Here is a 110,616-nt window from a genome sequence, read left to right as displayed (position 1 = left end):
CGTGACGAACTTCTGCCAGCGCAGCTCTGTCACCAGCCTGAGCATGACATTGTTGAGGCGCACGGGCGGTCTGGAGGCCAGTGTGTAGGCCTCGCCATCTGGGCTGGGGTTCAGGTGGCAGGCGGTACACGGAGACCCCCCTGGGTTGTGCTGGACGAAGAGGTGTGGGATGTGTATTGCATCTGTGAGGGACTGCAGGGCGTTGGTGGACACACAGCCAGTGGATGTGACCAAGGCCAAAATCCCCTGGGTCATGAGGTCACAGGCTGGAAAGAGAGGGGAGAGAGTGGGAGGGGGTCAGCATGGGGACGATGCTGCCCTGGCTTCAATTTATGCAGCTCATGCCAAGCAGCTCATGTCCAGGGTCCCAGGAAACGCTGCCTCCCTCCGGGGCCCAAGAACCCATGGGGGGCCAGGCCAGAGGCTCTCACAGGCACAGTCTCACTGATGCCCTTCGTGATCCTGCCAGCTAGATGTCCTTGTGTCCATTCAACAAATGGGAAAACAGAAGTCAAGAGAGGTAGAAATCACCTGTCCTAGGCTACTCAAGCAGGAAGAGTAGAACAGAGATCCAAGCCATGTTTGCTTGAGACACCCATCAGGGCTACTGAATTAGCATCCTGTTTCCCACCTGGGCTGTGAGCCCCTTAAGAGGTGTGAACTCATTTTGTTGATCCATGTATCCCCCAAGGCCAAGCCACAGGCCAAGAATGTTCTGTGTGCTCTACAGCTGTAGGTTGAACTAAACTGATTGGGGCTGAAGGGAATGAATTACTGTGGAAAGTCAGGGAGACACCCCTGAGGACCCAAAGTGTAGGCAAAAATAAAACAGAAACCCTAGGTTTCCTGGCCAAGTCCACTTGATTCACATGATAAAAATACTGGGTCAAACCCTTGATGAAGCGTTTGGTTGCAGAAGCCTAGGATTATTCAAAAGCCACTTGACAATAACAAAGGAAGATGCTCCCACAGCTGGGGCGGTAACCGCAGGTGGAGAGAAGGAACACGACCAGGAGCCAGCCGGTTTCCAGGGTGGCTGCACTCAGGGCTCGCCTTTTGAAGTCATCCAGTAACTGTGAGTTCCAGTAACCCCTTTTTAGCCACACACTTCATGCCTTTTTTGAGACATCAGACCAATTAATAGAAAGATATACCTCCCAACACTGCAACCCACTGCACCAGTTTTGAAGCAAACATTTATTAATGATGCTTTATGTGATGGCAGGAATGTGGGAAAGCAGATGCAGTTTCAAAACTCAGCCTGTGAATGTCCGCAGGCCATCTGCTGCCAACGGCAGGCTTCTGAACAACTTTGACAATGCGGTTCTTTCGGCTGAGAGCGCTTGGGTTTATGTAATGCCTCAGACAAGGCTGGGAGAAGGAGCCGAAGAGCAGGGGCAGCAACCCGAAGGAGCAAGGTGGTGTGAGGCTGGGCAGATGTGGGCAGAGGCAGACACCTCCAGCTCACAAACCCCGAAGGCCAGCTGCCCCCCACGCAAGGACCTTCACCTTGAACACTCTTGAGCTTCAGCAGGAAGATAAGTCAAATGCCCAAAATTCTCCCTGCTGAATCCTCAGCCTCCAAACACAAGGCAGGGGAAGGGGGCGGTTAAACAACAGGTTTTCTGAAGTCTCTCTCTCTTCTAAATTTTTTATTTTATTTTATTTTATTTTATTTTATTTTATTACTGAAGTATACTATTTACAATGTTGGGTAGTTTCAGGTGTACAGCAAAGTGATTCAGTTATATATAAAATATAATTATATATGTATTCTTTTATATATATAATATAATTATATATGTTTTCTTTTATATATATTCTTTTTCAGATTCTTTTCCAGTCTAGGTTATTATAAGATACTGAATATAGTCCCCTGTGGTATACAGTAGGCCTTTTGCTGTTTACTTATTTTATATAAAGTAATGTGTATATGTTAATCCCAAACTCCTAATTTATCCCTTCCCATCTTTTCCCCTTTGGTAGCCATAGTTTGTTTTCTACATCTATGAGTCTGTTTCTGGCCTGTCTTGAAAATCACGCAGCCACCCAAAATGCTCTGGCCCCTCCTATTCAGGCTCCACATGGCCAAGTTCACTCCTGAACTGAAATCCAGTCGTGTCATGCTCCTGTTTAAAGCCCTCTGGTGGCTTCCAAGGGCCTTGGGCATAGAGTCAAACTCCTTAGGGCAGTCTTGCAGGCCCCCTGATGCCTGCAGCCCTCACACAGCCCTGCCCTCTTCGTTCCAGCCAACTGCCCACCTTTCGGCCCCTCGAACCCGTCACGTTTCCCATGGCCTCCTGTAGCTTCATATCCACTCTTGCTTGAAGACTCAGACTCTGCACCCCCAGGCTGGCTTAGGACCCTTTGTCACATGCTTCAGTTGCATCCCATAGTTCCCCCATCACCACACTGTGCACTGTCTGTGTAACTGTCTCTCCCACTGGACCTCAGGCTCCAGGGGGACAAGGGGACACGCCCATTCTGCTCCCCATCCTTTTCCAGACACACCATATGCCTGGCACACAGCAGTCCAGCAAGACGGGAAAATCACTTTGGACATCTATGCAAACTGAATATGGCTTGAGATCCAAAAACATTCAGAGGATACTTACTCAGAGTCTTGATATATTGCTAACGATCTAAAAGATGCAGAGAGGTGAGAAATATAAAAGGGTTCCATTTGCTTTAAAGCACATGCAGCCTCTAGAACTATGTCTGAAGATACTACAGTAACATGGGAAAGTACTTGTCATAAAAGTTATGTGCAAGTCATACAAAACTGTGCGTATTTTACGATATCAATGAAATCAAACTTAACATGCATGAAAGACCAGGAAGAAATACTGCAAAATGTTAAAGGTAGCTGCATTTTTCCTTCTTTTCTACATTTTGCTAAAAATTTCATGTTGTAAACAGGTCATTCTTTTTTACAAAAGGAAAATAGTCTTCTGGGCAAGTATGAAGCTATGTAGGAGGACAGACTATTTTGTGAGACTTTTCTCTGTGCCAAACACTCTGGCAGGTACTCTATATATGAATTCCCATTACTTGCATGACATCCCTGTACAGCAGGCATCGCTGTGTCTATTTCCCAGATAACACGATGTGAGGCTGCACAACAGATAAGGGCTGGACTGAGACGCCTTCCAGTCTAAAAATGCTTCCGAGAGTTGACGAAGGGCAAAACCAGGACATGACATGTTACGCTCACCAGGATTACAACTAGGTAGAAAGCATGCTTTTGAAAAAGGCAAGAGAAAACACTAAAGGCCAAGGTCTGGGATAGCGAATGGATTTTTCTATCTTCTCTTGTGCCTGTTCTCTTTAATGTTAATACATTGCGTTCACGCCTTTAAAAAGTCATCTGATGAAATACAGTGTATAGCACTGGAGTTTAAGGTTGTCCAGGAACTCCAGACCTCAGTCACAGCCCAGGATGCCCGCGAGAGCTCTCATCACACCAACATTGGGTCCCGGCTCCCTGTGGTCCACCCCACCTGGCTCCCTCCCACCTGACTTCTAAAGGCAAGCTCCATCCCCACTTCATATATGCTGGGTTCTGACATTGCTGAACCTCTCTGGGCCTCAGTTTCCCCATCTGGGCACACATCCCACTGCTGACTATGGATGGACTGGTTTCCTCCCTCTGGGGTATTTCATACATACACTCAGCATCCCGCCAAGCGCAAATCCCTGCACTGAGCACTGGAGAGGCAAAGGGCAGGATGAACACACACCCCAACTGAGGAGCTTAGGATCCACCTAACAGACAGACCCCCACAACTCAGCCTGGGAGGAAGGTAAGAGGAAGCTCTCTGGGACCCAGAAGGGGGTGAACTCATGTAGGGTGAGCATCAGGGGCTCAAAGCAAGAGAAGGATTTAGATCAAGAGAGATGGGGGGGCGGTGCATGTGAGGGGTGCTGTGTGACAAAGACACAGGGGCCGGGCAGCGGGAACACGCTCAGGGAACAGGTGGTTGCCTAACTGGTCTTCCTGCTCCAGCCCCACTGGCACTCAGAGGACCAGCTTCACTGCCTCACCAGGGGCAGCAGAAGGAGCACTAGAACCTCACAGACTGAAGTTCCGACAGCTCCTCTGGCCAGCAGCCGTGTCTCCTTCCCAAGCCCCTATTTTCTGTTCATTGAGGATACAAATCTCTACCCAGCAGAGCTATGGGAGCACTGACTTAGAACATGGACCACAAGGGCAAACCTCATGCTGTGCGCAAGAAAGATGCCAAATACATATCAGTCCCCAACCCCTCTCCTTGGGCATCCCTGGCCCCCCATCAAAGTCCCCACCCAAATCATGCCCAGGATCCCAAGAAACATCAGTCACAACAGAGAGCGGCCTCATTCCTGTTGCTGACCAGCCCTCCCCATGGAGGTGGGCACCCTGCCCCGCCCCTGGTATGGCCACCTGAGGCACCACGGAAGCTCCTCAAGGCTCCAACCTCCTCCGTGAACAGGGTGGGTTATTAAGGCTGGAAGCCTCTCCCAGGCCCTGATGGAGAGGCCTGATGCAAATCAATTTCTAATCCACCGTGAATGACCTGCTAATTGGGGCACTGTTGAAATGATGGTTATTTAGAGGCTCCTAACATAAAAATAAAGATCAAAATACATCAGATCAAAGCCACATCAGCTATTAGCTTAAACAAGGTTTTGTGTGCTCACTTCCAGGACAGGACATCACACAACTCACACCCTAGTTCTGGAGAGAGACGCAGAACCCCATTGCCGGGGTCCAATGGCCTGGGTCTGTATCAGGGCCCAGCCACGTACGTGCTGTGGACCTTGGGCGAGGGACTGCCCCTCTCTGGGCTTTTGTGTTTTTTCTATCAGATAAAGATGACGGCACCCACTTCACAGAGCTGTTGTGCACATTCTGTGAAAGGTCTTTGTGTGTGAAGAACCACTCGGCGCCGCCGGGTGCATAGTAGGAATGTAGAAGTCAACCCTGTTGCTCGCCTCTCCAGCTTGGAGGTGTTTTTGCAGCTCACTGGAAGATAGCAGCCTTTGTTATAATTCTTTGCCTACATTGTCATACAGTCATAAAGCTGATCTCTCTCTCTTGACGGTAACAATGCAGGCTTGATGGACTGATAAGAGCTCACCAAGAATGGCTCATCAGCTGGGAAAGTAAGAAGCAGAGATGAAAGCAACAAGCAGCTTCGAGCCCCTTGACCCGAGCCTGGCGGTCGAGAAAAATAATGGCTCCCCAGGAATCAAGAACAGGCCGCCCAGACTCAGGGTTGAGCCCAGACAAGAGGATCCAGGGGGCTCGGCCAGCTTTCTCAGACAGCCCCACAATCACCTCCCTGCCAGCTTCTCCTGAGATGTCAGTGTCCTGCTGGTCGAGGATGCTCCAGACACACGACTCTCAGGGGTGGACGTGCCAGGCCTAGCACTGGCGCCATCACAGGACAAACGAGGTCTCCCTAATTCTCACCCAGGTGAGCTTTCTGATCCCCTGGTAAGAAAACTGAAGCACAGAGAGGGCTGACCGTCTGGCTAGGGCCACACAACCAGAGAATGAATAGCAATGAGAGCATCAGAACCAGACACCAGGTACCTCTATAGCCAGTCCCAGAAAGTGATGGTGGCCAGCAGAGGACAGAGCCTGGAATTCCATGGCTGACTCTACCCAGCCCTTCCCTGGTAGAAACTCCTGGGGCAGATCCACCGCCTAATGCCAGCCCCACAGAAGGAACCAGAGGGCACGAACAAGGCCTCCCTCTGCTAAAGGCAAATCCTTGGCTTGTCAAGTCATTCAGTGCCCACAGGTGGGCTCTGGAGATAACAGAGGCGCTCCCAGACATTGAGGTCACCCGGGGACCACTACTGATCCATCTTCTCCATGTCCATGGGCATTCCTGGAAAATCTTCAGGCCAAGACTGGGGGAAGCCACACCCCCAGAAGGCTTGTGCTGGAAGAGACGCACAATTCCTGGTGCCACCACCTGCTGATGATGCTGGCCGCGGCCACCCCAGCCCTGCCCTCCACCGCGTGCCCTGAATGCATCGTGCCCCGAGCACATCCACATCTGCCCCTCCTGAAAGAGCCGACAGGGCCCCGGATTACCCCCGCGGCCCCTGCTCCGCCGAGGCCACAAACCCTCTCAGCCTCATGTGCTGACTGGCCTCCGGGGAACCCCTTAAAGAGTGACAGGACTTTTCGAGATGGACAAGGCAAGAAAGGGCCCTCAGCCTGGGGAAAAGCAGCCTGGTAGAGGTGCCCGCACGTCAGAGAAGCACACTGGCAAGGCCCTGCTGATTTCAGCAGGTGGCAAGCAGAAGAGAGAGCCAGGCTCTGGGCAGCCCCGGGCTCAGCTCTGTCCTTCCAGAAAGAATCATCTCTCTCTGCGGGGGCCCAGCAGGCCAGCCCCAGGCCTTCCAGCACCTCTGCCTGCCCTACAACTCAGGCTCCGGGTACCACCACCTCACTAGCTACTCCAATAATCTTAACACCCAGGAGCGCTCACCCTCTCCTGATCCACCCTCATTATCTGGGCCCTTCCTTTCCTCCTTTAAGCTGGCACTGGCTTTATTAATATTTGAATTCTAATGGTGAATCCTTTAAATTAAGGTAGCATTTATAAATACTTTATAGTCAATGAATAATTGACTAAATTTAGTATTGCCATAACTCATAGTAAATTATTGATCTATGGAGAATAAATATTTTTCATGTTTTATTAAGACATTTAAGAGGTAAACAAAATCAGGAAGTGGGGGGAGACGGGTGGCAGTGCCACACAAAGGCACGTGCGAGTGCTCGGGCCCTGCAGGCCGTTGAGCCCCACGCCCCTCACCATCAAAAGGCCCCCAGTGGGGAGGGTCACCAAGACTCTGCCTCCCTAATGAGCACAGGACAGACTTGACAAGCGTCCTGTCCTGCAGACCTTTTGCTTAAATGGCTCTCCCGCCAGCACCCTCCTGCCTTCACTCCCGACTCCCTGCTCAGTTTGGTTTCTGTCCATCCGTCATTACAGTCACTGTGTTGCAAATTCCCTTGCTCCTCTCTCTCCTTAAGCAGCACGCCTGGTGAGCTCCAAACCCGAGGTCAACTTACCCACCTACTCTTCCATGTCTGTGAGCAAACAGCAGAGAGTCAGAGAGACCCACGCACCCAGCAACGAGGGGACCCTTGAGAGCTGTGTCAGCTACTTCGGCAGGGCTCGCCGCCCCACCACCTCCACTTGCGCCCTCTCCGTCGCCCCCCATGCCCATTCTCCTCCAACCTTCCAGGCTTCTCCCCCAAGTCCAACTCATGACCTTGCTCATGCTTCATGGATAAAAACAGAAGCCACCGTCACAGAGAACTCACTCCACTTCTTCCCACCAGATCTACACGACTGCCTGCTTTTGTCCTGAAAGTTGAGGTAGAAAGCTTCTCCCATCTTAGGTTGGTCCCTGCTTATCAGCTTTGGTTGCTCCCACCTCCTGCCTTCCCTGAGACCCAGATCCAGACCCAGGCCCATCACGATGTCCTCTCTCTATGGCATCATCAACCTTCCTTGTATATTTAACTCATCTCTTCAAAATTACGCCCCAGTCCTGTTGATGGTTCCTGCTATTGGTCCAGCCCGCCGCCTGCCCTGGGCTCCTGACCCCCAGCCAGGGGGTCTCCCATGGTGAGTACATTGGCAGCTCAAACTTGGTGTGTCAACACCGAGCTCCCTGAGGTGTGATCCTGTCCCTTCTGGTCTGCCAGTCCAATAAAGGGGCACCCCCACCTACCCCCTTATTCTTGACTCTTCTCTCTTCCTGACCCGCTCTCTGCACCCAAGCCATCATCAAGTCCTGGGTGTTTTAGCTCCAAGACATATCTTGGATCTGTCAACTTGCCTCCATCTCCACTGCCATTACCTTGGTCTGAACCAACATCACCTCCCTGCTGAGCCCCCACAAACCCAACCTCCCCTGGATCCACGTGCCACCCATTCTGCACACTGTGGTGGAAGTGCCTTCAAGAAACACCAGATGTGCTGTCCCTGATTAAAACTGCATTAGCTTCCCATTGTCCTTAAAATAAAGCCCACAGCCCCATCAGGTCCCCACATAATCCACACCCATGCTCTGAGTTCCCAGTCACCATCCTCTGTGCAGCAACTCAGATACCCAAGCTCCTGCCCACTTGTGGGTCTCCTCACACACTCTCCCTCTGCCTGCAGCACTCCTCCCACTTCCCACTGCTGTCTGGCTATCTCTCCTCATTCTGTATTTCTTGTGGGTAACTGTGACTTCCTCAAAAGAACTTCCCCAGTCTTCCCTCACGGTACTTGGCCTGCAGACCACCCACTGATGTTTGCAATTGTGGGCTGTTCTGTGTGGCCGCTGCCAGTTGGCTCATTCTCTGAACCATGAGCCCATAAGCAGAAGCACCTGTGTACTGCTCACCCTCCCAGCTGCTGGCCCAGCACCCGGCACAGCCTAGCAGAGCAACAAACTAATACTCGTAATGACTCCACAAGACAAGCACTGTTGGTGTCCATAGTTCATTGGTGAACAGAGTTTTCAAATTTGCTAAGGTTTCCAGATGCTCACATCTTCCACACAGTGAAGCCATATCCCACAATTTGGAGAAGGGGAGTTTCTTAAAGCCAACCCTCCACTCTAAGGTGGCTTTCACCAAGAGCTTAGAGGGTGCCAAGAGGACAGTGGAGGGGAAAGTTGGCTGGACCAGAGGCCTGGCCTTGGCAGCACTGCCTGGGTGGGAATCTCTTCTGGAGCACTTCCAGGCTCACCCCTCTGGCCTCAGGGTCAGCCCTGCCCCAGGAGAGTGGATGGAAGCGAGGCCAAAGGGTCACATTGGAGTTTGGACTGTAGCCCGGGGCAGATGGACAGCTAGTGCGGGTAGGATGCATGGTGCCAATCAGGAGGGTGGGGAAGGGCTGGCAGCACCATGCCAATCTCTGGGGCCTCATCCTTATGCCAATTAATGAATCAAAACTGATTCCCTGCTTCCAAAGACTGGAAACACAGGGAACACTGGGTGGGATCATGCTGGCTTATTTATAGCTCTCTGGCTCCTCGTTAATGACTTTTACTGCTCCGCCAATGGAACGCAGTCTCCCTGGCCGGGTTTCACCGGAAGCCTACACTATGGAAGTTAAATCAGGACAGGACGAATCCTGGGAGATGTGGAGAACCTCGAAAGCAGCCAAGCACCAGGGGCCTCCTGCAGCATCTCTGCCCGGAGCCCAGGCGTCTCTTCCTGGGCTCCCCTGACCCTGCACCTGTGTTTCACTTACTCATTCCTTCACCCCAAAATCCCCTCATCATCGCTGTATCAGGTCCTGTGCCTGGAGATACAGAAAGCCATGAAACTCAGCCCCTTTCTTGGGATCTTTGGAATTCAGTATGAAGTCAAATCATACACACTCAACACAAGTGTGCCAGGATCCTGCAGGAAAAAGAATGATGATTTTTGCCTACCAAAGGGATGTCAAGGAAAGTTCCATCAAGAAAGAGTCATTTGGGATGGGTCTTGGGGGATGAGTAGGAGTTTGAAAGGCATAGTAGGGACCAGGTGCTATGTGGAGCCCAAATGACTGTTCCTGAACCCCACGGCCTCTCTGAGAAGTGGGTTCTGCTACCCCATCCTAGTCAGGAGGCACAGAAGCAGAGAGATGAGATTAAGATGTTGCCTGAAGTCACTGAGGCACCTGGGTTGAAACCCTGAGCTGCCCTGAATTTGAAGTTAAGCACATGAGCCCAGGAGGCAGGCAACCCACTGCTATAGCTGTGTGCCCTCAGGCAAGTCACTCCACCTTGCCGAGCCTCAATCACTCACCTGTAAATGGGCTAATAACAGTCCCTACCTCTCGGGCTCTCACAAACCAGGGGCCACACTTGGATGTACTTAGATGTGCCAGACCACGGAGCCTGACCGCAGCCTTCCCAACATCCCTGGGCTGCTCAAAGCCAACTCCACGTCTGCCTCTCCCCTCCCTCCACCTGCACTGGCCTCCTGAAAGCCAAGGCCATCCAGACAGCAGGCCCAGGCTGGCCTGGGTGCTCCTTCCAGGGCCCAGGGCCCTCTCAGATGGGGAACTGAGGCTCGGTGAAGCTTCTAGTTCTTCCTTCCCATCCCAACTTCTGTCTGACTTTGTCTGGCTCTCTCTGGCTCTCTCTCTCTCTCTTATTCTTCCTGCTATTGCCTCCTAATCTCTAAGTCTCAGCTCTTCCAGAGTGTGTGCGTGTGTGTGTGTGTATATATGTGTGTGTATCTCACTCACTCCCCCACCAGCCTATGCCCTCTCTCCCTGGTAGGACTGACTGCCACAAAGGAACAGAGCCCCATGTCTCAGCCTTGGCACCCAGTCTCCGTCCTGGGTTTGGAAGCTGACCCATGGATGCCCACCTGCCAGGCCTTCAGCTCTCCGGGCCTTCCCACCCCAGGGGTTAGTGTAGCAGAAGCAAGCATCACCTCTCAGCCAGTGTCCCTTCTTGGAAATCTGGAAGCCACAGAAGCTTCCCCACCCTACAAAGCTCCAGCTCGAAGACCTAGAACTAATCTGGCAGCTTGGCCTGCCAGCAGGCATCTAAAAGGCAACCTCTGGGCTCCAAGATGCAAAGCAGGGGGCCTGGGGGCCAGGCTGTGTCAGGCGCAAATCTCTGCACCTGCGTTCCGCCAGAAATTCACATCTCTATCCCCTCCTCATGATTCCAGACCCAGATCAAGCACCTCCTCGTCCCCGGAGGCCTTCTTCACCCAGTCAAAACAACAAAGGCCTTCCCCCTGCTGTCTGCCCATTTTGTACATGATTACAGCTCAAATAGTCTCACTGTTCTTTTGTGGGTCTCTGTCACCCTCTGGGAACTGAGCCCTCTAAAGACCTCTCTGTCCCTAGCACTCAGCCTGGGACTGGACACCCAGATCCCTCAGGGGAGGAGGCAACAATAGGACAGTGCTGGATGAGCATGATGCTGGCCCTGGTCCCCCACCATCACTGGGACAGGCCAAGACAGCTGCTCTTATCAGGCAAGCCTGAGGGCAACAGGCTGTCACCACCCTGTGGGGCTGTCCCTAGGGTGAGCATCTGTAGGGATGCCCACACACATCTCAGCCCCCCTCCAGCAGCCTCAGGCATGAGTGGATCCAGCTCTCTGTGCCACTCCTGGGCCAGTCACCTGGTTGGGGCCAGGCCTGAAGCCCTCCCAAAGGGCAGGGTCAGCCCATTCTCCAGGAAGGATATTACTGCTGAACCCCAAGCTTCTGGGCTCTACTGGTACAGAAAATCCCCCTGAGTCCATCTTATCACCCTACCTGATTCCATGACAAGGAGAGCCACGCCCAGCCTCCAGAAGTGAGCCTTGAGCTCTACCTGCCAAATGCAAGATGTCCCTCAAATGTGATGCTTGGGCTGCCGAGCCCTCTTCAGGGGCCACTCCTTCACAGCTCAGTCCCTTCTTTCACTCTGCCCCTCCTAACTGACCGACCCCTTGGCTGCCACCCAGCCCCCAAGTCTTACAGCCAAGCCCAGGATGATCACCAGCAAGGGGCAAGTCCTTCCCGTCTCTGTACACTGCTCCCCCAGCCCTCATCACACGGCCCCTAGGATGACAGCAGGAGGTGGGAAGCTGAGGCAAAGCGGGGGAGAGGCGGTGGCAGATGGAGATGTTACACAACCTGGGTCCTGCTGTGTTCATCACATCCTCATCCTGGTCTGGCGTGGGGAAGTCTGCTGTCCACACTTACTGGTCCAAACCCACAGCTGACTGTGAACAGAGCAGTACGGGGAAAGTGGTCCTGCAAATTCCTGATGTGTCTCTTACAAATGAACTTCTGTCCGTCCACCCCACTGATACTCCTCTGGGAGACAGCAGTCTAGAAACCCAAGCCACATCCTGTCCCTTAGCGTCCAGAAAGCTGAGCTGGACACTTGTCAGATGTCAGTGTCTAATTTTTTTTAAGGGGAGGAGGGCAGGGAGGGATGGGTCACAGCACTGGCATTACGCAGAAGACATGAAAAGAAGCCTCTGGCACAAACTACATCCTGAATCCATTCTAAGATGCTCACTTCTTCCCTTTGGGAAGCATCCTTTCATTTACTGACTTATCAGGCACTTAGCACCCTCCTTCACAGCCTCTTTTAAATTGAAACCTACAAGAGTGCAGAGGACATCCAATGACACACAAAGGAAGGTGGCAAGCCACCATCCAGTCCTCTAGGGGCTAAAACAGAATGAAATGAAGCACTCTTTCCCTTGTGAAGAGACGGGACAGCCCGGGGGTGAGAGGAAAGGTTCTGGCGCTGAAGTGCCTGGACTCGAACCCCTGTTCTGTGTCTCACAGCTACATGGGACTTTGGGCCACCTTAAAAAAGGGACTACGACAGCGATTTCAAATATAATAAATGCATTTAACCAAGCATACAAAACAAAAGGACAACAACAAAACATAGTCCCTCCCTCACAGGACACTAATGAGAATCAGATGGGTTTGAACTTGGGAAGCACTTCCGCCAGCACCAGTAAGTGCAGCTAACTGGTCCTCTAGTGTGTGAGGAGTGAGCTAAGGACAGAGAAGAAAGCCACCCAGCCAGATTCAAACACAGGGAAACCTGGAACCAGGCCAGGGGAGCTGGGCCTGGGCTGAGGGTTAGTGCGGGACATGCCCAAAGCCATCTGCTGCCCACGTGTGCATGTGCCCAGCCGGGTGCCGGGTGCAGCCCTGCAGGTGAGGGGCGAGACGGGCCGACGCCCAGCCTGGGTGCCTGCCAATGCCTGAGGCTGCTTGGCTCACTCACCCCAAGGCCCTGCTTGCCCCTGAGCTCTAACATCTCATCATCATCCTAACAACCATCGTGACAACATTCAGCCTTGAAAATTGTAGAGACGGTGCCACTTTTAGAGAATGAGTCTAGAAAAGGCAGCTGCCCCTGCTCCCTGTGGCCACCACCTGAGGGTCCCTCAAGAACAGAAAAGGAGATGGTAAGAGTGCTGGCCTGGCCCCCAAAGGCAGCCTTCCTGGCCAGACCAGCCTGCATCCCAAGGAAATACTGGCAAAACCCTCAGGCTATGAGCTGAGGCTTGCGCCGTCCTCGCCATTCAGGCCAGCCTTGCTGATCCCAGCTCAGAGGCCAGCTCACTCCCGAGATCTGCACGGAAGAGCCTGGCTGGCCCAGGGACACTACCCAGCTCAGCTCCCAGGTGCTCTGGCGCAGACGCAGAGAGAAATCAGAAATCTCCTGTAGCCAGCAGGGATGAGAAGGGATCTTTGCCAGTGATGATGAAAATTTTCACAGTAGCAGATGCTAGGAGAAAATTAAAAAACAATGCAACAAAATTCACAAACCAGAAAGGAACTTAAGACAGATGTGATCAGTGGGGCTCAGTTTTCCCACTGGCATATTTCCAGCCACAAGAAGACCCATTGGGAGCCCTACCGAGTAATGAAATTGCTCCCCGGAGTTCATCCCACATCTGAGCACCTACTATGTGGCCAGCTGGGGCCCACCCTGGGATCACAGAGATGATGCAAATGTCATCTAGAAGGGGACCTGGGCCATGGGCCGGGACAGAGTTCAGGGTCCACAGAGGGACGTCAGGCAGGAGGAGTGTGGGTATGTGGTCATGTGGCCCAGGATGGCGAGGCGCTTCATGAAAGACAGAGCCACTGATGCCAGGGCAAAACACAGATTAAAAGGGGGACCAAGAAAAAGAAGCAACCAGCCTAGTGGCAGGTGAGAACCGAGGCACACACATGAGTTTTGTGGACCTTCCAGGAATGGGTCACTCATGCTCAAGGGGGAGGGGGACACAAGGCACTGGGTTCACTGTGGAGGTCTTGCCTTCTCCACTGAGGGATCTGCTTTGCTTGGATGCTTTGCTTTGCCCCAGGGAGCCTGGGAGGGTCCTGAGTACCGGCGAGACCTGTTCAGAGCCTGACTTTGGAAGAGCAGCCCCAGTGAGGACACAGCAAGAGGACAGGAGGCTCAGTGGCCTCCTTCGGCTCCTCATCCCGGCAGGACCTAGGTCAGAGCCATTGGAGTTCAGGGGACAGATTCGGCTGGAAGCACAGAGTGGGAGGCAAACAGGTGGGCAGACCTAGGAGCCGAGACAGAGCTTTATCAGAGAGGAGCACCCCTCTCCCACACTAGCCCACCCCTCCTCCTTCTCAGGGAGCCGTGCACACTTCCACGCAGTGTATGGGAAGATAATCCCTAAGTCTCAGAGCCTAGGAATGGACGGAGGGAGATGTGAGGAGGTATGGGCACTGGGATGCTGCAGCCCACCCGGTTACGGTCAGATCCATGGTCATCCTGCCCCACCAGCCCTGCCCTGGTCCTCCCAGCACGGCTGCCTCTGCTCTGACAGGGCCACATGGAGACTGGGTATGATGGGACATAAGGAACACACAAATAGGACAGACACAGCCCATTTCCAAAGACGCCACCTCCAGGTGGCACCCCAACCCCTGCACCTCCATCGTGCTCCAGGGGACCCGACACCCACCAAGGAGGCAGCCAGCTGACTTCTTAAGGGCACACAGCCATCCAGAGCACTGGCCACTGTCACACCAACACCCAAGCTCCGTGTCCCCCTCTACCTCCCGTTTCAAAGCTCAGCTCGAGTGCCCACCTCCAGGAAGTCTCCTGGGAACTTCTCACCCTCCCCCACACCCCCAACTCAGCTCAGCCTGGAATTTGTCACTCTGAACGATCATCTTCTGTCTCTGCCACCAAACAGTGAACTGTTGGAGGTCAGAAACCATGTCGAGGCCACTCCAGCATCCCCAAGGCACAGCTGCCCCGGGGAATGTTTATTGAAGGAGGGAGTGAAACTGTTGAATTAGATCAAGCTGAGGTGCTGAGGACTGGTTTCTCATAAAAGGAGTGCCTTTGCCCTACAGAACTGTGGCTCAAGTTTTCCAGCTGATCCAGGGGTGAAGATGGAACAAGGGGTAGTGGGGAAGGAGGGGGTGCCATCTCCAGTCCCTCCCATAGGCCATGGGGCCAGCTGAACCACCCAGTGACTTGGCCAGGGCCCTGGCACATCACAGAACTGAGATGCAAGCACCGCCCACCGTCCCCCTCTGTCCCCTGCCCTCTGCAGCCCTGGCCCCAGTGAAGGCGGCTGCCTAGAGCCAGCACAGCGCTTTTACCTTAAATGGTTGCCTTCTCAAGAGGTTTGTAAAAGGCTGTAACACCAAGGGAAGCACTACTCCAGGCGGAGAATTAGGAATATTTATAGTGTTTAAGCATAATCATATTCAGATGAGGACTGTACATTGCTCAGTGCAATTCACACTCTGCTCAAAGCATGTTATTTTGTAGGGAAGGACTGATGCCTGGAAGTCAGCCTGAAGACAGTGGGGTCTGGAAGGTGCCTTAACTAGTGTCCCAGCGTAGAGGTCCCCATATCTCTTTGAGGATGGGACCCTTTTTTTTTAATTCAAAACTGGCCCCTCCCTGAGGTTGTTGTTCAGTTAGTACCCACTGACTCAGAGCCCGCACTATGAGCATATGAGCCCGCAGTAAAGGAATCTGCATGTTGTTGTATTGACTGCGGACATCATGGTTATGTGTGTGCCAGGGTCAGGCTCGGGGCACTCATGGAATCATGTCCCTTTTCTATAGAGCTGGGGCCCCCAGGGGACCCACTCAATGGGGCTTAGGAATTCCACAGACCTGGTTCAGTTAACAGTTGCCTGATGAAGGGGTCAGACCTGAGGATGGGTAGGTGGGCTGATGGGGCACAGGGCAGAGACATGAGGCATGAGAAGATTGTAAGGAGGAAGGAGAAGAATCCATCCCAGAGCATCCCAGGAGAGTCACAGAGCCACACACTGGGAAAGGGGACCAGGCTGGACCCGCCCATCCTTGGCCACCAGACAGAAAACACACACACATACTTCACATTAAATACACACCACACACACATACCACGTACACACAAACACACAAGACATAGCACTCATCGCACACACGCATCTGTACATACCCACACCACACACACACACCATGTGCCACACACACGGCACAGACAACACATATCACAAACACACCACATCCCATATACACAACACACAGGCCACACATGCAAACACACACACACACTTCACTCATATGTAAAGCTACTGGAAGAGCCTCCTTTCCAAGCTGACACCTCCTGGAGCCGTGGACGGAGCCCACCCAGCACAGCCTCCCACCCGCTGCGCTCCCAGAAGAGAAGGGATGTTTGCAACAGCAGGAGCCACCCCAGAAAGCGCCTTGAGTCCTGGCCCAGGCTCCTCTCTGCAGCCCTCCACGAGCAGCTCAGGGAGAAGTCCCAGCAGAGGAGTGGCTGGACCTCACCTCTCCCGCAGCCCCCTTAGCCAGACACAGTCCCTCCCCGAGCTCGGCAGCACTAATTAGGAAACTGAGAAGCCAAAGGTCACCTGGAGACAAGCGGGAGAATTAGCAAGCCCTGGCCTTGCCATTTTCTCGGATATGGTGCTGTGTACCCCCTACCCAGTTCCTCTTTCTCTGCAGTATCACACACCTGGAGTGGGAGCCACTAAGCTGTTTGTGCAGCTCAGGGGAACAGCCCCCGATGCACAGGGAACTGCCGGGAGAATGAGGGCATCTCCAGGATATGCCTCCCCTGGCTGCCCCTGGGCCTGTGTGCAGCCACACCAGGTCCCTCTCCCAGCTGGGGTGAGACTCGGGACAGATCCCAGGGAGAGAAGTTGGGGAAAGGTGCGGCCAGGAAAAAGAGGTCATAGGACAGTGGCAGCTGAAGCCTCTCCATCCCCTCCATGAGGCCCTTTTTCTGGGGTGAAGGGTGGGTCCTGGCACCCTGGGGAGTCCATAAGCCCGGCACTAAGGCCCCAGGGCCCTCCCTAAATACTCCTGCAGAGCTGGATCGATGGGAGCAGAGCCCGTGGACTTCAAGGAAAGCAGAAAGGAGGCCCCAGCAAGAGGCAGGGAGCAGGGCTCTGAAGTCAAGCCCATGGTCCTTTCATCTTTCTGCCTCCAGCCTTGCCTCTTTGGCATGTTCCTCACCCAGGCCATCTTCCTAAAACCCTCCTCTGCTTAGGACCCTCAGGAGTTCCCATCCCTCTGGGACCAGCCGCTCCCAGGCCTGAACCAACACCCTCATGAGCTGAGCCTCACCCAGCTCCCCATTCCACTCCCCAGTGCCCACCCCACCCCTCACGCTGCATCACGCAGATGACTTCCTGCCCGCTGCTGCCCTTCTCCCTGTCGCTGAGCCCTCGCCCACACCAGCTCGCTGCCTAGAAGACTGTCAGCCCAAGTCCCACCCATGAATTCCCTGCCTGGTCCCCAAAACACAGCTCAAGTCAAGGTCATCTCCCAAGGCGAGCCAGTGTTCCTATGGTAGCCATGCTCCCCTCCATCACGGGTCCTTGGTGCCCTGCCCCCACCACTAGACTGTGAGCCACTGGAGGACCTAGGACCCTGGGACCAAGCTATGTGCCTGGCACATGGTAGACCTACATTAAATACAGAGGGAGGGAGTGACCGAGGGATGGATGGATGGGATGGATGGACGGTGGATGGATGGGTAGGTGAATGGATGAATGAGTAGGTGGATGGGTAGGTGGATGGGTGAGTAGAAGGGAGAGAAAATGCAGACAACCAGGGGAGGGGAAGGCTGACCTTGCTCCGGCCTTGGCCCCCGCCCTCACTGCACACCACCAGAGCACAAAGGCACTTAGAAGGATTAAGCCTCCTTGACACAATCGGAGTGGCTGGAAATAGCTCTGTGCAGTCTGCAGCCGCTGCCTCCCAGCAATCAGCCTCAATCAGCACCCACCTGTCCCTGCTGCCAGTTAATTCCACATGACACCCTGGCCAGGAAACTCGGAGCCGCCAGGTGTCAGCCCCAAATGAGGGATCAGCGGGGGCTGGGCCTGCTCAGCCAAGGCCAGAGCAAAGTCACCCTCCTGGGTCCCCAAAGCCCAGTGGGGACAACCATGCCCATGAGCTGCTGCGAGAGCACAACCTGGAGATCCCAGGAGACCATACTCCCCCAAGGGAGCTGGTCAACCTCAGGAAACAGACATGTGGGTCCCCTTTGGCCCTGGTCGCTCTCCTCACACATGCACCCTGCAGTTCGTGACTCTAGAGAGCTGGTACCTTTAAGGGCTTTGCACATTGGAATAAGGAGACTCTTCAACACCACAAAATGACAGTGGCACCCCAATCACTATCCAAGGGCATGAGGGAGAGGGGCACATCCCCTCCAGATGCCCTACCTGCCTGGGGTACCCCAAACAAGGGTGGGCCATATGGAGGCAACTAGCACACCCAGTGGGGAGGGGCTCCTCTGGGGAAGGGGGCCCAGTATCCTCAAAATAAGGACCATTTGAAGCTCAGAAAGGGTTTCTTTGTGCTCCCTTCTGGGCCTTCGACTTTCTGATCCCCCTTCCCAGGCCCCTGGCCCCTCAATCTCTCCAGCCATACACCTTCTGTGCCTCCCACGGTCACCCCAGTCTCCCAGCCCCAGCAGGTGCATGGGGCCAACAGGGCCAGTGCCCCTCCTCCCAGGCCACAGGGGAGGGCCCCCCAAAACATCAGGCACCACATAAGGAGATTGTAGGGTTCAGCATAAATACATGGGAGCCAGGCTGCCAAGCTCAAAGCCAAGCTCTGCCACTGAATGTGTGTGACCTTGGGCAAGACACATAACTTCTCTGGGCCTAATTTCCACAGCAGCAAAATGGGCTAATGACAGGCCCCCCTCACAGGGCTGAGTGAGTGAACAGTGTGAAGTGCTTAGAGCTGGACCCCCAGGGCAGCCTCCAGCTATGACGGCGGGGGCACTTCTGGGAAAGAGTGGACTCCTGTCATTCGAGAGTTTGAATTCCCAAGCTGGTTTTTGAGTGCCCAGTGCTGCCTGGAGCACAGGATTATCCAGAGCGTCTCCTCAGCACCTGGCCTGTCACTGCTTGGGGACACAGAATTTTCCTGGGTTCTGCTTTACTGTGTGGGCTTCAGGGAGACTCCGAGTCATGCTCTACTGAGTGAACAAGTTCTCAGGCACCCCCACTCTGCCCCCAATCTCTGCATCCCCCAGGAGTGCTGCTGGGGCAGGACAGTCCACGGGCACTATGTTCTCAATGCCTCCCTTCCCTGGACACCATTCTCCAGGGACCTTCCCTGACCTGCTCCAGCCACCAGTCTGGGCTGCAACTTCTATAGGATGCCGTCAGCTCACACTGTCCCATTCCACTGTCCCTCTCTCAGCATCTAGCCACACCTGTCTGGCTCATCTCAGAATCCCCAGAGCCCGGCACAGAGCAGGCCTCATGGGGTGTTTGTTGACTGAAAACATAACCACCGGTAAGTGATAGGGCAACACTCTCCAGGTATTCTGAGCTCCTGGGGCCCACTTCAACGATGCTCCTCTTCCCTGCCTGTGGCACTTCTGCCCACCCACCCCTTCACACAGCTCATCCTGTCCCTCCTTCCTAAACCCAGCTCCATACCTCCCTGGCCTTTCCCTACAGTTCCTGCCCCAACCCCGAGCCTCTGTTCACCTCACCAGCCCCCAGGGTTGGGAGATACTAACTTGAATGATGGAGGAGAGAGGCCACCACCGGTCTCCACTTGTCTCTGGTCACACTCATGGCCCTCTGTGGGAGTTAGTATCACGACCTCCATTCCACAGATGAGGAAATGAACGTCCAAGTGGGGATATGAACCCCAGGAATTCCTGTGCCACCTCTCCCAGCAGCCTCACCTGTCCCAGAAGCCCCTCGGTCACGTGATGCACAATGAAAGGGCAGCAGACAGAGCTCATACAACTTCACCTGATCACCTCTGGGTAAACCACCGTCAGCACCAAGCCCAGAGCAAGGAAATTTGCATTACCTTCTATCTCTACACTTGAAATACTCACTGTTCCCTGAACAACCTCACCCTCCAAGATTTTGTAGTTTTGCACACCCTGTTTCCTCCGTCTGCAGAACTCTCCTCTCTGGCCACTATAAACTGCTAGTCATACTTTAAGAATTTGCTCAACTTTCACCTCCTCCAGGAAGTCTTCTTTGGTTTCTCACAGATCTCTCCTCTGTGTTACCCGAGCTGCCTCCCTCTCTGATCTGTGAGCTCCTCCAGGCAGGGTCATGTCTAAGGCATCTGTTCACCCTCTGCCCAGGGCTGGCAGGAAGAAACCCTGACAGATGGGCTCCTTCCACAGATGATACATGAATGATGCACAGTCACCTCTGGCCTGCGGTGTGGACAGTGACAGGCACCGAGTGGCCTTGCATCTGTCCAAGCTCCCATCCCAAGTTCCCTGAGACTTCCCTGAGGACTCTCCCTCTCTAACCACAACCCTGGCTCCGACAAAACGGGAAACCTGCAGTGATGGCTGGGGACAGAGGAAACACTGCCTGCCTAGCCCAGCTTCCAGAAGGGGCCTATGATGCACATTTTGCAAATGGCAGGAGACATGCATGTCAGAAAATTGTCCATGATCAATTTCAAATTCCAAATGGAAATGGTTGGTTTGCTGAAGTCCCTGATAATTTGCCTGAAAATCTGAAGAGAATATCTTCTGGGAGGGCGGGAAAAGGTTCCGGGTTCCTGGGAGGTCAGAGACACACTCTTGACTTCCCCTCCACCTCCTTCAAGTACTCAGGACACAGCCTTCTGCCTGGGAATCAGGGACCAGTCATTCTGCACTAGGACAGAAGCTCCAGCTCTGACAGCTTCTGAACCAGCAGGCGACCTGTAACCCTGTTCCAGCCCCACTCTGCAAAGCCCCGTGCCCTCAACCAGGAGCCAGGAGAGCCTCAGTGGGCACAGGCGTCCTATTGCTCAACCATTGTCTCACAACACAAGTGCCCACCAACGGACCATCTTCCAGGTAGGTGTCCAAGAAATGCCACACCTGAAGCTTTGTACAAACATAATATCTTGACAAAGAATGTTCCAATTCAATGCAAATAGACTTTCTCTACAAGCCACAGGATGCAATGAAATTATTTAATCTAGAAAGAAATCAGTGACCTGGAAAAAAATTGGTGTGCATTAGTGACCATCTCCTTCCCCGACACCTCAGTAAGCTCCTACTTAATGTGCAGGCAGCACTGTCCACCTGGGCTGCTGGCTGTGAAGCTGTTTGTTATTTCAGGAGCACCTGTCCTGTCCCCCTGCCCTGCACTTACCCAGTGAGCATTGGGCTCGGTGATAAAGATGGCGACCCCAACAGCAACTGGGCATTGGTATTCCTTGAGAGGCACTTTACAAAGACAGATTTCCAGGCTCTGGCTCCTCAGTAGATCTGAGGATTAGCCCAGGAATCTGCATTTTCCTGTGCAGGCAGGCCTGTGGAACAGTGTTTGGGCACAATCAAGTAGTGGTGTGGACACTGTTGTCCTGCAGTGTCTTGCAGGGATCCAGGCTTGGCCTCGTTCCTGTGGGCTCCCTGGCCATGAAACTTGCAGCCTCAGTTTACTTTTCTAGAAAAGGAATACATCATATATGGCCTGCTTAAGCCCTGGGCAGCTTTTGGGGATCAAGGATGATGATATGAGTAACATAAGAAAACAGCTAACATTTATTAACTATTGACCATGTTCCAGGCACCAGATGAAGCACTTTGCCTGCATAACTCAGTCTTTAAACAAAAAAAAAATTGAGTGAGGGAGTTACTTGCATCTCTGTGACTTCTGTTTTAAAGATGAGTGAACTGAGACACAGGGAGGTTAGGCAATTTGTCTAAAGTCACTGAGCTTGGGACATGAGCTCAGGCATGAGAGCAGGGCCCAGGCTCCTCTCCAGTTTCACCCGTGAAACCTGGTAAGTGCTGGGCTCAAGTGACAGTGGTGCGGGATCCAGCTTTCCTGCCCTGTCTGCCTCTGAAAGCATCAGGATGTGAGACCTAAGCCCGAGGGACCTGACGAGGGGAGGCTTGAACATGGCTGGCCAGTGCCGTTCTGCAGGAGAATAAGGAGCAGATGGTCCTCATCCAACCCTCCCCTCCCTGCCTGCTGTCAGGGGTGTGGAAGTTTGCACTAGTTTCTTCTGACGGGCAGGAAGGAAAACTTCATGACAGTAGCAAGTCCAGCTGGGGCACAGGCTGCCATCTTGAACTGCCAAGGCCAGAAGCCAAAATATGGAGAATTCTTAAAACATCTCTTTACACTTCTATATTTGACAAGGAGAAGAGGATGCTACCATTTATTGAGCACCAACGCTATGCAAAACCCTTTTGAACTGTCATTTCTTTTAAGCCTCACAGAGCTCTTGTGAAGCAGGGTTTATTTCTGAGCCCATTCTACAAGTGAGAATCCTGGGTCTCAGAAGTGCTAATTAAGGTCTTCAGGGGCCAGCAAGCAATGCACAGTGGATCTTATTCAGAGGGGCTTAGCTCCAAAGTGTTGCCCTTCCTGTGCCACAGCATCCCACACAGGGCACTTCCCCTCCATCATGGTGGCCAGCTTTGACAAGGCTCTTTCCTCACAACCAACACCTGGATACTCTTTCTATACAACTTTAGATGTTGAAGATGAAGCTCTCTGTCTCATGACAGGACCAGGATACCCTAGAGCATGTGGGAAGGCTAAGAAGACTGAGTTAAAAGGAGTTTGAATCTCATGCTAAGGGTGTGCCCATTTCACTTATCAGCCAGGCCAAGATGAAAAGTCACAATTAACCGACCACTACTTAGTACCAAGAACTTGCTCATAAATGACATGAGTAAAGTGTCATCACCACCTTGCCAGATTGGGTTGTATTATCCCATTACGGATGCAGAACCTCAAGGTCAATGAAGGGGAATGAAAGAGGGAGGTGGGAGTGCTATTCCCCCCTGTCCTCCCCCCGCAGCCTGGGCCTGCCCCTTCCTTGCCCAAATCCTCTCCCACCTGCTGACTGAAAGGCTAGTTCCACCTGCTCACTGAAAGGCTAGTTCCACCTGCTCAGGTTTATCCTTTCAGCATTAGGCCAGTAATTGCCATTAACACACAAATTCTGTAGGAAAGGCTGATGCTTAAACCCTTATCACATGTTTCCACTTTGGAGCTAGGATGGTCAATCAAAGTAAAGTATGGTTAGTTTTGATTCAAGAAGACAAGGGGGTTGGAGAAGGGAAGAGGAAGTGCCAGGCTAGAAGGTAAAAAGACCCAAAATGGGACCTTGGGAGTCAACATAGCTTTAGATATGACACGAAAACACAAGCAAGAACAGAAAAAAGAAATAAACTTTACCTAAATTAAATGATTTTTCTGCTTCAAAGGACATTCTCAAGAAAGTAATGGACATCCCACAGAGTGAGAGATATTTTTTAGAAATCATATTTCTGAAGAGTCTTTCACCTAGACTACATAATTGCTAATACATGTTGCTCCAAAGAAGACAATACAAATGGCTAAAAAGCATATGAAAGAATCTCAGTATCAGGGAAGCAGAATCCAAAACCACAAGGAGATGCCACTTCAGAACTATGAGGATGACTGTCATCAAAAAGACAGCTGATACAGGTGTAGGGTATAATTTAGAGATAAATTGGAACCCTCATAGTCTACTAGTGGAAATATGTAAATAGTGCAGGCACTTTGGAAAAAGGCAGTTTCCAAAAAGGCTAACCATAGAGTTTCCTTATAACGCAGCCATGACAATCTCAGGCAGATAGCTGTGAGAAATGAAAATATAGATCTCCCCAAAACTGGTATACAAATGTTCACAGCAAAATTATTCCTAATTGAAAAAAATGAATACAAATTATGAGGACACCGGTTCACACACATGTCTATACTAAGTGCGCAGCCCCGCCCCTAGACCACAGGAGCCAATCGGTGCGCTCGCTGCCCGGCCCCGCCCCGGAGCCCTCCTAGGCCGGGCCCCTCCCTCCGCCACACGTCAGTCAGTTCGTCAGGCAGGCAAGGGGCAGCTGGCAGTCGGTCCGAGCGGCGGGCGGTTCCGCCGCTCAGCAGCTCTTCTGAGGCGGCGGCTGCAGCGGCTGCGGACACGCGGTCCCTCCGGGAGGCGCAGCGTGGGCCGAGCGGCGGCCGCGAAGTATTGGGCGGCGGCGGCGGGCGCGGCCCCGAGCTGGTCGCCGTGGGGCCGCGCTCCAGCAACCTCATGGGCGAGGGCTCCTCCGGCGTGATGTGGTGAGTGTCCGCGCCCCGCGTGCCCCCCGCGCCCGCCCGGCTTCCCCCCGGCCTAGGCCGCTTCAGATGCAACGTCGGCCCCGACCCGCGACCCCGACCCCGAGCCAGGCCGGACCGCAGCCGGGCTGCCCCGCCTTCCGCGCGCCGAGGGTCTCGTGCGGGGCCTGGCCGCTCGGGCTGGGGCGTTACTCGCGGCGCTTGCCGGGCGGCCCTCGCTGGGCGCGCGGAGTTGGGGAGGGGCGCAGGGGGCGGCGGCCGGGAACTGGGGACCCCGGGACGTCGGGACGGGAACGGCCCCCAGCCCCAGGGTGCTCGCCTCGCGGCCTTCCCTTGCCGTCCCCATAGTGAAGCCGCGAATTACTTCAAATGCTTGAGGAGGCGGCCGTGGTCCGGAAAGCGGTTCGCAGGTGCGGGTGTGCATAACCCAGAAATCATCGTCCTGTTTCTGCCCCCTCGCCTGCGTTTTCCGCGAATTGCATTGGTTCAGCACCTTCCGTGGTGCCCTTGGTGGTCCCCTGCGCAGGCTTTCTGAGTCATGTAGTGGCACCAGTGCCGGTGTGGAATGTTTCAATCTTGAAGTGTTTAAATGGTTTAGGCATGGTACTGTTCGCCTTTCAGGAAGGGTAAGTCAGCATCGCTGTCTTGATTTATTTAAGGAGTCTATTGGAGTTGGGCCTAATTTGACTTTTTTCCCCCCTTTAACCTGCATGAGCTCTAGCATGAAGGTATCCTGAGGTTTTAGCACAATGACTGTGTACTTTTCCTGTTAATGCTCGAGTGGTCAGTGTGTATGCGGCCCTGATGGAGTTCTTGCACAACCACATGCAGGCTCCCTTGTCTGGCTCCAGATCCCTCAGAAATGTTCGTGGGTTGGGGGTGACGGTATTGTGTTTTTTTTTTTTTATTAGAACTAACTGCTGTGATATTTTGTGCTGATGGAGACTTGTGGAGGTGTGGACTCCCTCACACCTAAATCTTCATGTGAGCGTGTCTTTTGTGTTGAAGGAAGGCAGCAGACTGTTTATGAACACAGCCTGTCAGGTACTGTGCTAGGTACCTTGTCTCCTGTTACCTGAACAGACCCCTGCAGAGAGGGAAGGGCAGTGCTCTCTCTCTCAGATGAGAAAGTATTTTGAGGTGAAGCCAGGTTCTAAGGTCACACAACTAAAGAGTCAGACTTGAGGTTGTAGACTGAGATCGTCTTTCAGTTGCCAGAGCTCTTTTCATTACGCCCTGTTTTCCTTAATTAGTGTTATTAATAACTTTGGAACTTTAGCATATTTTACTCTTACAAGCAAATTTGTTTCAGAAACATATTTAAATTTGGTCGTAATTTTAGAAATATAGGGAATGTTTTACTACATATGCTAGCTAGGTACAAAGACTAGTGAAAATTCTTTTTAAAAAATACTTGAATATTTTCATTCTCTTCAGGAACAGTGTGCTTCACAGTACACAGTTGGGAAGATTCACGTGAACTCAGCAGGCTAAGAGCCACAAGAGGAATTAAATTAGGTCAGTCCTAAAAGAAACAAGGTCCTAGAAGGTAATGGAAAGACAGTACTGCCCACAGCATTGCTTATGTGGTGTAGGTCTGATTGCTGTGCACCTGCGTGGGGTTGTCTGTGTCTGGCTTCACAAACCTTCATGCCGGGTGTTGATGTATGACTGGGAGTTTGCCTTGAGAAGTGCACTCCGGGTAGAGGAGAATGCACACGCCGAGACACAGAAGTCTGAACATGGCACCTCCGGTCAGGAAAACCAGGAGTTGTCTGGGAAGGGAGGGTGGGGGTGAGTGTCCTTGGGGAGAAAGCTGGAGTGGAGGCAGCTGGGATAGGTGGGGTCGAGTTCTGGAGGGCTTTGTTTTCTAAGGAGTTGGGACTTGATTTGGCAGGGAAAGTCACTGAAGGATGTCCTTTTTCTGCTGGGTCCTCATCAAATTTTTTGTTTCCCTCTTTGTCTCTCTTTGACTTTCTACCTGCTGTTCTTGTCTCTTCTTTCTACTTATTTAGGGGTACTCGGTGGGTGTGATTTTCATCCAGGCTCCAGGGGCATTTTGAAATGTATGTGGGTTTTGTTTTGCTTGTTGTTGTTACATTGACTGGAGATGGTATTGTCCTTCAGTGTGTATGTGGTGGAGGTGGACGTGCCAAATGACCTGCCTACAATGTGTGCTCAGCACATTCAGTCCCTGCACCGGAGGAGCATCCTGTTAAGATGCCAGTGGTGTCTCCCTCCAGCCCATCCCCAAGAAAGGCTGGGCCCTAGTCAGGTCCTGCCTTCCTCTGAGATACATCTCCTCCATGAACTTGTCCTTATTACTCTCAGCTCTGCCACTCCCCCATCCCTCCCTGGGACTTTGCTGGGTGTTGGTACCACCTGTTTGAAAGGCAGGACCAACAGTGCTATAAGTCATCTACAGAGGCTCCAGAACAGATTCCTAGTTGTTCTGGTTTAACTATTAATTTGATTTTTTATAAAGAATTCTTTTGTTTGGTTTTTGGAGCTCAAAGATGTGAGACCATCTTACTTGAGCAACAGAAAATCTAGAGTTTCTGAACAGTTTTGAGGGCAAGTAAAATGCAAACAAAATTCATTTTGATATTAGTAACATCTCTAATAATGTGCTCCTGGTGGCTAGCTATAATTTATATGCCTTTCTGGTGAATTTAATTTGTATGTTCTCAATTCTCAAGTATTAATAAAATATTCTTATGAAAAGCATCCCAGTTGAGTTCTCCAGGAACTATGTATAGTTTATTCCTCACCTTGCTCACAGTAATGCACCTACTAAGTAAAAAACAAGTGATTCCCCAAAAAACATCTTGAGCTACTCCACCACGCATCCAGCCTGCTCTGCCCGCCCACCTGCCTGGCCCTGAGATGCTCTTTCTTTCTTTTTGCTTCTTTTTTCTCTTTCACTTCTTGGGGCTCTCATACACTGGAAAGCCAACAGGATAGATGTTCTCCAACGCCTCTCTCAGATGCGCAGTCTTAGGGCAGGCTCTGGGCTCTGAACTCGTCTGTGGCTGGTAGGAGCTGGGGGTAGGGGTGTAGGGGTGAGGTCTGCGTGGACTTCACCACGACCAGCTGACTAACATTAGTTGCAAGCTTGTCTTAGGTGCTGTGGTTTCAAAGACATTTTCATCCTCACCTTTGAGGTATTATTTTTTTTCACTTTACAGATAAGGAAACCAGGTCTCCGGTAACTTATCCAGGGTTCATAGCCAGTAAATGTAGAGCAGAACTGAGATTTGTCTAGACCTCAAAACCTGTCATTATTCTTTCTTCCTAAACTCCTATAGACTTTCCTCTGTTACAGTGAATTATCTGGAAAACGTGCTTCCTCCAGCCTGGGTTCCTGAATGTGTTGGCCCCAAAGTATAATATGATGATTTTCATGGCCAACTTGGGCCTGTTGTGGAGATGGAAGAGGGAGGAACCAGAAACTTGGAAAGGGTCAGTAAGGTAGGGTCAAAGCAGCTTCATTTTTATCAGAGGGGTGTTTATCAGTGTTGATCCTTCTCAGTCCTCCTACGTACCTCCACCAGTTTCTTGATTTTCATTCACTTAGTAATGTTACTGAGCATGTACCTGCCCTGTGTGCTAAGCAGTAGGATCGAAGTGGTTTTTATGCTTTGGTATTTACAGTCTAACAGGAAAGTAATCACATTTCCTAACTATGGTGAGGTGCAGAGTGCTACCTTTTATACCCATAAAAAGTGGAGCCAAGGTTTGAGGAGTAGTCCGGGAGGGTTTCCTGCAGGAAGTGCTGTTAAGCTGGGACCTGGAGAATGGCTTGGAGCTAGCTGAGTGAAAGATAGGGAAGGGTGCTAAAGCATTTCAGGCACTACTTGTAGCAAATGGGCTGTAGACATTGGGGAGTTCGTGATTAAGATCCAGGGATATTTCTCATGGTGTTGCACAGACAGGAAGAGCAGTTAAAGCTTCAGATATGGATGTAATCAGGAACTAAAACTAGACCAAGGTAGCTTCTCCCCTCCCTTTTTACATTAACAAAATCTTCTTGCACCCTGCATCTCTGCACAGCTGGTTTTTTGATTCTTCTCTTTTCACTTTTACCACATCCCCATGCACTTGGCAGACCCTAGCTTCCCAGAGGTATGTGCCTTCAGAGCACTCTGACTCCTGGGGAAGATAATCTGCTCCAGCTTGGGCTAGTGTCCACCACTGGTCTGGGCACCTGAGGCCCAGGTGGAGTCATTTGATGAGGCTGAACCTCTCTAAGGTGTTACAGTGAGGTGAGGGTGTGCCTCTCAATAAGTCTGACACAGGCTCCCCCACTATGCCTGCACTGGCCCTTTCCATCCCTGCCTTGTGGTTAGCCTGACCTCCCAAGTAAGGGAGATGCAGATAGCTACTTCCACCCAAAGTTGATCAGTCCAGTCATATTAGGAGGTTGGAAAAAATCCAGTGTATCTCCTCTGGTTCCTGATAATTCTTTGCAAGTATTTGCTTCTAAGCAGTGACAAGTGCTGAATAAGAGGACAGTTATGGGTAGCATCACCCCCACAACTGTACAAACAGCTCTGATCTCTCTGAGATCCCTGGAGTTACATGTGTGGAAAGAAGATGAATGTGGTTTCTTGAATCTTAGGAATCTTACAAACTGACTTCATGATATTGATCAGTATGGTGCTAATGGGTGAGGTGATGTCTCAAGTCCAGACAAAAGGATCGTGTTTCCTAAAAGGGGATTATATAAATTACTTTTCTCCCTCCATTGCACATCTTTCATCTTCTCTTAGTAGATTCCCCTCCCACAACTGTAAAATTGTATGTCATGTAGTAAGCTGTGAGGGTGTTATCAGGAGATATGTGAATTTGTAAATGTGATCTTTGCCCCCATTTCAAAGGAATTTGATTTGAGGTGTTCTTCTATACTATATGTAAAATCTTTACCTTGCAAAGCAACATTTACCATTCCATGCTGGGAAGGTCCTGAGATAAAGATGCTTTGGAATCTTGGTGTTAGAGACACCACTTAGAACCACTGATACTCTCTCTAACAGCTGGAATATTCACACATCAGAGATAAGCATGAGAACCCTACCAAGAAATTAATAGAAACTGAAGGATCCAGAACCTTACAAAATTGCTTTATCTCTGAGATTTACAGATAGCTTTTTCCACTTCTTCTTGTCTCACCCACATTATTCAGCTTTACTTATCATTCTAAAGTGGAAATTTGTTTAAAAAGATTTTTTTCCATGCATGAATGAAAAAGAAAATAAATCTAGATATGATAATTGCCCTATACTGTCAGCTTCCCCGCCTGGTCCCAAGTTGGAAAATACCTACATTAATATGGTTATTCTTATATGGATGGATGTTATTAGTTTTGATATTAATGAGCCCTCTGGATCAGAACTGATGTGTTTTTGGTCCCCATTGGGATTGTTGGTTTATTTTAATGGATATTCTGTGAAGAGACAGTTTGGTGTTACAACAAGGTCACACTCAGACTGGAGTTCAGTCTGTTGACAGTGCTTTTGCCCACCCCAACCCCCATTTCCTGTTCAACACATCATCCCCTAGTTCCTCTCTGACAATATCATAGACAGTAGGATTTATCTGTCCTTAGTCCTTACATAGCCTTCTTACTCAGGGATATAATGCTAGAAATTAAAACTGTTCTATGAACAGATCATATTAACCAGGTACATTTTAAACAACAAAAAAAAATTCTTACCTAGATTCTGAATATTAGTGTAGTCTATTTTTTTTGAAAACTGGCTCAGACAGAATGGTAAATATAATATTCTGCAGAGAATAAATCCACACAATGATGTTTGATTTATTCTTCCATGTTTCGATAATCACAAATACAGTTTTACAAACTATCCCTTTATTTGCTCTAATTGTCAATTAAATCCTCAAACCACAAGGAATACTGAAAAACTTAAAGATAAGTTGAAACTCAAAGTATCATTAAAAGTGTAAAAATAGTGATTGTTGGAGGACTGTGAAGACACTATCCAGAAAAGAAAAACATAGACCAAGGAAAATTTAAAACATTTCTTTACTTTGTAGAGTCTCAAGTTGTTCCAGCTTCTATAATTCATCTCCTATTATTATTTATATCCCCCACCTTCTAACTGAAAATATGACAATGAGGACCAGGTTTGATTTGATTTGGATTGAAAACAATGTTTAGATAGACAAATGTTACAAAAATAATTTTGTTCAATTCTGGGAAGATGGGATTCAGTGAACACGCATGAAAATTTCTATGACATTTACTTTGACTTGATATGATCAAGATAGGTAAGGGACGATTTAGGCAAAACAGATTTCCAGATAGCTACCATATACCCCAGTGTTTCCTGCAAATACACTTTGGGAGTTTAGTCTTTCTTGGCTTTTGATGGGAAGCCAGAGGCCACAAAAAATAAGTCAGTCCTGCTGCAGCAGCCCAGCTGGGGTACCCAGGAAGAGAAGCAGCCTTCCAAGCCAGTGGTTGTCATGGCAACAGCTTTTCCACCATGGAGCTTTTATATCTCCCTTCTTGTTCTGCTCTAGAAGTAATCAGGGGATCCACTTTACAGATTCTTTTATAGAGAGGCAGGCCAGGTTAGAGATATCACACAAACTACCTAGTGTTCCTTTTTTCCCCTGAAGAGGAAGAAGCATATGCTTCCCTTTTCCAAAGAGCTTGGAGGCAGGAAAACCAAAATACTCTTCAGACAAATATATCCTATGAAAAAAAATTAAAATGTTGGTAGAGGCTTGAAGAATAGTTAAGAGAGGAAGGTGGCTTTCCCCCTCCCCCATTTCCTTCCTTGGGAACCATCATTTCCAAAAGCCTGATGAAAGTCTAAATATAATCCAGCTTTTTTTCTTGACAGAAATGTTCTCTTACCCTCTATGCTCTGGCTTCAATGTACACGTCACATATAGAAAGTTGTAGTCTGGACTTCTACTCGGAATCATTAGCAACGTGCAAATTGGGATTTTAGGAACCCATGGGAAATTGTCATATAATTTCTTTAAAAAACCCTGGCTGACTTTCAAATCTTGAAATTTTTTTCTATCCTGGAAACACTGTGGAAATCTGGGCCCGTATTACCAGAAACAATGGAAATATAAACATAAAGATTGTGCCAATAACCCTTATTCTCAACAGTGACCAATAGCTGTCCTTTGAGCACCAGTCCTGCCTTTGCTTTCTACCTCTGGTCCCTTCAGCTCCTAATGAGGTTTGAAAGCCTGTGCTCTCTGCTCACTGGGTACATCCTGCACAGTGACAACAGTCTTGTAGGAAAACTATCACAGGGGCCTCAGGACTATATGTTTGGAGTTTTTCATCATTGATTCAGTGAAACAAGGATACTTAGAAACAGAAAGGTGAGGATATAATGGCAGATGGAGTGCAATTGAAGGTGTCTTGGAGCAGATGTGACCAAGAAAATGATGTACCTCTGCAGAAGGAGACTTGTCTCAGCATCTCCCAGGGCTGGACTCAGAAGAAGCTGCCTGCTCCCATTAGCTGGTGTAGTTGGAGGACAACACTGTTGTATATTAGATGAGCTGTTACTGAGGGAGGCACAGGCAGAACTTCCATCAGAATCTTAATTAGTCCTAGAACCTTGATTAGTCCCAGAATCAAGCTTTCACCCAGAATTTGGGTCAGTGAAGTGTGGCTGTTATAACCCATTTGCTCCTTTTCTAGGTTTCAGGGGTCAAAGCTGCCATGTGACCTTTGCCTATGAAAAATTCTGGGTTATTAAAACAGGGCTTTGCCAGCCAGGAACACTGAGAACATAGGAGGCATCTTCACCCCACTCTGGAACAACAGGCTGTAACAAATACGTTTCCTTTTCCTCTCCTTCCCCTCAGTGCAGAGAAAGCTGTTGATTTCTTGGAAGAGAATGACTGCAAGAGGAGGAAGCCCTGTTCCCCCCTGAGGTGACTCTGGTGTGCCTGGGCCAGGACAGTGGTAACTTGGAGGATCTCCTGCTGTCACTGAAACATTAGCAGCAGCTCCTCCAGGCTACCATGGGGACAGTGCCACTCTAGGGGGAGCAGCTTGGTTGCATGAGCATCACTTCTGAGAACTTAGTCCATGGCAGGTTAGAAAGGAAGACACTCCACACTGTAGATTTTCACCTTAGTATCGAGATGCTACAGCCAAACAGCATCATAAGAGAAGTAATTTACTGAGGGGACTGAGGAGAGAAAGAGAATGTTCACTGAGCATTGATGTAAAAGTAAATGCATGAATGCTATGTCCCGAGGTTACTTTCTTAAGTAACCTCTTAAGTGCCGAGGTTACTTTCTAATCCTGTGAACTACTGTCACTCCCCATCTCTCTTTCCTACCAGCATGGGGCCTCAGAAGACTGGAGTAAATCCTAGGCTTACAACTTATATTGTATCATGGAGAAACTCCCAACATCCCTGGTCTCCAGACTCTTCTCTAGACTGATTATAGTAAACTAGAACAACTCTAAGGCCTATGTCATTCTGTGGGTCAGTAATTCATCAATTAGGTTAACTGAATAATAGAAAAATAAAGATAAATAAAGCTAAACTTTCACTTAAGGGTAAGAGATCATCACCAAGAGATTTGTTACTATTTTAAATATTGTGTTGCAGCATTTGGAAACAGCACGGGCTTTGGATTCGGAAGTAATTAGTTAAAGTCCCAGCTGTGTGACATAACCTCTCTGGAACTCCTCTAAGCCTCTAATTGTCCTTAAGCAGAAGGGGTAGGGGCAAACTAACACTCATGATTATTGTAAAGAGTAATAGAAACACTGAATTTCAGTGACCATTATAATCCCAAGCACTAGTAGAGTCCTCAGCAAATGGTGAGGATGAGGAAGAAGATGATGATAATTTGAACCTAGGATTTTTGCATTTTGTACAAGGGATTTTCAAAGTGAATATTGGTATATTATATTGTCTTTATTTATAAATTGGTAGTATTGTAAAACACAGTTAAGTGTTTGGTAAGGATACAAATGTGAACAACCCTGCCTACTCATTATGCTATTTTAAAGAATAGACTATGATTTAAATATTAAAATTATACTTTGAAGAGCACATAGAAATCATTGATATCATATGACAAGTGAATTACGTGCTTTATTTTACCTAATTTTCACAAGTACATGAACAGGTAGATCCTGTCATCTTCATTTTACATGGGGTGAAAATGAAGTTCACAAAGGTTAAATAATTTTCCAAAGATACCCTCTCTCTCAGGGATTAGAACTCAGTGTTGAACTAGTATTGAAAGCAGGTCCGTCTGATTCAATAACCAACTGACTGGACTACTTTACAATCCATGAAGCCACCTTCTCAGGTAGTCAGATAGCTTGGTCTTATGCTCAAATCCTTTGTGCTCACTGTGATGTCTTTATTGTAGCTTAAGATCCACAGGTGTTGCTGCTGTGGAAAGAGATGTCCATGGAAATGGGGAATGGGACAGCTGTCCAAGCATTCACTTTGGAGGGGTTTCCTGCTGTCCAGCATCTGGGAAAAGTCCTCTTCCTGGTGCACCTGCCGGCATACCTGGCGTCCATTGCAGGCAGTACACTCATAGGCACCGTCACCTGTGCTGACTCCAGACTCCGGACACCCATGTACTTTTTCCTCAGCACTTTCTCTTTCATTGAGTGTTGTTTCACAAGTACTGTTATTCCTAAATTGTTGATCATCTTTCTTTTAGGCAAACAATTTCCTTTGATGCTTGTTTCATACGAGACTTTGTCTTTTTATTTCTGGGAGTAGCAGGTTTCCTCCTCATAGTTGTGATGTCTCTGGATCAGTACTTGGCCATTTGCAAGCCTCTGCATTACCCAACCATCATGAACCTGAGGACTTGCTTCCTCTGGTCACCACCTGCTTTGCTTTGGGCTTCAGTCTCATCACTGGTCCAGTGGTGAAGCTTTCCCGGTTATCCTTCTGTGGCCTCCATGTGATCCCTCACTTCTTCTGTGACCTTAGCCTCATGGTCCATCTCTCCTGTCCTGACACCAAATCTATTGAAATGTTGCACTTTGTCCTTGATTTGTGTGTCCTTTTGACATCCCTCCTCATAACCATCATTTCATATAGCAACATAGTAATCACAGTCATGCAACTCCCATCAGCCAACGAGCGACAGAAGGCTTTCTCCACCTGCTCCTCTCACCTCATTGTCCTCTCTCTGATGTACAGCAGCTGTGTTTTTATATACATGAAACCAAAGGAAACAAACAGGCTGGGCTCCAACAGGGAGGCTGCCCTTGTGAACATGGTGGTGACCCCGCTGCTGAACCCTGTCACCTATACTCTATGAAACAAGCAGGTCCATCAGGCTCTAGAGGAGATGATATTCAGGATGCAGATATCAAGATAAATCACATGACCTTGGAGTGTAAAGCTTTAGAAAACCATTTGTCTTCATTCCAGGCAATGTAGCAGTCCACAGGGTCCTAGTGGAAAGTCTGTGGCAGGCCTCACTTGGTCTCTATTTGCACCTCCCCAGCAAAGGAAGATCTGTTTCCTTAAGGCCATTTTTCACCTTGTTATGCTTGAGTATCTTCTTAAATATTCCACATACTGATGACAATTGATTTTAATAGCAAAATCTTTTTCTACATTTTTATTCTTCCCTGTGACATATACCATGTGCTTGAAGTTTCTGATATTTTATAATTTATACTCTCTATTTCACTACACACTGGTCATAAACATGATTCAACAGAATTAGCAACTATTTACCAAAAGACATTTATATAATTAAATGGTGGAAAATTGTATATTGGGTTGTGATTATGAAGGAAATGATGGACATAGTAACCAATGCTCAGGGTTACATTCCCTCCATATCTACTCCAAGGAAATAATGGTTATACTACCTTTCATATTGGGACATATATGGTTTATATCAGATGTGCTCTTAGTTGCTATTTTTGAATAGCTCAGCTACACATGTGTAAATCATTTCCACACTGAAAGAAATCAAACTGTATTAGCTCTCATACCATCCTCCAAGGAGCGGAAATATCCATAGCATCCCAGAGCAGATCAGTGCTTCTGATTTCTAAATAATTTATTCTAGCTCTGGCCCCCTCAGTTGCATAATGCATCCTTAATTTGATTCTTATCCTAAAGCTGTTACTATAAAACATATATGTATATCAGTGGAAACGACCTCAGAGTCTCCCATGGTGCTTTCCCCAGGTTGTCTCTCACTGAACTGGTTAGAGTGAACAAATGTGAAAGGACTCTATAAACTGTATGTGAACAAAATGACAGCTTCTAATTACAGAATGGATAGAGAGCAGTTTCCTCGGATTGTGTGATGTTGAATCTAAAAGAGTATGAATGACAAATATGCTACCTGGGTCGCCATGCCCCCACCAATGTCCTGGGCATCATGAGGAGTCAGATATGTTGGACCACTACTGTATGGTTTCTCAGCTGGAGTGGAGCAGAAGTGAAGGCAGAAACCTCCTTCTTTCCTCTCCTCCCCTACCTCCATCCCCATCCAAACCACACATGGAACACATAAAGTTCAATGTGGTTTTGAGTGTAACATAATTCTTACTCTCCTTCGCATTCCCAGCCCCTTCCTTTATCTTTGATTTCAGTCCTGAGAATAAATCTGTTGGTCAAGCTATTCAATCAGGTTCTCCCAGAGAACGGATCTGGCTACAGGGATGACAGGAATGAGATGTCAGATAGTTTTCCAGGAGCTGAGGGAAAGAAAGGCTTTTCCTGCACATTCTTCAGCCAAGGAATTAAGGAAAGGATATGGGTCATAGAGCTACAGCAATGCAAGGAGGAATTCCAAGACTTTCTCCAGGACTGGAGGAAAGGCCTGATTTCCTTCAGTAGAAGCTGCCCTTTGCTTTCCACGGGGTGCCTGGATCACCTCATCAGAGGTTCTGTCCTGGGAAACCAATGCCAGTGACTGGCTTGGTTATTCTAAGATATACAGGGAAAAAAACCCTAATTGTTTCTTTATTTCTACTATTTTTATTTTTTACTTATTCCTATTTTATTTTTATTTTATTATAAAATAATAATATAATTATAATAAAGTATTATATATAAATACATTATATAATATAAATTATAACAATATAAACAAATAATTTTATGTATTACTATTAATAACATTATTATCTTTATTTATATTTTCATTTCTTTATTCCTTTGCTTCTATTATTCCTCCTTGGGCAATGGCAAGAAATTTTGCCCTTAGAGCCTTTATTTCATCCACAAGAATCACCTTTTCCCTTTGGGAGAGATTCCCACCTCTCCCAGCAACTCTTGCTCTAAGTAACCATTTAGTTCCCAGTGACCTCAGCCTGAAGGTGTCCTGTGGCATCAGCATCCTGTTTGCCTGGTCATCATCAATGCAGCAATGAAGAGCTGGAACTTAGGAACACACTGCCAGCTCACACAGTCTGCTTCTGTGTTAGGAAGTTTGAGCACAGCCTCCTGCTGCCCACTGGGGACAGTAGCATCATTCTCCAGAATGAGGTACAGCATGGATTGTACCCTGGGTCCGCTCCATAAAGTTTGAAAAAGAAATCCTGTGTCCTGCAACAGTGCAAATTTGTATTCAAGATAAAAACTGAAGACAGAGGCAAACCACCAAAGATCTACCACTCTGCGGGCAGATGGTACCCTCCCCACAAACTTCAGCCTCTGCCAGATGCTTCCCAGAGACTTGCTTCCGCAGAGCATCTCTGTGTCCAGACCACGGTGAACTTGGAGAAAGCTGGAGGAGACACAGCTTTTCTCAGGCTTTCTCTCCAAGTGACATTACCAGTCAGGAGCTGAGGGCAGCCCTCCCTCCCATTTCCCCAGTTTCTGCCAGTGTCCCCATCTTACCACATCATATTCTCTTCTCTGTGTTCTACTACTTTAAGTAGATTCCATTTTTGTTTGTTTTTTAGTTCTTTTACCTACTAGAAACTTAAATGTATATTATTAAGATCCTTCCTGAGATTTTTATATATATATATCTTGACTATGTTTAGACAAAGCTTAGCTCATGGGAGACACAAATACAGATACATAAATAAATGGGAGGCTTCATACACCAGAATTCCTTGTCCAACTCCATTTCTGACTATTCCAGGCCACCAAAGAGATCACCTAGATGCCTTTTTGTGAGGAGAAATGACACCTATGTATGTATATATTCAGGCTCTTCTGGGGGTCCTCATTGGATAGAGCAAAGCCAGAGTCTTGGTTTAAAAAATCAAAACTTTAAAGATTCCCAAAGGAAGTGGACTATAAAGCAATTCAGTTTTCTACAAAATTACTCTATTGAGTTTATACTGATCAGCTGAGTACAAATTCAGGAGAAAGAAACTAAGATTCACTCTAAAGTTAAACAAACTTTTGTTCAGTTGGCTTATTTTGCACTACTATTAACCAATCTAATAGGTACATTTATTTAAATTTAAAATGCCTTTATTCATATGTGGTAAGTCATACTGAGTAACAAAGATATTTGACTCTCAGGCTCTCGGGCTTAGGTAAGAAATTCTCATCTCTTTTTTTATAACATGTATTGAGAGACAGGAAAAGCCAATTTAGTGGACAATATTAACTAATTTCAGATATATGCTGAAGCTTGGATAAATTGTTGAGTTATAGATAAGCAGTAAGTGTGGGTATGTGGTGGCCAGGTGACACTTGGGGCTCCCTAGGGTTTTTCACATAGGATGTGTTTCCACTGACTTACGCTAACAACTTGCCTTCTGTGAATCTTCAATGTAACCAATTTCAAATCTTCCAGCTCCTGCAGAAGGGGTGATTTTTTTTTTTAAGTTTTCTCCAAGTCATTGTTTTTCTAGCCTTGTTTCAGTGGCCGCTTGTTCTTTCAAGGTTCAGTTGCTTTCCACTCTTTAGGACCTTGAATATTTCATCGGTCTCACGGTCTCCAGATGTTGACTGAGACACAGTGTTCTGTCCGTGGTGTGCTCTGTGGGGCAGGGGTGGATGCCAGATCTTGGTTCTTGTCACTTCCTGCTTCCTGCTCTGCAGTTTTCTTACCCTCATATTTCTTTTGATTTTTTAAGGGCCATTCTTGATAATGGCTTATCATTTCCTGATTGTGATTTTCTTATTCTGGCATGGTTTGTTCTCAGGCCACTTGGAACTGGTGATTACTTTATTTCTTAAAGCTGGGAATCTATCAACCACTGCAAATATATGTTCCTAATTGGGTACTTTGCTTGAAACTGTTTTTATTGGAAATAGTCCATCCAAAAGTGGTTGCCAGGATAGGGCTAGCATAATACCAAAATTTGTACCAATTATAAACATGCAACTGGGGAGTATGTGTGGCTGTTAAAATGCACTTTCCATCTGGGCACCAAGCAAAAGATGTAGGATCAGAGGCTTAGAAAGATGGTTGCATTTTTTAACATCCCATGATTGTCTTTGTCCCTCAAATTTTAAAATCTAGCTAGCATTTATATATGGCCATGAAGACTAATGCACCAGGTCCAGAACACAAGATCCCATTTCACGTTGAAAAGTGTCTCTTTGGCAGGCACACATCCATACATAACATAAGGCTCAGTGGATCCAGAATTCCAAATTGCATCACAAGTGAGACTGTGCTTTGTGTTTGAGCAGATTATAGCACTTTCTCCATTTGTTGCAAGGTAACAAACACAACATTTGCTCCCTGTAGTGGGAAGTTCCTCTCTCATCAAATTTGTTCAAGCTATTACAACACAGCAGTGGCTTTTTAATTCCATAGCATCATAACTTTATCATGAAGGAATGACTGTTGGCTAAATCTGCATGAGGTCCCCCAAAGTTGGGGGTCCAGATATAACCTCACAAATGCATGTGCACCTTTACTACCTGGAGCATTAGAGAGTCCCCGGGTGTGACTGTAGTCCAAATGAAGACACATAATAATAATTAATTTTTTTGGAAATGCAAATTACTTGTAATTTTAATAAAATTAGTTCTAAGGAAGTGAACTTCATGGTTAACATTTCATGCACAGAGTCTCATCATCTGACCAGGATGGATACCAACTTTGCATTTTTTCTGAATGAAAGACTCCAAACATGTCCCAATTTTCACATGATAGAGTTGCAGGTTGGGTCTCCTGGGGGCACAAATATGGGAGATGGGGGAGTGTAAGTCTTTTATGTTGCCAGAACATTTTTTTGTGATAACTCAAAATTGCTTTTGGAGGTCAAAGAGGTGTAGTAATCCTGTGTTAGTGACATTGGTAATATTTATTGTTTTTTCCCCTTGTCTAAGCAAACAAGATCCTACCCATATTAAAAGTGTATGCTTTATAATTTTCTCTGAGATTCCCTTGTAAACATTGTGCTTTGTGTAAAATATGGTGGTCTATTCACCACAGAGAGACCTTCAGAACCTTGGATGGGTTCATATACTAACTGCAGGGCTCTGGAGACATCACCACCTCTGAAGCCATACCTTATTCTGTGGGGTGAGGCATGGGCAGCCACATCTCCTGGAAAACAGCTACATTCATTTTCAATGCCCCTTAATGTCATAAATCATCCTATTGCTGCTAGGTCTGTGATCTAACTTGGAAGAAGTCAGTGTGTGGGTCCTTTTCTTACCGTGGAGAACTAAGGGAAAATATATGGGAAAATACAGAGTCTGTACAAGGAGTACAGACTTTGCTCCTCCAGTTTCCCTTTGGCTGTACTCATAAGTCCAGGGTGAATCTCTGAAAAGCAGAATCTTAGAGCCCCATTCCATATTCTCTGTCACTGCTTTTTGACAGATGGCTACGGAAAGTACCACTAGTCTTTAGTGGGAGTCTGAATGAACCAGACTGGGAGTAAGGAAGTAAGCTGTGTGGACTGATGAACAACAGCTCCTCCAATATGTACTCACATCACATTCACACCCACCCACAGAGGATGTCTGGCACCACAACTTAACATTTCAGCTCCTTCAAGGCAGGGACTGACAACCCTCCTTCCCCACCTTCCAGCCTGAGCCTTCCCCTGGCATCCTTATCTCAGGAAGTGTCACTGCTATCGATTATTTGATCAATAAAAGCATCTAAGAGTTTGGCTCTGTAGTCTTCTTTCACCTCTCTTTCCACAAAGAATCCAAGGTCAGATCCAAATACACCCCACGCTCCTCCATGTCTCTGCTTTCATCACTAGCCTCCATGGAAAAGCACCACCTTGTCTCCCCTTCTCCCTTGAGTTGCCTGTCTCTGTTTTCCTCCTCCAACCACTTACCGTACAACAGCAGAGCAACCTTGCCAACGTGCCTCCAGGCCCATTTCTCCACTGTTTAAAGCTCAGTCACACTGCCCATCGCCCCTACAGTAGACCCACACACCTGCCACTCCCTTGCTTTCCAGCCTCATGCAAGCATCATTCTTCCTTGCTTGGTACCCAGCCAGCTCCCTTCATTACTGTGAACACACTGTGACCTTTCCCACGTCTGTTTATACTGTTCCCTAGGCTTGAAATGCTCATCTTGGCTCTTTATGTGACTACTTCCCTCTCAGCCATCAGATTTTAGAGGCAATGCCATCCTTTCCTAAGTAGCCTCTCCCAGTTACTATCCTCTCACTGCCCTGTTACTTCCCCGTTGGTCATTATCTTGCTTAGTTGTGTGTTCACTTCTCCTTTGCCTGTCTTCCCCAACAGAATGCAGGCTGCGTGAAGGAAGGACGCTTGTTAGTCTTACTCACCTCTGATCCCCAGCCCGTAACACAGAGCCTGGCACATAGTAAGTGCTCAGTGTGTATTTGTCAAATGAATTAATTGTCTGTTCCCTTGCCCTCGGTGTCCAACATGCTTGGAAAATAGCTATTGATTGAACAATAAATATATAAGTGAATTGATAAATATGTATGTATTTTGATTGTTCATCCTACTGCAAATGCCCTCCAAGCATGGTGAAGCAGCACCTGGCCACAAGAACACCTGTTCCCACACTTCCTCCTGGTTCTGCTCCTGTGGCAGCACTGTTTATAAGTGGGTTACCTTTGATTATCTCCAGGACAAGAATGAATCATGTGTAAGTAGAAGACATCATGACTGTGGAATCCTGAACTCTCTCCTAGCTTGACGTTTTATTTTTTTCTGGAAACAGGAGCCTATGGATGGGGACCCTGAATGAGAGTAAGTTCTGATTTTCTTTGTATATGGTGTAGATGAAAATGAAAATGAATCCCTGACCTGGTCATACCTCTGACTAGGTTTTCTACTCCTGTGCATTTTCTCCAGTTGGGGAATTCTGTGAATTAGTGGGTCTCAGGGAGAGGCAGAGCATGGGGCCAGAGCTGCCTGGAAGCTTGTCAAGTGATCCACTAGGGGAGGTAAGTGGCGATGGGAATGGTCCCCAGATGAAGTAAGGGGACGTGCCACTTAGCCACCAAGATCTGCCTCCAGATTTGCCTCTTGTCTTCCCTTCCAGGGACTTGGTCTCTAGCCCTGACCATCCTCACATTCCTTTGGAGAAGGCTCCTCCTAAGACTCATGGTAAAGTAAGACATGTCCCTCCAGATCTGACTCCCACCCCACAGGTCCCAGAGACCAGCCTGGATGAGAAACGAGAATGCCCTCCTGACTTTCCAGAGCTCCCCCTCCTCACAGCTGGGCACTGGGGCCTGTCCATGGAAGGAGCCATCTGGGCACACCAGGAAGGGTGGCTGTTCATAATCCTGCATCTGAGTATTCTGTCCAGTTAGTGAAGCTGGGCTCCTCCATGGGAACCCTCACATGTCTGTCCTCCCAGGCGCCTGACTCTGAGGGAGACCTGCTCTCTCCACCAAGGATCAGACTCCTGGTTTGTGTCCTGAAGCTGCTTCACATGTTCATACTTCTGGCTCCTTTGGTGTAACTCATTGCTGGTGAAAACTTGGCACATTCCACGTCTCTATCCAAGTAACTGCTTTGTTTTAAATTTTGGGACATCTTAAAAATCAAGTGTTAAAATGAGTGTGTGTGTGTGTGTGTGTGTGTGTGTGCGTGTGTGTTTGAAAGAGCATATGGGAAAATCCCTTTCCCTTGGCTATTGATAATTCTTCCGAGGCACCAAAAACACAATGGCCATAACTCTCATCCGTACAAAAAAGTGCCCAGTGCGGCATTTTCTTATTTCATACTTTCTTGCTCTTAAGTGCTCGCTGTTTGGATCTGATCTGATAATTTTATTTAAAAATTGAGTTTTACTGATGAGTCACAGGGATGAAATATATGGTGTGGGAATATAGGCAATAATAATGTAATATCTTTGTATGATGATGAAGGTGGTCAAAAGGTACAAAGTTGCAGTTACAAGGTAAATGTAGGAATGTGATGTACAACTGATTAATGTAATTAACACTGCTATATGTTATATATGAAGGTTGTTAGGAGAGCAAATCCTGAGTTTTCATTACAAGGAAAATTTTTTTTCTTTTTCCTTTATTTTGTATCTACATGAGACGATAGATGTTCACTAAATGTATTGTGGTAATCATTTCATGATGTATGTAAGTCAAATCATTATGCTGTACACCTTAAATCTATAAATCTATATGGTGCTATATGTCAATTATATCAGTAAAACTGAAAAAGTTTTTTAAATTAAAAAAATTTAATAGTTGAGTTTTACTCAGATTTCACACTTATTTGAGCTCTTTCTTTGGCCGAGGACTGTGACCTCTGTGGTTGCTTTTCCCACTTCGTAAAGCTGGACCAGAATAGCGCCTGGTCCCCATGGTGCTGCAGGGTCTTGTCAGAGACATCTATCATCGTGTCACAAGGGCCACTCCAGAAGACCCTAACACCACAGAAGATATGTCACGTGGTTCGTGCAAAGTCCTACACCGTCTGACACCTGGCTGTCCTTTGCACTTCATCCTCTGCCACTCAGCAGAAGCCTGGTACTCACAAGGTGCTCTGTAAATGCTTATTGAGTGAACATTCCCAGTCTCCTCTGCTCTTTCTGCCACCCACATTTTTTTTTAATTGAAGTGTATTCAGTTTACAATGTTATGCCAATTTATGGTGTATAGGATAATGTTTAAGTCATACATATGTATATATATTTGTTTTCACATTTTCATTATATGTTACTACAAGATATTGACTGTGGTTCCCTGTGCTATACAGTATAAACTTGTTGATTATCTATTTTATAGATAGTAGTTAGTATCTGCAAATCCCACATTCTTAAGATTCTCTGGCTACATCATGTTCTTTCATGAGTTTGAATCTTTGAACTAGCTCTTCTGTCTTCCCATGTTGCTTTAAGAATCCACATTTTCCAGTTTCACAATCGTAATGTAACAGGGAAAAACAAGTCTGACTCCATATTGGACGTTTCTTTTACTTTCACCTTTGTATTCTATTACTTTTTCTGCAAGTTAATCACTAAAGGGATGTTGCCTGTACACTTAAGTTATACATAATGGCCCATCCCTGGGAACCCTACCTCCCAGGTAATGGATGTTAAGCTAAAATATCTTTGTTTAGCTCACAGGAAACATCCTGACCAGGCCCACCTGTGAATGCCTGCAGGAAGGAAGAAATGAACACATCCCCTCTGGAGGCTGCCTGGAAACAAGAAATGTTTGACTTTACTCCCTCCTCTTTTAGTATTGAAGAATCCTGAATTCTAACTCAGGCAAGATGGTTCTTTGGGACACTAGTCCACCATCTTCTTGGACTGCTGACTTTCTGAATAAAGTCGCTATTCCTTGTCCTAACATCTTGTCTCTCAGCTTATCAGCCTGACATGCAGCAAGCAGTAGGAGCTTGGATTCGGTAACAGTAAATTAGGTCCATGTGTTTATCTTTGAGATGAAGAAATTGGAAAAATTCTGCAAAGCAGTTGGAAGACTGAAAATGATGCCATAGATAGTCCCAAGACATCAAGGAAATTTTGGATGATAGGAGACTGATGGCATTGGAGCCAGTGATTTCCAGATTTTCAGGATTAAGCACTGAGAGGGAAGGGATGGGTTTCCCCAGAGAGCCCATAAACCACCCAGCTTAGAGCAGCAAGGCTGGGAGCGCCAGGGACCATGCAGAAAGCATGGTCAGAGGGAAGGACTTTGGGGACTCTGCTAATGGCTTGCTGAGCTTCCCTTTTGTTCAGCCTGTGTGTGGAAGAGGAGGAGGATGTGCCTGCAGGCTTTGAGCCCTAGTGAACAGGGACACAGGGAATCTTGGCTGACTGTGGTTTGCACCATATACCAGGAAGCACCAACCCGATGACTCGGCCCTGCAGGGAACCCCTAATTCTCCCAGGAGCTGAGGAAGATTGGGTTAATCTATACCTATGCAGAAGGGAAGATATTTAAAATCTACTAAGTGAAAAAAATGAGTCACAAAAATTATTCACATATAGTGCACATGCACACATAATCATGCACACCCCTTGAAGAATAGTCACCTCCACACAAACACAGGAGTCAGTAAGTGGACATTCTCTTACAGGTGCTTTCTTATTTCTTGTCCTGTGTGATGGTCCTCTGATTACTGAGGAGCTGGCTGATTGTGACTCACCTGGTGGGTTTATGCTCCAGGAAACTAATCCCCAGTCCTCTGCCAGCACATTCCACATCTCTGTTCCCCATCCAGGGTGGTTCCATTCCTGCCCTGCAACCTATCTGCTTCCTAGGATGTCTGTGGTTTCTCAAAAGAGTCAATAGATTGTTTGTAGGATATTTCCATTTCATTGAACTTGGTTTGTTGGAAAAATATTTGACTGACAATTGAATTTTAACTGAAGTATTACTTGTGTCAGTGAAGGCTTCTTAGGGTTTTTTTCTACTTCTTTAAGGGCCTGCAGAAAGACACTTGGATTTTCTTTTAAGGCTAAAAAGGACCCAATCTCAGCCATCACATCCTGGCCTCTTCCAGCCTCTGCATGACCTCTGGCCTGTACTGGTACCGGGGTTCAGACGACAGTCTTTCCTGCCTGGTTCTGGGTCACAGGGGATACCAGGTTCTGAGGACTCAGCCAGAGTTTCCAAGAATACCCCTAGGGAGACTGGCACCCAAACAACCATTTGCCTGACTTGACTGCAGGCCCAGGCTGCCTTCGAGGTATTTAGAGTACAGCATGGGTGCCTCTGATATGACCCCAGATGTGGGGAAAAAATATGCCATTTCTCAGGGACAATTCTCGGGGGCAAGTTCAGTGATGCTCGAGTGGTGCCAACAGGAAAAGTGTGCTTGCCTCTCCCTAGAGCATCCTCCACTCACAAGAGCCCATAGGACAACTGCAGGCATCACTTCCCGGGAACTACTTCTCAGAGGACACAGGGACAACCAGAACGTTATCCTGCTCCTGTTTTCTATAAACGGGTAGGCAACACCTGAATTCACACCATCCCAGGATGATCACCACTAATAGTCTCAACCCAACCCTTCCTGTATATCTTAAAGCATTTATATATATACACACATGTACACACACATTTGTGTGTGTACATGTGAATATATGTGTGTGTAAATATATACCTTATGGTTTCATATAAGTGGTCAAAATTCATCCTCAAAGCCATTCTGTGAAGTATTCTTATTTTTATCTTAATTTAAAAAAAAAAAACAAATTGAAATGAAGAGTGTTTAATGACTTGTCCAGGCCACAAAACTGCTAAGTGTTGGAGCTGGGATTTAAACCTAGGTAGAGTTATCCCATTTTTTTAAATCAAAGTATAGTCAGTTACAATGTGTCACTTTCTGATGTATGGTATAATGTTTTAGTCATACATATCCACATATATATTTGTTTTCATATTCCTTTTCATTATAGTTTATTATAAGATATTGAATATAGTTACCTGTGCTATATAGAAGAAATTTCCTTTTTAATCTATTTTATGTATAGTAGTTAGTATTTGCACATCTTAAACTCCAAATTTATCCCTTCCCACCCCCTTCCCCTGGTAACCGTAAGTTTATTTACTATGTGAGTCTGTTCTGTTTTGTAGATAAGTTCATTAGTCTCTTCTTTTTTCTTTTTTTTTTTAGATTCCACATATGAGTGATATCATATGGTATTTTTCTTTCTCTTTCTAGCTTGCTTCACTTAAAATGATGATCTCTGGGTTAATCCATGTTGCTTGGAAATGATATTTTATTCCTTTTTATGGCTGAGTACTCTCCCATTATATAAATATATCACGTCTTTATCCATTCTTTTGTCGATGGACACTTAGTTTGTTTCCATGTCTTGGCTATTATATATAGTGCTGCCATGAACTGGGGTGCATGTACCTTTCCAAATTTGAGTTCCCTCCAGATATATGCCCAGGAGTTATCCAAATTTATCTGTCTTTCCTATGGCACTGCAGCTCCTTTGTTTGACTACACGGGTCCTCAGGTTACTGGAATTAAGAAAAACCTTGGCAAACATGGACAAAGGACTAGGGAGACACACCAGGCTCTACTGCCACCACACTCTACTTGACTATTATTGATTTTACCTGTATTTTATATTCTTTTATATTATTTTAATATCACCTATGACTTTATGTATTCCTTCTAATTTTTTTAATCTTTTATTTTCCATTTCCCTTAAGTGTGCAATGTATTAATCAACTTTTATCTTATTTAAAAAATCTGTGGATTGGTTGAATAAATCATGGGTGTACACAGGGTTGAACTTCAAACATTGTAGATTATCTAAAGTCTTCTTCAACTATCAATTTCAATCCCAACTTCCTCCAGGGAGGTAACTGTTAGAGTTTTGTGTATTCCCTTCTAGACCTTTTCATATAGATACAGAATGATATTTTGTGGTTGAATTGTTTTTAGTCAGCCTTTTAAAACTATAAAAATATTTAAAGCCAAGCATTGTCCTTGAATATGGTGTTAGTTGTGAGACATAGACATTGGTATGAAACAGTCTCCTTTTCACTGAATTATAGGTAATCATCTATATGTAATTTCCCTCTTTGATTCAGGGGATAGCTTAAGGACCTCTTTTTGAATTTTCAGATGGTATTTTAGTCATCTTTTGGTTGTATTTGATTTTGTTGAATAATGACTATGAACACTACTGTGCAACCCCTACTTCTGGAAATTCATTGAGACTTTCTTTGTGATAATGCCTGGTTTGCTTTTGTAAATATTTCATGAAAATAGATAAGAAAACATTCTCTGTAGGACTCTAACAGACACCATTCTATATATTCATAATCAAATTCCCTTGATTATTATTAAAATCTTCTTTACCTGAACAGAAAGAAATATGTCAAAATCTCCTATGATTGAACTACTTTTAAATGTTTTAAAATTGTTTACATAAAGTGTTATTTAATTTATTTATTTAACTCCTGGGTTGTTTGGTATAAAAAAGTTAATGACCAGTATACATTTTTATGGGTTATATATTTTATGATTGGTGCTATTATTAATTTTATCAATTTAAAGGTTTTTGCCTTTAACTTCTACTTTATCTGATTTTACCCTGTTTCTTTTGTGTTGTCATCTACTTGTTATGGTTTTGCTTATCCCCTCATTTTCAATACACCATTGTTTTTTGGGTTTTTTTTTTTTTTTTGCCATTTTTAACATTTTGTTTTGGGATAATTATAAATTCATTGGAATTTGCAGATAATGCAGTGAGGTTCTTTGTACCCTTCATCCAGTTTCCCACAATGGTTACATCAGGAAATTGACATTGATACAATGTGTGTGTATGGTTATATGTCACTTTATGGCAGGTACAGTTCATCACCATAAACATCACCCCTATGTTGAACCTCTGTACTCATCGCTGCTGCCCTCTGCCCCACCAGCCCTAACCCCTGGCAGCCACTAGTGTGTTTTCCATTTCTGTAATTTTGTTATTTCAAGGTTGTTATGTAAATGGAATCTTACAGTATATGACCTTTTCAGATCGACTTTTTTTTTCCAGAATTCCCTTGAGATGCAAGTTATGCATGTATAAATAGTTTTTTTTTTCCTGCATAGAATTCCATGGTATGGGTGTTCCACAATTTGTTTAATCATTCACTGACTGCAGGACATTTGGGCTATTACAAATAAAGCCACTATAAACAATCATGTATAAATACTTGTGTGAACATAAGTATTTATTTCATTGAGATAAGCGCTCGGGAGTGCAATTGCTAGATTATGTGAAATGGGTATGTTTAGTTTTTTCTTTAAACTGCTGAACAGTTTTCCAGAGTGGCTGCACATTCCTACATTTCCATTAGCAATGTGTGAGAGAGTTTCTCTACATCCTTGCCACCATTTGGTGTTTCTATTATTTTTTGTTTTAACTGTTCTCAGAGGTGTGCTGTATATTTTGAAATGGTGTTAATTTGCATTCTGCTAGTGGCTAGAGATGTTGAATATCTTATCATGTGCTTGTTTGCTCTCCATGTATCTTTGATAAATGTCCTTTCTTTTCCCTGTGTTTGAATTGTAAAAAAATTTTTTTAATTACTGTTGAGTTTTGAGAGTTCTTTATAAATTCCAGATATGATACCTTTGTCAGATATGCAGTTTGAAAATATTTTCTCCAAGTCTGTATCTTGTCCTTTCATTCTTTTACAGAGCTAAAGTGTTTAATTCTGGTAATGAGACCTAATGGAACTTAAAAGCTTCTGCACAGCAAAGGAAATCGTAAGTAAAACAAAAAGACAACCTATGGAATGGGAGAAAATTTTTGCAAATGAAACCGTCAAAGGCTTGATCTCCAGAATATATGAGCAGCTCATATGACTTAATAAGAAAAAAACAATTTATTGATTCTTTTCTTCTATAGATTATGCTTTTGTTGTCATTACTAAGAACTCTTCACGATGATCAGGAACCAATTTTTTTTTTCTATTCCACCTTCTTTAAGTTTTATATTTCACATTTAAATCTATGATGAATTTTGACTTAATTTTTTATAAGGTGTGAGATTTAAGTTGAAGTTAACTTTATGCCTAGGATGCCTAATTGTTCCAGCAGCGTTTATTTCAAAGATGATTTTTCCTCCATTGAATTCCTTTTTAGTTTTGTCAAAAATGCACTGTTAGCCTATTTTTGGTCTTCTTATCTTGTTCCATTGACTGATGTGTCAGTCCTTCTGAAAATACAACATATTCTTGAATAATAAAGCTATATCATATGTAGAGAAATTTCTCCCATTGATTCTCCTTTTTCAAATTTGTTTTAGTTATTCTGGTTCCTTTGCGTTTCATATAAACTTTTGAATATGGTTGTCTCTATCTACAAAAACTCTTGTTGGAATTTGGTAGGGATTCTATTAACCTTTTTTATCAGTTTGGGGAGAATTGATATCTTTACTATGTAGTCATTCAATCCATGACAGATTGTGTTTCTCTATATATTTAGCTCATTTTAAAAACTATGTTAATTAGTGTTTTGTAGTTTTCAGCATGCAAGTCCTGTGCATGATTTGTTAGATTTACATCTAAGTATTTCATTTTGGGGGAAGCCATTGTAAATTGTATTGTATTTGTAACTTTTGCTTCCATGTGTTCATTGCTGGTCTATAGAAATATGACTAATTTTTTTGTGTTAATCTTTTATCCTCATGACCTTGTTGAGCTCACTTATTCCAAAATTTTGTGTTTCTTTTTTCTCACGGATTAATTAGAAGTATGCTGTTTAGTTTGCAAGTGTTTGGAGATTTTCTTGTTATCTTCTTTTAAATTGAATTCTACTTTGATTCCATTGACATCAGACAATAATCTCTGCATAATTTAAATTCTTTTACATTTGTTTGCTATGTTTGATGGATCAGGCTATGGTCTATCTTGGTATAAGTTCTTTAGATTCTTGAAAAGAATGTATATTTTTTTGCCCTACACTGGAATTTGACACAACATTTAACTCAATTAAAAAAAAAAGTTTAAGAAAGTATATTCTGCTATTTTGGGGTGAAGTGTTCTATACATATGTCAGTTAGATTGTGTTGATTGATCATGCTGTTGAGTTCTTCTATATTCTTGCTGATTTTCTGTCTAATTTTTCTATCAATTGTTGAGACCGGTGGGGGTCTGTTGAAGCCTGCAACTATAACTGTAGACTTGTCAATTTCCCCTTTTAGTTACATCAGCCTTTGCTTCATATGTTTTGCAACTCTGTGATTTGGTATGTACACTTTAGGATTGCTAGATATTCTTGGTGGGTTGACTCTTTTATTATTATGTAATGTGTCTTTCTGTCCCTTGCATTTTCATTCTCTAAAGTCTGCTTTGTCTGGTATTAATGTAATCATTCCTGATTTCTTTGGATTGATATATGCATGATACATTTTTTTCCCATCCTTTTCTTTCTTTCTTTCCTTTCTTTCTTTCTTTCTTTCTTTCTTTCTTTCTTTCTTTCTTTCTTTTCTTTCTTTTCTTTCTTTTCTTTCTTTTCTTTCTTTTCTTTCTTTTTTTCTTTCTTTTTCTTTCTTTCTTTCTTTTTCTCTTTCTTTCTTTCTTTCTTTTTCTTTTTCTTTCTTTCTTTCTTTTTCTTTCTTTCATTCGTTCATTCATTCATTCAAGAAGAGACTTTATTTGAGAGGATTGTTTCAAGGGGAAGGGGATTATTGCCATAGGAAGCATGCAAGTGTGTAGAGTTAGGCAAAAAGTGCTTGTTTTATAGAGGAGTAACAAGGCTAGAGAAATTTTTACCCTGAGCCCAGGCAGTTTTCAGGAGAGGCTGTATGCTGGCCCAGGCTGAGAGGGGGCCAATGTTCAGAGGCCTAGAGGAACGAGAGAAGCTTAACTACAGTTTGGCTAGCAAGCATTTTGTCTAACTGATCAACAGGGCTGAAACAGTTCAGCTAATCATTTGAGGCAAAGAATGAGACTTTGTAGGATCAATGTCTAGCGTTGTCTTTGGTCAACAATGGGGCATCCTTGAGTGTTACCTTAGTCATTTGGGGAAGGGTGTTTTGTTGTTATAAGCTGTTTTCCAGGTCATGAAAGGAGATTTCTCTACCCTCATTCTTTTCAGGTAGTATTCAGCACTGTCAATGGTAAAACCTCCAGGATCCAAAGTCACTCAGTTGGTGACATCCTTGAAGGATGTTGATAAGTGTGTCAGATCTTTCCATATCCCCACAACTGACAGTCTGCTAAGCACCCACTTTTGGAAGTCTGGCCAGAGTGCTCATTCCCTTGATAGATGAGGTCAGAGGCATTTTGCTGATTTATGAGAGACTTTTTTAGATTCCAGTGCCTCCTGCTTGGTCATGGTGTGTTTGCTTCAGAGCCTGCCACCAGCGCTGTCACAGCCATCCTGTCATTTCACCTTGTAAACCACAAGGATGTGCTCATATTCACTGTGCTTTAACTTGTACTTACTTCTGGTGGGCCAGACAATAAGCTTGGGAGGGACAGAGCTCTCACCTGGCGTCCTGATTATTCTCCCACCATTGTGATAAAACCTCCCTTTCAAAGATGTCAGAGGGACCTGTGGACTCACTTCAAGTGGTCATTCTACCTCCTTCATTTCATCTTCCATTTCCTCTTCCAACTCAGAATCTTCTGAATCCTCAGGAAGCACAGTGTTCAAGGCAGCACTTTTCTTCAACAAATAGACTGTCAACATTTGAGAACCTGCTCAGGTCACCCTTTACTTTCAAACTACCTATGTCGTATCTGAAGTGAGTTATTTTGTAGATGGTGTATAAATCATATTTTTTGTTTAATCCACCCTGCAAATCTATTTTTAATTGTTGTATTTAGACTGCTTATATTTATGATAATTATTGATATCTTAGGACTTAAGTTTGTCACTTTATTTTTTTTATTTTATGATTGTTCTCCTTTTTTTTTTTTTTTTGTATTTACTTCCTGTGGGAGAGTTGACATTTTTTATAATTCCATTTGACTTTTCTAAAGTGGGTTTCAGTGTATCTTATATGCAGATTGTTTTAGTGATTGCTTAGGTATTACATTATATTATATGCTACTTCCTTCTGGCCTCAGTGGTTTCTGATGAGTAATTTACTGCCATTTGAATTGTTTTTCCCCTCCAGCTCACTCATTCTTCCCCTCTGGTTGCTTTTAAGACTTTTTCTTTTAAGTTTCAGAAATTTGGCCATGGCGTATCTTGCTATGAATTTCTTTGGTTTTATTCTGTTTGTGTTTGCTCAGCTTCTTATATATGTAAGTTTATATATTTTTCCATATTTAGGAAATGTTCTGCCATTATTCCTTGAATATTTTTTCAGTCCCAGCCCTTTTCTCCTCTCCTTCTGGGACTCTATTGACATAAATATTAACTCTTCAGTTACAGTCCCACCTGTCCCAGGGTCTCTTTTCTTATTTTTTTCAATGTATTTTCTTTCTGTTGTTCAGATTTGATAGTTTTTATTTACCTTCAAATTCACTGATTCTTTCCTATGTCTTGTCTACTCTGCTGTTGAGCTCATCTGTTGTATTTTTGTTTCTGTTTATGTATTTTTCAGTTCTAAAATTTCCATTTTTTCCTATTTACATCTTTCAGTTTTCACTGAGACTTCATGTATGCATTTTCATTTGTTTCAAGCATCTTTGTAATTGCTCCTTGAAGCATTTTAATGAGGGATGCTATGAAATCCTCATCAGAATATTCCAACATTTGTGTCATCTTAAAGATGGTGTTTGTTGATTGTCTTTTCTCATTTAAGTTGAGGTCTTCCTGAATCTTGGTGTACTTGATCAAATCCTGGACATTTTAGCTATTGTGTTATGCAACTCTGGATATGTTCTAAATCTTGTGTTTTTGTAGGCATCCTCTGACACCATCCCAGTCATGACTGGACGGGTGCCTCTATTGCTGGGTGGGCATTAAAGTTCAGGCTCTGATGTAGGGTCCACAGACTCTAGGGAGTGGAAAGGAGCTCATTATTGCTCAGCAAAGATGAAATCCCATGCTCCATACTTAGTTTACTTTGCCATCATCTTGGGGGTTTGGGAAGGAGCCTTATTACACTCGAGTGAGAGTGGGTGTGTTGGCTGTCCACTTAGCCTGTGCTGGCGGGGATTAGGGCTGCAGTCTTTTCTATGGTGTTTGCCTGGAGTAAAACAGTTATTGTCAAAAACTTTTCTTTCTTGAGATGCTACCCCAGTTCTGGTCCTTTGGCTATAAAAAGGCTTTCCTTGGGGTTCCCTTGTTTTCTGCACCTATTGGCATTTCCAGATTGCTGCCTTCTCTAGAACTTAGTCTGGGATATGTGAAACCAAAAGAAGACCCAAGAAACTCACCACCAAATCATATTTTGGGTTCTGAGGTTTCTAGGTAATTTGCCTTTTTCTCTCTACTTCTTATGCTTGTTTTTATAATGACCAGATTTTTTAGCTGTACTCAGCAGGAGGAATAGGAATAAATATATTTATCGTTGTGGAAATGGAAGTCCTCTGTTATTTTGTTTTTAATGTTTTTTTTTCCTAAATAGCTACTGCTCAATTTTAATTTTATATTATCCTAATGTCTTTATGCTTCGTTAAGGAGATGCAGCTCATTAACATTGATTTCAAAGACAGATACTGATCAATCAATTTCTTCAATTTTGCTTACTACCTTTGTACTTAGTCATGATTTTTTGTCTTTCCTTAGTTTGTTGATTTAGTCAGGTAAAGTTTTATTCTTCTGCCCTGTGCCTGAGTCTCTCTAACTTGGATATTCCCTTATGCATCTCCATTGCACTCGAAGTGGCTTCTCATCTGAAGGATTCCACAGCTAATGTGTGCAGAGTTCTACTGATCTGTGAGATTTTGAGATCCTGGGGCAGCTTTCATCTAGGAGCACAGGGGCTGTGGCTTCTCCATCAGTTCTCTGGAGCAGGTCCGCATTCTTCAGTCTCTCAGAGAGAACATCAGAAAGCTAAGTTGTGGAGGCAGGATGCAGAGGAGCTGGCCCACACTGACTCTAGGGGTCTTCAGATGTAGCTGTCTTCTCTGGGTGGGATAACAGGTCCCACCTCTTAAGGCAATGGCAGCACTAAAACCTCACACCATCATCATCTGATTCTGTTCTGTATTCAATGAACCTGCTGATCACAGCCCCCACCAGAAGCCTGGAGAGTCCACTTTGGACAGGAAACATAATTTCAGAAAAGGCCCTCTGGTCTCAAGTTGGTTCTTTTTAAAAGGTGACATGAAGGCATGACCTAGAATCTCAAAGAATCTCAAAGGTCCATCTTTTGGGGACTGGCCTTCTTTATCCATCATAATGGTTTGGTGGATGGAGATGGAGTGTCTGTGCCTGGAGCCACCCAGGCTGATAGGATATTGGGTTAATTGTTTCCACCTGGTTCTTGTCTGTCATTCCTGTTGCCTTCTAAAGACCCCTTGTATTTAGGCCATAGTTGGTGAAGGAAAGCAAAGACTTGTGGCACTTTTTTATTTTGTTTTTTTCTGAAGGAGCATGACCTCCCAAAAGGTCATGCCTCACAAGTCTGATATTCACTCAAGTTAGATCAGAATGCAAGGAATTGAATATTAGCTAGGTGTGTACCCCATCTAACTCCAAAAACTTACTTAGCCTTTCTGTCCCCCAATGTCCTTCTCAAGAATTTGTTGTCAACAATTCAAGATTAACTAAGAAATCATATTGAAAAGTATCCAAGCATCAGCAAAGGTTTGTGATATCCATCTTGCTCATCTGATGTAATTTTTCTGTTGAATGCAGTATACAAGAGACTGCTCCCAAAATGTGCTTTAGTGCAATGCATCTGCTTCATCTCCATGGAGTCCATTTTCCAAATATAGATATCTCACTTATACATATAAAATCTAGTTCCTGAAGAATTTTAAAATCTTCATATTTTATGATATCCACCCTCTAATTTCACAGTAGGAGAATCTCAGTTGATTGCAGAGCTGTGAGGGGGACACCCAGATGGAGGGTTGTGAACAAGACAGTTTCACATCAGGAAAAATGCCACTTTCCCTCTGCCTGATTCCTCCCCTCTGAGCTGTCTCACTGTGATTTGTCTGTGACTAGAACTTTATCCTTTGGACCATTTTATGTGTTCTCATTCGGTGATTAAGCACACTGTTGAAAATCTGCTTATTTATTCCCCTCCACTCCTTCCACAGATCTCTTTCTCTCTCTCTCTCTCTCTCTCTCTCTCTCCCCTTTGGTTTGGAAATACCTCAGTGAACAACTCAGAAACTATAATGACTTTGACATTTATTCTGCATCTAATGAGGAGCCACTGAAGACTTTTGAATGAGGAGTGACATGGCTGGGTTCTTGTTTTAACAAGTTCACTCTGGCTGCTGTGTGGGATTAGAGCATAGGGGGCAAAGGGCAGGGATACCAGTTAGGAGGCTACTGCAGAAATCCAGAAAGTGGTGGCAGTATCTGGACCAGAGTAGAGGTGATGACAAAGGGTGAGATGCAGGAGGTATTTTGGAAATAAACGTGAGAGGCTATGCCAGTGGACTATGTGGAATGTGAAATAGAGAAATAAAAAATGACTATGAGGGTTTGATGAGCAAGAGGAAACTCATTTTAAAATCATGAAATTCAGGGTGCAATGGGACAGACAGATCATCCTGTAGTGCTGTCCCAGGGACAAAGCAGCATCCTCATTTCTGCCCACATCCCATTGTCTGAGATTCGACCTGCTTGTCTAAAATCAAACTGCAGAGGAGTTCTGGAAACACATCTCCCAAATGCTCAGGGAGAAGAAATGTTGTGGAGAACCCATGACTTGGCCTTGCCAAAAATGGCTTAGTGAAACATCACATGTTTAGATGAGGGAACATCATGCAGCCATGAAATGTGCTCCCCAGGCTGATCTGTCCCCTCATCAGTGACGGTGGATGGCAGATGGCAGATGGAAGCAGCCTGGGTCTGAGAGTTGTTGCTTGGGGGACAAACTGCTTTGAGAGGCTCAACAAATATCAGACTCTGAGTAAGAAATAAACATTTGTTGCATTGAGCCACTAAAAAGTCAGCATGTACTTGTTACTTCTGCAGAGCTTAGCATATACTAATAAACCACCACATTTATTGCATAGCTGAGTATGTTTTCAATGTCTTATTTTGCAGTAGAGCTCCCGTGAACATATTAAAGCAAATATTTTTATTTATATCTCTGACCAAAATCATTGAATATATGTTCTGATTTTTGGAAAATGTGGACCAGTACACCTCCTCCCTGCCCCTTCCCCCCCACATAAAGTAGTATAAGAGTATCCATTAGAACTTGGCTATATGAAAGTTGTTATTTTTAAAAATTATGTTAATTTTATAGATTGAAAATAGCATCTCGTTGTTTTAATTTGCATGTCTTTGATTTCTAATCTGGCTGAGAAGATCCTTTCCTAAAGCCTCTTTGGGGAAGGTTGGTGCTACTGGATGACTGAAGGTCCTGGGCAAGAGCATCTTCTCACCCCACTGGTGTTTGTGTATCTTCCATATCCATGAGCTTAGATTCCATTAGTTGAACTCTGCCCATAAAGAGAAATGTCTTTGGATGTGTCTTATAATTACAGGTGTTCCTCATTTAATTGGGATTTGCTTTATTGTGCTTCACAGATATACTTAAAAAAAATAGATTAAAGGTTTGTAGCAACCTTACATTGAGCAAGTCTTTTGGCACCATTTTTCCAGTAATATTTGCTCACTTTGTGTCTCTGTGTCACATTTTGGTAATTTTCACAATATTTCAAAATTATTATTATTATTATTATTATTATTAATTTGTTATGGTGATCTGTGATTGATGATCTTTGATGTTACTGTTGCAAAAAAGTTACAATTTGCCAAGGGCTCAAATGATTGTGAGCATTTTTTAACCATAAAGTATTTTTCAACTGAGTTTTTCTTACAGCTAATGCTATTGCACACTTAATAAACTTCAGTATAATATAAACATACATAAACATATGTTACTCAGGGACCTAAAATTTGTGTGACTTGTTGTGTTGTGATACTTATTGCCATTTTCTGGAACTGAACCTGCAACATCTTTAAGGCATGCCTATTACTGTCTTGTCAGTGGCTGGGATAGGCAGTGCTGTGTCTAGATGGAAATGAAGATACCCATTCTTCCCATTGTATGTCTCTTTAAAAGAAAGAGAAGCTCTCTTGGTTTTCCAGGGAGAAGCCCATTAGTGATTCAGGAAAGGCTTAATGGGACTCCCACTGAAATACAAAGAACTCATGAAGTATTGGATGAGGTGAACAGATGCACACATCACAGCACACCCCGCGATGTGCTGTGAAAGAGTCCACCATGGAGTTGCAAGAACACAGAGGACAGGGGCCCTTTCTGCCTGAGGGGCTGGGATGTTCCAACCAAATCTTGTAGGTGATGTTCCCGATGACACCCCAGCTTGATCTCTGGTCCAGGTCCCAAGCTGGGTCTTGTCTCCCATGAAAATTCCCACAGCAGCCCCTCTAATGGAGTATACAAGCCAGGTTTCCTGTGCTGAAAGGTGATCAAATCAGACAAATTGTAAATCTACAAGTGTTGTTCTGTCAGCATGTATATTTTTATACAAAGGAGCAAGTGTCCACTGAGCTGGCCAGATAATCATCTCTGCTTTCCCTTACTTGTTCAGAACTATGAAAGAACGCCCTTGGCAAGGACCTGGTTTTAATCACCTTTGGTTAACACAGAAGCTTTTGAAGGCAAAGGTGCTTTTTGTAAACTGTGGCAGGGTCCCAAGGCATTAACATTTCAGACCTTTCCCCAGCATGTGAAATGTCTAGCGCAGGGCCAAGGTATCAAGCCTGTGGAGACAATCCACTCACTGCATAGGGAGTTACTTTAATGCCTCTGGCTCATTCCTCAAAGACATGTGGTTTTTTTTTTAATTTTAATTTTTTTCATTTTTGAAAAATTGCAGGCCATGCAAAGCTAGAGACTTCTGGGTCCAAGGAATGTTTCAGCTTGCTTTCATTTAGGTCAAAAGGAAGGCTTTTAGGAGAGATTTAGAGAAGCCAGAGATCTTCTTGGGAATGGTCCCAGAGATGATTAAGAGCCCGGAAAGATGGAGCTTAGAAAAAAAGCAAGAGGGTTTCAGTAGTTTCACTAGGGACAATGGAGAAAATCACTTTCCCTCAAGAAAACTCAGAGTTAAAATGCAATCAGTGTTCCCCTGTCCAGAGAGTTCATTGGTTGCTGCATAGTTTGGTTGAGGATATAGGGACCTTGGAGCATGCAGGCAGGAAGTAAGGCTGAATCCTACAGGTGTTGAATACCAGGAATAATACCCATCCTTTGTTCTGGTTTAAGTATTAACTGCTTTACAGGCAATGTGGGTTGCTGATACCTGACTTCTGGAGATGGGGCTCTGAGGATCAGAGGAAGGATGAGAATGAGATGGTGGATGCTTGATATTTTGCTTTCAAATTTCTTAACTTGGAACATAAACCTCTGGTTGCAAAGGACCTGAGTAAACACTGAATGAAATAGGCTCATGGAGCCCGGACTTGGCTCAGAAAGTCGTAGTGAAAATATTCTCTCCATTCTGTCCCAAGGTCAGGCAGTACCAGCCCCATGTTGACTGACTGAGCCTCCAAGTCTTTTCTCATTTCAGGAGAAGGGGTTCCCCTTGGAAAACACATCCCTTGCTAGGACTTTATCTTTGACTTGATCTTCCTAGAGCTCCCAAGCTGAGGATGCTCATCAAAAGTGAGGTCTTGATGAGGAATCTTGGCTCTCTGATTTGCCTTACATGGATGGACGTTGCTGGACCTAGTGGATTCTGCAGATTCCAGCCCACTCAGGACTGTCCAGGAGAGCCAGTTCACAACTTTGAGTTTTCCACAGAGCAGAAAGCTTCCCTTTAAAACAAAATATAACAGAGGCTACACTACAGGTGAGAAGTAGGAGAAAATATTCAAAGAGAGGTGTCCATGAACATCATTGGGAACCTAAAGACATCTGTGTTCCATGTAGTGTGTGGTCTTCCCAGGATCACTTGGCCTCAAAATGTCACTTTCAGAAGGACACCTAAGGGGGAGAAGGAGGCCCCAGCCCACCACCCATCTCCCTGGATATGGTTCTGAAGGCTGGGATGGCTCTCCAAGATCTTGCTGTGACCATCACACAGACAATGCTTCTTAGTCAGTCATACTTTTCTTCCCAGAATTCTGAAAATCAAAGCCACCCAGGATGAGATAAATTCTGCTCCATGTTCAAATATGTGATTTGACTGCCACTGGAGGCTGGTTTCTGTGTTAGATGGAGAAGTCCAGCCAGTAAATGTCTATAGAACACAGCCTGGAGGGCAGGGCCGAGTGTTCTACGAGGTTATGGACTGTGATGACAGCTGCTATGTGAGATGTGACCCATAAACACTTGGAGATTCTGGCACACTGGGCAATCATTTCCTCTGACCCTCCTGTGGGCCTGGTGGCAGCTGCCCACAGGAGCCACAGTTTATACTTTTGTTTACATCTGTCTGCCTCTGACATCCCTACATGTGCCCCGAGTCCAGGCCTGTGGTTGCCTGTTTATGCTCTAAAACAACTTGAGTTTCTGCTCTCAAGGTAACATTTAAAACTTTATTTAATGTACTTGTCTACAGTGAATGAATCTAACCCCATACCATAATGTTTTGGAAAAGATAGGGAAGATGAAATTATCACTCTAAATCTCATCACAATAAACACCATCATCATTTCTCCCAGGAATTTGTCTTATCATAGTGGTTCTCATATCCAACAATTAGTTTTATGTCTTTCATTTTACTTAATATTAAATTATATTTTCATGTGGCTCTATAGTTTGTTGACCAATACTTTTGATTACTTCCTAATATTCCATGTAAGTATGTGTCATTATTTATTCTGCTTTTCATCATATTGTGAGAAATATGGCTATGATAAACAGCATACAATTATTTCTTTTCTTTTTCATATTTACATTAGATACTAAGGCCAGTACAAACCTTTGTATTTGCTATAATATATTTTGGCAGATTTCTTTAGGAAAAGATTGGACCAATTACAAAGTTACCAGAAAATATTAGAACACAAAGCTCAGAGCCAGTTTTAGGTTTATTTATGAATTAACCAACTTATTAAGCTGTTTTAGCTAGAAAAAAATGCATATCCGGTGTCTGTAACATTTGAAAGCCCCTTCCAACATAACATCTTTTTGTAAAATTTTAAAGTCTGTTTTACGTATTTTTGTGGGGGGTAACTCATTTTTTTTAATTTAAATTTTTTAATGATGGTACTGGGGATTGAACCCAGGATTTTGTGCATGTTAAGCACACACTCTACCACTGAGCTATACCCTCCCTGCAACATGACATCTTGAAGATCTGAAACCAAATCAGACAGTGGATCATTTATCTTCTTCTTTTCTGTGTGAGCTGCCTCCTGCATCGTGGGGAGAGTGTGTGCCATTGACCAGCAGTGAGCCTTCTATGCACTCATCTCTCTGCCTGTCTGGCTATCTGTGCACATTTCCACCTACCTTCCTTTATCTGCCAAGCCTCAGGAAGGGTCAAATGTTGTCCTATAGCATAGCAAAACACCACCCATCCCAAGTAAGTGTGATAATGAAACATGGGAGAAATTAAGATGTTTAAGTCAGGAAACTCTGTGGTCCGTAGACCTCCAGGGAGGGTCACAGAGCTGGTGTGAAGTCCCCTAGTGGCCAAAAAGGAGACTCAGTCACAACTAGTTACAAGAACTGCAGTGCCCCTGAGGCAAAGCCAAGCCTTCTGCTCAGAAAAAGCACTACAATGCTGGGTACAAACAGGAGACTTTCCTCATGGTACCAGTGATAAGGCTGCAGTGTATTATTATGGGCTGTATCCATCAGCACATGTAGCACACCTCTCAGAGGCAGTTTCCTGTAGGGCCCCAGGTGTGCATCATGGCCCAGCCCAGTGCTCAAGTCACTAAACCAGTATTTCTTAGGGCCTTGTGCAGAGGAGGACATACCAATGAGGGCAGATGGGGCCAGGCTGATGGTGGCAGAGGGGAGTGTCAGCTGATTTGGCTCAATCCAGGAATGAATCTTTGAGTATCTGGAAAAATAGAGCAAGAGTCTCTAAATTCTCCATAAACTGCTTTTCTCAGCCATGTTTTGAACGACTCTGACCGGTAGTGAGGTTATAACCATGGGGTTTGACAGGCACCTAGGTGGTCAAATGGAGGCATGGAGAACCAAGCACCTTGCATGTGGGCACAATTTCATATCTTCTTGTCAACATCAGGGATGCAAAAGATGGTCCTTGTACAGAAGAAATGTGCTCCTTTCTGTTCAAAAGTGAGTCAAGGGAGAAAAACATAGTTAGGGTCAAATTTCTCCTCAAAGGAAGTGAAAAGAAACAGTAAAGAGCACAGGCGAAAGAGTTAGCTAGCCCACATTGCTACCGAGTCCAGGCTTGTGCTGCTCGCCCGCATGACAGGCCAATAAATTGAGACAAGTTGTTGGGCCAAGGAACTTTATTCAGAAAGCCAGCATACTGAGAAGATGGTGGACTAGTGTCCCAAAGAATGATCTTGCCCAAGGCAGAATTCAGGCTTCTTTTATACTAAAAGAGGGAGGGAGTAAAGTCAAATATTTCCTGGTTCCGTTCAGCCTTCGAAGGGGTTGTGTTCATTGCTTCCTTCCCGCAGGCATTCACAGGTGGGCCTGGTCAGGATGTTTCCTGTGAGCTAAACAAAGGCATTTTAGCTTAACACTCATACCTGGGAGCTGAGGGGCCATTATGTATAATTTAACCTCACTGAACATCCCTTCAGTGATTAACTTGTAGCAAAAGCAATAGGATACAGAGATTAAAGTAAGAGAAATAGATCCAACATGGAGTCAGATTTGTTCTTCCCTGTTACAACATCAATGGTTTTCAGGGTGTAGTCCCCAGATCAGCATCATCAGGATCACTGGGAACTTGTTAGAAATGCAGATTCTCAGGCTCACTCCAGGCAAGCCCAACACTCGGCACCTTGACTAGACTCCTGTGACTCTGATATCTGCTAAATTTGAGAACCACTGGCCAAGATTCTGAGGGAGGATCCATTAACTTGGCCCCTGGTGAGTTGGAGGAAGGAGCAGGGTAGAGTTGAAAGTACAGTCGAGCGCTGCGTTGCCATCTGGGTTCCATCCTACACATGATGGGAATTTGTGGTATAACCCTGAGTAGGCTAGATTCAGCTGCCTCATATGAAAAATGAGTCTATTGGTCTCTAGAATTTCCTTACTCCATTGTGTTGTTATGAGAAATGAAAAAACCTTTGGAGACTATAAAATGCCATCCAAATGTAATTTATGTTTCAATTAAGTGTTAAAGACTACTGAGTATCAAAGTGACAAAATATAGCTTCACTTATTTTAAAAGAACAGTGTACTAGTAGACACTCAATAAATATTTATCCAAAGAATCAGTGGATGAAGTGAGTCAATAAATCAACCAAACTGTGGGGAGCTGGATGCCATTTACAGCCTGAGGTTCTCCTTTGCTATCACAGTAGGTGACAGTTGATGGTGGTAGTTGTGTCTGTAGAAGCAGTGAGCAACACAGGTGAAGAGATGTGGGTTGTACCTTGCAGAAGTGGGTGGGGGGGTGCTGCCATTCATGGAGAGAGAGAGAGACTGCTGACTGGCAGGAGTGGGGGATGTTGCCTTCAATGTTGGAAATGTTGATTTGGCAGCTCTTGGGCGATCTGGGAGGAGGCATCAAGGTGGTGGTACCATGTCCACATCCAGAACTCAGAGAAGGGGACAAAATTAATAAGGCAATGGAAGCACTAAATGACACCATAGAACAGTTAGCCTTAGTTGATATTTTCAGGAAATTACATTCCCCCAAAAGAGAATATACATTCTCTCCAAGGGTGCATGGAACATTCTCTAGGATAGACCACATCTCCAGACAGAAAACAAGCCTCAACAAATTTAAGAGGATAGAAATTTTATCAAGCATTTTTTCTGACCGCAATGGCATGAAACTCAAAATCAACCACAGAAATAAAAATGAGAAAAAAAAGTGACTGCATGGAGACTGAATAACATGCTACTAAAAATCCAGTGGGTCAAAAAGGAAATCAAAGAGGAAATTAAACAATGCCTCGAGACAGAGCTTAGAGAAGGGGCATGGCTGGAGGTTCACATCCATGAATCAACTGATTGTGGGTTGTATGTTGACGCTGTGGGGCTGGATGGCATCACTCAGGACAAGACCACAGGGTGAGAAGAGAAAGCACAAAAGATTGCCCCTGAGCAGTGCCACACTGTGGGCACAGGAGGCTGAGACTGCACAGAAGGAAATGGAGGACAACCATGTTAGGTCCTGGCATGGATAATTTCACTTAATCCTTGTTAACAACACTTTGTATAAGTAAGTTGTCTTTGTGTTAAACAAAAATGGGGCCAGGGGACCGAGAAATCATTTGAAGTCTCATGGATCCAGTGCAGTGCTCCCATGATCAGAACACAAGCTTCTCTGGCTTCTAAACCTGTGCTCATCAGTAACATGCAATGCTTGTGATGTTTGGGGCCCAGTCTTCAGTACAGGGAACTGTGTATGGGAGCGCCACATGAGAAGAAGATGCCTTGGCCAAGATTTGCATCTGATGCCTGGATAAACCAGTGACAGCTTTTCCTGAGCAACAGGCATCACCATAAGAATGCATTCTGGATATTTATGGACATTCACAAATGGTGGGTTCAGAGAGGACTCTGTGTGTGTGTGTGTGTGTGTGTGTGTGTGTGTGTGTGTGTGTGTGTGTGTGAGAGAGAGAGAGAGTGCATGTGCACGTGCACGCATGTGTCTTGGGAGGGTGTTAGGTAGGAAGGTAGAACTAAGTCTTACACAAGAAAAGTGAGAGAAGACTAGAAGGTATGAGAAATAAGAGAACTGGATGAGAGGATGGTGCCAGATGAAGGAGGCTGGGAACTCAAGGCTGAGGCTGTGGACAGAAAAGATCTTCTGTGAGATTCCCTTCCATGAGACACCAACCGTGAGGTGGGTGACCCACCAGAATGGCATGGGCCATATTGAACTTTTGATAATTTGAGGCAGTGACCACTACATTGAATATCTCAATAAGTCCTTTCCATGTTTTTTTTAAAGGGATATTCTGCATCCCAATTTCAAGGAAAGTATGAGCCTGTTGTTAGAAGTAAAGGCAATTTTGACGGATGACAGACAGAAAGCAGAAGCCCTCAATTGTAATGCTTCTCCTTCTTTGTCAAGAGATGTTAGACTGGATGGATGAATATTAAGCTAAAGCTGAAGGTGGTGGAACTTTTGTAAAAGGGCTCAGTGCTGTTCTGTGTGGATGCTCGTCACTGGGCTCAGAAGGACACATTCTTGGATCTTCAAGGACCCGGGACTTACCAGTTCACTAGGTCACCCTCTTCCTTTGCTCTGGACTTGGATGAGGGCAGGAGTGTTGCTGGAGCCTGAAAGAGCACCTGTGTTTTTTTGTCATCTGTACCAAAGCATGAGCGAAGCTGTATTCCATATTGAATGACCCTGGCACTGAAAACAGCAAGGCCTTTTGCAAAGTATTGGATAACCAGTAATTATGGCAAAGCACTGACTTTTCCCTAACAGCTCCACCCCCTGTGAAAAGAACCAGGTGCCCAAGGCTATTTTTTGCTTTACATAATTAAGCAGTTCTTGAAGTCTCTTAACTAGTTTGGTTTTATCCTAAAGGATAACAAACCTGTTCAGCCTTACTTGTATTCTTCCTTCAGACTTAGATGTTCTCATCAACTCACCTGAAAGGATAGTTCTCCCACCTGGCTGGTTGGATGCCCAACTCTAAGGTAGCCCTCACCTCACCCCAGCTTCCTTAAGGCTAGAGAGTCATTCATGCCTTTATGGACTCAATCACAGATATTCATACAATAGATTCACTGTGATGTGGAGCTCCATTAAGTGTTTTGTGCTTGAAAACCCCAACGTAGAAGGTGCAGTCATTTTTTAATCAAGGAACTAAGCTTCAGCTGTGTCCTTTCTTTCCACTAGAACATTGCTTATTTTCTCTGGATGATGAGAGGCTGAGAAGGTTGTCCCAGGGCTATTGTAATAGTAATATGTAAGACTTAAGAGAATTCACAGTTTCCACTTAAAAAATAAAAAAGTCATGGGAATGTCATGTACAGCATGGTGATTACAGTTAATAATACTGTGGGTGTATCTGAAAGTTGCTAAGAGAGAATTTCTTATGATGAGAAAACAATTTTGTGACTGTGTGTGGTGACATGTTAACTAGATTTACTGTGGTAATCATTTCACAATATATACAAATAAATCTTTATGTGGGTGTACCTGAAACTAATATGCTTTATGTAAATTTTATCTCAGTAAAATATTTTTTAAAAAGGGAATTCATGGGGAATTTATGAAGACTAAACCTCTGAACAAAGTGAGATGTTTAAAATCTATTGTATTTTTTTTTTCAGAATGAAAAATAAAACCTGAAGAGGAAACCATGCCTGTTAGGAGCCCAGAAAGTGGAGATGGAACAATCATAAGGTCCTTGGCTCGAGCCAAGTTGAAGTCATGCATTGAGGCTCAATGAGATAGGACAGGCTGATGAAGCTGGAATGGGTCTGTGCTTTCTGCTGGACTCAAACCCACTGCATGAGATGAGATGATTATTATCTGCTGATAAGAACAAAAAGAAATGTCACTTGTTTGGAAAAACAAACCTGTAAAAGAAAATATGAAGGGGGGGATTCTTGGGATGAACAGGTTAGGAAAATTGGCTTTCAGTTGTTTTCTGTCTGCTCCATAGCAACGTCCAGCATCAGAAAAAGCCACATTTACAAACTTCACAATTTTCCAAAGATCTTGGCTCCCTCCATGCACATTCCTTCTCATGCTCCCAGAAACTAAATCAGAGGGGTTTCACAAGAACAGTTACAAATTTCATCCATAATGGAGTGTTAGAGGCTTGCAATTTATCGCATCTAATGCAAAGATTGTGAAAGAATTTTTCAGATTTCCACATCTTTTATGTAAGTTGAATATATCCTTTGGTTCTAAGGAAAACAGCTTGTAAAATGTTTGGGAGCTCTTGGGACATCAAACAGCTCTTAGAGGAGTGCATTTTAATGGTTTACTTGTAAAAGAATCAGTAAAAGAAGCAGAAACATGGTTTGAATTCCTCTGAATAATACAAGGTATTTTTGTAGGCATCTTTTTTTTCCCCTGAGGGTCTCACATCTTTGAGTGCTTATGCTAAAAATACTCAAAATAACCCTTAGATATACTGACATGAGAAGACAACAATACTGTAACACTGTCTTCTTGTTAGACCTGGGGCCAGGGTTCTAGCAGATGCTGGGTTCATCAAGAAATGTGGGGGTGGGGGGAGGGACAGAAACATCAGTGGAGTCATGTGTAATTAAGATACAGAAGCAGCTGGTCCAGGAGTTTAAGGTTTAAAAGCTTACAAACTCCAAGCAGGTGACATGAAGACTTGAACTGGGTCCTGGCAATTAAAAATGGAGGCTTGAGTTGGGGTGAGCAGCTTGAAAATAGTAGAGCTCTTCAACTTTATGCTGATGAAACAAAAGAGTCTGTGGGAAGCCTAACTTCCTTGGCCATGGATTAGAACATGAGAGTGAGAGTAACTTCTCCTAAAGTCAAATCGGTAGAAAGTGGGTGGTATCTAATTCAAGTCCTGGGCCCCTTTCATTGTGTTACATTTGTGTTCAGGGGCTGGCAGGAGACAGTAGAACAGGAGTGAGGATAGACCGGTCAAGTTTGCGTGACCTTGGGCCAATGGCATCACCTTACCTGTGTGAGATATCTCAGCTGTGAGACAGTGCAGTAATGACCACTGACTTGTAGGATGGACTATTAAGGCTACATTAGTTATCATCATAGTGATGCATTTTCCTCTCTTAGATAATAACTTAACCAATGATTATTGAGTGTCTACTGTTGGCTTCCCCTGGGGATATGGCGGTGAGTCAGTGCAGACATGGGTTCTTCCCTCTTGCAACTTGGAGTCCAGTGGGAGAGACTGACATTCCTGAAATGACCACATCAGGAGGAAAGGGATAACAGAGCATCAAGTCCAGGAATGACTGAGTCTGTGTGTGGATGATTCAGAGGCTGGAGACTTATGGGGAACTAAGGATAAAGGAGGGTGAATCTAGACATGGAGGAACCAAAGGAAGTCAAAGGGAGCTAAGGATGTGATGGGGGCCCCACGAGTTTCTGATCCCATGACTTTGACCCAGGAGCATCTACAGGATGATTTAGGCTGCCCTGCCTTTGTTCTCAGCCTCTCGGGCCAGTGCTTCTGCCCACTGACTTGCTGCTCTGGATATTCACGTCTCACCCCAGTTTCACAGGACTCTTGGGGACTCAGCTCAGCTCCAATCCCTCCTCTGTAGCTCGACTGTGAGCATTTGTCTAGATTCAACATTTTCCTGTCAGAATCCACCTGCTGCTGCATAGTCCCAGCCTGTGCCTTTTTTGTCTCAGTCTTTATCACTAAGACCACATCTCAGGCATCACCTGTGGTTCTGTCTCCTCCCTTCTCTTTACCAGGAAATGATACCCAGAACCCTGAAATACTTGTTTGAGCAAAATCCTTGTCTGCATGCAACAGTAACTGACCCTGGCTGATTATATCAAGAAAAGGAATTTGTTCAAAGGCTGCTAAGTGATTCAGAGAACCCCTAGGAGGACCATGGAACAGTGTTTAGACAATGATCAGGCACTAGGGAAGCTAAACCACAGGCAAAAGAAGTGCCAGAATCAGACCCAGGGCTGGTTTGATGTGACCCCTGTGGCCACAGCTGTCCCACCTGGAGGCCCTGCCTGCCCTGCAGCCTCAGCAATGCTGGCCACAGTCACAGGGGCCGACCCACTGCTGCTGTCCCCAGGAATGCAGCCTTGTTGGCACCAGAGCAAATAGTGAAAAGGATGGTCGCTTTCCAAGCCCATCAAAAGTGAGTATTATTTATCATTTATATGCTGGAGAGGATGTGGAGGAAAGGGAGCCCTCCTACATTGTTGGTAATGCAGTTTGGTGCAGCCACTATGAAAAACAGTATGGAGATTCCTAAGACTAAAAATAGACTTACTATATGACCTCACAATCCCACTCCTGGGCATATATCCAGAGGGAACCCAACTTCAAAAAGACACCTGCACCCCAATGTTCATAGCAGCACTATTTACAATAGCCAAGACATGGAAACAGCCTAAATGTCCATCGACAGATGATTGGATAAAGAAGAAGTGGTATATTTATACAATGGAATACTATTCAGCCATAAAAAGGATAACATAATGCCATTTGCAGCAACATGGAAGGCCCTGGAGAATGTCATTGTAAGTGAAGTAAGCCAGATGGAGAAAGAAAATTACCATATGACATCACTCATATGTGGAATCTTAAAAAAAAAAAAACAAAAAGAACAACAACAACAAAAAAAAACAGAAGACATATGAAATTATATATAAAAAAGAAACAGACTCACAGATACAGAATACAGTTTTGCGGTTGCCAGTGGGGAGGGAGGTGGGAAGGGATAAACTGGGAGTTGGAGATTTGCAGATACTGACTGGTATGTGTAAAATAGATAAACAAGTTTATACTGTATAGCACAGAGAAATACATTCAGTATCTTATAGTAGCTCATGGTGAAAAAGAATATGAGTATATGTATGTTCATATGTAACTGAAAAATTGTGCTGTACACTGGAAATTGACACAACATTGTAAAGTGACTACCTCAATTAAAAAAAAAAGAACACTAAAAAAAGAGTATCAGAAGTTTTCAGAAGAGGAAGCAGATGCTATGATTGGCTGAGTCTTAGCTCCAAAAGTACAGAGAAGAGACCATTGAAAGGCTCTTTCTGCTAGATTCTAAGTTGCTCCCCACATGGCAGGACTGAGAGATTGACTAGGTAATAAAGAGTTGACCAGAGGGGGAAAGAAAATGGTGCACAGCTTTTGGTTTGGATCATGGGGTGATGATGGTGGCATTTACTAAAATGGGCAGAGGAAGACCAGACTAGAAACAGTAATGGATGAAATGGATTTGAGATACTTGTAGGCTATTGAATGGATTACTGAATTTACATAACACTCGGTGCACAGTAGGCACTTAATAAATAGTTGCACAATGGACATGTTGACCTGAAGGCCATTTGGAAGATGGGGACTATAGCTAATGATTAGCCATGGGCTTGTGCAGGGGAGAGACAAAAGAGGTTTCTTCTCTGCCATTCCCATCAGCACAACAGCCCCAGTTCAGAGAGACTGCTCAACAGGCTTCATGCTACTATGTCCCACGGGCCCCATGGGGACCTGGGCTTCCTGGGCACGATGGCTTCGCTCTTAGTGCCAAGTGTTGCCGTTTCCCAATAGAGACAAGCTCCAGGGGCCTCCGTGGGTTTCTCCTTTTCCTGTTGAACTCTTTGGTCATCACTTTCCTGGTCCTCTTTCTCCTGGTACTCTCCAAGTTCCCCACGGAAAACTAATAGCAGGAAAAAGGAAGATCACGTAGGCTCTTGGGAGCAGAGCAGGTTGGACAAGCAATAAATGTCCTTGATGTTCTGTTTGTTTTAATGTGAAAGCCCAAGTCTTCAAGTTTTTGCCACTGAAGAAACTTGACATTCCTGAGACATGTGTTCTTAGCTCCAAACGCGGCACCACTGCTCCAGCCCAGCTCCAGTGTAAGAGGGGATCTGAAAGTATTTCTCCTATTACCTTTCCTGCACCCCCTGCCCAGTGAGGACCAGCTCATCAGTCTCCCTGTTTTCATGTCCCATGATGCCCCATATCCATGATGGTCCAGGTGGGCTTATGTTTATAAGGCTGTTGAATTTAGAGGAGGCCAAATGGGCAGCTTTACATGGCCATGAATGTCAAAGCTTAAAGGAATCTTGGTGGTTTTCCGATCTAGGGAGTGGAAGATGCATGCACTCTGGTCTTCCATGCCCAAATCGGTGGGCTTCCATTATCACCACAGAACTCTTCCCTAAAAGCCTTAGAGCCCTTCCCAACACAGCATTCCAGGGAGCTATGGCCACGTGCACAGAACTGGCATGAGAATTAAAACTAACTTGTTATCTCTAGATGGTCAAACCCTCTCCATTTTACTAAGAAGGACTTTGAGACCTAGGAAGGCTGGGATTCACAAGGGCTTCTTACAGCAGGGCCTGGACCTCTGATGTCTCATTTAGCCCACTCTTTATGCCTGGAGAAAGGGGCCCTTCTACTGCTTCTATTGATCCCTGCAGCAGGGATCAGTCTTCTGTACTTGTCAATCCTCCTGAAGTGCATTGGACTTAAACAGTCCTGTGTTTAAAATTCAAATTGAGGTGATTTAAATCTCTCACTGAAGCTCTGAAGATGTGAAAAACCCATAAATGGCCAAATAAACTAAAAGAAGATATTGTTCATTATGGGTTAACAAACCCTTCCCTTCTTCATCACAAATGGAAATCTTGACAAATTCTCATAGTTGAGATTCAGGGAGGCAACGTGGAATCATGGAAAGAACATTGGCTCTAGAGGAAGTCACCTCTGGTTGGCATCCCTGCTCCACCACACAAGCTGAGTGACCTTGGACAAGTTACCCAACCTCTCTGAACTCAGTATTCATCATCTGTAAAATGGGAATACATTCTACCTCAGAGAATGAGTATGACCATTCAATGAAATAACGTTTTAAGTGCCTGAGCTATAGGGGACATTTAACTAAAAAGAGTTTGTGGTGGTTTCATTCTTGTTTTAAGAGAAACAGTTTTCCTAGGACGCTAGGGCTTTAGTTCTAAAAACACCTGTACATTCATGATCACTCAGTGGGATATTCCTGGGCACCCGCAAACTCTGACAAAGAGTCCAGATATGCTGGAGATGCTGGTATAAGACAAAATGAGCTATAAATGTTAAATTGAAATGGGTCAACAAGGGGAAAATGACACAAAACAAATGGGCGAAGAATGTGGAATATGAAGAGAAGGTCAAGTTGGAAATAAACAGGGAATGTGATGCTTCCAAGGAGAGGGCTGGGCAGTCACCATGAGCCCCAGCTGCGGGCTGGCTTCCACCTATGGGAAATGTGGCTTCTCTTCCGTGCAGAGCCTAGGTGGTGCTCCAGGCTCTGCTAAGGTGAGTCACACACTCGAGGAGCCACCTCTGGATCTTGTGACTATCTACAGGGAGGAGCAAAGCACAGGGACAGGAAAGCAGCCTCAGGGACTGGGCCATATGGTCAAGGACCAAACTGTGTCTATGAGAGTTGATGTGGAGAGTCATCTACTAGGGTGCCAGGCCTCCTCCAGGAACTGAGGTCTGAGGATAGGTGCACCTCTTAGAAGCATGCTATTTTAGGCTACCCACATTTTCTTTTTTGGTCTTTATTAAGTTTTCAGTGAAAAGGCTACTCAAATCCTTGGTATAAACCAAATAAAGAAAAGAGCCTGCTATCAAAAAACAAATTTCTTCTGTACAGCACAGGGAACTATATTCAATATCTTGTAATAACCTTTAATGAAAAAGAATATGAAAAAAGCATTTGTACATATATGTATATGCATGACTGGAACATTATGCTGTACATCAGAAATTGACACATTGTAACTGACTATACTTCAATTAAAAAATGTATATATAAATAGAATTTTAGCCTGCCTCTGCTGCAGGTAAAAGAATAATCATTTTCGTATTGAATAACAATCCCTGGAAAAGAATGAAATCAATTAAAGAGAAGGAAGTGTTTCACCCCTACCAAAAATAAATTAAATGGGTGTCCCATACGCAGTGGTGAGTGAGCGGCTGAGGATTGTACCGGGACTTGGATGAAGACTCCGAGGAGAAGAAAGATTCAGGATGCAGAGGGGCACTTTTTGACAGGTGTCTTCAGTTAGACTTCCCCTTCTTCTGCAGCGTGGCTTCCTTGTGCTATTTGGGAGTATGGGGTTTTGATTTTAAAGAAGTGTTCATTTCCTTACAATTTCTCCCCTGTGTTTGCTTGTCACACCTCTCTGGCACTTTGTTATCATTCATTTTACAAGAAAATTGATTTCTTCTACTTATCAAATGACAGTTGGGATTCCTACTTTGCCGCTTGGGAAAAAAATAGGACTCTTACCTCACACCTTACACTCATATTTCAGATAGAGTATAATAACTGTGTCTAAAAACATATTAGAGTAAAATATGTGTAGAATAAAATACAGACTATTATCTGAGCAGAAACCAAAAATGAAAAGAATGATAATTATGACTGCAAAAAGAAAGCGAAATTTCTGTAGAAGGCAGTAAGTCATACATGCAGTTTAGAAATAAAGAACAAACCAAGAGAAAAAATACAGTATCCAAGAAACAATATTATTGCTTTTAATCTATAGAGATGCTACTCTAATAGGAAAAATAGTATCTATTCGATCCTAATAGGAACAAAAAATGGAAAAGATCTGTAAAGTGGCCAGTAGAGATATAAAAATATATTTAGCCTATTTTATAGTAAAATAAACATAAATGAAAATAACAAAATGTTTACTTGTCAAGTCAGAAAAGACAACAGAGATTGTTAAGAACAGTGAGGACAGAGGGAGGAGAAAGGGCAGCATCTGTACTGTGGCAGGTCTTAGAGCAGGATGGTCACAGCGTTGATACAAGCAGGTCCACCTGGGTTTGAACTCTGGTTGCTGGATGTCACTAAATGCCTCCGTGCCTCCACATCATCATCTGTATAATGGGATTAATGATGCCTCAGAGGGTTCTTGACAGAATAAAAGTCAGCATACAAAGTGCTTACAAGAGCGCCTGGCATGTAGTAAGTACTACACAGCATTAACTATCTTACTACACTATACTTACTATAAAATTACTATTGTTATTATTCTCAACATGTTGTACATGGGCACATTCATTGATTTAAAACTTTCTGAAAAATAACGTGATTATATATATATATATAAATTTAAAGGTGCATGCACTTCACATTTATTTGTATATGTTTCTCTATGATTATATAAAAATTATTTATTTATTTTTTATTGAGTTACAGTCAGTTTTCAATGTTGTGTCAATTCCTAGTGTAGAACACAATTTTTTGGTTACATATGAACATACATATACTCATTGTTGCATACTTTATCACCATGAGCTACCACAAGATCTTGTATATATTTCCATGTGCAATACAGTATAATCTCGTTTATTTGTTCTACATATGCCTGTCAGTATCTACAAATTTTGAACACCTAGTCTGTACCTTCACACCCCCCTCTTCCCTGGCAACCACAAGTTTGTATTCTATATCTATGAGTCTGTTACTGTTTTGCATTTATGTTCTTTTTTTTTTTTTAGGTTCCACATATGAGTGATCTCATATGGTATTTTTCTTTCTCTTCCTGGCTTACATCACTTACAGTGACATTCTCCAGGAGCATCCAGGTTGCTGCAAATGGTGTTATGTTGTCTTTTTTTATGGCTTAATAGTATTCCATTGTATAAATATACCACTTCTTCTTTATCCAGTTGTCTGTTGATGGACATTTAGGCTGTTTCCATGTCTTGGCTATTGTAAATAGTGCTGCTATGAACATTGGGGTGCAAGTGTCTTTTTGAAGTAGGGTTCCTTCTGGATATATGCCCAGAAGCGGGATTCCTGGGTCATATGGTAAGTCTATTTTTAGTCTTTTGAGGAATCTCCATACTGTTTTCCACAGTGGCTGCACCAAACTGCATTCCCACTAGCAGTGTAGGAGGGTTCCCTTTTCTCCACAGCCTCTCCTGCATTTGTCATTTATGGACTTTTGAATGATGGCCATTCTGACTGGTGTGAGGTGATACCTCATTGTAGTTTTGATTTGCATTTCTCTGATAATTAAGATATTGAGCATTTTTTCATTTGTCTATTGATCATTTATTTGTCTTCATTGGAGAACTGCTTGTTTAGGTCTTCTGGCCATTTTTGGATTGGGTTGTTTGTGTTTTTGTTATTAAGTCCCATGAGATGCTTATATATTCTGGAGATCAAGCTTTTTTCAGTTTCATGATGAATCAACAAAAAAAGAAAGTAAAGAAACAATCCCTTTTAAAATAGCACCCAGAGTATTAAAATACTTAGGAATAAATCTAACTAAGGAGGTGAAAAACTTATACACAGAGAACTATAAAACATTGATTAAGTAAATTAAAGAAGACTTAAAAAAATGGAAAGATATCCCATGCTACTGGATTGGAAGAATCAATATTGTTAAAATGGTCACACTGCCCAAGGCAATCTACAGGTTTAATGCAATCCGTATCAAATTACCCAGGACTTATTTCACAGAACTAGAACAAATCATAATAAAATTTATATGGAATCACCATAGACCTAGAATTGCCATAGCATTACTGAAGAAAAAGAAGGAGGCTGGAGGAATAACCCTCCCAGACTTCAGACAATACTACAGAGCTACAGTAATCAAAACAGTATGGCATTGGTACAAAAACAGACATATGAACCAATGGAACAGAACAGACATCCCAGAAGTGAACCCACAAACTTTTGGTCAACTAATCTTTGACAAAGGAGGCAAGAATATACAATGGAATCAAGACAGTCTCTTCAGCAAATGGTGTTGGGAAAACTGGGCAGCAGCATGTAAATCAGTGGAGCCAGAACACTCCCTTACACCATACACAAAAATCAACTCAAAATGCATCAAAGACCTAAACATAAGGCAAGATACAATAAACCCCCTAGAAGAAAACATAAGCAAAACATGATCTCACATGTATCTCAAAAATGTTCTCCTAGGGCAGTCTACCCAAGCATAGAAATAAAAGCAAGAATAACCAAACAGTACCTAATTAAACTTACAAGATTTTGCACAGCAAAGAAAACCATAAACAAAAGAAAACAACCTATGGAATGGGAGAAAATTTTTGCCAAAGGTGAACTGACAAAGATGATCTCCAGAATATTATTTTAAATTTATTTTTGATTTTTTTTATTGACGTATAGTCAGTTACAATGTGTCAATTTCTGGTGTACAGCATAATGTTTTAGTCATACATACACATACATATATTCATTTTTATATTCTTTTCCATTAAAGGTTATTACAAGATATTGAATATAGTTCCCTGTGCTATACAGAAGAAATTTGTTTTTTATCTGTTTTTATATATAGTGGTTAACATTTGCAAATCTCAAACTCTGAAATGTATCTCTTCCCATCCCCTTTCCCCAGTAACCATAAGATTCTTTACTATGTCTGCAAGTCTATTTCTGTTTTTAGATGAGTTCATTAGTGTCTTCATTTTCCTTCCTTCCTTCCTTCCTTCCTTCCTTCCTTCCTTCCTTCCTTCCTTCCTTCCTTCCTTCCTTCCTTCCTTCCTTTTTAACATTCCATATATAGGTGATATCATATGGTGTTTTTCTTTCTCTTTCTGGCTTACCTTGCTTAGCATAATGATCTCCAGGTCCATCCATGTTGCTGCAAATGACATTATTTTATTCTTTTTTATGGTTGAGTAGCATTCCATTGTATAAATATAACACAACTTCTTTTTTTTTTAACATTTTTATTGATTTATAATCATTTTACAATGTTGTGTCAAATTCCAGTGTTCAGCACAATTTTTCAGTCATTCATGGACATATACACACTCATTGTCACATTTTTTTCTCTGTGAGTTATCATAACATTTTGTGTATATTTCCCTGTGCTATACAATGTAATCTTGTTTATCTATTCTACAATTTTGAAATCCCAGTCTATCCCTTCCCACCCTCCACCCCCCTGGTAACCACAAGTCTGTATTCTCTGTCTGTGAGTCTATTTCTGTCCTGTATTTATGCTTTGTTTTTGTTTGTTTTTGTTTGTTTGTTTTTGTTTTTGTTTTTTAGATTCCACATATGAGCGATCTCATATGGGTATTTTTCTTTCTCTTTCTGGCTTACTTCACTTAGAATGACAACTTCTTTATCCAGTCATCTGTCAATGGACATTTTGGTTGCTTCCATGTCTTGGCTATTGTAAATAGCGCTGCTATGAACATTGGGGTGCATGTATATTTTTGAATTAGAGATCCTTCCAGATAGATGCCCAGGAGTGGGATTCCTGGATCATATGGTAGGTCTGTTTTTAGATTTATGAGGAATCTCCATGCTGTTTTCCATAATGGCTGCACCAAACTACATTCCCACCAGCAGTGTAGGAGGGTTCCCTTTTCTCCACACCCTCTTCAGCATTTATTGTTTGTGGACTTTTAATGATAGACTTCACTGTAGTTTTGATTTGCATTTCTCTGATAATTAGCAATATTGAGCATGTAAACATATAAATTTAAACGTACATGCACTTCAGCTTGTCAATTTTTTCTATTTTATCCAAAAGTATTAACCAGAGAGTATACAAGGAGACATAGGCTAATATTCCATCACTGTGTTATTATAATCTCAAAATATTTGCAAACAAGTTAAATATCTAACAATAAGAAAAACTTTGCCTGAATAATGGCAGTCACATCAGTTTGATGAATTATTATGTATCAATTAAAATAAAAAAATCAAATTCAAGTCGTATATATTCTCATATATGTATCTGTCTCTACCTGCACGAACATTCACATTTATTTCTAATCCATCTAAATCTGGAATGAAAAACAGAAAGTACACATGGATGTTACCTCTATTTTGGTATCTGTTGGTGATATTTTAGTTTTGCAGTTCTCATTTATTTTCTGAATTTTCAACAATAAGTGCATCATAAATGAAAATAACTTTATTATTTCTAATTAAAAATATAATAAATTCTCTGAGACCTCAAATAATTGAAACCATCAAAATAAATGAAATCATCTGCAAATTAAGTACATATATTATAGTAGGATTTTGTTTACGATTCCAGTTTGCTTTCATTGTACTTATGCCTATGAGTGAGAGGTGCTTACAAACACAAACTCGCATGTACACATATACTTTTATCTATCATCAACATATCATGGGCATTCTTCTCTTTGAATAGCTAGAGACCTAACCCAGGGTTTTGATAAGTTGGTGAGTATTGAATCATATGTCTATGTAAAGCACCAGACATGTGCATGTTTTCAGACTTCTAGGTCCCTGGCAGTAGAATTATGTAAAAAGAAATGGAGAGTCTAAGGCTCTTGATGGCTAATCTCAGATTACTTTCCAGAAAGATTGTACCAATTTATACTATGGCTAACATAGTTTAGAACGACCTTAATGTACTTTCATTTAAATTTTTGTCACTTTAGTTGTTGAAAATATTGTCTGTTTGGTCTTAATTGGCACTCAGAGGAGACTTTCAATCCAAAGCCCGACATGAAGCATCAGTGGAGACTCTTCTGAAAAGAAAGAAACTTTAGTCGGTTAAATATAAGCACTTCAAGTCTTCGCATGTGTAGACAATTAATTTCCAAATGTCAAGAACAAAAAGTGGAAATCTGTACTATTATAGCTTGTGAGTATATAAAAACAGATTTTGTGGGTGACATTCAATTCCAATGGAGAGTCATGCTTTATCTCTCATCTCTTTATTTGTGGCATTTTTTTGCCAGTTGGAAATGAGCTACAAATATTCAATTAGAATAAAAATTTAGCACTCTTTCTTTTCATTTTGCATGCCCAAAGTATTTACTTGTGACTACATTCTTACTCTGTATAACATCTCTCTTATCTTTATATCTACATTTACTCATGTTGATTTTGCAATCACAACTAGACATGATGTTTGTGTTTTTCTCTCTTACAAACAATCTCTTTTGAGAATCAAACTTAATACACACTGAAGGGAAACATAGGTAAATTGTGTACAAGTGGTGTGTGTGTGCATGTGCATGTGTGTGCATGTGCATACTGGGAGTGGAAGCACAGAGGAATAAGGCCAAGAAAGGAATCTTGGATGTCTCCCTGTCTCTCAAACTGCATCCCATTGTGAGGATTTAGATTGTCAGTATGGCCATCATAGTCTCCAGGAGTTGACTGATGCCTGTGGAGGGAGGCAGACAAGTGGAATTCTTCTGAAGTTATAGCTTTGGAGAATCAATGGCCTGCACCCAAAACTCTTGGCCAGAGGTGGGAGGGACCTAGTTTGCCCCAGCTTCTAATCTCAGTCCAAGATCTTTCCCTTCCAAGCTGCTGTCTTACAGCGCTTGCCTGCTAGTGGTCTCAATTCCTCTTCTTCTGTTCACCATATCCAAGGCACTAATGGAATTTTGCAGGGATGAGCCAGGAAAGGTGGTTCTGGCCCCATCGTTCTAAGTCAGCTGTGGACAATATCTGTGGGTGTTCTGGGTTCTCTTCTCTGATGCTAAGCTCACCTGTCAACCTTCATGATCTGATCTCTTTGTCTCCCTGTATTCAGCCTCCCACCATGCTCACCACTGTGTCAGATTAATCAGATCTTGACATGGAAATATTTACCCAAAGGCCCAGAAACACCATCCTCAGACAGGCTTGCAGATTCGGAAATAATCTATTCTTTGGAGGAAGTTTTGGTGGAAGATGTCAATCACAGAATCACCCTTACTGTGGTCTGGCTCAGTTGAGCAGTATCTGTTCGGGTGTTTTCCTGCCTTGCTGATGGGCAGAATGCTTCTTAGCTTTCATCTCTGCAGCCAACTGGGCACCATGAACAAGAAACTGCTCAACCAAGCAACAAAGGTTGGCATGTTCTCAGCAGCCTTGACTCCCACCCAGAAACCTTATCTCTGGCAAAATGACTCCTCAGGCTAGCCTAGAATTCTTCTTTTTTGGGGAGATCAGCTTGTAGAAAAGATCTTAACAGAAAACAATGTGGGCATGTTTTTATTTGCAATGGGCATGTCAAATTACCCTCATCTCAGAGTGCCTTAAAGAAGTTGTTAATTCAGATCCTCAGAGCCCTGGACCCTGGAACAAACTTGTCCTGAAATCCATCAGGTTCCCCATCCTCTAAACTCTTTAATGGCGTGCCATGGGCTAGTCCAGGATCCTATGCTGGCTGGTACTTCTAAAGTTATCCCAAGTATTTAAGACTCCACAAGTCACCTGCACTTAACTCATAAGCATAGACACTTTCAGAGGTTTTATGGAAGTTCAAAGAACTCCAGACAGAACACTGGCCACTATAGATAGGGGTGGCTGCTCACAATGTCAATGCTGTGGGAGGATTTGAAGAGGAGTTAATGAAAATATTCAGAATTGATTGTCCATTGGTGATCAATCCACCAGGACTATCATTGTTGTATTTTTTTTTTAAAGACTAAGGTCCCAAATTTGAGGCTGTGAGTGTAATTAAGGATTAAAGTACAGTTTCTGAGACATTCCAAAAAGTATCTCCATGAAGTCTAGTGCTATGTGAACCAGAGTCCGCACAAATTCTGGTCTCTTAGTCGAGGTGTATCACAATCAGTTTCAGCATGCAGTCCTGGATTGAAACCCAGTGGAGAAAAACCCACCAAAAATATTCTTGGACAATGAGGAAATATGAATTTGGTCTGGGTATTAGTTGGTATGAAGGAGTCATTTTTAACTCTGTTAAGTGGAAAATGTAGATTCGACTTTGTAGGAAAATGCACTTAGTGTTTAAAGATTCATACTAAAGTCTTTAGGGATGGAACATCAAGTTGTCTGTATTTATAGTAAAAGGTGTTAATTTGGAAAAAAAAATAGTCCTAATCATGTATGAAATACACACTTTGGGGCCAATAAACCTGGACTGGTTTTTTTCAAGAGAGAAAAATAAGCTCCAATTGGGCCCGAGTTTGAGCAGATCTTGGGGAAGTAACAAAATTTCCCTACATTCCCAATAGTCTAGGGAGAGATCATGAGAGTCTGGGGAAAGATGACTGTCCTGAACAAGGATGAAGTGAGAAGCTGGAGTCATTAGAGCTGAGAGCCACCTAGACAGGGCGGAGGTTGGGAAAGGAGGGTGATTGGGAAGGGCTGCTCACTTACAGGGATGCTCACCCTCATTCTGCACCTACCTCCCCAGGGGCTCTGAGCCCTGTGTTCCAGCCCTAAGCAGCCCCTCCAGCTTCACCCCTCTCAGCCCCTGCAGGAAGCCAGGCCTGCAATTCTCTGGCTTCCCAGGACCCATTGCATCTCCATTGCTGTTGCCTTACACTGCCCGCTTTCCACCAAGAGTGACCCCTTTGTAGAAGAAACTCAGCTGGTCCCTCCCCAGACAGATAGATCTAGATAATGTACAGCTATAGGTGTGCATTGCATGAGCCCTGACCACTCAATTGACATCTTTAGTTCAGGTGTAAATAAAACCAAGGCGCAGAGTTATTTGTTTTTAAAATGTAATTATCTCACTTTTCACTCTCACCACAAACTCCTTATGATATATCACATTGGGTGATGTGGTAGGCAGAAAAATGTCCTCAAAAGTGTCCATGTCCTGATTCTTGGAACCTACAAATATATTATCTTCATGGCAAAAGGGACTTCCCAGCTGTGATTAAGAATCTTGGGATGGGCAGATTATTTGGATTTCCTAGGTAAGCCCAAAGTCATCACAGGAGTCCTAAAATTGGAGAACCTCCTGGCTGTGGTAAGAAAAAGAAATGCGATGCTAGGGGTAGTATCAGGGGAATAGGTTCAAAATTTCAAAATTGTAGAATAGATAAACAAGATTACACTGTATAGCACAGGGAAATATACACAAAATGTTACGATAACTCACAGAGAAAAGAATGTGACAATGAGTGTGTATATGTCCATGAATGACTGAAAAATTGTGCTGAACACTGGAATTTGACACAACATTGTAAAATGATTATAAATCAATAAAAAATGTTAAAAAAAAAAAGTGAAACCTTATAAGCCTTGAAGATAAAGGAAGGGGCCACTAGCCAAGGGCATCCTCCAAAACCTGGAAAATGGATCCAAGCAAGGAAATGGATCTTTCTTTAGAGCCTCCAGAAGGACTACAGTCCTGCTGACACCTTGAGTTTAGCTCAGTGAGGCCCATGTCAGACTTCCAACCTATAGAGGTGCAAAATGACACATTTGTGTTGCTTTAAGCCCCTTAGATTGCGGCAATTTCTTGTGGTGGTCTTGGGCAGAAATCTAAGAAAGGTGAGATGGAACCAAGTGTAATTCCTTGGTTCAGGTGGATCTCCCATGTGCTCTGTTTATCAATACTCATGTAAAAGCTATCTCTCTATTTGCTGTGGAGTTGTGCTCTATCTAATCTATTTCCTTTTTGGATTCCGAAACTCCCAGCACACAACTATCTTTCAGTCTGCCTTTACCCCAAGGCAGGTCAGTGGCTCTTCTGAAATGTTCTTCCTTCAAGGAAGAGAGACCCTTTCTTGCTTTCCTCAGCCTATTAGCAGCAATGTGATATGGGTTGTATGAAATTTCTTCTCTATTCGCCTCTCTCCAGGAGTTGAAAGCTCTTTTTTAGTTTGAAGGAATGGAGCAAGATGGAAATATAATTCCAGAATTATATATACCAAGTCATTGTTTTACCTAGCATGGCTCAAGAGATACATTAACTAGTATTGATAAAATTCATCCTGCTACTTACCTTGTGCACCATTTACTCCTGTGCCTATGTTTTTACTGCTCTGAAGTCTGAGTCTGTTTTTCGAAATGCACCTAGAACCCCTCAGAGTGAATTTCAAGTGCACCACCTAACTCAGAATCCAGGTAGTATCTTATATGTACCCTCCCGTATCAGAAAATCTGGCTGTTTTCCTAAGGTATTTTGTGTAATAGGAGGCAAGAAAAACAAATTCCATGTGTGCAATTCTCTACACAGTTTCTCCAGAAGGGAAAGCTGCATTTAATAAAGGGAAATAAATCAGTCTTCCAGAGGACATGGGTCTCATGAAGGTCTCTTGTTACTAGATGTGATTTGTGATTTCTAATGGGGTTCTTATTCCAATCTCCCACTCATCAGAGAGGCTACAGAAATGCCTTTTCTCTTTATAAAGTCACATGGTCCAGAGGTAATTGTTTATTCTGCCCTATCTTTTTCATTTGGAAGCTTCCTTAATTTCTCCCAATAATGCATTTAAGATATTTAGCACAGTCCTGACACAGAGCAAAATCTCAGTAAAGGTTAGCTATTGTTGTAACACTTATTATTAAGCTATTATTATAATTGGCTTAATGGGAGAACTTTAAGAAAACACAGATTAAGTACAGAATGTTCATATCAAACTTATGTGGAGGAAATCCAAATTTCCTTTTGATTTCTGTTCCTTTATAAGACATACATCACATCAGGAAATTCCCCACCAAACACCCCAATGTTCATAGAAGCACTGTTTACAATAACCAAGACATGGGAACAACCTAAATGTCCATTAACAGATGACTGCATAAAGAAGTTGTGGTATAATTATGCAGTGGAATACTACTCAGCCATAAAAAAGAGTAAAATAATTCCATTTTCAGCAACATGGATGGACCTAGAGATCAATATTTTTAGTGAAGTAAGCCAGAAAGAGAAAGAAAAATACCATATGAGATCACTTATATGTGAAATATAAAATAAAAGAAGAAAAGATGACTTTAGTGAACTCATCTAGAAAAGAGAAACAGACTCGCGGACATAGTAAACAATCTTATGGTTACTGGGGGAATGGGAGTGGGTAAGGATAAATTTGGAGTTTAATATTTACAAATGTTAGCCACAATATATAAAAATAGTTAAAAAACCACCAAATTTCTTCTGCAGAGCACAGGGGACTATATTCAATACCTTGTAACAACTTTTAATGAAAAATAATATGAAAACAAATGTATGTATATCATGACAGGGACATTGTGCTGTACACCAGAAATTGACACAATTGTACCTGACTGTACTTCAATAAAAATAAAGTTTACAAAAAAAGTGAATTTTAAAGACAGATGTTAAAATTGCATACTTTGTATCCATCATTAAGTTTCTTCATCATTTCCTGCATTTAGACTATCTTGTAGAATTCAAGAATGTGCACAATATTCCATTTAACTCTATTACTTCTCCTCTTCCTTTATATAGTGCTCCCAAGGAGACCTCCTTTCATTTCACAACTCAATAAAGGTTGGATTTAAGCATCTCTGAACCACTAAAACTACTCTATTATTATCTTGGAGGACTACATTATTTACTGCATTGTCACATTTGACTCCTTATGTATACCCATTTTCTTGGAGAAGATATTTTCTATTATATCTTCTCTCATCATGCATGTAAACCCATTATAGCATTCTCTCATTTATTCATTTCTCCTTTCAATTTATTTTATCATTATTTTTATGTTGAAATAATTTTAGGCATACAGAGAGTTGCAAATTGTCCACTTTCCTTACTCTTTATCCAGCTTCCTCTGTGTTAACATCCTACATAACCATAGAACATTGATCAAAACTAAGAAGCAAATTGTCATATAATACTACTAATTAGTGTGCAGGACTTATTTGAATCCCATCAGCTTTTCCCCTAATGTCACTCTGCTGTCCCAGGAGCCTGCATTGCACTCCCTCACTGGGAATTGCCTTTGCCCTCTCAGTGAGGCAGACCACGGCTAATGACAGGCCTCTGTGGAGGTTCAAAGACCTGCTGCCTTGCCTACATTTGGGGGAACTCTGAAGGGCCATATCAGCTCTGGAGCGCCCACAGGGAAGGATACAGCCTCAGGTGCAAGTGCCTTGAGTTCTAGCCTCTCCTTCTCACATTTCTGCTTTCTTCATTTTATTGCAAGTGTCCATCCTGAGAACCATTCTCAGTGAATGTTTTGCAAGCAGACCTCATCTCAGAGTCTGTTTCCTGGGAATCCAACCTGATATTGTTGCAACTGTGAGTGGTTCTAAAAATGAGACCCCACAGCAGGATGTGGAAGCCGGTTCATTCACAGGCTGGCTGGCAATGAGGTGGTAGTGAGGTGTTGACAGTCCCAGGAAGGCTATATTGAAGCAATTATTAAAGTCCCCACTTATGGTGAACTGGGATATGATGCCAGTTGAAGGTGATGCACCAGTGAGCACAATATCTCTGGCATTTAAAAAGTGTGATAGCAATGATAACTATTAGTCCTGAGAAGTTGGACGGCTGCTACTGAGCACAAATGATTCATTTAATAAAGGAAATGGCAGAGAGGACATCACCAAAACTGACAACATAGGAACCTCCAGCCTCCCTGTACCCCAACAAATAACAATTAGACAGCTATTCATGAACAAAAACAGTTCTCAGAGAGCTCTGGAGTCCATCTAAGAAATTTTTGCAATATGGTGGAACAAAAAAGCTTGAAAAAATTGCAGAAGAAGACAAGGAAGACAGCTTTATTTTACCTGCACCATTCTATCACCCAAGCTGGCACTGTTAATACCAAGACAGAACTTCTCAGCTGGAAAGCATTCACCTCACTGAGAAAGGAAGAGTAGGTAAACAGACAGCTCTTCCAGCCTTTCAGGGCATGGCACGAAGGCCTCTCTTCAGTTTTACCGTGTCCTGACTGGGAAAGCTGAGAAATATAGAGATGGCTAGAAACAAGGAAGAAAAGCAGAGAGGCATTCAGCAGCCATTCAGAGGGAGCAACTACAGTTTACAGTGACCTGGTTCACAGACAAGTTCAGCAGACTTTACCACTGATGAAACCAATGGTCAGCACAGCTGCTGCAGAACTCCTGCAGATTTCACCAGCCTCCTCCCTACAGGTATGCCTGTTCACTGATGCCAGCTGCCTGAACCTCCCTTGCCCCGACCAGAGCCTGAAAACTACACTGGCAGTGAACTCAGGCCTCTGCAGCTCCTTGAGTGCAAGATGCCACCCTAGACACTCCTCCTGCTGTGTGTGCACTTGGAGCCAACTTCCCCAGCTGTGTACTTGCATATTGCCAGCCTGATCCCCACTATTGGCAGTACAAACACCTGGCGAGGACAGAGTGTGCAGCCATGGGAGAGCATGCCTACTGCCATAGCCCCTACAACTGATTGTGGGCCTGGATCAGGCCCTGTCTCCTGTCACTGGTGGGCACCATTGCATTCGTCTGTAGCTAGCCCCTCCAGATGTGCACCAGGGTCCCCATGGTTGCCAGCAAGTCCTAAGTTGTCCCTAATCCTTGCTGCCTGCCCTGGCTCAAACCACTGAGTAAGTGTCTGTAAACTGGCCATTGTCCCTACATAAGCCTCTGCAGCTGGCCCCCACAGCTCAGCATATGCAGACTACCAGCTCCAGCCACCACTGATGCCTGCCCTGGTCCCTAGCCACTGGATCTGCAGGTGCTGCTGAGAATTCCAACAGTATCTACAGTCACTGACAAGCCCCTCCTCTCCCAGTGCTTCACAAGGCCCCTACAGTTATCATTGCTGTGGACCCCAGTGTCCTGGAGCAAAGAGATATCACATCCCACCTTGGACCTGATGCCATCACAGGTTCTTGCATTTGATGCTCTGCATCACTAAACCTGGGGCCACAGCACACTCCAGCATACCACACCCACACACAAAAGTCTTCCTTCATTAACACCAATCCATTAAATCTAGAGGAAGTTATTGTTTCTACAAATATGCAGATACCTACATAAGGCTATAGAGATTGTGAAGAATCAGAGAACATGATTTTACTAAAGGAAAACCTCCAGTAACTGGCCCCAAAGAAATGGAGATCCAGGAACTGCCCAACAGAGAATTCAAAATAATTGCTCTAAAAATTCTCAGAGAACTACAAGAAAATGTAGGAAAATACTTTAATGATATCAGAAAAGCAACACAAGAATAAAATAAGAAGTTTAAAAAAGAGATAGAAAGCATAAAACATTTTGTGGCTGGAGAATACAATCACTGAACTAAATAATTCAATAGAGAGCTTCAACAGCAGAGTTGACTAAGCAGAAGAAAGAATCAGCAAGTATAAGATAGGTCAATTGAAGTGGAACAAGAAGAAAATTTAAGAGGGAAAGAAAGAAAGAAAAGAATTAAAAGGAATAAGGAAAGCCTACAGGACTATTGGGACATTATCAAGATAAACAATGTAGGCATCATTAGAGTCCCAGAAGGAGAAGAGAGGGAACAAGGGTAAGAATCTTTACTTAAAGAAATAATGGCTGAAATTGGAAAGGGAGAAGTAAAACTCATTGTTTGGTGAAGACATGATACCATACATGAAAAACCTAAAGATGCCACCAGAAATCTACTAAAGCTCATCAATGAATTTGGAAAAACTTCAGGTTACAGAATTAATATACAGACATGTATTGCATTTCTATATACTAACAACAGACTATCAGAAAGAGAAATTATGGAAACAATCCCATTTACCATTGCATCAAAAAGAATAAAATACCTAGAAATAAACTTACCTAAGGAAGTAAAAGATATGTACATGGAAAACTGTAAGACACTGATGAAAGAAATTGAAGATGACGCAAACAGATGGAAAGACATACTGTATTCTTGGATTGGAAGAATCAATGTTGTTAAAAATGTCCATATTTCCCAAAGCAATCTATAGATTCAATGTATTCCTTATCAAAATACCAATGGCATTTTTTCACAAAACTAGATGAAATAATTTTAAAATTTGTATGGAAACACAAAAGGCTCTGAATAGCCAAAACAATCTTGAGAAAGAAGAACAAGAGCTAGAGGAATCATATTTGCTGACTTCAGGCTATACTACAAAACTACAGTAAACAAAACAGCACAATGCTGGCACAAAAACAGACACATAGATCAATGGAACAGAGTAGAGAGCCCAGAAATAAACCCTCACACTTTCAGTCAATTAATCTCTGACAGAGGGGCGAAATATATACAATGGAGAAAAGACTGTTTCTTCAATAAGTGGTGCTAGGAAAAATCAGACAGCCACATGTAAAATAACAAAATTCAATCATTCTCTAACACCCTATACAAAAATAAACTCAAAATGGATTAAAGACCTAAATGCAAGAATGGATAGTATAAAACTCTTAGAGGAAAACATAAGCAGAATACTCTTTGACATAAACGGCAGCAATATATATATATATATTTTTTGGATCTGTCACCTAAAGTAAAGGAAACAAAGCAAAAATAAAAAAATTGGTACCTAATTAAGCTTAAAAGCTTTTGCACAGCAAAGGAGACCATCGACCATTGACAAAATGAAAAGACAACCTACTGATTGGAGAAGGATATTTGCAAATGATATGACTGATAAGGAGTTAATATCTAACATATATAAACAACTCATACAACTCAACAACAACAACAAAACTTTAAAAATTGGGCAGAAGATCTGAATAGACTATTTTTTTTCAAAGAGGAAATGCAGATGGCAAACAGGCACATGAAAAAATCATGTGGAATCACCAGAGAAATGCAAATTAAAACCACAATATCATACTTGTCAGAATGGTTATCATCAAAAAGAATATAAATGACAAAATGGACCTGGAGGGTCTTTTGCTAATTGAAATAAGCTAGACAGAGAAAGACAAATGACATATAATATCACTTATATTTAGAATCTAAAATAAATAAAACAAACTAGTGAATAAAACAACAAAGAAGCAGAGACAGATATAGAGAACAAACTAGTGGTTGGCTACCAGTGGGGAGAGGAAAGAAGGGAGGGGCAATATAAGGGTAGGGTGAAAAATGGCTTATTATACGTTTATATGAAATCATGTGTGTGAAACTTGAAAACTGTAAAGCACTATAAAATTTAAAGAATCTTTCATTCAATTAAAAAAGAAATAAAAGCTGAGAACTTTTCAAACCTGGGGAGACATTTGGAAATCTAAGTTAATGAAGTTAGTAGATAACCCCAAAATTTCAATCCAAAATTATTATTTTTATTTTTTCTACATATGTATTTTTATTGAAGTATGGTCAGTTTACAATGTTGTGTCAATTTCTAGTGTACAGCATAATGCTTCAGTCATACATGAACATATATATATTCATTTCATATTCTTTTTCACCATAAGTTACTACAAGATATTGAATATAGTTCCCTGTGCTATACAGTATAAACTTGTTTATCTATTTTATATTTAGTAGTTAGTATCTGCAAATCTCAAACTCCCAATTTATCCCTTCCCACCTCTTCCCCTTCCCCTGTAACCAAATTTACCTTTTCAAAGACACATTATAATAAAACTGTTTAAAATCAAAGACAAAGAGGGGATTTCAAAGGCAGAAGGGGGAATTAAAAAAAAATGATTATCTTATACAAGGAAACCACCATAAGGCTATCAGCAGATTTCTCAGCAGAACTTGCAGGCCAGGAGAAAATGGGATCATACATTTTAAATGCTGAAAACAAACAAACAAACAAACAAACAAACAAAAAACCTGCCAACCAAAACACTTTACACAGCAAAGTTGCCCTTTAGAAATGAAGGTGAGATAAAGACTTTCCCTAATCAACAAAAGCTGAGGGAATTCATCACTGCTAAACCTGCTTTACAAAAAAATGCTGAAAGAAGTTTTTCAAGGTAAAAAATAAAAATAGGATGGACACTAATTAGTAACATAAAACACTTGAAAATATATAGCACACTGGTAAAGCTAAGTATATATTAGATTCAGAATACTCTAAAACAATAATATGGTGGTACGTTAACTACTTAACCCTAGTATAAGGGTTAAGGAACAAAAATACTAAAAGCTGTGATTGCTACAGTAGATTCACAAGAGATAAAGAGAAGGGAATCAAAGCACAGCACTACAGAAAGTTATCACTTCACAAAGGAAGGCAGAAAGAGAGAAAGAAAGGAACAAGGGAACTACAAATGAGTTAGGAAAAAATTACTGAGATGGCATTAGTTTAAGTCCATGGTATTGATAATTACACTAAATGTAAACAAATTGAATTTCCCAATCAAAAGATACAGACTCTGGATGGATTAAAGGAAAATAAGACCCAACTATATGCTGCATATAAGAGACTCACATCAGCATTAAAGACACACATACACTCAAAGTGAAGGGATGGAAAAAGATATTTTATGCAAATGGAAACCAAAAGAAAGCAGGAGTGGCTATAGTTATATCCAACAATATAGGGTCTTAGCCAAAAATGATAACAAAATACAAACAAGATTATTATATAATGATAAGGGGGTCAATTTATCAAGAAGATAAAATAATCATAAATATATTTCCATTCAACATTAGAGCACCTAAATATATTATGCAAATGCTAACATATATGGAGGGAGAAATAGACAACAATACAATAATAGTAGGGGCATCAATACTCCACTTTCAGGATGGATATATTGTCCAGACAGAAAATCAACAAGGAAGCATTGTAATTGAACCATACTTTAAACCAAATGGACCTAAAAGACATATACAGAAAATTCCATCTAACAGCAGCAGAACACACATTCTTCACAAGCTTATGGAACATTCCTTGGGATAAATTATATAATAGGTCACAAAAATACATTAGCTAATTTAAGATTGAAATCACATCAAGTATCTTTTCTCATAGTGGTATGATACTAAAAATCAGTAACAGGCAGAAAGCGGAAAAAATTACAAATATGTGGAAATTAACCAAGACAATCCAGAACAACCAATGGATCGAAGATGAAAAATTTTTAAATAGTTTAAAATGTAAATGGAAGTACAATAGAAAACATTAAAAAAAGAACCTAAGAATTGGTTCTTTGAAAAGATAAAGTTGACAAACTTTAGGCTAAACTAACCAAGAGAAAACAAGATAGAAGGAACCAAATAAGTAAAATTATAAATGAAAGAGGGGACATTACAACTGATGCAACAGAAAAAAAGGATTATTAGAGACTACTATGAACAGCAATAAAATCTATGGAATAAGAGAAAATATTTGCAAATTGTATATCTGATAAGGGGTTGATAACAAAAATATATAAATTACTCATACAGCTTAACAGCAAAAAAAAAAAAATTAATTAAAAATGGATAGAGTATTTGAGTAGACTTTTTTCCCCAAAAAAGACATACAAATGCCAACAGGTACATTAAATTTGCTCACATCCACATGGGAAAGAAAATAGTGTATATTTATGGTCTCACTCCAGGGCTAGGTTGACTCTCTCACCCTCTATGATAGTACATTCCAGAGACACCTAGCCAGTCTGGATAGGAGCATCATATTATATCAATGACATCATCTTAATAAACTGATAAGCAGGAAGTGACAATTACATTGTAGGCTTTAGTGAGATATAAAAATTCCAGAGGATGAGAGATAAGCCCTGAGAAAATTCAGTAAATATCAAGAAGTGTGTAGGGGTCTAATGGCTTAGGGCATGCCAGAACATGTCCTCCAAAGTAAAGGATAAGTTAATGATGCACTTTGAGTCTCTCACAAACAAGAAAGAAGCATAATGCTTGTTAGGTCTCTTTGGATTCCACAGCTTGTAGCACATTTGAAATACTGCTCCAATCCACTTATTGGTGGCATAAAAGCTTTCCAATTTTGAAGGGATCTAGGACAATAAGTGTTTCTGTAACATGCATTTTTTTCTCCTTGGGTCATGCAACTCAGTAGTGCCTTCTGTACCAGAAGTATCTTTAGTGGGAAAAGATGCCATGTGGATTTCATGGAAAGCCCCAACTGGAGAGTCACAAAGGAGACTCTGGCAGTCTGGAGCAAAGCTCTGCCATCTTTAGCAAAGAAACAACTGTGTACAAAACACAGCTTTGGGTTTACTTCTGGGCCCAGGTTGAGGAGGAGTATCTGACCATGGAATATCAAGTTACTGTGTGGCAGAGTCACCAAAGTGGCAATTCACTGTAAGATGCAGCAACACATATGGGATTGAACATGAGTAGAGTCAGAAAGCACATGTTGGCAGCATGACCAGAGGTTACAGACCTCTGTGTCATCTACAGCTTGTGCCCTGGTGCCACTCTCTTAGCTCACATGCATGGCTGCTTGGAGGAAGGTCACTTATGACTAACAGCAGAGGAAGAAATAAGGCTGGTTCACAGACAGGCCAGCTTGATATGTTTGTTAAAACCCCAAATGAACTGCTGCTGTATCACAGCTCCTCTCAAAGTAGCCCTGAAAGACAATGGTGAGGGAAAACCCTCCAAATGGGCAGAGTTTGGGACAGTAAACCTTGTTGCATATTATGCATAGAAAGAGCAATCATCCTAGGTAGAGATAAACTCATGAGAATGTCAAGTTTCTCGGCTTGTTATTCAAGGGCCTAGACAGAGAAAGCTTGAAAATTTTGAAATAAGAAGGTGTGGGGGAACATGCACGTGGGTGGAACCATGGAAAAGGAAAGTGTGAGGTCTTCTGTCACATGTTACTGCGCACTGAGAGCACTCACAATGGAAAAGGCACAAACAGCCATGTAGTGAAAATGACTCAGCCAGCTGAGATCAAACAGCTTGTGTGTTTAGCAACCATAGTGCTGGCACAATGGATATATGAGCAGAGTGGTTATGGTAGCAAGGATGGAGGTTCTGGAGGAATCGACCACAAAGCATGGGCTCCTATTTACCAGGGCTGATCTAGCTAATGCCAAGCTGCCAGTAACAGACTAACACCGAACCCACAGTGTGGCACCAGAACCCCCCATTAAGAAGACCGTGTAGCTGCGTGGTAGCAAGTTGATTATATCAGGCTTCCCTACACTGGAACGGGCAAAGCATCATCCTGACCATGATTGACATATATTCTGAGTATTGGTTTGACTTTTCTGCCTCCAGGGTCTTGGTCATCATCACTATCTGAGGCTTACAGTGTTAGATCCATCTACATGGAATTCTGTACATCACTTCAGATAAGCAACCCACTTTACAGTGAAGTGGGTCCTTTCACACACCCCATCCTGCAGAAACCATTTTCATGGTGAGCAGAGAAATAACCCTTAGAAACGTAGCTGAGACTTAAGTTTGGACACAATTCATTGTGAGAATGGGGCACCTTCAAGGTATAATATTTATGTAAACCAATGACCTCCTTATGGTCCCATGCCCCCAGCTAGATTACAAAGATTTAGAACTAATGGTTAAAATCTGATGGGCCACACTTGCCATCAGTCCTAATGACCCACTTATGTTCACTATCTAATAGAAAAAAGCATGCATTTGTGGTATTTCAATATGTCTGTAGTCATCAATTTACAAATATACCATTTAAATATAATTAATTTCCAGTAACAACAAAATGTATACAACAGCCAGGAATAGCTCTAGCAAGAAATATCAGATCTTTATGGATATAATTCTTCATAAATGAAATTACATCTGCACATAAATAAACCTAAATACATGAAGAGATAAATGATTTTCACTGATGGAAAAACTCAATACTATAAATATATCAATGCCTCCTTAAGAAATCTATCCTTTCAATTCAATACTCATTAGAATAGTTCAATATTTTTAATGGAATGTGAAATTCTAATTCTGATTCTTATGTCTGAGACAATTTGAAGAAGGAAAATAAGCAACCATTTTCCTTATTGCCTATTATCATTTAATATAAAGGCAAGGACTGTAAAACGATATGCAAGAATAGACAGACATATCAAGGAATAGAAAGTATAGGCATTTTCACATTTATGTGGGTAGATAACAAAGGATAACAGTACTGTTTAAGTCAATGGAGAGGAGTGGGCTGTCTAATATAACTGCGTGGAAACTTTTAGCTATAAATGTGGGGAAAAGTTAGATCTCTACCTTACATACTACTCATAAAAATGAGTTCCAGATGGGTTATAGAATTAAACAAAAAAAAATTTGAAAAGCTAAAATAAATATTAGAAGAGAGGATGTTTATGACTTAGGAATAGGAAAGACCTAAAATGAGAAATACATGCTAAACTCATAAAGACTGATAAATATGATTAAATCAACATTTAAAACTGTAAAATCAAAAACATTTTAAAAACATTAAAAAAGTATAGACATTACTTTAAAAAGTTAAAGTTGTAAGTACATATTAATACCATATATAATAGATATAAGACCAATATCCTAAATATATGAAGATCTCCTTTATTCAATAAAAGACAAACATAAAAAGAAAAATCATCAAAATATTCGAAGTGGCTGTTTACAGTCAAGGAAATATGAATTGCCAGTAATTTGTACTCACTGATAGTTAATTTCTTATCTGGAGGTGTTCATTTAAAGTAGCAATGATGTCACTTAAAAACCATGACCATAGTGAAATTTTCAAAGTTTGATAAAATTGGTGATAGCAGGGTAATATATTTAGTGGGACTACACATTGATATAGCTGCTAGAAAGGCAATTTTTAGTAACTTGTAATAACTAAAAATGGACAAACTCTGTGACTTAGAAATTCTACTTCTTGTTAACTCTCCTAGAAAAATAATCACTTAGCTTCATGAAAAGGCAGGTACAGGAATGTTCATTGTAACATTATTTGTAATAGCAAACAAAATAAAATCAAAATGGAACAATCTAAACTCCATCGATACAGAAATAGTGGGTGCTAAAAACACATGGAACGTATTATATTCAGTGGCATTAAAAGATCTTCAAGACACATTATTTAGTACAAAAAAGTTACAACACATTATGTGAAGTGTGGTAAATTTATATAAAACAAAAAAAGACAAACATTGCATAAGCATAGAGCCATATATATCTATAGATCAGTGCTGTACAATAGAACTTTATGATGTTGGAAATGTCCTATAATCTGTACTGTCTAATACAGCAGCCACTAGCCACATGTAGCTTGAAGCATGTGACATGTGGCAACTGTGACGAATGAGCTGAATTTCAAATTTTATTTAATTAAAAATCATTTACATTTGAAAAATTGTATGTGACTAAATGGCTCCCTAATGGAGGTTAACATAGCTGAAAATCCATATATATGCATAATAAATCATCTATGGAAGAGTGTATTCAGGTCTGGAGATGTAACACAAAAGTATATTCCTATATTACTCATCTAATAAGAAAAGTAATCATTTAAAAAGCAAAATAAAAGAAATAGCTTTTCAAAAGATGTATAAAATCTGTGGCCAAAAAGAAAAAAAAAATGAGAAATACTACTCAAATCACATTTCCTTAGTAATGGGAAACTCCTAGAAACATGAACATGAGGGAGTGGCCAACTGGTCAACCCCTATCTAGAGCTGGGCATGGCCAGAGAGGGCTGCTGCTTCCATCTGAGCTGAGGTCCCATTCTGGGTGGCAGAGCAGGAAGGGCAGAGGCTTCTGAAGCTTTGAGGATGAACTGGAAGGATCTACATTAGCAGCCAAGCAAGCAGTGGGTTTAGGACTGAAAACAGAGGGTAAGAAGTCTTAGGATCAGGCGTATGAAATAACTGGGTCTGGCTGGGTGAGCCAGCGTTGGGGGCTGGGAGAACAAAGAGCACTTCGTCCACCAGAGATATCCTCTCATCATGAAAGTCCACAGGCATCCCAGCTGATGGATGGGCCGTGCTGGGTGAAGCACACACACACACAATGGACACTCCCATTACTGCAGTTATTCAGATGAGTGGCAACCTTTTAACCTGCTCTTTTTATCAACAGACCATGTCCTCTGTTAATGAATTGCTGATGTGCATGGTGAAGATGGGTCAAGCAGAGAATTAGGGCAAAGAAGCAGCTCCCCTTCAGAGTCCCTATTGTCGTGGCCTGCAGACCCAGTGGGCAGAGTCAGGCGGTTTGATTTTATGATGGAGAAATGCCTCGCTGCTTCCTAAGTACCTCAAAGTAAAAGAAGAATAGCTGATGGGCTGTTTTACAGAGCTCAAAGTAGCTCATCCAGCTCTAAGTAGGAACAGACATGTTTGTTTATTCATTTCCAGCTTTCTAAAGTTAATAAAAAAGATCATATTAAAATGATCCATAGATAACAGCATCCTGAATTCATCATCTTTCTCAAGAACAGGACCTGGTCCCAGGGCATAAGCTTAAAAGCTGAATATTCTCCATCAGAATATTTTGTACAAGGTGCTAAGTACTTTCCACTGCTGTGTATGTGAGTAGATAACAAAAATGGTAATGAGGAAGGAACTCGGATTAGGAATGACTGAATTCTGACTCTGATCCATGATAGTATCTTATCAATTCTTCAGCTCTGTTCAGTGACTTCACCCCAGGCACTCAGCCTGCACCATTCCATGCAGAATGCTGGAGGGGGGCTAGGAAGAGAGATGAGGCTGCAGGAAGGAAATGGGGTAAAACAAACAAAGAAAACCCAACAACAATAGAGGCCAGGGAGGGGCCCTAGGCAAGATAGAGTCCAAAAGGGATATGCCAAAACTAGGGCAAGTCAGCCAGGTGGTGGGAGGCACAGATCCTATCTGTGCCTCCAACATCTCTTTTTGGGGACAACACAATTCAACCCAGAGGAAGCCGGGCACATTTCTTTTCACAGTGCCCCCATCACTTTTCTTTCTCTGTTTAACTTTTAATCATCCTGGGAAACCTCAATTCTGGTGTCACTTCTTCCAGAATGCATTCCCAAACTTCCAGGTTGGACTAAATGCTCCTCTCTCTGCTCCAACCATACCCCCAGATATAGTCTATTTTTGCACATACAATATCATAGTGAGAGTTATCTGTGTCCTATAGTAACCGTGAGACCACGTGCAGTGTGTTTCTGTATTCACAGGGCCCAGTAAGGCACAGAATGCAGAGTAAGGTGTGTGCTAAATGTTTTCTGCACTCACATAACCTTGAACACATGACTTGATGGGTAGTCTCCCTCCCATGTGGTTTTCCAGGGAATACTGACACCCCAGATTTACATCTAAGTGCCTGGAAATCATGTACAATGAACTGGAAGTCCTTACTTCTCCCCAGACCCCAAACTCATATGTTGAGACCTAATCACCAAAATGATGGTATTGGAGTCAGGCCTCTGAGAAACAGTAAGTCATGAGGGTACAGTCATCATGAGTGGCATTAATGCCCTTATAAAAAGAGTAGGCGACACAGGATTTTTCTCTTTTGTGCTCTCTACCATGTGAGGAAACAATGAGAAGGTGGCCGTCTGCAAACCAAGAAGCAGGCTCCCACCAGATTCCAGATCTGTCAGTGCTTTGATCTCAGACATCCCAGCATCCAGAAGGTGAGGAATAAATGTCTGTTGTTTAAGCCCCTTATCTATGGTATTTCTTATGGCAGCTGCACCAACTAAGACATCATGAAACACTCAAGCCACCACCTTTAATCAGGGTGAGGACTCTTCTATACTAACCCAGTGCCCTTTCATTGCTTTTCACCAAAAGATGAGGCAGACCAAAGTATCAGGGCATTAATTAGGAATAGCCAAGATGAGACAAACACAGGGCATCACTTGGAAAAACAAGAGTCCGTATTCTCATGGCAGGTGATCAAGCAAAGTGTATGAATAAGTGACTACAATCTAAGGAGGACAAAGTTACCACTCAATGGCTATAATGTTTTAGAATAGCCAGAGAATCCAGCAGCACCCTCGATGAGGTGAGTTTGGCATGGGGCTTTACGATGGATGGTGTTTCCACAGGCAGCAGGAGAATGGGGCAGGGTGCTGCTGTTAATGACAGATATGGGTTCATCCACGAGGCATGCTGAGCTTCAGAGAAAGCTGGTGTAAATACATCCGGAGCTGAGAGAACAGTTTTGGCTGTAGGTCTGTCTCCTACCCATAGAGGCAATATCCAGTAGCTCAATAGCTCATATCACAATTTTGAAGAGGACATGACTGACCCAGAATGGAGCTGGTATCTCAGGAGCTCTACACAGTGTGTAGGAAGGCTACAGCAGCAGGCATCTCTGGGCACAGGCCAAGGGCTTGTGATAAAGTTATATTTCCATAATCTGACTTTCAGTGGAAGAAACTGGGCCCAGGATGTGGAGAAGGCAGGCATTGGAAAGGCACCTTGAGACCCAATGAAAATGATCTTCTAAGTCAAGAGAGAGTTATAATACCAATGGAGGAATTTGACTCTAATCTGGAAACCAAAGCATGAGAGCTGGGCAAACAGGGCTTAGGTGAAGTCTGCACAACATGGCAACAGAGGCTCTTGAAAGGCACAGACACAAGTCTCAGGGCAGCAAGACCAAATTCAGTGGTTTCCTGCTGATGTCCAGGAAGTTACCAACACACTGGGGTTTTTGTAATCTCAAAAGTGGTTGGGCCTACCTATGAACTACAGATCATACCAGCCCAGAGCTGGGCAGGCCTGGATCAGCCAAAGAATAACACTAATGAATGGACTAAATTTTAATGAACTAAAAGGGATTTATATAGCCCTTTTGACAGGAATATCTAGATTACACTGTCTGTTTGCACAATCGGAACATAACAATATGAGAAGAAAGATTTGATATTTTAAGGAAATTGATTATGAAAATGTTAAAAGAGTCTTTATAGACACAGTCAAGGAGCCCAGGCATGCATTATGAAGTCAAACACCCACCAATTCATGGCACCTAGTGAGATTTTATGCACTTTGGGAAACCTTTCTGGCTCCAGGGTATTAGCCACATAGCTATTTGGCAAAGCCATGAAAATAAATGGCAAGCAGATATACTCACTAAGAATAAGGCTGGGATTTTACTGAAAAGTGAGATTCTCTGTCTGCTCTTTTCAGTCCTGTTTTGTCTTGTTTTAAAATGATCCAGGCTCAGGGGGCTGTAGGAGCTCTCTGAATATAAACACACAAATTCTAGGGGCCAGAATATGAAGGGGAAGGACAGAGTGGATAAGAAAATGGAAAAACATATTAACTATTAAGGATTTTATTGCTTTCTAAAAATGGAAGGGTTTGAGGCCCAATTGAACCAGCCCTCTGATCTCAACAGGTGATGACCCCATAAGTGCATCTGGCCACATAGGGCAATTATCCCACTAAAGATGACACTAGCAAATGAGCAAGTGACATCCGCCATCTTTCCCACATCTGCCAAAGGGAACACTTATAAAGTCTGCCCTGTCTGACTCAATGAATCATGGTAGAGGTCAAATGAGTTAGTTACTTGAGCCACAAGGGGATATAAAGGTAAAATTTAACATTATCTCTCAGAACTGGGACAGACCAGTTGAGCTCCCCCAGCTGCAATGAGACCCTCAGACTGCTGCCTTGGAGCTGCAGTAATTTGATATAAAAGTAAGGAAATCACATGTGAACCAAACACTGGGAATTTTTGACTCTTGACTATACACAAGCCCATGAGAACACTTTACAACATTTTACACCAGTTTCCTGTACTAGAGAGCTCCACGTGGACTCAAATTATCTTGACCTCTGTTCATCTACTATTTCTCAAGTGGAGTTCTCAGGAAGTGTGATGCTGACCCTTTGCAAGAAATATGCCCAGCAGGTAAGATTGCTCAACAATAACACAAAGGCACTGAGAGCTCTACCATTCTCCAGACAATGACTTTCCTAACTTTCTTGTGTGCAATTGCTGAGTCTGTTTCCAATTATCCTGGGAAGCTGCAACTGTGGCCTCACCCTTTGCTCAGAATACAGTTGGGCTGCTGTGGAGAGCAAGGCACAGGGAACAATTGCCAAGAGAAGGTATTTCCATTTACGTGACATTGGCACCTTCACATACATGACCACCATGTATGAGATGTGAGACCAAAGGGAACACTGTTCCTTCAATATGTATTTACTGAGCACTTTGATATTTGGAAGCTATTGAAGGCATTAGGGAAATAAAAAATGGAATGAGATAAAATGTTTGTCTGTGAAGCTTACAGACAAAGGGGAGCAAAGAAATATCTATATCTATACCTAAATCTTTTTATCAACATCTATGTGTATATCTTTTTTACAGTGTGTGTGTATACAATTTAATTACACATAGCAATAAGTCTTATGAGGTCAAATAAAGCAGGATTAGGGACTAGCGGATGAGTGTGTGGTTGGAGGGAGGTTATTTAGTTTAAATAAGTGGTCAATGAGAAGATGATACTTGAACAGAGACTTGAACGTAGGGTGTTTGGGAAGAACAAGTCTTGCAGATGGAGGGAATGGAAGGATAAATGAAGTGGTGTGAGTTATAGGAGGAGTGTGGTAGAGGGGTCAGGGCAAGCAGCCAAGGCCGAGGCTCTTGTGGAAACTGCAGACAACGCTGTAGCCAGCCTCTACCCTCCTCCCACATCCTATCCCTAGTCTCTCACGCCTTCCCTTGGAAAAGGTCATTTTTTTTCAGACTTCACATATGAGTGATGTCATATGGTAATTTTATTTCTCTTTTATTTCACTTAGAATGACATTCTCCAGGAACATCCATGTTGCTGCAAATGGCATTATGTTGTCATTTTATATGACTGAATAGATTTCATTGTTTAAATATATCACATCTTCTTTATCCAGTCATCTGTCGATGGACATTTAGGCTATTTCCTTGTCTTGGCTATTGTAAATAGTGCTGCTATGAACTTTGGGGTGCAAGTGTCATTTTGAAGTAGGGTTCCTTCTGGATATATGCCCAGGAGTGGGATACCTGGGTCACATGGTAAGTCTATTCCTAGTCTTTTGAGGAATCTCCAAACTGTTTTCCATAGTGGCTGCACCAATCTGCATTCCCACCAGCAGTGTAAGAGGGTCCCCTTTTCTCCACAGCCTCTCCAGCATTTGTCATTTGTGGACTTTTGAATGACAGCCATTCTGACTGGTGTGAGGTGATACCTCATTGTAGTTTTGATTTGCATTTCTCTGATAACTAGTGATATTGAGCATTTTATCATGTGCCTAAGGATCATTCATATTTCTTCATTGGAGAATTGATTGTTTATGTCTTCTGCCGATTTTTGAACTGGGTTGTTTGGTTTTTTTTCTTATTACATCGTGTGAGCTGCTTAAATATTCTGGAGATCGAGCTTTTGTCAGTTTCATCTTTTGCAAAAATTTCCTCCCATTCCATAGGTTGTCATTTTGTTTTGCTTATGGTTTCCTTTGCTATGCAAAAGCCTGTAAGTTTAATTAGGTCCCATTTGTTTATTTTTGCTTTTATTTCTATTGCTTGGGTAGACTGACCAAGGAGAACATTTTTGAGATGTATGTGAGATCATGTTTTGCTTATGTTTTCTTCTAGAAAGTTTATTGTAACTTGTCTTATGTTTAAGTCTTTGATCCATTCTGGGTTTATTTTTGTATATGGTGTGATGGAGTGTTCTAGCTTCATTGATTTGCATGCTGCTGTTCAGTTTTCCCAACACCATTTGCTGAAGAGACTGTCTTTATTCCATTGTATATTCTTGCCTCCTTTGTCGAAGATTAGTTGACCAAAAGTTTGTGGGTTCATTTCTGAGCTCTCTATTCTGTTCCATTGGTCCATATGTCTGTTTTTGTACCAATACCATGTTGTTTTGATGACTGCAGCTCTGTACTATTGTCTAAAGTCTGGGAGAGTTATTCCTCCAGCTCCTTTCTTTTTCTTTAGTAATGTTTTGGCAATTCTAGGTCTTTTATTGTTCCATATAAATTATATTATGATTTGTTCTAGTTCTGTGAAAAATGTCCTGAGTAATTTGATACAGATTGCAATAAATCTGTAGATTGCCTTGGGCAGTGTGACCATTTTAACAATATTGATTCTTCCAATCCAAGAGCATTCCATATCTTTCCATTTTTTAAAGGCTTCTTGATTTCCTTAATCAGTGTTTTATAGTTTTCCATGTATAAGTCTTACACCTCCTTGGTTAGATGTATTCCTAGGTATTTTATTACTTTGGGTGCTATTTTAAAGGGGATTGTTTCTTCACATTCTTTTCCTGTTGACTCATCATTAGTGTAAAGAAATGCAACTGATGTTTGTATGTTAATCTTGTAACCTGCTACCTTGCTGAATTCTTCAATTAGTTCTAGTAATTTTTCTGTGGCCCTTTTAGGGTTTTCTCTATATAGTATTGTGCCATCTGCATACAGTGGCAATTTTACATCTAGTTTTCCAATTTGGATTGCTTGTATTTCTCTCTCTTACCTGATTGCTCTTGCTAGGACTTCCAAGACTATATTGAATAGGAGTGGTGAGAGTGGACAGCCTTGTCTTGTCCCAGATTTTAGTGGGAAGGTTTTGAGTTTTTCACCATTGAGTACTATGCTGGCTGTAGGTTTGTCATATATAGCTTTTATTATGTTGAGATATGTTCCCTCTATACCTACTTTGGTGAGAATTTTTATCATAAATGGGTGTTGAATGTTATTAAATGCTTTTTCTGCATCTATTGAGATGATCATGTGGTTTTTGCCCTTTCTCTCATTGATGTGATGTATTACATTGATTCATTTGCATATGTTGAACCATCCTTGTGTACCTGGGATGAACCCCACTTGATCATGGTGTATAATCTTTTTTACGTGTTGTTGGATTCTATTTGCTAATATTTTGGTGAGGATTTTGGCATCTATGTTCATCAGTGATATTGGCCTATAATTCTCTTTTTTGGTAGTGTCCTTCCCTGGTTTTGGTATCAGGGTGGTGGTGGCTTCATAGAATGAGTTTGGGAGTACTCCTTCCTTTTTAATCTTCTGGAAGAGTTTGAGAAGTACTGGTATGAGTTCTTCTTTGTGTGTTTGATAGAATTCCCCGGTGAAACCACCTGGCCCTGGACTTTTATTTTTAGGGATGTTTTGTATTGCTAATTCGATTTCATTTCTAGTGATTAGTTTTTTCAAGTGGTCAGTTTCTTCTTGATTCAGTCTCGGTGGCCTGTATGTTTCCAGAAACTTGTCCATCTCCTCTAGATTATTCATTTTGTTTCCATATAGTTGTTCATAGTATTCTTGTATGATATTCTGTATTTCTATGTTATTTTTTGTAATTTCTCCATTTTCCTTTCTTATTTTGCTTATTTGTGCTCTCTTTTTTCTTCTTTCTGAGCTTGGCCAGAGGTTTGTTGATTTTATTTACTCTTCCTAAAAAAACAGCTCTTGGTTTGACTGATTTTTTTCTATTTTTTTAAAATCTCTATTTTATTTCCTCCCTGATCTTTATTATTTTCTTCCTTCTGCTGACTTTTGGGTTTTTTGTTTGTTTGTTTGTTTTTGTTGTTTGTTTGTTTTTCTCTCATTTTTCTAATTCTTTTAGCTGGTGCATTAGATTGTTTATTTGAGATTGTTCTTCTTTCTTGAGGAAGACCTGTATCACTGTAAACTTCCTTCTTAGCACTGCCTTTGCAGCATCCCATAAATTTTGTGTGACTGTTTTCATTATCATTTATCTCAGTATTTTTTTAAATTTCAGCTTTGATTTCATTGACCCACTGGTTTTTTAGTAACATGTTTTTTAATCTCCATGCTGTCATTGTTTTCTCCTTTGTTTTTCTATAGATGATTTCTAGTTTCATGGCATTGTGGTCAGAAAAGATGCTTGAGATAATTCCTATCTTCTTAAAATTGATGAGGCTTCTTTTGTGCCCAAGTACATGATGAATCCTAGAAAATGTTCCATGTGCACTTGAAAAGAATGTATATTCTATTCTGGGGGTGTGTAATTTTGTGAAAATATCCACCAAGTCTTAGTTTTCTGTTGTATCATTTAATTTCTCTGTTGCCTTATTTATTTTCTGTCTGGAAGATCCGTCCAGTGATATTAATGTGGTAAAGTCCCCAGCAATGATTGTATTCACATCAATTTCCCCCTTTGTCTCTGTTAGTAATTGCTTTATGTACTTAGGTGCTCCTATATTGGGTGCATAGATATTAATATGTATAATATCCTCATCTTGTATTACTCCTTTAATCATTATTAAAGTCCTTTTTTATCCTTCTTTATGGACTTTGTTTTAAAGTCTATTTTGTCTGAAATCAGTATTGCTACTCCTGCTTTCTTGTCATTTACATTTGCATGGAATATCCTTTTCCATCCTCTCACTCTCAATCTATATGTGTCCTTCTCCCTAAAGTGGGTATCTTGTATGCAGCATATTGACGATTCTTGCTTTATTATGCAGTCTGCCACCCTATGACTTTTGATTGAAGCATTTAGTCCATTAACACAATAATTAATGATAGATGTGTGTTGATTACCATTTTGTATTTAGATTTGCAGTTGATTTGGTGTTTCCTCTTTGTTCCTCCCTTCTTCCTTTTGTGGTTTGATAATTTTCCTTTGTATTATCTTGGATTTTATTTAGTTTTTGTGACTCAATTGTAAGTTTTTGGCTTATGGTTACCTGTTTTGTAAGTCTATTAACCCAATACTATAACTGTTGGTATTAAATAGATGGTAATATAAGCTCAAATGCATCCTACTGAGAACAAAAAATTTTTAAAGAAAAAAAATAAACCTCTATATTTTCTTGCTTCCCTCTCCCACTCTTAATGATTTAGATGTCTTCTTTTACAACTTCATGTTTATTCTATTTGTAATTCATGGTAATTATCACCTTTCCAGTTATGGTTTTCTTGTTTCTGTAGCATCCTGCTTCTGTTCTATTTAGAGTAGAACTTTCATAATTTCTTTCAGCATGGGTTTAGCGTTGCTAAACTCTTCTAGTTTTTGCTTGCCTGTGAAGATCTTTATCTCTCCTTCTATTCTAAAGGATAACTTGCTGGATAGAGTATCCTAGGCTGCATTTTTTTTTCATTCAGGACTTTGAATATATCTTGCCACTCCCTTCTGGCCTGTAGTGTTTGTGTAGAGAAATCAGCTGAGAGCCTTATGGGGGTTCCCTTGTAACTCACTCTTTGCTTTTCTCTTGCTGCCTTTAGGATCATTTCTTTATCCTTGACTCTGGCCATCTTGATTATGATATGTCTTGTTGTGGGTCTGTTTGGGTTCTTCCTGGTTGGGACCCTCTGAGCTTCCTGTACTTGGATATCTAATTCCTTCTTTAGGTTTGGGAAGTTTTCAGTCATGATTTCTTCAAATACCTTTTCAATACCCTTTGTTCTTTCTTCCTCCTCTGAAACCCCTATTATGCATAGATTGGTATGCTTTATAGTATCCCATGGGTCCCTTATGTTGTTTTCATTGTTTTTTATTTGTTTTTCTCTCAGCTGTTCTGATTGGATGCTTTCTGTTGTCCTGTCTTCTAGGTCACTTATTCGTTCCTCTGCATTATGTAGCTTGCTTTGTACAGCCTTTAGATCAGTTCTCATCTCAGCCAATGAGTTTACCAATTTTAATTGGCACTTCTTTATAGTTTCAATTTCATTTTTGACATATTTCATATCTCTAAACACTATTTCTTTTAGTTCCTTCAGTACTTTGGTCACTCCTTTTTTGAAATCTTGATGTAGTTGGCTATAATTGTCTATTTCATTGATAGTTCTCCCAGGGGATTTCTCTTGTTCTTTTAGTTGGGAGCGGTTCCTCTGCTGCTGCTTCTTGCTCATATCTCTCTGGCACTATGGCTTATGGTGTGTCAGTTATCTATTGTGGTCGTTAAGGAGTTTGTTTATTTATCTAAAGTGTATGTGGAAATAAAATTTTAAAAAAGAGAGAGAAAATTTTAAAAGAAGAGGAAAAAGAGGTTTGAAACAGTATAATCAATAACAGAAGAAAAAATTGAAGCAAAATAAAAATCAAATTGAGACATATTTTAAAAACCTTAAAAGAGGGTAAAAGAACCAAAAAATTGAAAACTGAGTATAATCAATAACAGGAGAACAAAGTGAAGAGAAATAAAAATGAAACTGAGGCAAATTTTTAAAAATAATAATAATAAAAATATTTTAGAAGAAGAATTTAAAGGGTTAAAAATGAAGACATATACAACTGTTTAAAAAGTAAAAAATGAAAAAGTAAAAGAAAATTGAACAGAGAAAAAAAGAAAAATAAAGTGGATGTGTTCCTGTGGAGACTGTGCACTCTGAAAGATTTTATTGAGAGGTCTTTCTTAAGTATGATTAGTTGTCAAGTCTTACTTCACTTTTGTTACCGGTGTGGCCATTGGCCTGATAGTCAGAGCCTGCACTTGTTATCAAATGGTGCTTCCTTTTTTGTTTTTTGGGTTGTCACTGCTCCTGTCCTCACCCTGCTGTGCAAACTCAGCTCCCTACTTTCAGAGGCCCTCCACTGGCACCCCTGTTCTGTGGCACTCCCGGTGCCAGTCAGCAAGCAGATCATGCCCCCTCCCAACACTGTTGGTCAGGTGCTGTGCTCTGACACAGTGCATGGGTGGGTCACACCCACTTCTGATGCCACGGTCATGTGCTGTGTTTGGGCGTGGTAGGCAGGCAGGTCACACCCCCTCCCAGCACTGCAGTCAGGTGCTGCACTCCTGCAGGGAATGTGGGTGGCTACCTGCCACCTCCCAACACCAGTCACTCACTGCTCTGTTCAGCTGCCCACTCTGCCTTGTGTCCACACTGTGTAGGTGGGCTAGGGGAAAATGGAAGAATGGCACTTGCCCCTGAACATGCTAGAACTCAGCTCCTTGTTAATTTGTATTGGAGGCATGAGTTCTCAGAGGCACCAGGGCAGAATGATCGTATCTGCCTCAAGCTGTCTTTATCTTGCCTTTGAGGCTGCTAAGCCCTAAGGTACAAATTCAGGTTTTGACCCCGCCCCTGCCTGGGTGCTAAGCACCAGAGGATATGATGGCTGTGGCTAAGCCCCGCCTCTCTTTTCCCAAAAACTGGCTCAGTGGGTTTTCAGAGATAGGGCTATGGCACACTTCACCCCTTCACACACCAGCCATATTGCTTTTTTTTCTTTCATATTATATGGAAGGCCCAGGTTGTTCTGCTCTGTATACCCTCCCAGCCATGGTGCACAGCAGCCTGCAGTCCCCTGGGGTTGCCTCTGTGCAGCCTGCCCCAGTCCTCTGCCTGGCTGGGGCAGCCTGTCCCATCCCCCACCTGCTTCTTTGCCTCTAGGGCTAGGGGTTGCAGAGACCCTCTGTGCCCATTTAACTTAATTCTGTCAGTCAAGGCCTGCTCTGTACAGATCCGAGGCTCGGAGGTTCCCCTCCATCCCGCTGACCTCTCTGTTGGAGATAGGGAGACCCAGCAAACAAGTGCTATTTCTCCTTTGCTGCTCCCTCCCAATGGGACCAGTCCCACAGTGTTTTGCTTTTTCTTCTTTTCTTTTTTCCTTTTCTCCTAGATTCATGGCATCTTTGTCTTTTAAAGAAAGCGACGTTCTGTGAGAGTTCAGCTAGTGCTCTGGTTGGCTGGGTGGGTTCATGGATAAGAGTTTTGGTGTATTTGTGGGAGAGGGTGAGCTACGATCCTCTTTCTACTCCACCATCTTGGCCGATCCCTCCATTATCTTGATGATGGATAAATAAATGAAAAGAAAGAAGCATCTAACCTGCCTTTCCTCCATGAATTGTTTCAATGGGTGACCAAATAGTAGATGAACCGAAGTGCCTCTTCAAAATTAAACCAGCTGATAAATGAAAAAGAAATGAAGTAACTAGAATGTTATCATTGACCACCCCAAATGGATTAACCAATGTAAGCATTGAACATCATTGCTGCTAACATCTCAAAAATAGACAGACAACATGACATTATGTGTCCTTTAATGAAAAGGCACATCAGTATCTAGGGTCTCATCAAAAATCTTGATCCTGAGTCTCATCAAGCCTCTGAATACAGCTGAAAATCTGCAGGAAATGGAAAGAAGAGAGGGATGTGCTGAACTGCATCTGAGAACACAATGTGCAAATTACATTCTGGAAATTTCTATAGGTGGAAGGGCTCAGGGTCTTCCATGGATACAGCATAAGAAAGAGAAAGGGATGGAGAAGGAACTTAGACTACAAGGATGAGTAGTCCTTGTACAACACAATGAGCAAGCCTCACCTACAGGGCCTAGAGAGGCACACTTGGGTGAAAAGAACAATAAAGAGACTCAAAGAGAGTAATGAGTATAAAAATCAGGACAGTGAGTACTTTTGGTAGGAAGGAGCTGGTTGAGATTGGGATGGGGCACAGGGAGAGTGTGCTAGGTTGGCGGAAAAGTACAGTTGATTGGCCTGGATGGTGGTTACAAGTGTTCTTTTTTTAACTGAGGTATAGTTGAGGTACAATATTTTAGTAGTTTCAAGTGTCCATCATAGTGATTCAGAATTTTAGATTATACTCCATTTAAAGTTATTTGAAATAGTCTATATTCCCTGTGTTGTACAGTGTATCCTTGTAGCTTATTTATTTTTAAATCTCAAAATATGTATGCTCAGTGAAAGCAACCAGATGCTTTCTGCAGTACAGAAAGATGTCATTCATATTAAATGTCATGTTATCTATAGTGGAAGAAAGTAGATTAGTGTTTGCCTGAGGACAGGAGGGAGCGAGGGATGTGTGGATTACAAAGAGGGATGAAGAATCCTCTTGTGTATATTTTAAATCTTATTTAGGTTGATGGTTTTCTGAGTATATACATGAGTGAAATGTACACTTTAAAATTGTGCAGTGTTTTGTACCTCATTTATACATCCATGAAGCTGTGAATAAGGAAGAACAGTCTGAATGGTTTGTTTCCCCATCTTTGCTGCTGTTAAGAAGCCCTTGGTGCTGTGGAAAGTCCATACTCCTGGTCCTGCTGCTGAGTCCCCTAGGAAGCACCAGGTGAATTGTGCTTTCAACAAAAGTTCCAGGAATTCTTGTGCTCAGAGAGGTCAGGATACACTGGTATAAAGTGAGTGGTGGCTGAGGAGGAGCCTTCCCTCATCCTCCACCAGGCCATCATCAGGCGAAGCCAAATGAAGCTACTACCAACAACAGACAGGGGGAAACATATCTTTGATTTCCTAGGGTTTCCTACAAGTGCAGGATCATTAACTACCATGGAACCAGGGCTTTTCACTAGTCTCTCATTGAAGGAGTTTTCAAAGCCCCCCAGCATCTCATTGAAGTAACTGGAAGAAAGCTAAGCCAATGGGGGAAGTGGCTCCCGCTTAGAACCAGGTTATTGCAATTATCCAATCAGGATCCTGTCATCTATAAAAGAAACACAAAGAGCTGTGCTTAGCAGTTCACTTTGAATGGCATTTATTGGTTTCTGTTATGGGGGAAAAAAGGTGCCTTTATTGCTACATAAAGTATGCTATAATTTTTGAATATTTATACAAAAGTAGTGGTGTGATTGGAAGTCATTAAAAAGGTTCTTTTTTTAGAACTAGGTAAAGTCAGGGTTGTCTTTTGAGAGTCACTGAGCATTGCAGTTCCTCAGAAGTGAGTTTTTTATTATGTCCTTTGTCAGTTTTTCTATATATTTTTAATTAATTTGTGGTATTCTCTGTATGGAACTGATTTTAACTCTTTGTCTTATCGATGCTAAAAATGTATTCTTCCCTTTGTTACTCACTATAACTTCATTTGCGGTGTCTGTTTCCCTTTATGGCAGCTGTGCTCCCATTTTTTCAGTAAAAAACTTGAACTTTTTAATTTATTTAGCAAGTTTGTAATAATACAAAGCATGCATTCAACCTAAGAATTGAAAACAAAATTTTAAACATTGCAAATGGAGGAGGAATTCAACATAAAAAACCTAAAATAATCAGTTGGAAAGCAAACACTCTGCTTGATGGACACAAATAAATGCTGGTTTTTGGAAAAGGAAAATACTGTTTTTCTAATTGAAAATAGATGAACCCTGTCAAGGCAATTTTAAAAAGTCAGTTTATTATGAATAGGAGAAGAAATATTGTAGCAAAAAGTATTCTAAAAAAGATAATGAAAACTTCATAGCTATATACAGGCCACGTTAGGCTACATGAATAATTTTCTGGAAAATAAAATTCACCAAAATTAAATCTAGAAAATATAAAACTCCATGAACATTTCTCTTTCTTGAAATAACTGAAGAAGTTGGTTACACATTCACCTCAGTGTGGCCTGAGGAGCTGATGTTTTTGAATTTTTGGAAAGCTTGGCAACTATTTTACAAAGGTAGCTTCACCTCACCCCAGCATCCACCAACACCCCAGGATGAAACTGGGGCTTGTTTAAGTTTAAAACACACAAGGAAGCACTCCTATAGACACAGAGCTTATTTATTTTATTTTATATGTAGTAGTTTGTGTCTCTTAATCCTTTACCCCTTCTTGGCCCTCCCCCCTTCCCTCTCACCACAAGAAACAACTAGTTTGTTCTCTATTGTCTGTGAGACTATCTTGGTTTTATTATATATGTTCACTTGTTTTGTACTTCAGATTACACATGTAAGTGATAACATCCAGTATTTGTCTTCTCTGCCTGACCTATTCCTGTAAGCATAATATCCTCCAGGTCATTCCATGTTGTTTCAAATGGGAAAATGTCAATGTTTTTTATGGCTGAGTAGTATTCCATCGTGTGTGTGTGTGTGTGCACACAAATAAAACACATTATATGTTATCTTTTTATTTATTCATCTATTACTGGACACTTAGATTGCTTCCATTTTGGGGCTGTTCTAAATAATACTGTTATAAACATTGAGGTACAGCTATCTTCTTGAATTGGTGTTTATCTTTTCTTCAAATGTATATCCAGATGTGGAATTTCTGGATCATAGAATAGGTTTATTTTTAGTTTTTGAGGAATCTTCATATTCTTTTCCATACTGGCTGCAACAATTTACATTCCCATCAATGGTGTACAAGGGTTCCCTTTTTTCCACTTCCTCACAATCATTTGTTATTTGTGATCTTTTTGATGATGACCACTCTGGCAAATGTGATGATATCTCATTGGGGTTTTGATGTGCATTTCTCAGATGATTAATGATGTTGAGCACCTGTTCATGTGCCTATTGGCCATCTGGAGGTCATTTTTAGAAAAATGACTATTCAGACCCTGTGCCCATTTTTTAATGAGGATTTGTTTGTTTGTTATTGAGTTGTGTGAGCTCTTTATATATTTTGGAAATTACCCCTAATCAGATCTGAATTGCAGATATTTTCTCCCATTTCATTCCTCACCTTTTCAGTTTGTGCATCATTTCCTTTGCTGTGTAGAAGATTTTCAGTTTGATGTAGTCTCAGTTGTTAATTTTTGCTTTCATCTCTTGTGCGTTTTGGAGTCAGCGCCAACAATTTAAAACTAAATCTGACGTTAAGGAGCTCACTGCCTAGTCTTTCTTGGGGTTATATGGTTTCAGGTCTTCTATTCAAGGTTTTAACCCATTTTGACTTCCTTTCTATATATGATATAAGATAGCAGTCCAGTGTGATTCTTTTGCATGTAGCTGTCCAGTTTCCCCACACGATTTATTGTAGAGACTGTCCTTTCCCCTACTGTGCATTTTAGGCTTCTTTCTTGCAAATTTCTTGACCATACATGTGAGGATTTATTTCTGGGCTCTGTATTCTGTTTCACTGATCTGTGCATCTGTTTATATGACAATATCTTTGGGTCACTATAATTTTGGCTCACTTCCTTTTTCTCTAAATTCCACCTGGAAATCCAGCAGTGGGTCAGAGTTCCCAAGGGTTGGGGGCTCTTTTCCTGGAGTCACCAAAGGGCTATAGAGCCAGCTGGGCTCACCTACAAGCCAGTTGCAGGATGAATCATGGGATTGGGGACCTGAGGTTTCCTAGAGTCCCAGCTTCTGACCACTTCCCAGGAAAGTACTGGGGCCCACGAGGCCAGACTGCATCCCCTGGGACTATGGAAAGAGCCCTGGGGGAGGAACTGAGTGCCCAGGGCAGAGCAATCTCCAGCATTTGACGTATACCTCAAGGAGACATCCCGGTAAAGAGTTCAATGGGCTCCCAGCCTGGGGCTTTTGAAGGTGGGGAAGGAGGTGGTTCTGGGCAGAACAGAGCCTAGTGTGACTGGACCAAGGGGAGAAAGGCCAGGTGGGCTGCTGGCAGGAGGAGGGCCATCAGGTCTGGCTGAGAATTGGGGCTTGTCCCCAAATGCCCCTGAGAGATTTCTTGTGTGTTAGCAAAGATACCCAAACTG

At 42.8% G+C, this 110,616-nt stretch overlaps 1 protein-coding gene, 1 non-coding gene and 2 pseudogenes across 2 annotated transcripts; 2 read left to right on the top strand and 2 right to left on the bottom strand.

Moving 5' to 3' along the window:
• The first annotated feature begins 12,625 nt into the window (after positions 1 to 12,625).
• LOC116156068 (uncharacterized) lies at positions 12,626 to 68,371 on the top strand. The gene is made up of 10 exons (XM_064488642.1): positions 12,626 to 12,691; positions 17,920 to 18,025; positions 23,836 to 24,082; positions 41,179 to 41,207; positions 41,313 to 41,404; positions 41,478 to 41,567; positions 41,824 to 45,125; positions 45,269 to 45,386; positions 48,594 to 48,662; positions 65,368 to 68,371. The coding sequence occupies exons 1-7, from the start codon at positions 12,626 to 12,628 to the stop codon at positions 41,926 to 41,928; spliced, it is 735 nt and encodes a 244-aa protein (XP_064344712.1). The 3' UTR covers positions 41,929 to 45,125; positions 45,269 to 45,386; positions 48,594 to 48,662; positions 65,368 to 68,371.
• Positions 25,391 to 35,245, top strand: LOC135321794 (olfactory receptor 6C75-like; annotated as a pseudogene).
• Positions 37,763 to 40,357, bottom strand: LOC105105262 (eukaryotic translation initiation factor 2A-like; annotated as a pseudogene).
• TRNAV-AAC (transfer RNA valine (anticodon AAC)) lies at positions 60,167 to 60,238 on the bottom strand. Its single transcript has one exon. It is a non-coding gene; the product is annotated as a tRNA-Val (tRNA).
• Positions 68,372 to 110,616: the final 42,245 nt, after the last annotated feature.

Source organism: Camelus dromedarius, chromosome 8, assembly GCF_036321535.1.
Source record: "Camelus dromedarius isolate mCamDro1 chromosome 8, mCamDro1.pat, whole genome shotgun sequence".
NCBI classification, from domain to species: domain Eukaryota; kingdom Metazoa; phylum Chordata; class Mammalia; order Artiodactyla; family Camelidae; genus Camelus; species Camelus dromedarius.
The sequence above is the reverse complement of the archived record's forward strand: the minus strand, read 5'-3'. Positions and strand labels throughout refer to the sequence as shown.

Bases quoted from the DNA above. Each gene is read 5' to 3' on its own strand.
- LOC116156068 (XM_064488642.1), top strand. From the start codon at position 12,626: ATGCCCAAAGCCATCTGCTGCCCACGTGTGCATGTGCCCAGCCGGGTG. The intron at 18,026-23,835 runs GTGGGTCCCCTT...GCCACACGTCAG, and splicing joins CAACCTCAGGAAACAGACAT to TCAGTTCGTCAGGCAGGCAA. The intron at 24,083-41,178 runs GTGAGTGTCCGC...TTCTGGAAACAG, and splicing joins GGCTCCTCCGGCGTGATGTG to GAGCCTATGGATGGGGACCC.